Source organism: Cavia porcellus, unplaced genomic scaffold (assembly GCF_034190915.1).
Source record: "Cavia porcellus strain 051 isolate PalLab524CR breed Dunkin Hartley unplaced genomic scaffold, mCavPor4.1 scaffold_14, whole genome shotgun sequence".
NCBI classification, from domain to species: Eukaryota; Metazoa; Chordata; class Mammalia; order Rodentia; family Caviidae; genus Cavia; species Cavia porcellus.
In genome coordinates this window covers 68,842,811-68,986,989 of record NW_026947497.1, presented here as the reverse complement: position 1 = coordinate 68,986,989, position 144,179 = coordinate 68,842,811, and the positions used below count along the sequence as shown (strand labels likewise).

The following is a 144,179-nucleotide window of genomic DNA, read 5'->3' as shown; positions in this document are numbered from 1 at the left end:
TAGCTCATGAGAATTGGTCATGATATGTGAAACCAAGTGGACCTGATGGCAAGGTCTATGATCATATTCACAGGCTCTGCCTCTGCTTCTTGTTGGTAATGGAGTGGCCCAGAGCTACAGAAACTTCGCTCAGAGACCAATCCCATGTCCAGTCTCTAGAGCCAGTCCTTTCATTTTCAGGTTATGTTAAGGAAGTTTAGATCAGCAGCTACGCTCATCCTGCTCTACACATGGGCTGCCTCATTTGGGGACTGGACCTTTCCTTTACATAAGCAAGCCTTTTTACTGTTTTTCTCTTGAGAAACCTTCTTCTCCTCTGCTGTTCTTTTATGCTGGCAAGATGCTCTGCCTGTAATACACCTCTAAGAGTCAGGCCTGAAACACTCAGAGCTCTGCCTGCTCTTCAACCTGCCCCCAGTTTTGTGGTTCTGGCAAACTCTAGACAAGTAGACAGGTTTGTGTTACCGTTTTGTGAAGTTCCTGCTTGGGTCCAGGAACCCTCACGTGTCCAACCATGCCTTGCTGAGGTCTTGGTCAGCTATGGGCAATCCATGACCTCTTGCTGGCATTTATACCAACCGCTGCTTGGAGACCCTCTTGCCAGCTGTTACCATGGTATCACATCTTTCAAACTGAGCTGCTACTTAGAGCTGATTGTCTCCTGCCTATCTCTCAGGTGTCTGTGCCACCCAGTGAACAAAGGTCAGGTTTCAGGTTCATGTTGGTTCATCGGGGAGGTACAAGACTTCTAAATAAATGATACTGGATAAAGAAAGTATAAGGGAGGAAGGAAGAAGAAATGGTAGAGAGAAGAGGGAAATGAAGAGGAAGGAAATGAATGAAAGGATGGAAGGATGAAGGAGACTACAGAAAGGAGAAGAAACAAAAATCAGAGTATGAAGGACAATGAAGAGAGAATGGGGAGAAAAGAGGAAGAATGCACCTATGCTTTTCTAAAAGTAAAATTGAAAATATAAAACCATAACTCAACATTCTCGGTTAGCAGACACAGTCCTGCGCATCGCCCAGCAGAGGCAAACTAATCGTGACGACTTCGAAATTCTCACTAGTAAATCTGAGCACATTATGGAATTGTTTGCCATGAATCTTCCAAGACTGGCTTCTAAGTGCTGTCACTTCACGTTAGAATTCTTATTTTCTCCTCTCCCAGATGAAATTTTCTGCTTCTTCTTGCATTTTAGTGTCCTACTGGGGAAAGTAGCCTTATTTCCACTATTCTCATAAACTGTACTGTAGCAAATACTTTTGGTAAGTAACAGAAATAAAAACTGCCTAGGGAAGCACATGCAGGGCCAAAACCAAAGGCAAGTCTGATGAAAAATCTTAATTATTTAAACCTGTTTGTTGGTCTTTTTATTCATTTCTTTGCTGAGTACCTCTGATGTAAGAATGTACACAAATGTGATGAGATAATTTAGCCTGGATTCAGATGTGATATTCTTCCTGAGAGTCTTCAGGTCATTTCAGGATAAGTGAGGTATATCCAAATAATTATGATACAAGACAACAAGTGATAAAAGAAGACAGAAATACGGCTTTAAAAAAAAGATTGTTTTAGGCTAAGAATGAAGGTGACACTTGAGTGAAATGTCAAATCCACTCACATGAACAGAAGTCTATAAAATGACCAGGTGAAGTAGCACATAGAAATATAAAGGTCAAGTAGTGGAGAAGAAAGTACATGGTCAAAGATTAATGGACAGATGAGTTGGGAAGACAAACTAAAATCATTGTTTACTAATGGAAAACTACCGTTTCACTGTCAGAGAAGTTGGAAAGGAAAGAGAGTTCAGAAGAGGGAGTTTTATTCTGAGGGATTTATTTTAGCTTTATTAACAATAGTCGGGCAATTTTAGGGTTTGGTGTAGGTCTATATTTATCTCTCTGCTTGTATATGATTAGATCTCAAGTTTTCTATTCTAAGATGTCTGATACTTTTTTTGGTATGTATTATGCATATGAGATAAGATTCATAATCACTCAGGGAGTTTACTGAACAAGATGGGCTCTCATTCCTTAACGGGGCCAAGCTTGTTGTGAATGATGTCTTTCAGGGCTTTCACAAGAAGTGAAATATCATTATAAGTTGCTCCATCCAGTGACATGACCCAAGTGTACATGCTGCTATGAGGCACAGTAGAAGAAATGGGCAGTTTTAGCTGGGGAAGTGTATAATGAGAAAGGCTTCATAGAAGAAATGTCTATGAAATCTTGCAGAAGATGCTGTGGTGGGCAGATGCCCAGCTGCTCTCATGTAGCACTGATTGATGACCTGGATTATACAATGTCATGGAGATGGTCGGGCAGTTCAAGGAAGGCGTTGTCTACTTCATGGAATTATACAGGGGTCCTTGTTAGAAAGGGGCTCCTGAGCACAGATGTCACCAAGTGGTGACAGCTATGAACTAGCTTCTTTTCAGTGTTCTCAATATTAATTGTTTTAAGAAAGCTCTTTATGGGGCTGGAGGTTTAGCTCAGCAGCATAAGCGCCTGCCTTGCAAGCAGGCAGTCGTGAGTTCGATCCCCAGTACCGATAAAAAGGAAAAAGACAAAAAAAAAAAAAAAGAAATAAAGCTCTTTGTTGGTTTGCAGTTTAAAACTTTCATTGCAAATAATTTAAAATTATTCAAAAGTCAGAAGAGTAGAATAAGTTTCATATGCTCATCATCCAACTTCAGCAACTATCACCTCATGGCTGATTTTATTTTCTCTATTCTATTTTTCCTCTTCTAATGCTATCTTAAATAAATTCCAGACATTAGATTGTTTTCTCTATTGATATTTCAATATCTGTCTTTTATGGGTAAAAAAATCTTTTCTTAAGTCAATATTTAGTATTTTATTTTGTACTGAAGCAGTTAAATTCTTTTATTATTATTTTGCTTATGTAAGCAACATATGATCACTCTGGACAGATAAAAATAGAGATGGATAAAAAAAACTAATAGCTGTTCACATACCTACACCCTATAATAAATATTCTAGACATTTTTTGTGTATAAATTAGGATGAGTTTATGTTTCACACAGCATATTAGAACTTCCTTCTCTTCTTACTAGTCTACTTACACATGTTCATATCCCTAACACTATATGTAATGATTACATCGTGCCTAATATATGGGTATGGAAATTTATTCCAGTATCCCATTGCTGTTACTGAGGTCTCTGAACTTCTGAAATCTGACTATCATCTTCCTCAGTTCTGCACCGCTACAGCGCCCTGCAGTCTAGGAGCTCCATTGTCTCATGCATTTTGTGCTTCTGTATTTGGAAAGCACTGCTTGTTCATAACCCAGGCATAGTCATTTCCTTATTTTTAGCACTTAACACGTAGAGACTTATTTCTTGGTGTTCAGGTAGAATCAGTGACAATATTTGCATTTTGACTTTTTCTCCAAAGTTTCTGCTAATAAGGTAGATTATCTTCATAGGGAGGAAGAATTGGAGAACAGTTTTTCTTAAATTATCTTTGTGATGAGATGATCACAAGGGTATAATGTATATGTCAAAGTTTAATTCTTTAGCATTTTCATGGATTTCTGTCCAGTCTCAGAAACAATTTGAAGAGTAGAATATATATATGTACATATATACATATTTAGAGAGAGAGAGAGAGAGAGAGAGAGAGAGAGAGAGAGAGAGCCAACAGCATTTGTTATTTCCTTATAATTATGTTCACCAAGAAACTGTCTTTCTATTCTGAAAGCATGTGCCTTTTAAAGCAGTTTTATTGAGGTACATTTAATGTACCACCTTGAAGTGCTGTTTGGCTGCTGTGTCAGTCAGCTGTGCCATTGTCCATCATGGCTAAGACACAATATCTAATGTGCACACAAGTAAAGAAGGAAACATTTAATTTAGCTCATAGATGTGAGAGATTCACTGCAAATAGTTTAAAATTACTCAAAAGTCAGAAGAGTAGAATAAATTTCATATACTCATCATCCAACTTCAGCAACTATCACCTCATGGCTGATTTTATTTTCTCTATTCTATTTTTCCTCTTCTAATGGTATCTTAAATAAATTCCAGACATTAGATTGCATGGCCAGCAGGCTCCAATAGAGAAGCCTTATGGCAGAAGGGCATGGGGAAGCACAGTTGCTTGGTTTATGGTAGCTGCAAAGCAGAGCCAGAGAACAATGTCTGAAAGGACTGGCTGGAAAACCATATGTGGTACTTAAAGCCATGCCTCCTGGACCACCCCCAGACATACCCAAAAGCTTGCCTTACTAAACTGCTAGGAGTTTCTTCATCCAGTGAAACTGACCCACTGGGATTAAAAGTCACTGTTGAATTTTTGTTTATGGATAGTATATACAGTACTGGTTAAACCATCACTACTGTCAAGATAGGAGACACTTCCATTATCCCAAATTTTTGTATACCCTTCTGTTCTGTGCTTCATTATTTTTAACTAAAATTTCTTAAAGAACTTTTAGGCCTATAAAACAAGTTGTAAGAATTTTTCTAACAACTCTTGAGTAGTCTTCAACCAAATCAACTCATTCACTCACTTTTAACACGTTGTCTCTGTTGTTCACCTTCCTTCCCTCCTTCTATCCAGCCCATGTCCAAATCAACACTCAGTTGGTCTTTTTAAAGAACAAAGACTTCATAATGGACCAAATTTAGGAAACTGATCATTGATGAAATACACAGCTCATCCTAAAACTTCGTTGATTTAACAATGTAACGTATAGTAACTGATTTTTCTCCCAAGCCAGATTTCAACCTAGGATTCCACACTATACCATAGTAATACGCCACAGTGGTGACTATTCCACAGTAATCCTGTCTCCTTAGTTGACTTTAATTTGAAGATTTCTTTCCTAATTTTTTGTTTTTCATGGCATTAATATTTTGAAATATATAGGTTTGTTGTGTTGTAGAATGTCCTTCCATTTGGGTTTAACTACCTTGTCATGTGAAGTCATCAGGCATTTTTAGAGAAAATACTACCTAAGTAAAGACTTGCCCTTCTGAGAGCATCATTTTAGTGTATAATTGATGTTATTTTATTCCATTGTTGGTGAATCTGGCTTTACTAACTTGGTAATGGTATTATTTGCCATATTTCTCCACCTTAAAGATTCACTTTCCTCCATTGTAATTGATAAATAATGTGCAAGTGGATATTTTGAGAAGGGATGGACAACTATATCCTAAGTGAAATTTTACCTATTGGTGAAATGGATTAAATGATGAGTCTTACTTGACTCAGTCATTAGAATCAGACTGGAAAAACAATGATTTTTGTAATTATCCTATTTCTTCTACTTTTGTTGCCTGTCCTGCTACAATAAAGAACACACATTCTTTATTCCTTCCTTCCTGTGTTTTCTCCTTTGTTTATTGGTTTATGTATTTCTATGAGTTCTTTTTCAGTGACTGTGCTCTAACCCATTCTTGTCATTTTTCATTTTCATGCTCTAATTGTCCTAGTTCAGTTACTAGAAGTCCTACCACACTGGCTTTTGTTGACGTATTGACGCATTCTCATTTTGAGTGCTTCACTGCAATGAGATTCTCTGGGATCATCATGTACTTTTCCTGATTTCAAACATTTAAGAGCTCCTTATTCCTTCAAGTGATAAATATTATTTAGAAACCCAAACCTCAGTGTCAACTAAACCCTCTTAACATCATCACTATTCCAGTACTACACTGAACACATCAACAATAATTCATTACTGTCATCATCTATCCAGAGTCCTCATTTTTCCCAGCCCACATTTTCCCCTTTGTGTATGTGTGTTTTTCAAATTCTTTTTACTTTAAAGGTTTATTCTCTTTTCTGTCTTTGTCATTTATTATTGAATAAATCAACTTGTATCTTCTCTGAGTTTTTAATAATCTAGAATTTTTCCTGGTCATATTCCTGTGACACATTTTAACATATTCCTCTATCTGCTTTATTTTTCTGTATAAATTGGTAGTTTAATATAGACCATTTTATCAACTATGGAGCCCTGTGTTTCTCTTCCTCTTTTAAGCGACATTATATCATACATGGAATTGTGTTCTATCAAGAGGCACGTAATGTTGTTTGTCTCTTTGGGATGTTTCACTGTCAGTAATTCGTTAGCGATTAAAAACAACAGTGTTCTATCATTTTTTCATTTATTACTTAGGGTATTTCCACAAAGTGAACATCTTCTTAAGTTATCTATTGATAGATCTTAAGAAAGGGAAAAAATGTTTGAAGTTCTCCAATTTTGAAAGTAGAATATCTTGTAGCTATATATTTGTTGTAACCCTCAGTATACACAAAACATTATTAGAGTAACCATATTAGTAGTATTATCAGTAAGATAATTACTGAATAAAATTTGGAATATTTTAGAGTTACTTTTGTGTTTATTTTGTATCTCCTTTAGAGATATTACTATCAAATTTTCGTGTTTTTACTATCAAAGTTTCTCGAAATAGTGACTTCGCATAACTATATCATGAGCTGATGCAAAGTACATTAAATTACTCCCATGTTTTTCAATTCATAGGAATTTCTTATTTAAATTAAATTAAATTTTACTTTAAAATCCTTAAGATATTGGTACTTATATAACTCCAAAGTCAAATCTAAAACTAAATTATATTCAAAGGAGTACACCTTCAAGTCCCAATTTTCCCCTGATACCATTTATTCTTATAGCTAATTTTAAAAAAAGTTTTGCACACAAATGGAAAATATTATCCAAGACCCTGGAAAAGATAATAGTGGTAATAATACTGACAGTGATATTTCTCTGAATAATAACAATACTTTCTTATATGTATAACATGTCACAATCTATACTTTTGCATTCTATACATTATATCCTTTTTATGATAGGTCTCAGAGCAAAAAATTATTTACATTTTGTAAATATTTTAATTGACATGAGCATAGAAATCTATTGGCAAATTCATAAAAGTAATGAATCTTCTCCCTTCTCCTTTGTATGGGGGATTAAAGTCAGGGTCTTCATATTGACTTATTTTATTTTATTTTATTTTTGATACTGGTGATCAAACTCATGACCTCACACTTGCAAGAAAGGCACTTACACCACTGAGCTAAATCCCCAGGCCATGTTTATTTTTTTATTTTGAGACCGTGTCTTGCTCAGCATATAAATTGCCCAGGCTGGCCTTGAACTTGCGATCTTCCTTTCTCCTGCTAGAATATGCCAACATGCCTGGATAAACTGGTGAATTTATGAACATCTTCCTCATGCTCAGTTCAGTGGACTTTTTATTACATCACAGGCTGGGTTCCCCTATCTCTTCACGTGTTAGTCTTCACTAAAATGGAAGGGAAGTAATCATCATTTTAGATTTGAACAAAGGCAGTCTGAATTATAATTTTACCAATTATTAGAAATTATGAATTCTGAGGAAAATTTTTATTCACATCTATGCAGATGGGGACTGACCAGGTTAATGAGTCTGTGTGACCCAGTAGTCATCTGAGATTGCACACACCCCAGACTGCTGCAGCCAGGAAGGAATTCAAGAGGCAGAAACAACATAACAGACTCAGTTCTGCCCAGTGGAGAACAGACATTCAGCTCATACATAATCTAAAGCTATTCTTTCTGCTAAAAGATGAGGGTCAGAACACTTTTGAAGCAGTGACTGGGCAGAGCTCACAGGATGCACAGTTCTAAAGACAGAGAGATGTAGTATCACTGTGCTTTGAAATCACCATTGTAAAATTATTTCCAGGTAAAGACTTATTATTGCCATTGATTTTATGAAATAAAAAATTAGAGAAATCAAAATAACTAAGTAATACTCTTTGCTGTGCAAATCTATAATGAAAATTTAAGACTCTTTTGGCTAATCAGCACAAGTCTGCCCTTTATGAAGAACCTGATCATTTCACCGCTGCACATGTGGGAGACACCAGAAGGATTAGCACAACATGAAGTATTCCAGAAGCAGCAGAATCTTATTCCCTTAGCCAGACTGTTTTCTGGTTCAAACTGTTACTCATTTTTTGTGGATGAGGGAATAAAGCACAAATTCTAGAATTGAACTTATCTAAATTTGCATTTCAGAAAGTCATATTAAAAAGCATATAATTTTCATTTCTTGGAGTTTTTATTCAATCTTTTATTAGTCATTTTCCCATTCTTAAAACAAATGAAAACACCTGCAATTTAAAAGAAGTGGCTCCAAGGCAGAACCAAAATGGCAGGAGGGCATGGCAGAGGAAAACTGGGCAATATGTGGCATCCAGGAAGCAGAGGGAGAGAGGAGAGAGAGCCAGGAACAAGAACATCTTCTTCCATGATTCCATTGACCTACCTCCTCTGACCAGGCTCCACCTCTAAACATATGAGACGTTTTGGGGGACAAACAACAGTTTTGTTCAAATTTCCCTTTGTATTTATAAACCCCTGAGTTTAAAAGTTTCTGGACATGGGGATAAGTATAAAAGCAATCTGAGTGGGAAGTCCAAATTTGACTAATTTATTTTTAAGATTCTGACCTTTGGCAGGGCAAGATTACATAGTGTCTTAGTTATTTTTCTCATTGCTGAGACAAAACACCTAACACCCAAAGTTAAAGAAGGAAAGGTTTATTTCAGCTCACAGTCTGCAGAGGTTTCAATCCTTAGTCAGTTGTTCCAAAGGTGGGGTGTTATGTCAAAGGGGCTTCATAGAGGAGAAGCAGTCCGTGGCAAGTAAACAAGAGACAGCAAAGCAATAAATAGCAGCAGCAGCAGGCTATGGCAGCATCAGGCTATGGCAGCAGCCCTCTTCTGTCTCTTACATTCTATCCAGACTTCCTGACCCGAGAGCAGGTAGTACTCATACCCAGAGTCGGGCACCCTTCATCCTGGAGTTGCGCCATTATTCCCAGTGTCATATCATCAATCTGACTACCACACACCACAGATCCAGCCACTTCCAGAAAGTTCCAGCTATGACTGCATGAGGGCCTGGGAGCTCATCCAGACAGGAGACTGAACAGATGACTATGCTAAGCTGACCAAGGCAGGACTCACTTCTCTCTTCCTAATGTATTTCACTTTCTCTTTTCTTCTATCCACCCCAAAGAAAATGTTTTGATATCATTTTTTGAGATCTTTTTTAGATAGAGGAGTAATCCAAGGTAAAGGAACCACATCACATTTCATGAAGTCAATGTTTCATCTCATCAGACTCTGGGAACATAAATTTGGAAATATAAATAGCAAGGTTTTGGCCTTGAATAATTCCTCTTATATGTGGATAATTTTTCCTGGAGAAGGAAAAGATATGAAATAGATTTCATGTCCTGATTGAAAGAAAGGCCTTGAAATCTTGAAAGTCAATGTATCATTTTAAATTTTCCATTTTTCTGAACTGAAAACAAAATGAATTGTATAGGGCAGTCCTAACCTGCATCTGACTTTAGGGTTAACAATATACAAGATATGCATGTGGGATTAGATCCCTGACTTTGCACAAAAAAATTGCTCTGATTCTCAGTTTTCTCATCTTTAATATGAGACTGGTAATCCAGATCCAATTACTTTTGGTAAAGAGTCATGTGCAATTAAGATCTAAAGGAAATATATAAAATAAATTGTTATATAAAAATAAGTATTGGCATTAGTTAAGCTAGTTTCATGAAGAGCCACACATGTAGCTTCTGGAAAGCAAGGATTCCTGATGATTTTTTTTTGAAAAACAGCCATTGAATTGAAAGACTATTTCTTTTACTTTTCCTTCCCTATTAGGGAGTCGATCTCATTGGAAGCAGCAATGTTTACTTAAGACCTCGAAAGATTTCCTGTTTCTTCAGAGCCAAGTATGAACTAAGGTTGTCAAATCAAAGCTTTTGCGATACCATCTCCAGCTCTTTTTTCAGAACTTGCCCTAAATATTTTCATTACATTTAACTTAAAAGGTGAGCTTACTGTTTGTGTTCCCTGAATCTACCCCAGATGCCTTTCTGTGCATTTTAACAGACTGTTCTTCCGTCAAGAACACCTTCCCATTAACTTTCCTTAATTATATTTTCTACTTTCTTAAGGTCCATTTTAGGACCTTGATATTTTTTATGACACCAATTCAGCTATTTCACCCCAGGCTTAAATCATAGAACCCCAAGGTGCTATTCCCCACCCCACCCCCGTTTCCCATATTTTTCTCATTTCATCAAACTCTTCCTCTGCTTCCAAATGTCAGCTTAGAGTCTCTGGTGTTTGATACTCACATGAAGATCCTCAAGAACCATACTACCACATGCACTGAGACTCCTGCATTGCACCAAACTTATCTAGAAAGTACGTCAGGAGGGAAAATGGTGATTTATGCTACTAACTATTGGTTAGTTTAAATAAGAAACACCTACATTATTGTTATCACAGTTCTGGACGTGCCTGGGATATTAACTTCCTGAAGAGGGGTGAATTACTAGATAGGAAACTTCAAATAGGTATTATAAGTATTCATAAAGATGGAAAATAACATACAAACACAATAAAGGAAAAAATGGAATATTTGCAAACAGCCAAATGGAATTTATAAAGATTAAAAAAAATGTATCAAAAATGAAAAGATATCAGGTGGGGTTTGTAACACTTTAGATACTGCAGAAAAAAAATTGTGAACTTAAACATATGAGATGAGAAACTACCCAAAATATAGTGCATTTAGAAAAAAAGACTAAAATAAGTGGTCAAGGTCTCAGTAACTGTGGGATAACATAATACTGTCTAATATATAAATTGGATTTCTAGAAAGAGAAGAAAAGTATAGGAAATATATTAATTCTTTCTTGAAATAATTCCCATGTATTTCTTTTCCAAATTTAATGAAAATTATCAATTCAAAGACTTTAGAGTATCAGTGAACACCAAGCAGAATATTGAACACACGGTTCATGAAAGTTCAGGAAAATCACAGAAAAAAGTTTAAAGTTTAGCAGTCAAAGAATATAGATATTAACAAAGATATAAAAGGCAGCAGACTTCTCAAAAATGATATAAGCCAGCAGGTAGTGTGTTGGGTTGCAGAGATCAGTCTACTCCTCTGCATTCAGAAATGGAGGCAAAAATAAAATTGTTTTTCAGACAAATAAAAGTTCAAAGAACTGTGCAGATCTTTGCACAAACTGTTTTTCTCAAATGCTACCCTCCCCTATCTGTTTCATGCCATACTGACCTAGAATCTCTTCCTGATCTCTCACGCCTGGGTCACTGACTCTTATCCCCTTCTTAACCTTCTGTAGTGCTAATCACACCATATTTACTTTCGTTTCTTTAAGTAGAAGTAAATCAAGAGCAAGAACTGCTCTTTACCTAAGGACCTGATGCATTAGGCAGATGATCCAAGTACTTGTGGAAAGAATTATAGCTCTTAATATTGATTATCGATTTAGTGTCAATACTGATTTTCATAACCTCGAATCTATAGACAGCACAGATACATAGCTATTAATATATAATCAGAGAAAGTGGGCAGATGAAGAAGTCAGCACAGAACAACAGAGCCATCAGAATTAAAACTGGAGGCAAATCTGAGGAGAGTTAAACCTCAGCATGAGAAAGCGGCCCTGCACGCCTCTCCTCCCTAGAGATAGACAGCTATTTGAGACTACAATGTACTGCATGTAAACAGCACCACCTGATCTCCTGGCTCCAGAGAGGGAGTGACACAGGACGTCCAGACCCATACTCCCCTCCCTCTCCCAAAATGTCTATATCCATGCTATATGACTCACTTCCCTGTTGGGCCAATATTAGCTAAGTACTATACTTGCAACCATATAGGGTGATTGTAGTTTGATTCACATTGTATTCAGATCCTGACAAAGGGTCCCAGGGTCCACCCACCTGGAACCCCCATGAAATTCAGGAGCGAGTCTCCTTTACCTGATTTCCAATAAATCTCTCCTAACTTCCTGTTTTGATGCATGAGTTCCTTCCTCATGATTGTAAGACCACAAACTTGGCACATCTGACATCTACCATGTTGGGAGTTACATTTTTCCTACATCATCACCGTATCTACAACAATGCCTGGTACATATTAGCCAGCCCATTTAACTACACGAATGCAGGATGCATCTCACTCTTTGTATGCCTTGGCCATTTTTGCAGTACCATGAATCCAACCCAAGGCTTTGAACATTCTATAGTAGTACTCTCCCACTAAACTAAGTCCTTAGCTGTTCATTATTATTTTCAGACAGTCTTGCTAAGTCGCCCAGGCTAGCCTCTACCTTGTGATCCTCCTACCTCCCAAGTAGCTGGGATTACAGGCATGGGCTACCACTCCTGCCATATAATGCCTTTTGTGAATGTGATCTCATTTATTCTTTCTAACCTCCACTCATGATGTACATTTTTTTAATATCCTCAATTAAAAGATAAATATATTAAGGCTAAGAAACCTTAAATAGCTCTTTCAGGATCAAATTAATATCAGAAATGGTGTCTAAGGCTACATTCTTTTTTCTGTGTGAAGAAAATTCATAAGTCTAAGAACAGAGGAAGGCCAATTATGTAGCTTTATTACTCTGTCCAGTCTGATCTTTATCAAGTTTATTAAAGGAAAGTAACCTGATGTCTTTGCTATGTATTTCCCCAGTAAGCAGTAACAGAAAAGGAAATGAGCAAAGAAACCTAAACACTACTGAAACAGGACATTTATTTCCAGTGCGTATCTGTGAAGTCTATCAAAGAGAAATGTAATTGTGAGAAGAGGCAAATTACCATTTTTGTGTAGGATGGTCTTTTATCTGCAAGCATTTGACGGTGACTGAGAGTCAACCAGGGCAATTGATGTAATATGACATCATTTTTTTGTCAGTACATCAGACTGGAACAGGATGAAATGGATGCTGATGGTGACTTTTGTCTCCTGACTGGGATGCAGCATGCTTATTCTCACAGTCAAATTAGACAGATTAGAATGATTGTACGGTGTAAGTGGTTACATGGCTATTGTTGGAAGGCACTTACATAAATAATTCTGAATAAATATTTCTCACCTAAAGATTGTCTGAAATAGCACTTAGAAGGATTGTAGTTAAGAATCACTTTGGGCAGAGACTGAACCTGGAAAATCCTAATGTAACACCCTGAAGAGATAACATGGTAGAGGGAAAGTATTCTGGCTTTTGAGGTCCACTTTCCCCCTGCTATTAGGACACAGGGGACAAATGACTATTGCAACACAATCGGAAAGGCTCTCTTTTCTGCTGCAAAATGAAGAGTAAGACCACATAAGCTTTAAATCCTGGCAAAATTACAGCTGCTGTGGAACTGGGAATGATCCTGCCATTGCAGTAGGGGGATGGATCTCTGGTTCCTCCCACCTGAATTCACATCCTCTACTTCCATATCTTCAGTGCTGTGTGGTCCAGAGAATGAGCAGAAGTTGGGTAGGAGATTTGGGAGAGAATTATACTAATCAGCACATCCAGATTATTCTTATTTCTCTCTACCTCTCCCAACATTCAATGTGGGTCTCTGAAGTGTGTCATCAGAAGCATTTCTGAGCTTCATTGAGCCACAATTTCATCATCTTCAAAATGGAGATAAATACTATGGATCTCTTGGTCTCCACTTTGGGCTTTCTTTGATTTGCCTTAAATTACCAGCGTGGCTTTAATGGGTGGAGGACACATATTTGTGACAATGGTTGGCCACCTCTCCCCTATCTGGAGGTGAGCATTTAAGAAGTGATTCGCTAGGTGGGTACTGCACTACAGAGGATGAAGGCTGTTTACAGAAGGAGTGGGTTAGTAGGAAAGGCACATTCAGCTTCCTCAGCTCTCTCTTGCTCTCACTGCCTTGTGTATGTGCCCCTTCATCACGTTAGCTCACACAGAAGGACCTCGCCATACTAAATTGTGATGCTGGACTTGCCACCTCCAGAACTGTGAGAGATAAACTGTTTTCTTTGCAAATTACCATCTCAGGTATTCTGTTGTAGCAATTTTAAGTGGACTAAGACACCAACTGTGCCTTTGCTTTTCCACAGTAGAAGAAGCAGTAAACTAAATACCATCCCATAACCAAACTTGACTTATACATATATTGGTGTGCCTGATGTGGGATGATTGCTCAGGCCTGGGGAAGTTAACTACTTCATATCTCCCCAATTCTACCACCTCTCCACAAATATGGCTCTTTCTGCAGAGCCTACTTTCTCTTTGGTATGTGAGTGGAGAGCAGTACCCACTTACAGCTTAGTTACCTCAATGAGATGCTGCCTATGGGAACATTTGTTCTTGAACTGCCTGACCTTACCCGGAGACACATTTGGCTGGCATTCCCAATTATGCTTCCTGCCACCAGGAAATCTCAAACATCTGGGGTTAGAGGATCTGATGATGATGTCAGTCACAGTATCGTATTTCATGTGACAGTTAATTATAACATTCATTCACAAAAATAAAGGGGCTGGTTTTCCTAGTGATGGCTGACTCTTCAAGGAAGATGCATGACTCCAACTAGAACATCTGTACAGAGAAAACTATTGATTTGTTTTGTGTGCTGTAAGAATGATTAAAACTAAACTTCAAGGGGAAAATTTGACATGGACAGGGTTCCCCATACTTCTTCTCTATCTTCTTTTGTATCACCATGGTTTTCACATGCTTTTTATTTCCTTTTCCAAAGTATTCATTTTCAGGTTCTCAGCTATTTTCCAGGCACCACTGGTGATACTAGGTTCTGGAGCCTGAGCATCTGGGGACCCTGAGGCCAGTAAGAGGCATACTGCCCATGTAACCAAGTCTGGGGACCACTGGTGGTCATGTGTACAATTAAGCTGGATACAGCAGAGTCCCTGACTCAGATGGATGAATGAAAAATCTTTGGAGAAAAAGGAATTATGGGGTTCTCATCCTTCTGATTCTCTTTTCTTCTCTATATTACCAGTCATAAGGTTCCAATAGACATGCTGTCAGATGAATAAGCTCTGGCTTATTTTCCTATCTTCATTTTTGGATGGAATACCTCTACAGAAGCTCTGACATGTTTTGTGCTGTACAAGCTGGAGGAAATGAAAGGGAAGAAGAGGTTAATAGATGTTAGACAACGTGAATGGACCAGGCACTGTGCTAGGCACTATGACATCTGTTTTCCTGTTTTCAAGTGGATGCTGTGGTGTATGTCCATAGCCTCACCTGTTTAGCATTCTGAGGCAGAATGTCTTGATCACTTTCCCATTTCTGGAACAAATACTCAACAACACAAGTTAGAGAATAGGAGATTTACTTTGATTCATAGTTTCACTACATGGTTAGCAAGACTCAAAGTAGAAACAGGATGACAGAGGAGCATGGTGAAGGTAAAGGTGTTTGACCTGTGGCAGCCAGAAAACAGAAAGAAGAGTGAGGAACTGGAGGCAAAATTAGGCCCCTCAGGTTAGGTCACAAGTGACCTACACTCAACCCGGTCCCATCTCCTAAGAGCATATTCTGCTACCAAATTCACTGATAGTGGAGTCCATTGATGAGTATAATATCTCTGTGCTCCAATCACCCACTGAGGGGACATTTTAAATATAAATCACAATGCAGAGGATCACAAATCTGAGGCCGGCCTGAGCAGCATAAAAAAACACATGTTTCTATTTTCTACACCAAGAAGGAATCAGCCATCCCTGGAGTTATATAGACAGTAAGAGGGAAATACCAGAATCTTCCCATAACTTCTTAAAACTACCTTGTCCTCATGCTTTTTAAGCTCACACTTGGCCTGGGTCTTTCTGTCCTTGCCTCTTCTGTCTTATCTCCATTCTGTCATCTGGAGACAATTAGAAGGAGAAGTATTTCCCAAACAGGTAGCAGCATCAATGCAGAGAAACAATAGGGACAGGAAAGTTATTGTGACAGAGAACTGATTACTGGACCATATGGAGGGGATAGGCTGTCAGATAGTTCTGCCCACAGAAATCTTCTTCTGTTCAGAATGTATAAGAGAAAAACACAGGACCAAAATAACTGGCAAATTGAGTTCGAATTTTGTTTTATAATTCTTACTTTTGTGACCAAAACCAAGTCACTCTTTCTTTCCAAAGAATGTTTTTCCTCTTATAAATTAAGGTATTGGTACTGAGTCAATAGGTCTCAGGTAGGAGATAGATTGAAGCCATCATATCTGAGAATAATGCTAAGAAAGCTGGGGAAGATGGAATAGTGTTGTGTTCTTGTTAAATCCTCCCATAAAAGAGATACAGAAAATAACTAATACACACAAACTACAATCTCACTAAAATCATAAAGTCAATTCCCATGAATCCCAAAATATACACAGAACATGTACTATGCATATCTCAAGAGTTATGTTGGATCCAAGATTGTGCAGGACAGTGCAAAGGAAATACAAAGAAACTTTTAAGGGCCCTGAAAGCCAAGGACTCCCGGGATTGCCAATAACCACTCCCTAGAAAGCTTCCCCATTGTTTGAGGATAGTAACTGATCCTGAGGAGATTCGTTTGAAGACTCAAATTCTCAGGTGGATAGAAGGGGCTCATGGGAAGCTCCAATAGTGCCAGCTGTTTGGGAACCCATAATCCATTGATATGCACCCACCAAGTGGCTCTTCTAAGAAAAAGCACAGAACTGAGGAAACGCTGCTGGATATAGAATATAAATCAAGCAGGACAGGGACAGCGGTAGCAAATGACCAAGAAAGCTGAGTTAAAATCAAAGAAGGAGTGATAGAACTGTGGGGGACCAGCGGCGGCTGAAAAGATAAGAAGTATGAAATATAAATAACCTTTATTTTGAGAATGCAGAGAGAGATACCCCCAATCCCCTGGGGTGTGGCATCTCCCCCTGGGGTCAGCGATCTCTCTGTGGAACACGTGGAGTGGAGGCATACATGTAGCTTAGGTTAGGGGTGGTGCCTGAGGGGCATTAGGGATGCACAAGGAGCTAATTGGTATTATTTTGGCACCATAGGAAAATTCCTAGGGGTGGGGAAGATAGAGCCATAGGTAAATTCCTAAGGCTGGGGGAGATACGAGCTCCTTGGTTTCTGGCTGAGGCTTTTCCAGCCACAGTGTCCCGCCTGGGCCAAAACTCTTTCATATCCCGTCTTATGATTATTATTATGAAAAGGGGCAAAGATTTCTTTCTTTAATTGCTTCCTGCTGGAAGAGGGCACTGTACTGGAGTCTAGGGGAGTTGACAGGATGACGGTTGATGCCCAGGTAGAAGCTGGTGCCAGGTGTTTTAGCCAGGACAACTTCACTGGTGAATGCACATATGTCAGACTGGAAAACAAAGAGACAAGACGTTATGAAGAGGCATGGCATTGTCATATTTAAGGACCCAGGTGAGGTAAAAAGGAAAGGTGCCTTTGATTTATATATGTCATTATATCAGGACCATGTTGATTTAGAAACATTTCCACATTAAGGTAGAATTCTGAAAAATAAATGTGGGGTTACGAGGAGTGAAGTTATGAGAGATGATTTCTCCCCCATCTGAAAGGGTAAAAGTTAAAAGGGTAGGTGAGTAAAACTTGTCTCTGGTCCAGGAGAACTGGAAAAAATAGGAGGAGCAGGGAAGGCGGTGGCTGTACCAGTATAGGGAAGGTAAGGGCCTAGGCCTTCAGGGATGTCACATTTAACCAAACAGCTGAGGTAGAAAGAACTAAGACAGTCATCACATAGAACATTATGAAGATTATCTTACACATGATGTGGGAGTCTTTAGGAAAGACTGTCAAGAGTCCTGCTGTAAAAATGATCATTAATAGAATGTAAGAAATTAGGAACCAAAGTGGGTAACAAAACATGACTTAGCCTGTTAACTGTGGCTGTGAGGCCTTCGTGAAACGAGATGGGTGGGCAACAGAAGATGAGATGACCATTCAGTATGATCAGATTTAGGGCTGGGAGGGCACCATTTAGCCTGAGTGATGTGAAACCAGGATGGCAGTCTAGCAACTTTGATCACTGTTGAGGTTGCCAAGAATATAAGGTATGGGTCGCTGTAACCTGGTTGTAGTCCTTGGAATGATTTGCTGTAATAGGACTTTAGCAAGTATATCATCAGTCTCCCTGGTTGTATGAAAGGCTTTTATGTATCCTGAAAAAGTATAAACAAAGTGAGAAGACAAAATTTACCTGTCAATCTTGACCAGAGTTGCCTGAGAAATTGGTGAATAAGAAAGGAAGGAGATGGTCTTATATCACTGAGGAGAGGTTTACTAGCAATAACAGGTGTAAGATGTTGAGACCTCAGTGCTGGGTCAGCCTGTATAAACACAAGGGAATAAAAGGCATTTTTAAGATTTAGTACTGTAGAGTGAGTGGTGGAGGGAAGATTTGGCACCACTGGGTGGACTGGGAAGCAGTCTGGAACCTGCACGAAATCAGCCCTGTTTGTAAATAGCATAGGTTGACCTTTAATACCCCCTAGAGATTTGAGGACTAAATATAGTGGCTTGAAAACTCAGGAAGAACTCTGTATATATGGCTTCTATGTCCACAAGTATAGAGAATGTCTTACCTGAGACATTTAGTGGGACTTGGACTCTCAGATGGACACCCATAAAGGGGGCTGCTGTTGGCCGTGAGCCCCATCAGTCTTTAGCAGCAAGTTTAAGCAGATCTGTCAGCGATGAATCTAGCATGTTGGCATTTCCTGTGAGGGCTAGAAGTTAGGATGGCTTACCCACTCTCTGGTGGCTAGGACAGTCCAGTAGCCCTGGGATAAGGTCTCAAAGAACGCCAGGATGGGGCACTGTCTCGCCCAATGTCTTCTGCTGCATTTGAGGCATGGTCCATGGGGAGCACTCAGACAGCTCCACCTTGTGTCAGTTTACCTGTCTCAGAACTCCAAGTGTCACAAGTGTTATTGTTATCTCTGTTGTTGAAAACACAAAAAGCCATATTAAGGTCTCTATGAGATTTGAAGGTCAAGTTTTGCCTTTTTGTTTGGGATTTGAACTACTATAGAAGGTATCTGTAGAATTAAGTAAGTATGCAGGATATAATCAACAGGGTATTTATAATTTTAGTAATGGCTTCTCATAAGGAGGAAGGTCCAGAGAATTTTAGGAACTGACATGTCATTTATGTCATATATATAAGTATCTCTTTATGTTATTAAAATGTCTAATGCCATCTGATTTTTGGAGGATGGCCTGTTTAATTTTTTATCTTTTTACTTAGGGGAGAAATCAGCTATGGTGTTATTTAATATCAGCTGAATACAGTTAATTATGGCTCTGTGGAGGGCTGAGCCAGGGCAGGCAGACAGGCTGGGAAAGGGTTAAGTTTGGCTTCTGCTGCAGTGTTGGTCTTGTTTTGCATATATCATACAACTCTTGTCTTGGAAAAGAGCTAGTTCTCAGCAAAAGGAATTCATAAGTATTTTTTAATTTTAGTTGTTAAACATGTAGATTGTATATCTCTAAGCATATATCTGGATCTAAAAGAAAACATTTTTCATGGCTGGAACGCAAAAAAAAGAAGCAGAAACAATCAGAACTTTATATCTGAAAACACGAATACAACATCAGATCACAATTGTCTGCTGCACCAGTCTCTGCGCTGGCAGACAGAGCGGGCCTGCAGACAGAGCCGTACCCATACCTGGGGGCAGGGGCTGGGATCTCTCTGGTACACAGTGCGTAGGTGGAACATGCAGAGTGGGCGGGGTGCTTAAGGCAGGTGAGGCACTAGGGTGGGGGCAGCACACGCAGAGTGAAGGCAGGGCGAGTGTTGGGATGTAGTGTGTGGGGTGGGTTGGGACTGCACCCAGAAATGCGCAAGGCAGAGGCAGTGACGCACAGGGTTTCACCTGTGCTGGGAGAGCTGGGAGGCAGTGTTGGGACGTGGCATGAAGCTGGGGCTGCTCCCAGAGGTGCAGCCAGTAGCCAAACGACGCAGAGCTGAGCTGCCACATGGAGGAACTGCTCGCAGGACGTGCAGATTAGAGCACAGCATTAAAGCCGAACCCGCATGGACCTGGAGCACCGCATGAGAGCCAAGATACTGCGTGGAGTTGGGGGCCAGCATGAAAGCCTAAAGCAGTAGTTTCTCCCACACTGTTTGGGTTGGAGCACACTTGAGAGGTTAAAGTAGCCGTGCATATCTTTCAACACTGTTTGGGCACATTTCTCCCATCTCGGTGGGGAAACGCGATGTGGGGGAGGGGGGAGAAAGCAGGGAGGAAAGGAGACACTGAGAAAGCTCTGAAAGGCTGCAGAGAAAGACGCTATTATCTCTTTAAGTGTGGGGAGGAGGAGGGATCCTGGAGGAGCGGGAAAGGACACATATTCCCAAAACAAAGGCTTAAAGGTAGAGAGTTTTGTAAACTTGTCATCAGTGTGATAAGCTATAAATAGGTATGGTTTGGGGGGGCAGGAAGTGGTCCCCAAGATAAAATCTGGTGTGGGGTCTAGCCCACAGAGTTATAGCCAGAAGAGGCAATGGACCGTAGTCTGCTAAGTTTAAAGTCGTCACTTTTTACTCCAGACCATTGGCTATTATATGGTTCCAAAACTCATAATAATTGGCTGTCACCAATATATGAATGGATTTCTCATGGATTTAGTAATAACTCTGCCCGTGAGAACTTAAAAAGCTCTGAAGGATGTGAGAGACTTTCAGTGTGGACATAGGCTGGCCCAGGAAGACTGCCTTGGGCTATCCGAACCCAAAGGATGTGAGAGTCTCCCAGTGTGGACACAGTTTGGCCCAGAAAGACTCTACTTTGTGCTATCTAAGGACATGAGAGTGTCACGCAAACCCACGAAAAGGGGGAGAAAACCCGCCTGGGGCCTGGCCCAGTGGCAATCTCCAGAGAGTTGCTCACCTGTGGTAAATTGGGTTGGTTTTATTTGCAAGTGAGCAGTGACAAGTTTACAGCTCTCGAGTGTAGAAGTGAGGACTTAATGCAGGATGCAGTCTGGTCCTGGTCCTGAATGGCAAGGGACTCAAAATGAGAAAGCTCCAGGAGTCTCTCCTCTGCCATTCCCGGTCAGGGAACCATATGATAGAACTGTGGGGGACTGGCGGTGGCTGAAAGATAAGAAGTATGAAATATAAATGACCTTTATTTTGAGAATGCGAGGAGAGACACCCTTGATCCCCTAGGGCACAGCATCTCCCCCAGGGTCAGCGATCTCTCCGTCGAACACATGGAGTGGAGGCATATAAGTAGCCTCGGTTTGGGTTGGAACCTAAGGGGGCACTAGGGATGCACAAGTAACCGATTGGTATTCTTTTGGCACCATAGGTAAATTCCTAGGAGTGGGGAAGATAGAACCATAGGTAAATTCCTAGGGGTGGGAGAGATACGAGCTCCTTGGTTCCAACTGAGGCTTTTCCAGCTATAGTGTCTGGCCTGAGCCAAAACTCTTTCAGGAGGAAAAAAAATCCATAAATCTTACAATCTCTTTCCTCCCAAAGTCCTTTTCCCAAAAACAGAGAGTCTTCTAGAGCTAGGATGTTAGATAAACTTTTCTGACCATTTTCTTTTCATAACATAGTACTATGGTTTCCATTCAGTAGCAATTAGCCATTTATCCCTATAAACTAACATTTTAGTTACTTGACCACATTTTAAAGTTCTTAGTAATCACAATTGTTAGTGGCTACTATATTAGACAGTACATATGATCTCCATCATTACTAAAAATAATATGGGACAGCACTGTTCATAACACATGTAACATAAACAATAGAGAATTATTATGCTTCAATTCTAACAAAGACAAAGGAAAAAATAAATAAGGTCCAAAATAATATAGCAACAAATAGGCCTGAGCAAACCTTTTATTCTGTAAAGGTTGCAAATATTTTAGAATTTTACAAGGCTAAAACAGTATTTTAGATATCTAATAAAAATTTTTGGCATTATGTATCATCTGATGTCAGAACAGTTTTGCCCATGTATGGGCAAAAAATAGATAATAAATAAAGAAATAAATGAGGCTGTATTCCAATAAAGCATTACTTATAGAACAGGTTGTGGGTTGGGTTTGGCCTTCCAGATATATTTTGTCAACTCTGCTACAAACTACAAAATTACAGCATAGAAACATCCATAAAGCAAAGGAAAATGATAGCAATCAAACTCAACTAAAACAAAAGAAAAATGGGGCAAGAGCTTATTTTGTAAACATAGTGAACATGGAGAATAGTAAGGAAAACTACTATTTTAAGGGTCAAAGAAGTAATAAATTTCAAGGAAGGGAAAAACATAAACAATATTCTCTGATTACAACTGTTAAAATTTTTAAAACTTCATTAAAAATGAGACCTTCTTGTGTAGAAATTTTTAAAAGCACCACTAAATGATTCTTGGTTCAAAGTAGAATTACACACCAAACTGCATATTAGAACTTCTCAGAAAAAAATTATGTGACCATAAACAAATCAAATACAGTTAAGAGGATATTTTATAGTATTAGATATTCATATAAATAAAAATTAAACAGTAAAATAATTAAATTCTTAATTTTAGAGTAAAGTCTAAAAGAATTTTTAACAAAAATAACAGTAAGACCACAGAAAGAACACAGATCAAAGTAGAAATCAGTGAGATGGAAAACAGCCAATCAGCAGAAATAATAAATCAAGGTAAAATCTAACTCCTTGGGAAATAATCAATAAAATGTTTAAACCACTAGCTCAACTAATTTTATAAAGATGAAGGTATAAATATGTAAAACTTGAAGTAATAAGTAAATAATAAACCAGAAAAACATTTCAAATGCATGAAACTGATTTATAAACACCATCTCAATACATGTGAAAACTGATGACTAAATCACTTCCTAGGAATTATGCTTACAAGTCCAATAGAGATAGAAAGACAGAAAGAGCAACTACCACCAGTCAACAGACAGAAGTTAAGGACACAGAAGTACGTGGACCACATACTAGGTCTACTGTCTTTGAAGGTATCCTGGCTTTCCCTGTACAATCCTCAAAGTTCCAGGCAGACTTTTAAACTTAATGATCTCTACGCACTGCATTCTAGGTTTTGTTTATGTGTGTGGCTATTAAATGCGTTTTGTGAAATTAACCTTGGGTGGGGTAAATGTGGTGCAGTACTCATGGCAGGAGGGCTGGGGTGAAGGCAGTACAGGCTGCACCTACCAGGCTGGTAGAAGCTGGCAGTGAGTGGGAGCTAACCTAACATGGAGCTTCCTGCTGAGTTTGAATCTGACTTCTTCATAACCTTGGCCAAGACATTTAACCTTGTTTAGATTTTACTCTCTCCACCTCTCAAATGACAACAATATAAATACCTAGCTCCAGCAGCTGATGTGAGGACTGAAGGTGAATAAATTGATGGTGTGTTTGGCCCAACGATATGGTATGTGGAGCAACCCTCTGTGAACCTCAGCTATTATCACCCTGACAGTGAGGAAGAGCAAGAATGAGGTGGTGTCCTCAACCCATTTGCAAGCTCCACAAACTAGGAAAGCAAATTAAAATGTAGTTTGACCTCAAAATTTAATCCCTGTAAGCCAGAGGATATACTGTATCTGAAACATTCTGTTCTTGCCCCCAATTTTCCTAATTCAGGACACTTTTCTTTTGGAACAGTGGATACAGATAGCAGGTGAAATCATGCATGTTGTTCTTCTCTATTGCCAAAGCCTATGGCCTTAAGACATGTATTTTTAAAAGGCAAAAAGTCTCAACATTAAAGAAAGTAAAAGGAGACAAAAGTACATGCAATAAAATTAAATATCCTCAAAGGCCTACATGTTACAGGCTTCTGTTCAAATGTGTGGCACCTTTGGGAGATACTAGAAATTTTAGAAAAGGGTCCATAATGGAAGATATTTGGGTCCCTGCATTGTGTCCTGGAAGGGGATATTGAGATCTAAAGTCTTACCCTCTGCATTCAGACTGGCATGAGGTAAGAAAACTAACCCACCATGCACACATACCATGATGTATTGTGCAGCTACAGGCCCACAGCAACAGAGCCAAGCAACCGTGGATGGCAACATTTGACAGCATAAACCAAAATAAGCTTTTCCTCCTTTAAAGTTTATCTCAGGCATTTGTCACAGTGATGCAAAGCTGGCTGACTCAGAAGGTGGAATGCATATGAGTGCAGTCTTACTAATTTAGTACTCAAGGAAAGCTGAATCTTAAACTAGGACTGGTAAAAATTAAAAACAACTTACCTACATGTAGAAACCCTGAAACTCTTAAAAATTTCCTTCAGGCTCCTAGGAAATGAAAATGCATAGCCTTGCTTAGAAGTCAGTGTAAGATACCAGTCGACCCCCCAGGTCTTACCCTCCTGCTTACTCATATTTGTATAATCATGGGGATGTTCCATGTCAGGTCAAGACTCACCCCACTCTGATAGAAGCCAAACTCTGGATAGGATAAAATAGATGTCCATGGGTAGGGGTTGTCAGGCACAGTTCAGAAAGGACTTCCTTACTGAAAACAAGTTTGCATAGGTTCTTCAACATTAAAGTCTTCAGACAGCTTTTCCAAACAGCTCTAATAGTGCAAACAACCAGACTAACTTCTAGTGAAAAATGGAGGATTCTTCTCCTTAAACATGATAGCCTAAGAGGAAAGACTTTTAGATACCAACATGAAATGACCCAAAGTCACTATTAAAGCCCTCAATTAACAAGCCTCTCATTCTTTGAGCCCAGAGCTTCTGATAAACATTTTGATGCCATGGTCTGATTAGTTATTCTGGACCTCCACAGATCACTGTTTCTGTCTTCAAATACAGAAACCAAAACAAATGCAAAAAGCACCATAGAGAATAAAGATGCAAAGTAAGTAGAAGACAATTTGAATATATTTTTAGAGAATGGAAAAATAAATATTGCATTCATGAGGAAAAAAGAAGATACAATTAAAAAGCACATTCAGACAAATAAAGAATATTTGAAAATTAAATCTTTATAGCAGAAATATAAAAATCCAATGAAGAAAATAGAAGTCAAGGGGCTGGGGATTTAGTTCAGCGGCATAAGTGCCTGCCTTGCAAGCAGGCAGTCATGAGTTCAATCCCTGGTACCCATTAAAAAAAAGAAAGAAAGAAAATAGAAGTCAAGGTTCCAGACAAAATTGACAAAAACTAGGAAAGAAAGATGAAAAACGAAGGACCAGCCATTGAGTTATAATGTCTCATGAGTATGGCGTCTGCAAGAAGAGAACAGAAGGAAAGAAGAAAAAGCAGTAGGACTAGGTCAGAAATAATGGTGATACCAGTTTCCAGAGGGAGAGGAATGCCCGATGGATTAAATGCTGTAACATGGTGGGTAAAGGAGGGAAGGAGAAACAGAGGGAGGGAAGGAAAGAAGAAGAAAGGAAAGAGACAGGGAGGGAGGGAGAGAGAGAGAGAGAAAGAGAGAGAGAGGGAGAGAAAGGTCACTTACATGTGTACATATAATTACGATAACCATTAGCCCTAAAGAAAACAAAATGTTATTCAAATTAGGAAAATGATCAGTTGAAGGAGAGAGAGGAAGAAGAATGGAAATAAATAAGTGGAAAATGAGAAAAAAAAAAAAACCTCAATAACATACCAAGCATCATGAATTAGAAGAGTTACAAGTTGGGAGCCATTGAAGCTGAACACAGGTGCAGGGCTGTAGCATAGCTGGGCATAGCTGAACTGAGAACAAAGAAATGCTCAGGGGCCAAGACAGGCCACAGCTGAGGACACCTGGCTCTAACCCCAATTAACGGCATGGAGACTGTGGCCACAGGCATTTCACGCCTATGGTGGGATTCACCTGGAGACTGTCTCCTAGGATAGTTCTCCTTAATTAGCATAGTCTGTTGCTTGGAGGGGTCCTTGAACCCCACCAAGGTCCTGCTCAGGTTTCCTGTGTTTTCCACTCTAATCCTTTCCTTGTTTGAACACTAAATAAATACAGGCCACCCATAAACATTCCTTGTCTTAGCCTACAGGGTCTCGAACTCTGCAGAAGGTTTTAATGCTCCTGGAGCCCTAAAATCATACCACTTGTTCTCATTTATTTAAGCCTTTGCCATACACTCATTTGGGAAACTGGAGATTTTGGCCAGGTCCTCAATAATTACAGAGTTCTCTCAACATTCACAGTAGAATCCAGAAAATCATGGAAAAGCTATTAAAACTCTAAACGTATAGTAACATCACCAACCACATTAGCAATGAAATGTAAGAATAAAAAGAAGATATCTTTCAGAGACCCAAGTTCTCAAATTTTTATTTGTTATATATTTTTCCTAGGGAGTTCTGCTTTACCAAAAACACACTTTGCTTCAACAAGAGAGAAAACCAAGAGTCAGAAAGATGTGAATATAGGATACAGCAAATCTGACATAGAAGAGAACTAAGGGAACCCTAACAACGACAGACAGGCAGACCATGCCCCCAACAAAACGGTCAGAATTACCAGACTGGAGTCAAATGGAAGACTCTTGAAAGAATTCCTCAAAAAGATATCACTGATAAAACAACTGGTATTTTCTGTCTGGACACTTGGCAGAGGTTTATATAAATTAGGTCACTTACACAGAAAAACGTGTATATATAAATACAAGACAACCATTAGCTCTAAAGAAAAGAAAGTATTATTCAGAGTGGGAAAATTATAAGTTGAAATAATATGATTCAGTTGTGACTAAGTTTGCACAGTCTTAAAAATAACAACAGAATATTGATCTAGCCCTAATTCCAACGTGATTATTGTGAGAATATTTTCATATTCTGGAACTATGTGCATAAATGAAAATGGAAGAGGAAGAAAACTAAAAAAAAAAAAAAATCCTTTAAGAGAAGTACCAGTATCTGAGAATAATTACCAAATGAAAGAGAAAGTGATTGTGTAGGATATTGAGAGGAAAACTACTTCTTTCTGAAACAAACATTGTGGGATCATCCACTTTAAGTTGATGTATAATTTTGATTGAAAAATGCATGCAAACTAAAAACAAGATAAAACTTCCTCAAACGAAACATATGCTCTTTGTACCTCACTTCTAATTCTGCAGCGTTTCTGGGAAAACCTAAATATGGTCTATTTTTTCTACCAATGACATTTTTTTAAAAAGAAAGAGTATAAGAAATGATGCTTTTGTGAAGGTAACTGTCGCTACCTAACCATGTTGTAGTAACCAATGTTGAAGAACAATCACAATTTTGTATATGAAAATGTCACCATTGTTTTCTGAATAATCCCTCCCCAACTATTTCCAGTCTGAAATTCCTAGGCAGCCAGCCACCTGTGGATGACTTAACTGCTGGGGAGGAGCAGACTGCTCAGGGACAGAGTGGTCAAACATCTAGCAACCGGCTGGGTAGCAATTAAGGGAGTGATAATAGCCAGTTGTAGAAAGAATGGAAATAACAGCAATAATAGCTATGCACATGAGTTATAAAGCTTGTAGTTTGCAAGAGACTCATATCCTTTGAAAAATGCCTTAACCAGGGAAAGCACCATCTAGTTTACTAAGACAGCTAATAGAAGATAACTTTGGGTCAACAGCCTCTTTGGTTTGCTGAACAACAGTCAGAATCACCTGTATGAGAGAACGTCCTGGACAATCCAACCAAACCCATCCAACCAAACAATGCCAAACCCAGTGCCCATCTGACTGGATCCCTGTGAGACCCCCAAATGAGAATCACCAGTCTGATCCTGGGCAACTCAAAAAAACACGAGAAGTAATAATTAAATTTGTTTTTAGCCATTAAGTTCCTGGGTGCTTTGTTAATGAACTAATAAACAGCAAGAATAGGGATGATCTTCTCTAGTTCCATCATTTTAGGGACAAGAAAATGAAGTCTGGAGCGTGGATGGTTTTCCCAAGCCCTCAGAACAGGGTAGTGGTTGCTTTAGCAACCCACTCGGTTCCCAAGACCTTTCTTCTATTGACTGCTTTCTCCTCCTCCCTTCTTCCTCATTGTCCTCTCTCTTCTGCTTCCTCATGTAATTTTTTATTCTGGTATTTCAAACTTACCAAAGCTTCAGCAATAGTGCAAGAAAATCTGATATGGTCTTTACCCAGATTCACTGCTCGTTTGCATTACCTCTCCTGTCCCAGTGTTCTTTTCAAGCAAACCTTTTTTCCATAGGAAAGCTACCCACAAAATGGGTTCCCACTGTGTGGTTAGTCACTGTTCAGATAATCCCAGCAGGAAGGAAAGAAGAAAAGGGCACCTGAGAACTAGAGGGATGTGGGAGGAAAAGCTATGGAAAAGGAGGAATACCAATCAAGAGGAAAGGCCATGAAAATGGAGCCCAGGTCGCTAATGACAAGTTTATCTCCATCAAGTATTTCCTAGGAGCAACTCCCCTAATCCAGCCTCATTACTGAATGCACAGCAAACTTGAAGTCTAAAGACACAATTTGGAATTTTCCACTAACTGCATGACCTAGGAAGAGTTTCCTTTGTGTGTCTGAGCCTTGGTTTTGCCTTTCTTTGTAACAAAATAAGTCAATCCAGGTGAATTGGATTTGGGACTATTGCCAAGCTAAGAAATTTTAATCATCTGAATCTAATAAAATCATTTGGCGAGCTTTAAAATATCCTGATGCCATGGTCCCATCTTTGGAAATTTTTATTTAAGTAGTCTGAGGTGGAATTCAGGTACCGTTGATTGTTTCTTCCAGGTGTTGGATAATTTTTAGTAAGTTGAGGACCATTGTCCCTGGGCTACAATACCACCATCAAATTCTGCCTAAACTCCCAGAATTCATCCAGGCCAGGTTGGCTGTCTTCTTCCCTCTGCCCCCTCCCCCCATTTCTGTGCTACCCTCCTCACAATAGTTAGGAGTATCCCAAATTCTAAGCCCGGCGATCTTCCCATTTATTTAATCATTTTATTTTTGCCTTGCCCTTTTTGCATTATCTGATAATTCATGTTGGAAGGCTGCTTCCTGGATGTGCCTTGTAGATTCTCGGGCTCTTTAGAACTACTTGGTGTTTAACTCTGTGCAGAGGTATTTTATTTCTACCAGAGATAAGTATCTGCCATTCTTTCCCTCTAGCAGTTAGACGCCTAATTGCTACAAAACCAATCTATGCAGTTTGAGATTGACAGGAAGTGACTCACACAAAAATACCTTTACAAAAAAAAAAAACCTTTGAAAAGAAGTGTGGGAGGAATTTTAGATTCCTCAGTGGTCTTAACAGGCCAAAAGAATAATTTCCCAGATGAGTATAACTCTTCTTTATAACAAAAACTGGCCTTTATGTTACATTTGCTTCATATTTTACTACAAATATTCCCAGTATTAACTGTTTATACATTTTGAAGCTTAAGTCCTTCCTTCTCTCTCTTTTACTTTCTTTCCATACCTTTTCCCCTCTTGCCTTCTTCCCTTCCTTTCTTTTGCATAAAACATATATTGAGCAATAGCTCCACTAGGCACTGAGGATAAAAAGATAAAAAAAAAACTATGCTATTCCCTCTGTTAGACTCCTAGTTTAGGGACACAGAGAAAATCATAGCACAGTTTGAAGGATACTGTACAGACTTACACTAACTTCTGCAAAAGGTTCAGCTTTTAAACAGTATTTCAGGAGAGAGGACATTTCTCCTGAATTTAGAAGGATGAGCCTGAGATTTCTCCAGTTGGAGATTGGAGGAAAAGCACTCTGAGGAAGGGCTCAGCATGTGCAGGTGCCAGACGGGGCAGTTCTAAGAACAAGAGCATTTTCTCATAGAAAGAGAGACAGAATGAGGATTGTTGTTTCAGGGTTGCAGCTGAAGAAACACCCATCTTAATCCACTTTGCTCCAAGTTCCGGCTGATCCTGTGTTTCTCCCATCTCTGCACTCTGTTGTCTTAACATCCACAGAGGCCACTGACTTGAATTCCTCTCCTCTCACTTGTTGCTCACGCATCCTGGACACTGCAGCCTCCTTTCTGTTCTGGAGCCCATGTCTCCTTGGGGACTTCACCATTGCTGATCCTTTGGCCTGGAATTCACAGGTCATCACATGATGGGGTGTTTGCTTGTCATTTGCATCTGGATTCAAACATCACCACCTCAAAGAAAGCTCCCCAAACCACTCTGGTAGTCACCCTCTGTGAACTCAGGCTGACAAACATCCTATCCTCTATAGCAGACGCAGGTACACATATTGACCTACTTGTTCACATACTGATTCTCTAGCTCACGTTTTATTTCCCTGATAAATCTCTAGAGCCAAATCTGCACATGGTATTTGGTAAGCATTTGAAAATGTGCTGAATAAAACAGCCTGATACTTTTGCAGAGGAGAGTAATCCCAGGACACTCTACCACTAAACCACAGCCCCAGTCCATTTTGTTTTGTTTAACTTTTATTTGGGGATAATTTCTTGCTAAATTGCTCAGACTGACCTTGAATTTGAGATCCTCCTATTTCAACCTCCCAAGGAGCTGGGATTATAGGCATATGCCATTGTACTCAGCCTGGAACATATCTTTGCTTGGAGCTACCCTTATCTAAGGGACCAGAATAGTCATATCTTCTAGCCCCATTCCTAGTATCAGAGCATCTCAGAAGCAAGTGAGAATTGTTATTGATGGGCATAGAACTGAAACATAAAGAACTTGAGAGCCCTAAGCAATACCCTGGCTCGGTAAGGCTTACTGCAATGTCCCTAACCTATGGCAAAAAATACTCATCCACACATACGCAGAGTACAACCTTCTCAAAAAGCTACCTCTCTCTCCCCCAGGCACTGCTGGAGGCTCAGTACCTCTCTGCCCTCATTTTCCTGCTCACCATATCACTTGTCTTGGGAGCTTTGCCTTTAGTCTATTGCCTCTAGAGTCACATTGCTAGAACTGTGACTTGAAAAAGCATCACCTGTTTTACTCTGAGAATTCTGGTCATGTGTGCAAACTGGACCAGACTGAAGAAAAAGCGAGTAGAATTCCTGCAGGTCAGAAGAGGCAGAGGACTGGAGAGAGGGGAGGGGGGGGGGGTCACTTTACCCCAGAATGACTTGACTGCTTTGTTGATCGCTTATTTCTAATCAACCCTGAGCATTTTAAGCAAATCTTTTTAATGCATTTCCAATCTAAATAAATCCTACTAATGAAAGCATTTTCTAAACTACTTTTTTGTTAAAATGCAAATCAATTCAAGGAGCAATTTGTATTAAAAGCTAGAAAGCAAAATAATCTGAAGAATGTGTTTGTTTTATCTTGCATCCGAGAAAGGAAGATTTTATATCAGCCAAAGACAGACTCTTCTTTTGCTGGGCCTTGAGTGCTCAAGAGAAAAATCCTGTAGCTAAAGGCAAATTTTCATTTCAGCCTCCTTCGATGGCCTTAATTACCTGGCGGAAATCACAGGAGGTGATGCCAAGTGGTATTTGAACCTGTCATTTTCTTTTACAGTTTTGGAGATTTGGATATTTTCCACTCTAATGTGGCAAAATATTCAATCAGCTTAAATTATTCATGCACTCCAGATCAAGCCAGCTAGATGTCAGGAGCAATTCAACATTTTCTTGAGTTTGGGAGACTGAAAGCCAGCAAGATAAAAGTTCAGGAAAACAAGTTACCAATTAACCTCATAGGATGGAGAAAAGCAAGTATAGAAGTGGGAAAACTTTCTCTTTGGAGGTTCTGATATCTGGGTCCACTGTAGAACTTTCTGTTAATAATATTCTAATAGAACAGACAGTTTTGATTTCTAACACTTCAAAGACATGAAGTTTCTATGTGTTCTTCATTTTTGAAAATAAATTTCAGATAGCATGTTATACTGTCACATGCTTTGTGATTGTGACAGTGCTATCACTTCTCTGTTTCTTTTCTTTCATTTTTCAGTGAAGAAAGTTTTGTCAGGGTCAGCTCACTTGGTAGAAGATGATACTAGCACTTCTGGTACCTGTAAATGGTACAACTGCTTAACTCTGGTAATTCATGAAACATTTATACCACACCTACTACGTGACAAGAAGCTGAACAAGGGTTACTATGAACAAGCCACTGGCCCCATGTGCCGGGCCATTCCTAAACTTCTGACATAGAGCCCTCAGGAAGCAGTGCCAAGTGGAAGAGGGCCAGAGTGGCAGAGACAATGCCATCGCAGGGTGTGTGGTGTAAGCTTGGGGAAAGGGGGTTAGGTATGTGCCATGCATCCAAGAGGTTGGCTTTTAGCTGAGATGGTTAAGAATGTGTTGGCTTCAGTGCCTCAGAGCAGGAGAGAGTGCTCCTGGTACAAGAGAAAAATTGAGCTCAGACATGGAATTGTATAAAACAAACACCAAGTACACCAGGGCACCAGTGAATAAATTAGGGAATCGGTGTAGTTGAAGCCCAGGATTTCTGTGGTTGTTTTGTGATTGAACTTCACACTGAGCTACACCCACATCTTGTTTCGAGGTGGAGGGGGATTCCCTCCAAATTGCCCAGTCTGACCTCAAACTCGGACTCAGGCTGGTGTCTCTCAGCCTCCCACATAGCTGCAGTTATAGTTAAGCACCACCATGCCAAATTTCAAGAGTAAACATTGGGTGAGGGAAAGGGAGATGAAAAGGACACAGTAAAGCTCAAAAGACTTCTGGAAAACTGGGAATGGCAGGTTGGAGGCTGTGATCAATGCTCAGAAGGTGAAAGGGCCACTTGAAACTTCTGTTATAGACCATGTGCTTGTACCTCTCCAAAATTTAAATATTTAAAGAGTAACTTCCAATGTTTATATCACTCCAAAATTTATATATTTGAATAGGAACTTCCTAGAGGTGGGCTCTCTGGGAAGAAGTTAGATCATAAGTGTGAAGCCCTCACAAATGGTATTAGTGCCCTTATAAGAACAGATATGAGTGAGTCTCTCTGTCTGTCTCTCCCTCCCTCTTTTCCTCTTTTCCTCTCTCCCTTCCCTCTGCTACAGGATACACTGAGAAGAAGGCTGTCCAGACACAAGGAAGGAGCCCCCTCCAGATACCAGGGCTGCTAACGCCTTGACTTTGACTTCTCTGTCTTTAGAGCAGTAAGGAATAAATGTTTCTTCTTTAGGTCCCTCCACCACTGGCATTTTTGTTATAGCAACCTGAACAAAGACAGCAGCTTTGGAGTGGGAGAATGTCAGACAGAACTGTTTTGAGAAGATAATGAAAGTTGCAATGCCACAAGGACCTGGCAAGGTCAGCGTGGAATGAAGTAGAACGGAAACGTACCCTTATTTTATCTTGTATTTTGTCTTTTTTGAGACAGGGATTCACTATGCAGCTCAGGCTGGACTTGAACTCACTTTTTAGCCCAGGTTGAACTAGAGCTCACAACATTCCTCCTGCCTCAGCCTCCTGAGTGCTGGGATTAGAGGCATGCACCATCACACCCAGCCAGCATGCTCTCACTGAAGACTTTGCCCTTTGTCAGCACAGTTACCGATAGGACTCGAGAACACAGAAATGAAACATTGACACTTTTCACTCAGGAAATTTTCAGTGGACTAATACAGTATGCATTCAGGTTTGCTTTTAGGGGCCCGTTTTTATACAACCCAAGGCCTTCTGACTGTACCCTCTAAAGCTAAATACAAATTCTCAAGCAAACAGTGAAAAATTTAGACCATCACCAAGAATTGGTATTCGACAAAACAAGACAGCCTGGTGTTATAAAAACTGAGAAAAGGAGATTACGATCTTTCTCTTTAAGTATTTCTGGAATAAACAAACAAACAGAAAATCCAAAAAAGCAAACCCCAAACCCAATAAAAAATGAGAAAATGCTGTGGTTACCTTTAGCGCTTTGGATTTTAAAATCCATGTTTAGATTCCTGCCATGTAATTTAACCACTTGGACTTCATTGCTCTCAATTTGCAAATGAGTGGAAATGCTCAGGCTGTGAAGTGAAATGAAGAAGCTTAGAGTATTAAATGAACTGAAGTTATCAAGGAATTATCAAAGTTTTAATAAAATCAAAGCTCCATCTCAAGGTGCCCGTAGCAGGAGATGCAGCTGGTTTCTGACTCCCCTGACGCAGGGCTGGGGCTCAGGGCTGAGGACTCCTGATCACCCCGCGTCTCTCAGCAACCTGCCACTTCCACACCAGCAGGAGCAGAGTCTGCAACTCACAAACATCACGCAGCACCGAGCACGCCTTCTGCCTCTAGACAGGCACTCGACGGAGATGGGCTGAGTGAGATAAATTAATGACTGCAGGTGCTTTTTCCCATAGTAGATGCACTTCTTATTCCTGGCCTTTGGGTGACACAACTGTCAGCTCGTATTTACATCATCTTCCTTTTTTCTCATTCCATAAGGATTATTGGGTATCTATTGTGTGGTGAGTACTGTGCCAAGCACTAAGGATAACTGATGAAAAAATGACTTAGCATCTGTTTTCAAGGAATTTATAACACAGTCATGTTTATTATAACCACCCTTATGTATGCTGTACTTGCCAGACTCATTCTAGGTATTATTATTTCTATTGAATGAAATTAAAAGTACTTGAAAGCATCTGGAATATTTTGGGATATCTCATCCAATGTAGAATGTTTAGAAAACCCTTATTAAATAAGATTAATAAGCTGCAGGGCTTTTATAAGTATAACAATAATAACTATGGGTCCTAAAAAATAATCATATCATTTCTTTTTTAAAAAAACATAAATTTCTGTTTTGTATTTTTTAAATAAATTTTAGTTATTAAAAGAGTCCTTAATGGCTGAGCTACTATATAATGCTGAATTTCTGAAATTCAGCTTGTTTTTAAAATTAATTTCTATCAAGTAGGCAAACATGCAGGCCATGTGAATGAGACAAGGAAACCAATTTACAAATGCTCATTTTAGTCAAACATTTTGTCAGACTAAATTAAAAGTACAAGAAGCTTACAGAGAATGACAAGAGGTGACTTTATCCAGACTGCCAATGAACAAAGCCCGAAAGAAAGGCCTACAATGTGCATTTCATTGACAGGACCGTTGCTAACAGTCCTAGGAATGGAAGAATGGATTATTGGTACAGATTGCAAACTTATTTATGTCCTGGTCAGAGAAAGTAATCTACAATGCCTTCCAATCTATCAAGACTTCTTTAGTTCAGCGTTCCAATACTGATGTGTGTTTGTCTGTGTTGGAAGTTGTATGTATGGTTTTAGGTATTCACAAACAGGGTTGAAATTTCATCAATATTTAATAAACTTCTTTATGTCTTATACTATATTTTATCTCTGGTAGTTCATTTAACATAAGGTCTACTCTTTGAATTTTCTCTAGATTTCTTTTTCTATGTGCTTATTTTAGTGCCTTTGCATTTTAGTTGCTACTTTTGTAAATATCATGCAGTGACGTTGGTTTAAATCCAATCCAAAAAATCCTTGTCCTTTTTAGGTCTCTCTCTGAATCTCGGTCTTTGCCTTAAAAACAAAACGAAACAAAACAAAATAGCTTTATTTAGAGGCAAGGTCTTTCTAAGTCACTAAGTTGCCCAGAGAGGACTCAAACTTGAAATCCTTCTGTCTCAGCCTCCCAGAAGTACATCATCATCCCTAACAAAAAATCTTTGTCTTTTAACTGCAGTTTATTTCATCCATATTTATTGTGCTAACTGACATATTTGAATTAATTTTTTGTCTTATTTCATAATTTCCATCTGTTCTTTTTTTACTTTTTGTTTGAATTACGAATAGATGTTGAACTTATTATGTGTAGTTGGTACTTTGGCTTTATTTATCAATATGTTATTTGCAGTTACAATTATTAGTGCATATTTTATATGATGTGCTTTGACTGACTCAATTTCCATATCACCTTACCTTATATCTCCTTCCCCAGCCTAGGTTCCCCTCTTCCCTCCCCGGGGCTCCCCTCTTTCTTAATAATTTCTTTTCCTCTTTGTCATTGTTTTTTCCCTCTTAGAATCCACATATAAGATAAAACATAGAATGCCTATATTTCTGAGTCTGTCTTACTTTGCTTAATATGGTGGTCTCCAATTCTACCAATTTTCCTGCAAATGGTTTGATTTTGTTCTTCTTTATGGCTAACGCTTCATTGTGTGTGTGTGTGTGTGTGTGTGTGTGTCCATGTTCTCCATCCATCTGTTGATGAGCAGTTAGGCTGGTTCCATCACTGGGCTACTGTGAACCATAACACAATAAACATGGGGTATGGAGGTACTTTTGTTATCTCCTTGCTGTGGTTCCTTTGGGTATGTAGCTAGGCACACAGCCAGGAGTAGTATAATTGGATCATATATTATGGCTCTGTTTTTAATTTTTTGAGACACTACTATACTGATTTCCTTAGTGATTATAGTAATCTGCATTCTCACCAACAGTGTACTCCAGTTCCTTTTTCTCTGCATCCTTGCCAGCATTTACTATTATTTGTTTAACTGATAGTATTCTGACTGGAGTAAGATAGAATCTCAGCGTAGTCTGGATTTACATTTTTCTGATGGCTAAAAGTTTTGATCATTTACTAGAGATTTATTGACTTTATATTTCTTCTTCTGAGAAGTGTCTATTCAGATCATTCACCCTTTTATTAATTGGATTGTTTTCTTTAATGCTAATTTTTTAGTTATTTATGCACTCTGAGTATTGACAATCTGTAAGATGAATAGCTGCCAAGGGTTTCTTCCCATTCTGTAGGATATTTGTTTTGTTTGCTTTGTTTTACTTTTCTTTTGATACTGGGAATCAAACTCGCAACCTCATACTTGCCAGGCAGGAACTGTGCCACTGAGCTATGCCCACTGTCCATTCTGGAGGATTTCCCTTCATTCTGTTTATTGTTTTCTTTGCTATGAAAAAGCTTTTTAATTTGGTGTACTCCCACTTCTCAATTGTTATCTTATTTCTGAAATATTGAAATCCTGATTAAGGATATCACTGTCTATACCAATATTTTTGAAGTGTTTCTTCCATTTTCTTCAAGTGTCCTTAAAGTTTCAGATCTTACATTAATACTTTTGATCTATTTTGCATTGATTTTGTTGTTATTTTTGGTCAGAGTTAGAAGGGTATAGTTTCAGTCTCTTATAGTGAGTGACTGGTTTTCCCAGTATCATCTGTTGAATAGGCTTTTTTGCTTTTTCAATGTTTCTTTTGCATTCATTTTTCTTTTCATTTTTTAATTGATCATATACCTGGCTATTCCCTGTCCAATTTATTTTTCTCCACCAATTTCAAAGTCTTATACTTACTATTCTATTACCCTTAACATACTAACATGCCCATTTAACTGAATAATATCCAAAGTAAAACTGATTTATTTATATTTCTATTGAACAACAAAAGGAAATTAAAATGCCATGAGGCATTTATTCCACTCACTCCATATGCCACTGTTGCCTAAGATAAAATTTTATCTTGGTTTTTTAACACTGAAAATTGAATAATGAATTATTAACTTATTCACTGTTAATATCTGCTTAGTTTTATTCAATCCACATTTTTTTCAGCATCCCTTACTTTTCTTACAATTCCCCTCAGTGATTTTTTTCTTTTTTTAAAGAATATTGTTTAGATGTTTCTTAAGTTAGGTTTTGTTGAAAATAAATTCTATGGTTGTTAAAAGGTCTCTATTCCCTAGGTGATCCTGATAGATGGTTTCATAACATATGCAATATACCACTTCAAGAATTACTTCCTCTTAGCCACTTAAAGATATTCTTTTGGCCCCAAATGCGGTGATAGAGAAATAAATTATCAGCTTTGTAGAAAATTTCTTCCAACTGCTAGGGCATCACAATAATTGTTTTTAAGATATGCTATGGAGCCATAGTAAAAAAAAAAAAGGCATGGCATTAAGAAATATAACAGGTATCTAGACCAATAAAATAGAATACTGGACCCAGAAATAAATCCACACAACTACAACCAATTGTTTTTCCACAAAAGTGCCAAAAATATACATTAAAGAAAGAGCACTTTTTCAACAAATCACAATGAAAAAGCTAGATACTCAGTTTGACCCCTATGTCTTGCCCTGTACAAAAGTCAACTTAGAAGGAATCAATAACTTCAATGTAATATCTGAAACTCTTAGAGGAAAACATTTCAAGGTATTGCTATAGGTAATAATTTTCTGGATTGTACCCCAATAATTTTCTGTACAAGCAAACAAGACAAAAGCAAAAATGGACAAATTCAATTACATCAAATTAAGAATTTCTTGCCTGGCAAAGGAAAAATTTAACAGGATGGAAAAGTATTCTAGAGAATATGAAAAAAATCTATGCCAGCCATTCATCTGATAGAGGTATAATAATCAGAATATATAAAAAACTTCAAAATCTTAACATCAGAAACTAGTCCAATTACAAATGGACAAATGATCTTAAGCAACACATCTCAAAACAAGTACAAGTGTTCCACTAACACAAGAAAAAATACTTAATATTATTAGCCATAAGGGAAATGCACATCAAAGTATAACAAGATACGATTTTACCCCAGTTAAAATGGCTATTATTTTTTAAAATATTGTCAAAAAACTTGGAAAAAAAGAACCTCTACATACATTTGGTTCTACCACAACTAGTATGGAAAAGAATATAGAGGTTTCTAAAAAAAACAAAACAAAAACCTAAAAATAGAACTATCAAATGATTCAGTTGTTCTATTCTTAGGTAAACAGCCAAAGAAAATGTATTCAGTACATAGAAGAGCTCTCTGTATGTCCATATTTATTGAGACACTCTTCACAAAAGCTAAGATATGGTGTCAACCTAGATGTCCATCAACAGATGAATAGATAAAGAAAATGTGGCCTATATGTGTGATGGAATATTATTCAGTTGTAAAGAAATACAGTCACATAATCTGCAGAAAAATGGATGGAACTGGCTATCACCACACTAAATGAAATAATCTAAACTCTGAAAGTCAAATATAACATATAGTCTTTCAGATGTGAAATCCAAAAATACACAAATAAAGGCTACAAAAGAGATGGCGTGGAGTAGTGGAAAGACTGTTAGAGTAGAATCAGGAGATATAGGTAAAGGAGGACAAAGAGAAACAAATGTAATTTGAGTGTTAAAAATGATTTTAAAAATGCTATGTGAATGTATGGAGATGCCAGAATGAAACCCGCTATTCTGTTTAACTAATACGTGTTACTCAAATAAGAAAGACAAAGCCCTGTTATTTGCAGCAAAATGCATGAATTAGGAGGCTGTCTCATTAACAGAAACATAACAGATACAGAAAGACAGAGGTTTATTTGTTCTGTCTCATACATGTAAGCTGGAAGAAAGAAAGAAAGAAAGAAAGAAAGAAAGAAAGAAAGAAAGAAAGAGAGAGAGAGAGAGAGAGAGAGAAAGAAAGAAAGAAAGAGAGAAAGAAAGAAAGAAAGAAAGAAAGAAAGAAAGAAAGAAAGAAAGAAAGAAAAAGAAAGAAAGAAAGAAAGTCAACATGAAAGTAGAATACTGTACCAATGGCTAGGGACTAAGGAGGGTTCTTTTGGGGAGAAGGGAAGGGGAGAGTGGCAGAAACATGGAAGCAAGATCAATACACATTGCATGCATGTACGGAAATATCAGTGAATCCCAGTAACACTTATAATGAATACGTGTTAATTAAAACACATGTGTGTGTGTTTTCGACATGCTGTGTTTGCTCCCCAATTAGCTTATTGTGGATATCTTTTAAATTAATGTACTTGGGATTCATTGGGTTTTCTGAATATAAGCATTCATCAATAGCAGAAAAATCTCATCTGTTTGCCTTAAGTAATTTTTGTCTCTCACTCTCTTGAACTTCTAATGCGTGCTTGCAAGATACGTGCTCTATCTAACATGAGTCTAAATTTTTAATGTCTATATTTTTTACTCTTTTCTATTTTCTCTACAGTTGCCTCAACTTTATCTTCAAGTTCAATAATCTTCTCCTGCTGTTTCTAATTCCCTATTTAACCCATCCACTGACCTTCTAATCCTAATGTTTATATTTTCAGCGAATAAGCATTCTGTAGTCATCTTCTCTCTCAGTTCAGATTTTCCACTCATCTTGTTTCAGTGCTCCCTTTTATCACTTTAGGTATTTTAATTGCTTCTTTTATGCTTCACTTCTGGCAATTCCAGTACTAAGACTCAGTCCTGTTGCAGATTCCCATACATCGGCTAACTCATGTGGATAATGGTTTTTGCACGTGAGTTCACATCCCTGAAGTAGTCTGTGTAGAAATCCTTGGGGCCTGGATTTAAAACGTATTTGTCTAGAAAAATTTATTTTCTCTCTCCAGCCACCAAGAGACCTTGTCACCCCAGGACAACCTTTGTTTTATATTGTGAGGTTTTTTTGGTTTTGGTTTCCTCTAACTCATTTGAATCCTCCCTTGGTTTGGAAAATTTCAAAGGAAATTTCTGTTTTCTTTCTTTCTTTTTTTTTTTTTTTTTTTTTTTTTTCCTTTCTGGTATTGCCTCTGCTCTATTCTCAGTCAAAGCAAGTCAAGCGTGTTGTGCAAGCGTGTTATCTTTCCCTGCAAGTTGTAGGAGTTTCTCCCCCTGGGGAATCCAGCTTTGTAGGGTGGTCTGTAATTCTAGCTCCCACTCTGCTGGGGCTCGGTCTTTGTCTCCAGTAAGAAGCCAGATATTAGACCACCCGTGACCAAATGTCACACAAGGGCAAAGTTATCCCTAAGGATTCATACCATCTTGTATGTCTGATCTTCCCTACACACTAACAGCTCAGACATACCCTGATTTTTACTTCTATTTTAAGTATTTTATTCTATATTGTAAACAGGTTACATCATGAGAGTATTTTTTCTAAACACTTATTTTATTTTCTTGCTACTCAACATTCCCCTTCTTCTTCACCTTTTTGTTCCACAAAGGAAAAAACAAAACAATTAAATGTGTTTATTATGATAACATTTTAATTTGTTTATCATTTGCTGGGAAGAAATTATCCACTCTATCTATGTTTTTAAGTTGATGTTCTGTTCTAAGTTAACACTACTCTCTCATTGCCAGTTGGCCGTGTTTACCCTGCAAGCTATTTTCTTTGGTAACCTCAATGAGAGGGTCCGAAGTGCAATGCTTGGCTGTTTTTAGATGAACATGGTAAATATGTGGCCTGGGGACACACAGTCATTATTAATCCCAGTTTCAATTTTATGTCCCAACTTCAAGATGCCCTTGCTATTACAATTTTTTTTAAAAAAAATTTCTCCAAGATTTCCTATACTAATTGGGTTCTAGGAAAGGAAGGTGGGAAGAAGCAAGCATTTATGTAGTAAAACTCTTCACAGGGACTCCTACTTCATCAACGAGTATCAGAGATGAATCATAAATAGTCTCCTCAGTTCTCAAATCACTAACAAACATAAGCGCTACCGAACAGCTAAAATTAGTATCTAAAAACCGATTATATTCATATTTACTCACTCCTCAGCTCCTACAGAAGGGAAAATGTGAGAAATGAACGTGGAGAAGCAAATCAGTAACGTGTGCTTGCTAAGGGCTGCCACTGGGATGTCTGACAGGTCGGAAGGCCCTCTAGAGAAGCTACATTTCAGCGAGGTTCAAGATGATTATGGAATGTAGAAAAATTAGAGGTAAACTGAGTCTAGCATGAAAGCTCATACTCATCAGCAGGCCTCCCAGGAAAGGAACGAGTTATCTGGGAAATAAGCATGAGGTTGCCTCTTAAACCCTTGCTGCTCCAAATGTGGCTCAACGATGCAGGCTCCTTACACCAGAATCTGCACATTAGCAAGTTTCCTAAGGAATTCAAAAGCCCATTAAAATTTAAGTTACCACGGTGACCAACCCACCTGATTTCCTCTGGATTGAGGAATGAGTGAGTTAGGAGGAATTCAATGCTAAAACTGGATCATCATGGACAAATGGGAGCCTCAGTCATTTTAGAAACACAACTCTATTCCAAATAGTTTCTTTAGGGTGCCAATGCACCAGGAAGGGTGAAAAACATGTGACAGTGCAAAGAATTCTAACCCAGTGATCCAAGGATGATGCGTAAAAGGGAAAGTGTATCCTTGCTCATAGACAGAGCTTTGAGTGTGGACGCTAAGCATTGGACACCGCTATAGCTCCAGATGGGAGTGGAGAGGGGAGTTGCTTCTTCAAGCACGGTGTCAGCAGGGTGTTACTCACAACTGCCTAGTGGGAAGCATAGAACCACAGGAGGCTACCAGAAGTGAGCATCATATCTCCAGCCCTCTGGCCTGAAGGGTACCATCCAGGAGAAATTTCCAAGGTGATCAGGAAGAATACAGACCCCACAGACAGATGAGGGCAACGGGAATATGGGACATAGCATTTGGAGCCAAATCATCCAGAGGTAGCAGACACGCCAGTAGCAGCTAACTCACACTGTTAACAAACTCCAGAATTAGATTATGCTCTTGAAGAGCAGTAACCAATCACTAAACGGCAATGCTTGGAGTAAAGAAAGTTTAACAGGGAAGGTGTCACCCAGTGGTGAACAGTGAGCCTCACATCCACCTTTCCTCAGCAGGCATGATCATCAGTTACTAAAAGGACAAGGGTGCAGAAGGGCATTGGGAGGAGTGATAATTTCACATGTTTTGAAAACATCAAGATTTTAGACTTCTTGGCTCTTGCAGCCACTTGGTGGACCCATGAGAGATCTAAGGTTCTGCAGATCAAACTGGTAAATCAAACTGGCCTAACAAAGTTAAACAGGATCAGCATCTGATGGTTATAGGAATGTGAATGCACACTTCAGTTAGCTTGACCAGAGGAAACAAAGAATGTGCTGACTGATTTTTTTTAATTTTTATTTTAACTCTGGAGGGAGAATGGTTTCATTATGGGGGCTCAACACCCAATATGTGAGTCATAGCCCTTCTTGGTTACTAGAAAATCACAGAGTCTGAGAAGAGTGAGGACTTGCCACTCCCGAGGTAGGCTCTCAGGGCTTCTTTTGGCTTTGCAACCAATAGTCAAGGAAGGTACCGGACTGGTAGGCAGTCTCCCCACCCACAAATCACTGTTAGGAGCATAAGGTGCGCAGCCCTTGCATCTGTCCTCTCCAGTGTAATTTTTCTGCTTAAAAGCATAAAGATTTTACAAGGGCAAAACAGAAATAAGAGGTTTAATTCACCCTGTTGAAAAGAAAACGAAAGGTCCTCCGGCCCCTTTTTAGAAGTATTTACTTTAGGAAACTTGCCAGTATTTTTCATCTCTTTAAAATGTCCCCCTCAGAAGAACAGGACACAGCCTTCAGGACCCAAAAGCCTTTCTAGCAGTGTTCTTTTCTAAGGCAAAACATCAGAGTGTTAGCTCTCTTATCTTTCATTTCCTGTGAGAAGGTAGGAATCTCTTGCTTCAGTTTGCATAAAGATAGAATTCTTTTTCCTCTCTTCTTAGCCCAATCACCATAATAAAGTTAGGATGAACCCTGAGTGACCATGGGTACCCTAACATCCTCTCTTTTGAGGACTAATAAAATATTAGCCATATCCACTTGGCTATTTTTTCTGCTTAACCATACTTCAGCATCAGTGATGACAGTATTTTCTTTCTCTTCCTTCTTTACAGACACATTTTTTTCTGGGTTGTGTGGGAAACTTCCTTGTAATTCCATTTCCCCAAAACTTCTAAGTAGAATGACTCCCAGCTAAATTCCATAAGTGTGTATGCATCTGTTGGTTTCTTCCACTGAGCTCCAGTGTTCTGGTCAATTCCTTCTTAAGAGCAAAGTTCCATTAGCACTGCCCTGCAGGGAACATAATCACTTCCTCTCACCTTGAGATGCCTCTCACAGGCTAAGCCAGGGATGGAATCTGGCTTTGTCCTGATTACTTCTCTTCATAAGTATTTACTCAGTAAAAAAGATTTTTGTGTTCCATGTACCTGACATGGTGCTAAAGCCAAAATATAGATTTGCTAATTCCTAACTCTAACTTTTATTTTTTCTACTTAGCAAAACCCTGTCTCTGAATATCTGTATTCTTGTAATCTGTATGGGTTCGATGCTAAATTAAGCAGATTTGCCACTGGCTGTATTAGAAGGAGTTACGGGGGGCTGTGTACTTTTTTTTCCCAGGCATTTGTTATCCCATACAAAGTATTGGACAAGCAAAAAAATAGCAAAATTTTAGATTTATTAAAGGTAAGAAAATGGAGAAAGACGTGCCCTAAAAAGAGGGGCTCTGCAGTATGAATGCAGGCAGGCTAAAGAAGGGAAAGTATATCCCGCAAAATGTAAAGTGGCCAATGAAAAGACTCACATCAGCCCTGAAGCTAATGGTCTGTCTTTCACACCCCTGTTCTGACATCAGATCTAGGTACCTATATTTGCTTGATTCTGTGCCAGGAGAACTGAAAATAGCATTCTCTGATTGGTGTTAGATGAAGGGTTTGGAAACTGTTCTGCCCATGTGTTCTGGCCAAGATTGACAGGTCCTGACCACTTGCTCAGTTGGTTTGCCATGCCCTAATCTCCTGTCTCAGCCGCATTACCTCACAGTGATTACACAGTGATGTTTTTTCCCCTCTTCTTAACTTTATTCACGCACATTATCTCATTTGAGTGTCAAAGACATGCTGTAGGCAGGGTAAGAGCTATTATCCCTGTAATTCAGATAAACACAAAGTTTTAGAGAGAATAACTTCCTCCAGGATAAACAGAGAGTTAATATTATCACAAAGCCTAGCAAGCTGATCTAACTGATATCAGAGGACTGTGAGTTTTCAAACTCTTTCAAAGTTGGAAGCAACTCACCAATGAGTATGTTTATCTTCATAATGAACAGATGAGAAGGATGGAAAATTCCAGGATATTGGAGCTATTGATAAGACTGAAGCTCTGGCTTTTCTAGCAGGCAGCGATACGTCTTCAGCAGTGTTGAGATCGGATCCAAGGTGATGCATTTATGTTTCTTTTATCTCTACTGAGACCTTGGGAAGAGGTGAAGAAACTGGAGGAAGATTTCTAATTTGGAGAGGAAACTTAAGAATCTGCATCCAAGTTGGGTTTGATGGCTCTGAAGACATTGTCAGGCTGCATTCCAAGCCTCAGGAATGTGCTGGTGGTAACTGCTAAGTATTCAGTCTGTGATTTAAAATGTTACTCTTAGAAATCTTCAGTAATTTAAGACAAACACTAGATTTGCTCCTGTTCTGCTGAGGGACACAATTGGCCTTTTCAGCTGGAGCTAATTATCACACCTGAGAAAATCACCATCTGAGTGATGCTCTGCCTGAAGTGCCTGAACTACCTTCCAAAGCTTTCAGTTCTCAGCTGTGTTTATTACCTGGCCAACCACAAAGAACTATAGATATGTGAAGACCAAAATGTGAGGCCATGGCTTTCCCCCAAGTGCCTGACTTAACTCAGACTTTGGGGGTTGTTGGAAAGTACCAACTGATGTCTCCAGCAGACTTTGGGGACATGCTTCTCTGAGTGATGGATTACAACTTGGCTGCACTGAACAGATGTGGTGGGCAGAGTTGATTGCCTGAATCAACATATTTGCCTCTGTGAAAACTGCTGTAGATCTGAAATTTAAAGTGAAACCTGACCTCCAAGCAGATCATAAAGGTTTGAACCAAAAAATTTTTAAGGTTTACTTATATTCTACAGAGTAAAAGTGGCTTCAGCTCAATGAGTGAGTGCGGGATTCGGCTCTAGTCTTAGCACACAATAGGCTTCAATGTGTGTTTATCGTTGAATATTTAGGGATGGGGACCATACTCATGGAAGCTGGCATAAGGTATGCAGAGGAGAGAGACAAAGCCTCTGGCAAGGCTGAGACTGCTGCAGGGCATGAAGATAAAGGCGACTTTACTGACAGTAACTTACAGGGTGAGTGATGGAAGCCCAGGAGTCAGGCCTGAGGGTGACTGGAGAATCACAATGAAAGAAAATGGAATGGAGTGGGCATTAGAGATGGAAATAACATACTTAGTGGTACCTTGTTACTCATTGTTAATTGATTCTGGGAGGTACAGCAAGTACCAGAAAGTATTCATTTCAAACAAATTGTGTGGCCAGAAAGGATAGCATGCCACCAGGCAAGAGGCAATGACAAATTCTAGCTTGCAAGTGCAAAGTAAACAACAAGTGCCTAGAAAAAACTTGCCTCAAAATGCACTGAATACTAAATGCAGTGGATTTCAAAGCAGTTGAGCACTAAGGTATGACGACTGTACAACTGTTCTTCCCCACCTGCAGCAAGCCTTTCTACCCGCTGCTTCTACCCTGGAGGCTCAGTAATCTGTCCTAACAATGACCACCTTCCATATCCTCACAGGGAATCCTGGAGACCTTCTGCTTGTTTACTATTTTATGTACTATGAGCAGAGAAGTTTGCCAACAATGAAAGACTCACAAGTTTGCCCAGTGGTCTGTACTCAGAGTCATACTTGCTTTCAGAGCTACTTAAAAGTCCTGCAGCAACTTTCTGAGCTGTGATGCGGGCCCCAAAGAGGTACTGCATGAAAAGCCTGGAAATATAAGAGAACCCATCATTACCTGTGGAAACAAAGCACCCGCTAAGAACTGAGACAGTGAGCAGCCCTGACCTGCCAGCTGTGGGGTGGGGCTAGGGTGAGAGCTGGCCACGGAGCTCATAGTTAAGCACACTGTGTGACACACAAACCTAATAAACACAAGGCAAGGCAGAAAGCAATGAGTGCCTTGAGAAACAGGTAAGAAAATCACGGCGAGATGTTGGCAGAGGAAGACGGTAACTCTGAGGATCCTTAGGGGCTAGTATATGTCAGCTAGGCTTCAAACAGTGGGGAGAATTTGGACAAGCAGCTTTGGAAGTAAGAAGCAAGGGGATTCCAGACAGGAATGAGAAAGAATCAAATCACTGAAGCGAGAAAGCGCCGGCTGTGCTCAGGGGTCCACAGCAGTTCTGTTTGACTGGAACATGTGTCAGAGGAGAGACAAGATTAGGAGGGTTTGAACACCAGAGGAAGGAGGCCAGGCCTTATCAGAGGTACAAATCGAGGCACAAATGGGAACAGTGACAGGTCAGTGCCTGTAACCACAGGTAGAAGATTATCAGAGAGCATAAGGACCTCGGTTCACCTTAGGAGTGAGATTTTCACCAACCTCTTTGATTCTTTACAACAAAGCAGAGACTGCGATTAAGCTTTTCTCATTTCAGATGGAAAAGAAATAAGGTAACCTTTGGGCAAAGAACATTAGATTTCAGTTAATTATCAGTGCAGGGCTTAGCAACAGCTTTGCAGCCCAATTACAATTTATGCTCTGTTCTTAAGGGTGGCAAAGTCCTCATTTTTAGCTATGAGACCATACAGCAACCACTCCATTTCCAGCAGAACACTAGCACTGAAATTCAAGTCTCCTCTATGATGGTTTTTAGGTCAAGTTCTTGGACAGGAAACTGGCGCATCTGACCTAATACAGTGGCAGTAAAATTGGAGAAGAGGAAACAATTTCAAGACAAAGTTTCACATTCAAGAGAATGTGAAGACTTAAAATAACAAGAAGGGAAGGGGTGTGCACAGGTCACTTCAGCTCCTCGAGGAAGCAGAGGTCAAGACAGAAATGGAAGATATTCATCAGGAGGAATGCCTATGGATCCTAAAGAAAACTGGGCACAGAAGGAGGTAGGAAAAGCTTTCCCTCCGGAGTGTATACCTGTGGCCTGTGAAGGAAGGGGAGGAAGGAGCGATAGTTGGGTAGGATTGTTATTACTCTGTGGGTTCTTGTGATTTTTGCCAGAAGAATCTTGAGAGAGGAGCAAAGTTTTTATTCTCATTCTCAAGTGCAACAGAGAAAGCCATGGAGTACAAAAATGTCGTGCTGAGCCAAATAACAGACAAAGGTGCCCAGCTTTTGTAACATCTGTGGGGTAGGCAAGGACCGGGTCTCTTGATGTCATCACAGGTAGAGGCAGGAATTCCTTTGTACCTGTGCTCTTTTTTATCAAGCCTGCTCATGTGACCTGGGTCTCATTGCCATCTTCAGTCTTCACCTTAGGGTATGAGTTTTGCCATGCTAACAAGGTAGGCATAACTTTAGCTTACGTTAGTGACTGTTTTCTATGCATTGGTCCCTTAGCCCCTGGAATTTATGTCATACCATCTGGGGAAGTTCCTAACTGGGTTTTGGAGTCATGTAAATCATCTTCTTGCTTCAGGGGGTTGCATTTTGATGATCTTGCTTTCCTTTGCTCTGGATTCTTGATATCTCTGCTGACTATAGAATCTTTGAAGCCTGAGTTAACTTCACCCTCTTGTCTCCAAGAGTGTTCCTTTCAGAGTCTTCAAGACTGATCCACATTATTTTTTAAACTCCCAATTTCTTGGTACATTCATCAACCTTATGAGATTAAAAGCTAGCCTACCTGTCTCAGGAAAACCCTCAGAATAGTTTGAAGCCCTGAAAACATTTTGTCCATCTCATTAGAAAGCTCCAATTTGAGCATGTCTGGAAAGTAATCCTATATTCGACAGGCATGGAAAAGCTCACTCAGTGAGCATGTGATGCTGAGGAGGGAATGGCGTCTGCTCAAACACTGTGATGGACCTAGAGGCACCATGGGAGGACACTACCAGCTGACTGCCCTCCTAGCAGCAGGCCACCTCTTGTGGGGTGTTTGGGAGCACCTCTTCCATGGCTGCCTCATGGAATCATGGGAGATGGGGTTGAAGATGTATCTAGGCCTCTTGGATGAGTGATTAAACATTTCCTGATATTATGAACACAGTTGAGAGAAATGCACGGAAAAGCTGTTTTCTCCAAATGTCCCTGAAATAAACTCTGCTTGGAGGTGCAGTATGGAACAGGGTGGCATTTTCAGACCCATGACTTAGTATTCTTTCTTTTTGTAACAAGTATAAACATCAAATATTATGGTGCAACCTACACCCTAAAAAGACTTCTTAAACCTCTTCTCAGATTATCTGTTCCACAAAGCTAATCTGAATGGACCTAGAATTTAAGGGATAATTGAGCCAATAGTTTTTGCCTAATGTATCATCACCTTTCCTTGAATTCTCTCCCAATCAGTTTTTCAGTGGTTTCTTACTTGTTTTTCATTGAGGAATCTGAGCCCCTATTGCAAACTTTGAGTTCTCTCTTTCTTTCTCATTTCTTCATTTCTACAAGTGTTTGCAACTTTATTGTGGCATAATAGATATACTATCAAGTGCATATATTTTAATGTGTAAAAATGGTCAGGTTTTGGCATTTGAGTATACCAAATGGAATTATAACCCAATTAAGATAACAAAGATTCCTATTAACTCAAAGTTTTCTCACAAAATTTTGAAATATATCCTTCTCTGTCTCGTCATGACTAGAACAATTTGATTTGCTTTTACCATAGGTTAGTTTACATTCTGTAGACTTTATACAGTGGAATCATAATATGTATTGTATTCTTTTTATCTGGTTTCTTGTAATTATTTTGAGATTTACCTGCGTGTCAATAACCTGTTCCTTATTATTACTGAATTACATGTATTCATGTATGAATTGTATTTGTCACATTGATTTACGTTAACCTTGTGATAGACAGATTCAGGTGGATTTTCAATTACTACAAATAATGCTACTTTAATTATTCATTTGCAATGTTTCTTACTTTCTTAGGCACACAAACTTTTATTTCTCTTGAGTAAATATTTAGGAATGGAGCAGCTAAGGTTTATGGTAGGGGTATATTTAACTTTTTAATAAGTGGTTAAACAGTTTTCCAAAATTGTTTCCCTATACTTTTGCCAGCAGCAGATGAGAGTTGCCTTTGCTACATACACATCCATGTCAACATTTATAATCTTCAGATTGTGTTGTTTTTAAATATAGCCGTTCTGGTCACCAGATGTTTATATTTCGTTGTGTTTTAATTTGCATTTAGCTAATAACAAGTGGTCGTAGACATTTCTGCATATGCATATGTGCCATTTGAGGGGGTATAGCTCAGTGGTAGAGCATTTGACTGCACATGTGCCATTTGCATGTCTTCATGGTGTCCTGCTGGTTAAAGTGACCTTATCTAAAAGATGATGCTATTTCTCTTCTCATTATTGACTTTTGATAGTTTTTTTATATATTCTGTGTAAATGTCCTACAATTGTGAAAATGTTTTCTTTTAATCTGTGACTTGAATTTTATTTCTTTAAGACTTTACAAGAAAGTTTTAAATTTTTGATATAATTCAATGTACTCATTTTGTGCATAACACTTTTAGTTCCCGATTTAAGAAACTTTTGCCTAAATTTATCTCTCACAAGTGGGTCTAGGTCCCACATAAGTTAGTTTTGTATTCATTGTGTTATAACCGCAGAAGTTGATTGCTTTCTCCCCCTCTTCTCTTTTGTGATACTGGAAATCAAACTCAGGCTCTTGCACTTGCCAGGCAGGCAAAGTGCCACTGAGCTATGTCTCTGGCCCCTGCTTTTTCTCTTTACATATGGTTACCAAATTGTGCCAGAAGAGGTGCAGCACAGTGGTGAATGCCTGTGGTCCCAGCACTTAGAAGACTGAGGCAGGAGGTTGCTTGAGTCCAGGAGTTCAAGAACAGCTAGAGCAAATTAATGAGGATCTATCTTGAATACATATATATATATATATATATATATATATATATATATCTGTTGAATAGACTTGCCCTTTTCCTATTTAATTTCCATTCCCTTTTCAAGAAATCAGTTGACAATAAGTCTAAATCCTCGATTATTACATACTCTTTTCTGCTCCATTTATGTTTTGCTAACATTGTGCTAATTCCATGCTATCTTGATAGTTGTAGATTTACAAGGTTTGAAATCAGGTAAAATATGAGTTTTGTGACTTTGTTCTTGTTTTTCAACTTTGATTTCACTTTCACGTTAATTTCTATTGCTTTTTAATTACTGTAGAGACTGGGGAAATCAGTTTAACAGTATATGCATACATAAACAATGTCCATTAGAATTTGATTGGAATTGTATTGAATCTGTAAGTCAGTTTACCAAAAACTAGCCTCTTAAAATATTTAGTCTTTTTTTTTTTTTGGCTTTTTGTCGGTACCGGGGATCAAACTCAGGACTGCCTGCTTGCAAGGCAGGCGCTTATGCCACTGAGCTAAATCCCCAGCCCCAAAATATTTAGTCTTATTTATGTGTTTGATGAATATCTCTTTCTTTGGATGTTGTTTCATATTTCTCATTGTTTTATAGGTTTTGCTGGGCTTGCACGTCATTTGCTAAATTTATTCCTATTAATTTTATATTTTGATACCATTCTAAAGGTCATTTTTTTAATTTCACTTAATGGTTATTTATTTCTTAAATAGCAAGATAATTAGATTTTGTTTTCAGCATGTATCCTACAAACTTAAAATTCGTTTGTTAGTTCTCATAGTTCTTAAAGGTTACTTGCGATTTTCTGTAAAGATATGTACTGTTAATAATAGCAGCTTTATTTCCTCTCTTCTAATTTGTACGGAGATTTTTCTTGCCTTATTGTGATGGTTAGGTACATGCAGTACAATGCTGCATGGTGCTCTTATCTTCTTCCCCAGACTTAAAGAGGACACCTTTGACTTTTCACCGTTAAGCATGAGGTCAGCTATAAATTTTTATTCATGTTCTCTATCAAATTGAGTAATTGTTTCCTGTTTGTAGGTTGTTGAGAATTTTTTAAAATCATGAACAAGCATTGAATTCTGTCAAATTTTTTTCTATTTGTATTGACATGGTTATGAGGTTTTTCTTTTTTAGTCTAATCACATAGTATATTCCATTAAAACATGCTTAAATATTAAAGTAACTTGATATACCTGCTATAAACCTCAGTTGCGATATTTCTTTCTATATTCTTAACTATAACTTTCTAAAATTTTATTAAGAAATTTTGCCTGGGTTCAGAAAGGGTTCTGGATTGTGGTTTTCTTTTTATGTAATGTCTTTGTCTACTTTGAATATTAAGAACAATGCTGACCCCACGAAATGAGCTAGGAATTGTTGCCTCTTCAATTCTTCTATATTCTAAAAACAATAAGATTTAACATACTTTCATCAAATCTTGTTGGAATTTACCAGGGGGATTGGAGGGTTTTTTTTTTAAGATTATTGATTCAATCTCCTTAGTAAATATGAGAATATTCAGATTGTGTGTATATGCGTGTTTGTGTGTGTGTATATGTGTGTGTGTTTATGTGTGTGCGAGAGTGAGAGAGAGAGAGAAGAGGAGGCTTGTTTGTATCTTTTAATGTATTTGTCTATTTTAAATAATGTGCAGGATTTATTGACATAAAGTTTTTCATAATATTCTCTGTTTATCTTGTTAGTGTCTGCAATGCAGGAGACCCTATGGCAGGTGTGCCTCAGTGCACTCTTTGTTACTATTGGACGTTTTAACAGGTTCTTTATCACTGGCACAGGATCAGTAGTGATGCCTTCTTTCACTTTTATTATCTGTCACTTCAAATCATGAATTTTCTCTTATTTTGCTGTCTTCTATTCTACTGACTTCCACTTTAATCTTGATCATATGATTTCCTTTCCTTGACTGATTCTCCCCTTCCTTTTTAATATTTGTTTAAGGTGAGAAGGTAATTATATCCCTGTCACTGTATCATAGCCCAAAAGAAAAATTCCCTGTTCAGATATACACTGAAGCTATCATCTTCACCCCTCCTCTGTCTGCAATTGCTGTTTGTTTTTATCAGTAATAATGCTCTCACTTGAAAGCATTAAGTATATTGGCATGTAGACAGAAGCATTTGGTACTTTTGTGTGGAAAGCGAGGGCTGGTACACATAGACAACTGGGAGCGTAGTTTATAGACTATGAGATCAAGGGGATAAGAACCATCACAATGATCCCTTATCTAAAGAATTATGTGTAGAACAAGAATTAGTCTTCTTCTGGGGATCTCAAATCATCCTGGGATCAGTGGGTGTAAGAAAGACAGAGGCAGACTTTACCCCATCACAACCAGAGTGAAACAGGAGTGATTTCTAGTGATGGGTGAAAGGGTTTTGGCCCAGGCCAGATACTGTAAAGCCAAGGAGCTCCTATCTCCCCCACCCTTAGGAATCTACCTCTGGCGCCAAAGACCAATGGGCTACCTGTGCATCCCTAATGCCCCCTTAGGTTCCACCCCAAGCCAAGGCTACTTATGTGCCCCACTCCACGTGTTCCACGGAGAGATCGCCGCCCCGGGGTGGAGATGGCGTTTCCCTGGGGGTTGGGGGTGTCTCTCCCCGCATTCCCAAAATAAAGGTTATTTATATTTCATACTTCTTATCCTTTCAGCCGCCGCCGGTCCTCCCCCACAGGTCTATCAATGGGTACGGAATTCCTGGCCCTGCAAGAATCAGTCACAGCAGACATTTGAATACATGCTAACATTACAGTTTCATCTCTGAAGGCACACGGGTACACGTTCATGTTTCACTGTCACCCATCCTGTGACTCTGGGCCAGTGACTTAACCCTAGTCTCATTTTGCTTATTTAAATGTCAGGGGCGTAAAGATCAAATGAGATGTATGAAAAGTGTTTATCACAGATTCTAGCATTTAGTATGCACATTGTACAATGTATTTGTTATTAGCAGCATCGCTGAGGTTGTGTGATGCATATTTAGGAACAGAGGGAGCTTCAGGAGTCCTTCAGCACCATTTCGTGGACAGGGAAGGCGAAACAAGGGGAAGCACCTGAAGCGCTTCGCCCACAGTCCCTTTGCTGTTGGATAAAATGAGTTGCGGAGACTGAGGCTCAGCCTCTGTACCCACTGGTCCCAAGCCTTCTCCTGTAGATGCAGGGGATGGAACTCAGCTCTAGATTCTGGCTTTTCCATTGTGTGACAGTCTTGTCATCTGCACCATCAGGCATGGCATGCTTTCTGCAGGCCTTTCAAGGCTTAGTGTTTTGTGTTTTAAATGGAACTGAGGCTGATAGGGAAGGAATCAGAATTGTTTTCCTTCAGCAGACATTGCTACTTCTTTGCTAGCAGTGATAAAAAAGGCAGGGGGAGGGGCTTTTGTTTCATGTTCTATTTTAAAAAGGAAATCTATCATTCATTTCTAATTTTGTTTGTTTGCAGCTGTGTTGAATTCAATAGCACCCCAAGCTTAAGGCAAGCTGCCTTCCCAGGAGAGCAGCAGGAAGGTTGTTACTTTGTTTTCCTTATCTCGCTTCATGGTCCTGATAACAGCCTGCCTCAGTCTGTCTGTCTGTGCCTGTACCTGTCACAGGGCTTTCCAGAGCCCACAGTGCTCCCTCTCCTGGGACCCTCGCCATCAACTCAGAGATAATTACTCTTCCTGCCTCTGTCTAAGTTGATGGGGCACTGCCTCCGCTTGCCTGCCTGGAGAATACCTGTACTCACCCACAAAAGAGAGGCATTATCTGAAAGGATACCTCAATTAACATGCATGTCTCGCAACTTTCTTTGGTTGTAGTGAAAAAGAAATTTCTCCTGTGATTCTGGTTTGGCAAGGTTTGTTTGTTATCATTTTGAATGGATGCAGCCCTGTGACTTGTGTCTTCTTTCCAGATGGCACTGAGCTCTCATTTTGGACTTAGTGCTCTGCCAAGGCTCAAATGCCTGATAGGCAACATGACAGGGCAACATGAGGAACTCCTGGTCAATATTTTAAGGAATGTAAGCTGAGAACTAAAAGAACATTTTGTAGGGCAGAGATCATTGCCTGGGATGTAGGAAGGGTGGCCCCTAAGAGTAGAATTATGGCTCAAAAAGATGGACAAATAGAAATGAACTAAAAGGGTGACATGTTTCATGTCATAACAAATTTCAAAACTAATATAAATTGAATGTCACCTTAGTGGATGTCCTAAGTTAGTTAGACATTAAAGGGTTTACTCTCTAAAAAAGAAAAACATGAGCTTAATAGTCAAAAACAGCCTCCTTCCTGGATGGAGAGATGTTGATTACATCAGATAGGGAACTGAAGAAGTCTAGAGAAACCAGCTAAGTGAGGTTTCCTGATGGCAAAGAGGAAACAAAAAAATATAGGAGGAATATTCTGTCTTTCTGACTGACGAAGTAGGAGTCTTAAATTCAGAACTACTGACATTTTCATTCATGCAGTTCTTTGTTGTGAAGGGTTGTGTACTGTATGGTGGTTAGCAGCATTTCTATCCACTGGATACCAGTGTTAACAATCGAACACATCTCCAGATGTTGCCCAGTGTCGAAGGGGGCAAATCACCCATGGTTGACAACCACTTTGATGTATCTCAACATGTTGGAAATACTGTAGGAGAAACAGCTTCCAGGCTGGCCTCTTTATGTTTTCAACCAATCAGTTTCACTTTGGGTTAAAATAGAAGAGTTGTACAAGACGCACTCACAGATTGTTCATCACTTCAGAGTTCCCTTAAGTTCCTCGTATGCTCCAGGTAGTCTTCTAGACAGCAGAGATGTAGCAACTAGCAAGGAAAGTAAGGTCCTTATCCTTAGTGGTGGAAGGCAGACAAAAAACAGAGACATTCAAATGAAATAAAAGCCCAAACCGTGATACGTTCTCTGAAGGAAACCAAAGAGAGATCATCCAAAGGTAGGAAGTGCTCTCTGAGAATTTACTCTTAGATCTCATATGAAACACAATGCAGATGACAGAAGGAACCAGCTACAAGGAGCTCAGAGGAAAGAAAGGACAGAGAGAGCAGGAAGTGCAAAGTCTCTGAGGGGGGTTGAACTGGTGTGGGTATTAGACAATGTGATTTCTGGGAGGGGAAGTCAGAGGGATAAATGAGGGCCAGTTCCTGCAGGGTCTTATAAACCATGTAGTGGAGTTTTAATTTTATTTTGACTGCATTGGATATCATTAGAGCTTGAAGCAGTAGGGTGATGACTTATGATTTATTTTGATAAAAAAATGATTCTGGCTGCTTTCAGGATAATAGATCTTAAAAGGCCAAGAATGGGAGCAGAAAAACCAACTGATGGGGTGGTGGCAGTAGATTAGGAGAGACAAGGTGATGGCTTAGTCTAGGCATATGGTAATAGAGATAGCAGTGGAAGAAATCAGCCACATAGAGCCACTGGATTTGGTGATGGAGTGGATATGAGGGCTAAAACAGAGAGAGAAAAATCCAAGTATGATATCTAGACCTAGGAACCAAAGAGATGAGTGCGTTATTTTACCATTTGCTATCAAGTACAAATAGATAGGAGGGTGAAATCCAGTAGTTCAAAATGAACCTAATGTTCTGATTGGACAATTCAATTCTAGAACAGAATTAAACATTGTATTTGTTTTACTTTCTCCAGAGGCCTCAGTCTACTGCCTCCTGCTTCCATATATATATACATGACAGATTCAAACACAACATGCTCTAACAAAAACAAATGTATGAGACAATGACATAGCAGGAAATTAGAGAGGTTTTCAAATTACTCCATGCATGGAGATATAGTCTTCTGTCTGACAAGCAATAAAGGACTTTGGAAAATCATATTAGATGAGATCTTGTCACTGGGATGTTTTGTTATCAAGAAATGTAATGAGGCTTAAAGGAAACGGATAATCCATTAGCATTCCTGAACATGCCCCCACTTTGCTTTGTGTAATTATTGAGTAGCTACAGACCAGCTCAGAAATATAGTGACAAGACAGACTGCCACATCCATCAAATCCCAACAGCTATAATCATCTAATGAATGCTGCCTGAATCAAACAGTGGAAAATAATAATAATGTCTTGGCTTCCCTGTGAGTCTTGCAGCATGGTTTTCAGAGCCTGTAGTGAACGGATTTACTGGAAACTTTGGTTCCCTCTGGGGAGCAAGGCCACAGTTGTCTAAAAGTTGCAGGACAATGATTTCCTTAGACCTGAGGCCAAAGGAGATGAAAGGAAGAAAGACATCTTTCAGCTGAGAAGAAAACCATCCTTCATCTTAACTCTAACAAGGCAGAAAGAAGCGGAGAGCAGTCAGCTCCAGAGGAGTCCACTCTTCTCACTGAACTAATGAACAAATGATATCTGCTGTCTGAAGTGCTCATGTGAATATAAAAACAAGAATACTAAACTATACTGTCTATTCCTAAGCTGCTAGAATCATTAAACTGCAAAATGCTCTAGAAATACTCAAAGGCCTTAAAAACAGAGGTTTTTTAAAAAAAAAAAGTAATCACTGTTCTTTTGATTAATAGTGATCTTAGAAAAAGTGTGTCACTGAGTCATAGCAGTCCCTTGACATGAAAATTTTACATGTGCATTCCCTCAGTTTATTTTGTTTGCTATTAGATGAGCATTGAAGTTCCTAGTTTATATCACAATGGGAAAGTGTGTGAATTGTGGACTGAGGAACCATATTTTTATAAGCCCTTGTTATGAAAATGTTGCCTATTTGGGCTACACATTAACCTGATTGCTGCTGTCTCCACTTTAGGAGCAGTGAGTTCTCAGAGAACCTGATCAGCCACCCAACAGAGGGTGATAAAAAGAGGCCCAGATATCAAGTCAGAGAAGGAAACTTGCATCCTCTCTGCCAGGGATGGAATGTATGCTGCTTCTTTGGTGCCACAACTGCAGTGCGCGGATGAGCAGAGGCTTTCAATACATGAGTTCCGGGCTCTGGCTACTTAACTGTGCTCTGTGGTGGGTCTGGATCTTCTATGCCTTTTTGCTTGGAGACCTGGCATATTTATCAGGACAAGTCTGGTTTCCTTCTTACACTTCGTAATCACTGTGCCTCTGGTCTCTCACTCAATCAACAGTCATTTCTTGCTTTCTTTGGGAGGTTGTCTTGTTTAGTTGATTAAGTTTGTTGGTACATTTTAGGTATATGTAATGTGATATTCATTATAGGGATATAATTTGATTCTTTTTTTCCCATGACCCTGCCCTCCCTTCAACCCTCTTCTTCTCCTTATTTACAGAAGCTTTGTTTCCATTTTTCCTTCTTTTCTCATCATTTTTCTCCTCTTCCCTTCCTTCCTTTCCTCCCCTTTCTTGCTTTCTGTTTTGCTTCCTTAATCAATATAGAGTTTTGCCTGCCAGCTTTTTGCCAAGGGTGTAGTGTTACACTGGCCATTTTGACTAGGCTTAGATTCTCTGCTGGTGTCTTGTGAGTCCCCTCTTGTTTGGTCATTAGATCCTCCCACTTACCCTTAGAGCCCTGTTCAAACACACTGCTCCTCTAGGCCTTGCCTACTCACTCCTGCTTCATTTGCCAGATTAGAGTTTTGCTCCAGATTGCCCAGCTCACATCAGTAGAGTTCTCACATTCTTCTTGGACCTTGCCATCGGCACTGCCATTCACTGCAAGCAGAGTCAGCTTGCCAGTCAGGAAAGTGCTTGTAATCCTGGCCTGACTGTGGTCCCTCCGTCGCGAGCTTTGCGCAGGGAAATCATTATGGGATATCAAAAAATATTACTCAAAATTCTGGCTTTTCAGAAAAGTTATTTTGAATATTTTACTACTTTTTCTGAAACTCTCCTCTGAGAATTGCCGTGCAAACAAATCGCTCTCATTATTTTAGAGATACGCCTCTTCTATGATAGAAATAAAATGTCTCAGGTTTCTCAGCCCACATCTCCCTGCACACTTTTCTCCTAAGCATGGGAGAATGTGAATTTGAAGGTCAACCCAATGCATTATCAGTTCTCCAACATTCCGTCATCATTGCTCAACAAGCTTGCATTGTATTTAAAATGGTTAATGAAAGGCTAATTTGATCATGGTTGAGCCTTTTATAGAACTGAGCTGAGCGACTTAGCGAGTTTAGCACTGGTAAAAAACATTATTCAAAGCACCAGATAATAAGAAAGGCATAAGCTGAGACTGCAAAGAGCTATAGCGTCATCTAAACTAATACTTTTGAGATAAAGAGATTTCCTGCAGAGCGTTCAACTGGAAGATGTACTCAGTGAGCGCACAGCAAATGCTGCTTACAGCGCCATGGGGAGCAGGTGGCATTGCAATTCACATTTCAGTCATTCCTCCTTTTGTGTGGAATGCAACAACCCAGTTAAGCACATTGACCATTAAGCTTGGTGCCATTAAATTTTTCTACTCATTAAACAAGATGATTATAACAACTCAGGGCAATGTCCTGTGACTGAGTCACCTGCACCTCTCCACCCTCTGTCCCCTTGAGTTCACCCACATAGAATGAAAGTGTTGGGAAATGTGATCTCTTGAGTTCTTCCTACACAAGACTTTTTTTTGTGCATGTATCCATTGTCTGGGCATTGAGCCATCTTGAAACTTCAGCATATCTCTCTGAATTGGAAGCAGATATGCCTTCAGAGTACTATTGTCTGTGTTTCCCAAATTATAAACTCCATTTATTCTTTAAAATTATTAGACTAATGGCTTTATTCTGGGCTGTTTGATATTATTGCTTGTGATGACATGAACAGCTATTTTGAAGAAAACAAGACATCATAATAGCTAGTGATGATTTAATATCATCTTGTTTTGAAGTCCTACCAAACTGTTGTTCTTCTGTCTCCATTGGTTTTATCATGTTGTATCTTACTGGAATTTATTATATGTGATAGTATAAACAAAAATTTTTATAGGCAAAGAGATAATATAAAAACCATTGTTAATTTTCCATTAGCTGATTCTAAATACCCAGTAATACTTTCATCCTCTTGAATGGTTTCACACTGCCTTGATATGTTTGATGCCATAGTACATGAAGTTATACTCAAATATTTCAAGGAAAGAGACACTATGGTAACTACTATTGTAGGGCTATCTTGTGGTGAAGCACTAGATTGCTGAAACTGTTATGCTTTGACCTGTATTGTTATGTTGTTATGTCCTCTTTTATCTCAATCTCCCCCTTTTTAAAAAATATTTATTTATTTTTAATTAAGGGAAAAATCAGAAAAATTAGCAGGATATATCATAGTAACTTTTTTGATTTCCTATTAACTTGATTTGAAGCCCTGTGTTGCTCCCACCATCTTGTTTTGACTGATTTTACTCTGTTCTGTTCTGTTCTGTTCTGTTTGATAGTATCAAGTTTGAGGGTAGATATGCTGAAGATATGCCTACTCTGAAGGCAATAAGATTCCTCACTATGACACCCATTCTGGTTTGACTATTATCTTCTTTTGAAGTCCTGTAATGTCTCCAATGTTTAGGTTTTATTGGTCTTGTTCTGTACTGTTTTGTTCGATTTTATTATACCTAATGATATAGGCAATTCTTTTTAAGGTAGCAAGAGGCATTATGGTAACCATTGTTGATTACCTTGTATTCTGTTTTTACATCATGTACTATGTCCATCCTTTGTTTTGACTGACTGCTTTGTTTTGTCATATTTGGTTTTATTCTCTTCCAAAAAAAAAAAGTAATAAGAACTATGGGAGTAATAAAACCCAAAATGTGTAAATGTTGTTGTAAAAAAGAGAGGAAAAGAAAGTGCTCTAAAGGGCACAACTGCAAGTGTGTTTAAGTGTGTTAAGATAGATGACCATATTACAAAGTTTTGTTGAATCATTGAACACGACTGTTTGCAGTCTCACTGTTTGAATGTCCACTTTGTATGATTTAATCCTGTAACTTGAACAACTATGTCTAAGATGACAATATGTAATCTATTAACTAGTGATTTCTTACTTTTTTTTTGAAATTCTGTATTACTTGTACCCTTATATTGTTTCGGGTTTTTTTCTCCTTCAAATAAAAAAAAATTATTAGACTCTTACTATGTGTAAGATATTATTATATAGAATTTTTTATTATATAGAATTTCATCAGGTACCTGTTGCCTCAGTCCTCTGACATTGGTCCAGCTGCTTCCTTCACAGGACAATGTTTTCAACTCAAAGACAGACCTCCTGCCCAGCCAGAGAGCACTGCAAGGAGATAAGGTGCACCCGCAATTCCAGTCTGCTCTCTTGGATTTGTGTTCTTGAAAGGGCTGAATGAAGTCATATAATCCATCACAACCCTTCATTCGACAGTAAGAAATTAAGACTCATAAGCAGAAGTGACATGGTTAGAGTACTGTGAGCAGTACCCAGCTGGCTGGATGAGACAGACTTGTGCTTTAATGAGAGCTCATTGGTTATATGTCCGGTTAAATCACATGTTATGTGCTTCAGTTTTCTCCTTTGTAAAAGGGTGATAGTAACTACTGATTCCACAGTTTTATACAGATGGATAAGAAACTTAAAATAAGCATGTCATCCAGTGCTTACTGAATCTCAAACACTCAGTCAAGGGCAACATATTTATTGCAGTGTTTTGAGAATAAACTTTGGTTTCCTGCTCTCTTTGATGCCATGATGGGAGACTTTGTTTTACAGATTCAAAAGAAAAAGATGAAAGGAAGATGCCACTGTCTCGAGAGTCAAAAATGGTTGATTTTCCTGAGATAAAATTTGTAACAAAGGAAGAGCAATGGCTAGAAATTGATACAAATAAGCAGTCAGAGCGTGAAGTCTGCTGACAAATTACTGGTAATTGCAGAAGTTGCTGGAGGAGACATCAGGATAGCCTTGGAAACAGGCGCAGAGGACAAGAAAGCTGGGAGAAGTGGAGCATGGGAGTTGCAGAGTGTGCAGACAGATGGCCATGCTGAAAGGCCATTTAAGGAGTGTGGTGAGGAATGTCCTCAGACAGGCAGGCCATGCTGCTGACATTCGTTAACAGGTCTTGAGATCTCAGATGTAGAACTGGAGAGAGGATGAGCAATAAAAGAAGGCAAAGTTTGTTTCATTCCTAAAGGAACGCAAGGCTTTGAGGCTTGCTTAAAAGTCCTATTGGAAGAATGTCTAGATATGATTGGCTGAAAAATGACCCCACCCAGCAGAGAAGGTCATCCTCTTATCATGGCACTGGGAGAACATGTTTGAAATACCAAGGGGTGAAGGGGCCACCTACTGAAGTAGTCCAAAGGTACAATAATCCTTGAGTTAACATAATTCAAATTTTGTAACCCAACTCCTTTTCTCATCCCAAGTAGACAGAAATCAGTATACTTTCCAGAGAGTCTGAGTACAATCAAAGCAGAGGCTGAATTTACCAGAACAACAACAGAGATGAAGTGTGGCCGGAAGATTAAGACAAAAGATGCCACATACAAAAGCATAGACCTATATAGGATCAGCAGACAAGACTTCTTGACAATAAAGTGCCCTGGGCTCCTGGGATAGGAAGGTACAATGTTTATAACCCCCATGAGAGATAGGAGCAGTCTGAGTCAGACATGAGGCTGATTCTGCAGGGGTCTGCTTTGAATAGTAGATAACAGCTGCCAGGATCAGAGGCAGGGGCCCAGATAGGAGATGTAACCTGCTCAGACTCCAGTTGTCTACAGTACATTGTACTGTGGCACAGCTGTCATGACCCATCCCTGCATGTGTCTGTCTGGCCTACTGTTTTACAAACTATGGCCAAGCGCATTCATTTAGAGCAATGCAGCACGGCTTCAAATTTCAGCTCTAACAATTACTAGCTATGTGCTATCACATAGGTGAAGTTTCTTAACCTATGTTTCATTTTTCTCATATGTGACATGGAGATCATACGAGTCCCTTTTTTTTTCTTTTTTTTTTTTTTTTTTCTTTTTTTTTTTTTTTTGGAATAGAGCTTAAATTATTTAACAAAGCATTTAGGCCAATGCATATCACATAATGAAGGTTGCATACATTCTTTTTAACCCTGGAACCTCTTTATCCTGATCTTGGAATGATGTTTGTTTCCAGGGTTCGATACATTTTTGCTAAAGTGAAAAAAAATCAAATGATCAGACTGAACACACTAACCAAGTGGCAGCTGGAAACCCAAGTTGTGGTGCACACTCTGACCTCAGCTGTCTGTGCATCTCGTGAATTACTCCATCCCATCAGGCCACCATGAGAGCCGGTGGCTACAAGTCTCCCAGTGGCTACAGGTCTCCCACCAATCTTTTCCTTATCAGCTCATCTGAGCCTGGGTGCAGGTAGAATCCCAATGGCTCTGGCAGAATATGCGCAGTGCACAGCCTTGGGAGTACAGAATGCATTCACGACAGACTATAACTCTGGAAAATGAGTGAATTAAATGTTGGTAAATACTGAAGCACAGAGGCAAAGGAAACCATGCCCTGAAGCCCACTGCTACTCAAAGCAAGTTCTTACCTTGCCTCAAAGAACTTTTTCCCTACTCCCCTTCCCCATGTGTGCGCCCACTCCCCAACCTTCTTTTATTTTCCTCTTCTCTCCCAACATACATCCACAACACTGGCCACTCACCGGCACCCGCAGACAATGTCTTTACTCATCAGACCTATTTCCTAGAGGACAAAGCCTCAGCTTCCTCTCTGTATTAAATGGAAAAGGGACTGCGTGAAAAAGTATTTAAATGCGTTCTCCATGTCATACAAAATAGCACAAGCTGTTTAAAATTGTACTTCTTGCATAGTCAAGAGTTACCTTTTGTTTACTTATTTATTTTATCATAAACATCTCCAAGTGGCTTTACATGAAGTTGAAAAGGTCTAGCTGCATCTTGATCCAGAGTATCTACATCCTTATATCATGTGAATCAACATAAAACACTTTAACTGTGTGTTATATTGGTAATCACTGTATGAATGAAACTAAGATATATGTGGAAATGCCAGCAGGACAGTGCAGAGGCAAATTCTGAATTAGAGGTTCCTGAACAGACTCTAGACCAATTCTACTCTTTTGTTCCTTGTGCTAAAAGGTTGAAATGTCTGTTTATTCTGCCTACTTTATACATGCTATGTTGTTGAGGGTCAACACAGAGATACTAGTGGATGAAAATGATTTATAAACTGTAGTATACTTTATGCTTTTTAGAGATAATTAATAGTGTGTATTCATCTGTGTTGATATGCTTCTTTATTCACTTCCTTTCAAATATTCCTACTTCTCATTTCCTTTTTCTTTTTGACAATTGGGACAAAAATATCAATCAGAGTGACTAGCCAATTTCTAGACAATATTTATAATAGTTGCCTTAACATTTACTATGAAATCACTAGGGGTTAAAAATAGGATACACACATAAGCATGCATACACACATGTTTTTGAAATTCAGATACCTGCTATTCAGAACTGTGTAATCTTTGCCTTAGAGTGTTTACTCTGACCTGCCATGCAATTGGACTTTATCAGCTGAGTTGGAAATAAGACTTATCCTTTAAGAGGATTAGTAAGATTATCTAAGGCTCTGTTTCATAACCTCAATGCTGAAATCTGTATTGGATTTTCAATGCTGAACTTATAGTGATCTTTCCCTGCCCGTCAGAATGATTTTGTGGAGGTTCTCAATTTACAGTGGAGTCAGTCTGTTTTCAGTACACCCCTTAACACTTATGCTGGTTTCTTTTCTAAGGGAAGTGACTATATTCAAGGTTGAATTATTAGTATGTGCCTGTGGTCAAGGGATGCTAACATGAGCAAGGCCGTAAAGTGTGATGTCATTGGAGTAGATAACTGGACACCAAGTACAATCATTCCTTAGCTGCATAGGTCACATGACTGCCTTAAACTTTATACAGTTATTCTCTTGTGAGATGGAAATACTAGTACCAGCTACCTTCTTCAGGTTTGCTGTGAGTACATGAGATACACTACATTGTTAGGACACATTGTTAGGACACCAAGCCCTATAGACAAATCCAAAAGTTATTGACTTATCTACACTTGCTAAATAAAGTGACTGCTTTGAAAATGATCTTATTTGAAAAACGAATAGACATAATGCATAATTCAGTTCTCAGAGAGAATGAGAATAAATATTGATCAGTTTCTGTCTTGATGTCAGCTAGACTATTTCCTAAGAAGAAGCACGTTCTCAATTTTTCTCCAGCTTTGCACATGGGTCAAGATTATTCATTTCTTTTCAGACTTTTTTCTCCATGCACTTCATGTGTTGAGATGTCTGTTCACAAAATTACGAATAACAAGTGTTGTTACAAGTGTTGTTACAAATAACAAGTGTTGAAACTTGAACAGGTGGATTTTGCTGAAACATTCTCCTGATTTTACCTGGATTATAAAAAGTAAAATCGCTGAAGGTTTTGTCCTTAGGTGGGTTTGGGTTGGCAATGCTGTCGGATACTTTGGCTTTCTGAAAGTGTCTCTCCTGGATCTCTTTTCTGTCTGAATCAGATATCCAGGCCATTGTCACCTCTGGCAGAGCCTACAAGAAGTTGTGTTTCTACAGGAGCCATGAGGAGAGCTCCCTCCAAAAACCCTTCCTCTGGTGCTATACCTGCTTGCTTTGCTCTTGTCAGCTGCTCTGTTGGGCCTAAGTGCTGCTCTGAGAGGCTGGCTCGGTGCCTACTGCTCTTGGGGAGCTGATAGTACAAGGGGAAGAAAGGACAGGCCTGTGGCTAAGGGTGGTCTGTTGGATGCATGACAAATGTCTATACTGGGGCAAGCAGGGAGAGTGGCAGGCAGTGAATTTGTTAAAAGATAAACTTCTGTCACTTTTCTTTCCTTTCAGCTTGCCTTAGATTCCTTTTAATCATTTCTTTCTACCTCCCCTGCTTCACTCCCAAAAGGAGAATTTAGTTTAACGGATTATGCACACTTTTGGAAGCAAAAGAACTGCGTTTGAATCTTGGCTCTTACACATTACCAGCTCCACATCCATGGATAATCCCTACAAGTTCTAAGTCTCAAATTCTTCACCCACAAAACATCAATTGTAAAGATTAAGTATGAACACATAGTAAAACCTCCTGGGCCATGATAAGAACTCAATAAAGCTTAAAACAACAATAAAAAAGTGATCCTCCAGAAACCCATCATTAGACTCTAACAACCCTTTTTACACACAGAAATAATAGGAGAGCTGCTCACCCAGCATCCACAGAGGTAGACGGATGCTTGCATCAGCCCTTTGCAAACAGACTGATCGATGGAACCAGTGATCAGGAAAATTGAATTCTGCAGAATACACATCGCTGACTGCCTAGCATCATCATATTTCAATGAAGCGAAATTGTAAATAGTGGGAGGCGTTTCTGATGAGCTATGTGTTTGGGAGTAGAGGATTTCAAAATGCCATTTTGAGCTCAAATTAATCAAATTTTGAATAACAGAGTTTGGAGAAACAAGTTCAATACCGTCTAAGTAATTATTGAAGAAGAATTAAATCTAAGTCACAAAATAGCACCAAACAATAATGTCTCTTTGGTGCTTCCTTGACCTTAGGAGAAAAGCCTATATCATAGTCTCTCTGCATTGTTCATTTGCCAGACATTTATCAAGAGCATCCCATGTGCCAAGAATTGTGCTAGAATTTAGGAAAACTCAGAGGTAGAGAGACAAGCCCTGACGTCGGGAAACTCACAGCTCAGTGGGTATAGATGAAGCCTCTCTGCTATTTAGAGGTCTAGTTAGGCCTGGCCTTTACCCACATCCCATGACCTGTGCTATCCCACAGCCCTCCATAGGATTTCTGCTAGAGGCTTTCTAACTTCTTGTTTCTGTGCTCATGTGAACTATCCTCTTCTCCATCATCCCATACAGACTCTTTATCAGTGATAGCTACTTTGAGGGAATTACAGTGTGGGCATGTTATAGAACAAATAACTTTCTTTTTCTCTCTGGATGCTAAGCAATCCCTCTTTGCTTTTGAGTAAAAGGACTTCCATTGCTCTTAGTTGCTTTAGGTATAAACCTTTATCTAGAGCTCTGAGTGTTATCTGTTTTCTAAGTAAGTATGGTTCCCTTCCCATAGAAAGTGTGAAAGACTGTTGTAACATCTCCTCTCTACACATACACAATTTATTACACTGGCAAGATACCCAAACATTGGCTGTTGGTTCTACTGGAGAAATGAAGAGGAGTGACTGTCTACCTTGGTCTGGGATACTCAGAGTGCTTTCACTGAGGTGGAGAACTTGCTTTTATTTGGCCAGGATAGGTAGGCAAGAGTTGTAGGGAGGTGCTAGCAAGAAAGAATCACTAAGACAATAGTAGGGTTCCATTTTATCATCTTTTCTCAAAGCAGAGTAGAGCTTCCCAGAGCCACCACATTCTGTGTCCTGCAAATCCGGACAGGGTGGTGAGTGGCGCATCAGTACACACCAAATGGAGCCGGTAAGTGTGAGTGACAATGAAAGTAAGACGTTTGCTCTGTTAAGTCAACCAAAAAATTCAGAAAAGAGAAAACTGTAAAATATAAGATGAGCTGGAAACTAGATTGGAGAGGATCTGATGAGATTTTGGGAAACTGGATAAAGAACAGGTTTTTGCAAACTTTTGCATGTGATAATCACCCACAAGCTTTCCAAATTCATGTCTGCACCCTCCTGGACAGTCTGACTTAATTGGTCTGGGGAGTGATTTGGGTACCAGGGTTTGTGAAAGCTCTCAAAGTGATTCTAACTTTCTGCCAAAGTTGACAATTGTTCTTCTAGAAATATCCAGTGGTGATCCTAATGTAGTGGTCGTTGCTTATTGTAAGCACCTGCTTTACCATGATTGCATTTGGGAGGAGGGTAAAAAAGAGAAGCTAAAATATATGTCCAGTTTAGGAAACACCCCATTAACCAAAAAAGTCATGTTTTCTATTTAGAGTATCATTCTACAGAAATATTTTTCAAAGCATGATCATTAAATCACTCAACAGTGGTAATTAAAATGCGTGCTTGAGGGCCACACCTTTGGAAGCAGCATGGGTCTGAGAACCCACATATTTAACAAACTCTACAAGAGATTCTTGCATATGAGAACTTAACAGTTATTTCTATGGCATAGTAGTATAATTTATAATAATTTATATCATGGAGGCTAATAAATGTCACCAGGAAAAGTAAAACCATTTTTTAACTGAATATAAATCATGTCCAAATGTTATATGAATAGATTACTTATCTTACCCTCAGGTGAACACACTGAAGTAAGTATTGTCATTGTTGCTTTAAGGATGAGCAAATAGAAAGTCAGATAATTTAAGTAAGTTACCCAGAATCATGGATCTGGTGTAAATGGCAAAACCAACCATCAAACTGCTATATAAACCCAAAGCCACAATAATTTTACCCATGGTCCTAGTCATATCTCAGTCAGTAAGACCCTAATAAGCACAGGTGGGCTTTATGATTGGGAACACACTGGTGTCCCAGGAGTGTGATGCATCCTGATTTTTGATTTGTGTACACTTTGTCTGTAATAACCCTTATATTCATATCAGTCTATGAGGCCTGTGTACATCTACTCTCTGGTGTGTTCTGGACAAGACAAATGCTTACTGAGTGTCTGCTGAAGATGCAGACAGGCAAATGCTTCCAAGTCATTTGAATTTTTCTGAAAGAACCCATCTCTCTCTCCAGCTAGGGAAAGCCAGAAATCTGCTTTTATTTCAAGGTAATAAATTTTCATAAATGCACACAGCACCCCCGGCCACACCAGCAGATGCTCCCGAATCCTGGCTTATTTGCTTGAGAACCCAGCTCCAGGCACAAAGGTTGCAAGAGACAATGACCTGTAACACTGTAGCAGTGGCTGTCCTGCTTTGGTATGCAGCCCTTTCTTTGTGATCTCTGTGTCTTTATGGGAGGCCAAATCCTGCTTTTTATCCTTCTATTCAAGTCATTGTTATTTTTTTATTTCCTCTCTTCTACCATCTCTCCAAGGACAGAGGTTTTCCCCAGATACAGTAGCCACCTATGACCCTGCTACTACCTATTGTCTAGATGATACCTTTTACCCTCACCTCTAGTGAAATGGAAACAACTCAGAATGTGGTGTTATAAGACACACTTGTGGCTTTGTTCTGCATGAAACATTTTACTCACCTCACTGTAGCATTTACTTAGAAATCAGAATATTAACTATATTTTCCATATATAATTCTTTCCCCATTTGACTGAACTTTGTATGTAAATTGAAATGGGATGGACCCTACTCCTAACCCTGACTCTGCCCATATCATCAGCAATATTCTGTATCCAGGCTCCTGTTGGAGGAGGAACTTGTTTACTCATTGCTAAGACACAATACCTGACGCAATTTAAAGAAAGGTTTATTTGAGTTCACAGTTTTGGGGGTGTAAGTCCATGTTTGGCAGGCTTAAACACAGGAACAGCATGGTAGAGGACTGGGGAGAGGAAATCTGTTCATGTCATGGCACCTAGGAAGCAGGAGGGGGGGAGGAGCTGGAGAAGGAGACAGACTCTTCTTCACCACACCCCCAATGACCTTCCTCTTCCAATCAGATCCAAACTCCTAACAGCATGTTGGTTATATTGTTCCCGTGATCCAATCACCTTCTGAAAGCCTCACATATGAACGATTACAGACCTTGGGAAACATTTTTGATCTAAACCATAATAAGGACAGAATGGTCTTGCTAGACCCATATGCTCATTCAAGCAGATCAGTAAATTTTCCTGCCTTAATGGGGTTGGAGGATTATGGAGGAGCATGCCCTCTGTAGCTGTTCCTACCTCGCTAAACAGGAGAATTTACTAATTGACCAGAGGCAGAACATTCACTGAACCCAGTTTACCGCTGGCATTTATTACTGTACATTTTTGAGCCGGAAAATATACTGTATTCTTTTTTCCCTCATTTGCCCCAAATCTCAGGTCAGATTAGTGTGCTTTGTGGATCTTCAGCTGCTGCTACTCCTGACTGATTGCATAAGCAAGTCCAAGCTCTTCTGGGGGCCCAGTTGTCTTTCCTTCTCCCTTCATGGGTATTTCTGAATATATGAGTTGTAGGGCAGAGAAATGGCCCTTATGAAGGCCTGAGTCATGTTCTTGAAATCATGTTCTTGAAATTTTACCAAACAACTCTTATCAGGTTTTCAGACCTTAGCTTCAGTGACAAAGTGGCAGTTTTATTTTTAAGCTGCTGCAGTTTACTATGTATTTAGCAACCCTGAAGAATCCTGTGTTGGATGTAAGAGTCAGGCATTTCTGGGACATGAACTGAACATGTCACAGTGTTGCAGCAAAGGATTTCATCTAACCATGTCCATATTTTCCACCCATCTAACCCTTAAGTCTCATTTGGGCTACAGACTCTAGATCCTATCTCTTTTTTAATTCTTCTCATCTCCAACTGCTCACACAGTACCCATTATGTAGCAAGGATTCAGTTGTGCTTGATGAGTTAAATAATGTCTGAACCCATTAGCAACTCTGGTGCACGCAGCATGCTACACACACACACACACACACACACACACCATTAAGGGACAAAATAAAAAATATTGATGCTAAGAGAATTTGATCTTAATGCTGTCATTTCTTAAGTCGCTGATTTTGGCTGATTAAAATCATGAGGAGTCCAAAAGTGGAAAAATTCGTCATGTTTGACGTTGGTACATTTTGACCAATTTGAAAAATTGCTTCCGCATCAGCAACATGGCCAATTTACATGTACTTAGCTAATGAGAAAGAAAAGATGCAGACACTGAATGTGAGAAGGAGCATAACCACGAGAGAGGAAGAGGAGGGGACACCCAATAAAAAGAAGAGGAGGAAAGATGAGAAAGAAATTAAGACACTGAAAGAGAGAAAGAATAATGAAAGAAAAGACAACAAAGTAAGTAAAATTCCCCCCTCATTCAAGTTTACTATATTAGGACAGCCAAGAAATTTTAGATTTTCAATGTGCAGAAGAAACTACAGCTTACGAGAAAACACACTGTCCAAACCCACTCATGTAGCTCAGTATTTCTGAGATTGTGTGATCTCTGGGTACATCATGGTACAAGATGGATCGCAGGTCTCCAGGTTACACAGTGTATTTCCCTAAATCAAACTAGTTCTATGGTACATTACTACTTTTTCTAGGTGATCAATTCCCTGCAAACACCGAACGCACAATAATTGCTTACATAATGGAGAATACACGACATGCTTATATATTCTGACACCATTTGTGTTGTCGACCTATGCATTTCATTTTTCAGAGGGAAGAGTGCATATACAAATGCCTTTCCATAGAGCCTTAACATGCACCCCAACCATATCCCTATCACAGCCTTCCTAATCTTCCAAAACCCCTTATGTTTCTCTTTTTGTGTTTGTGGCAACCACTTCTTACTTTTTGGGATCCTTCATATTTCTTCATTTGTTTGCTTATTGTGTCTTATTTTCCACCCTAAACTTCAGGTCCTTGGAATTCAGTCATTTCACCCACCACACTAGCGCAGGAAGACAGTAAAATTTGTCTGTGCTGGGAGTCTGCGTTCAACAAGAAAGCTTCCAATGTATCTATACAATGTAGTAACTAATAACAAAACAAAATATATACATTATGAAAATGTTCACCTTTAAACATTTGCACTAAAGTATTTCTGAGATTGTATGATCTCTGGGGTACATTATAAAAGCAATAACAAAAGCTTTGTGAGGGATACTTCTACAACTCACAACATATATAATTCATACCCATCCACAAGTTGTCATTGAAAATGTGCTGACACTCACAATTACAGGATAGATACCCACAAAAGTGAGAGTAGACATGCAACAAATAGATGGATTTATATGTCAAGAATCAAGGATAGAGATATCTAAGGGAGACTATATCATAAATGTTTTAAAAGATTAAAAATTTAAAACAAATAACAGTCAATTAAGGAATAGCACAATTTGAAAAAGAGCCAAATAGTACTTCTACATGTGACTAAACAAAATCCTTGATATTAAAATTTGCTAGAGAGTTTAGAAAGCAAATCAGACACTATTAAAAAGAGAATTAGTGTTTGGAAGACAGTTACTTGAACTTAAGAATTCAACCAATATTCTTTTAATAGATATTCAAACAGGAGAAAATGAAAACCAACATTCAATGAGATAATAGTTGAGAATTTTCCATAGTGAAGAAAGACATAAGACCTCAGATTATGGATTTATAATGCTACCAGAAAAAAAAAATGAAAAATGAATTCATATCTACATACTTTAGAAGGAAAGTTCAGAGCACCAAGACAAAAGCCCTTAAAGCTTAGCATACAAAAAGGAGAAATTGCTTATGAGGAAATATAAATTACACTAACAGATTTCTTAGTAGCAAACTTAGATATCTGAAGACAATAAACATTATCTAGAATGTGTTAGAGATAAGAAAAGATGATATAAGTCTAAGTACAAAGATTTTTTGAAATTATTATTAAATTATGATTATTATAAATTATTAAAATTATTGTCTTGTTATAATTATTGAAATTATTTTTTATATCTAAGAATTATTATTGAGATGTTTAAAACAAGTAAAAGTAACTTGTTTACAGTCCCAGTTAAATGAGATTTAGAAAGAAGATTATGGGATTATTGGTGGTTTTGCTTATAGAAAAGATAAAAAATTCTGACTAAATGGGGATTCTTCTTAATGTCAAGTAGGTATATAAAAACACAAGTATGACATCTAGAAGAAAAAGAGGTAGATGGTATAATTTCCAAATAGTGCAGAAGAAAAAAATAAAGTTCTATGGATACTTAAGATACAATAAAAATAACAAGGTAGCAATAATTGACACAAACAAACATCAAGATGATGATTATTTATGATGGTGCTTATTTTTAGAGTGGCTGCTTAGAGATATAACTAGATATTGGGGAGGGAGGAAGAGGGGAACAAAAGATAAAGAGAATAAGACAGAGAGATAGAAAAATCAGTTGGGATTTTATGCTACTATTTATGCTAATTAGTTGGAATTTCATGGGACCATAATAGATTGATATATATACTATTTTAGAATTATTTTTTGCACTGGGTAGCAAGAACTTGCCTACTATGTGTGAGATCTGGGATCTTGTCCTTGTCCCCCGTATCTCAAACAAAACGAAAGCCATCAAGAAAACAATCCTAAAAATACATTTGGAACCAGAAGAGATGTAGAATAACAAAAGCAATTCTGGACAACACAGGAAAGGCCTGAGGCATCACAATCTTTGACTTGAAATTACACTACAAAGCTACTATGATTAAAACAAACAAACAACAGCATGGTACCGGAAAAAAAAAAAAAGACCAGATGATAAATGGAAAAATCACGCACATCTTGTCTTTGACCAAGGAACCAAACTCCTACACTGGAAGAAAGATACCCCCTTTAATAAACAGTCATGGATAACCTACCTTTCCACATATCTAAGGTCAAAACTAGATGCATATCTCTCATTGTTCACTAAACTAAAATCAAAATGGATCAAAATTTAAATATTAAAACAGAAGCACGAAATCTTCTGAAAGAGAAAATAAATAGAAGTCTTGAAGTCATACGTATAGGCAAATGTTATGAACAAATCCCTAATGGCATGGTAAATATCACAAAGAATCAATAACTGGGATTTCATCTCATTAAAAGTTTTTGCACAGCAAAAGAAATCACCAACAGACTGAAGAGAAAACCGAGTCATGAAAAATTTTTTCCAGCTGTTCTTTAGACAAAGGACTAATATCTAAAATATATAAAGCACTAAAAACAATCAGATTCCCTAAATTTAAAGACTCAACCCAAAAATGGGCACTTAAAATGAATAAACACTTTTCAGATGAAGTGGAAGTACAAGTAAATGTATGAAAAAAGTGTTCAGCATCACCAGTCATTTGAAAGTGCAAATTAAAACTGAGAAGAATGGTTATTATCAAGAAATCAATCAATAACAAATGCTGGTGGGGCTGTGGTGAGAAAGGAATCCTTCTCCAGTGTTGGTGGGAGTTTAGATTAGTGCAACCAGCATCGAAATCAGTGTGAAAATTCCTCAAAAAAATTAAAACTAGAAGTTCTGTTTGACCCTTCTGGGTATCTTCCTGAAAGAATTAAAAGAATCTGTATTAGTTACTTTTTATTCTGCTAAGACCAAACACTTGACACCCAATGTTAAAGAAGAGAAGTTTAATTAAGTCACAGATTTGTAGAGATTTCAGTCTATAATTGCTTGGCTAAAGGCTGGGTGAAATCACAGAGGAAAAATGATTCACAGCAGGCAAAATGTAACAAAGCAACAAGTGATGCCCACATCTCCCTCTACCCCTTCTCTCTTATGGGGGCTACTTAGGGCAGGTAGCACTTGCACCCTGAATCCTAGTGACCTTAGTTCCAGCACTGTACTATGAACAATTCAATGTCACACCATCTAGATACATCCACTTCTGAAAAACTCCTACCAATGACCACAGGAGGCTTTGAGGGGAGGTCTAAACACAAACCATAACATTCCACCTCTGGCCCCCAAGTCTCATCCACATCCCTATGTAAAAGACATTTTGTCCATCTTTGAGCATTGCCAAAGTCCTAACACTGCTGAAAAGTTCAAGTCCAAAGTCTCCTCTGTCATTTAACTTAGCTGCAAGCCCCTGTACAAATGAAAAGAAAGTTAAACACTTCCAATATTCAATGGCACAAAGTAGCTATTTCCATTCCAAAAGTTACAAACAGGGGGATACCAATGAATGGGAACAACCTAAGTCCAATATCCAGCAGAGCAAACATTAATTTCCACAGTTCTATTTCCAGCATCTTGAGCAATCTGTGGCAAATTGTGAACTCCAAAAGGCTAAGTCTCTGTCCCTATGGCACTGCTGGTGGTGGTAGCTCCCATGGATTCTCTTTGAGATTGACTGCTCCCTCCTTGGAGTTTTCCTCATATGATCCATATGCCTGACTTCTCATGACAACTTCTGGGGTCTCCACTGCACCTTTGGCTCCATACTCATAGCTTCACACTCAGGAGCACACTTTCTGGCCTCCCATGTTTCTTTTGAAATCTGGGTAGAAGCCTTCCTGACCCCATAACTCTTGCATTGTTCATGAACCTAAAACCAGCACTACACGGATGATACCAACATCTTCCACACTGATAAAATAACCAGGTTTTCTTCTCTCTTGGTTATGAACCAAATCCTAAAAAGCAGCTTCCCTAGGCTGCCACAATTCTCGAACATAGTGCTCAGAGCAAACCTTCTCAAAGCAAAGCCTTTCACCTTTGCAACTCTGAGGCTGCAAAGGCTGGAGTCCTTGTGCTGTCCTCAGGCCATATTTTCTGTTGTCTTCTGAAAAACGTGACCTTTCCTTGCTAGTCTTTTTCAGTAGTCAATTTCTCTTTTCTTCTTTCTTTTCAGGCCATTATTTCACTGGCCAAACTCAAAACATTTCAAATCATTCTACTGGGCTCTTTGCTCTTGATTCTCAATATAAATCTGGCTAAGTCCGCAACAGTAGCCATGCCACTGATTCAACATTAGACTGTCTTGAAAGTTCTGCTGCCAGGTTAATTAGTCTGCTTCCTTAATCTGAATCTCAGGCAGTCTCTGGATATAATCATAATGCAGACAAACTTTCTGTGAAGACATGACATACATCATCTGGTGTCTAACAACCAGTGCAGTCCTTCCCAACAGAAATCTCCTGGTCTTTACAGGCAGAATTTCTATCATCATTCTGGTTTTTCTGAGCCTTAACCACGATTTCCCATTAAGTACAGACTCAATTATTACAGCTGTACCTTTTCAGTTGTTCTATTCCCTTCCCTTTCCCATAAGCTAGCTCCAAAGGCTCCTAACCACATGGTCAGGTACAGTCATGGCAATACCCCGCTTCATGGTATTAAATTCTTAGTTACTTTTCTAGTTGCTGAGCCCAGATGCTTGACACCCAGAGTTAAAGAAGGGAAGGCCTTGTTAAGTCACAGTTTATAGAGGTTTCAGTGCATGAGTGCCTGGCTCCAAGGCAGACTGGCATCACGGAGGAGAAATAGTTCATGATGGATGGAAGATATCACAGCAACAGGGATGACCACAACTCTTTTTAATCCCTTCTGTCTTATTCAGTCTACCTACGGTAGGTAGCACTAACACCTTTAATCCTAATGCCCTTGATCCTGGCATTGCACCTTGAAACAATTCAGGGTCACACACTCGAGATCCAGCCACTTCTGGGAAATCACCTATAGCCACACGAGGCCTTGAGAGGACATCTAAATTTAAGCCTTAATAACACCATACCACAGCCATATGTGCACACTGTTGTTTGTAGTAGCACAGTTTGTAATAGCAAAAGCTTGGAAACAGCCCAAATGCCCATCAAGTGATAAACAGATAAAGAAGATGTGAGTGTTTTACACAACAAAGTACTACACTGCCATAAATAGGAATAAACGAGACATTTCTAGGTAAGTGGATGCACTTTGAGACCATACTGTTAGGTGAAATATATCAGATACACATGTTTAAATATCACATTGTTTCTCTGATGTAAGAAACCGAGAGGTAATTAAGGATACTGTGAAATAGGAAGGAAATGTTCAAATGGGAAAAGGAACAAGGGAGGGAGCAGGGCAGAAAGGAAAGAGAGAAATTTAAAAGAGAATAGATGAAAATGAAACAAAGCTTTTTTAAATAAGGAGAGGAAGAAGGGTTAAAGGGAGGGGAGAGGAATAGGAGAAAAAAGAATTAAAATACATCATGTACAGTACAAATCCCTTATAATAAATGTTATCATCATGTATATTATAATGCACCAATAAAATTCGTTTTTTAAAAATTTTATCACCAAAATAAAAAAGCACATAGCACCAGACTAAGAATGAGAAAGTAAAGATCAGAGAGTCAGGCTTTGCTCCTAAACTGCCATGTGGCCTTGGCTGTTCCTAACCTGTTTGGTGTGTCCCATTGGCCTCTATTGTGGAGAGAATGCATTAGAGTAAGTCATCTCTTACTTACAGCTGTACCCTTTCATGATTCTCTAGTCATCTGTCAATTTTTATTTGCTGGCTGAACCACAGGGTTTGAAAGGAAAGAGAGTGCTCATCTCATCCAAATCTCTTATTTCAAAGTTTAGATCTGCAGCCTTGGAGGGACATGGCTTTTCCAGAGTCACTGTCTTCAGTGGCTGTGAACAAAGCCCTGAGATCCCTAGTGCCAGTTCACGCTGTTACTTTAAGCTCCAAGTTTCTATCAGCCTCTCAGTGGTAATGTGAGGACAAAGGAGAGAATGTCCACAGTGGGGAAGGTACCAAAATAGATAAGGACAGCCTATTAGCACTAGACGTTGGCTAAATGAGACCCGATATTATCCTTTATGAAGTCAAGCTGGGAAGCTGAATGCAGGGGTGTTTTATGTGTCAGCACCAAAGCAATTATGAATGAGCTGATTAATAAATAAGCAAACAAATACTAGGAAATCGGGCCTGTTTTAACGCTTCAAATTCACTGTAACACCCTGTTAACATGAACTTCAAGTATTAACACTAATAACCACACTAATCAGAGGGATGAAGCTTCCAAATTAATTCAAACGCTGCTCAATAGACCATCACTGTGTCATCACCACCTGGGACTTTTCTATCTGTTCAGACCTCCACGCAGTAATTAAATCCATTAACATGTAAAACTGGCTTTTGTTCTCAAGGGGAAAAATGAAAACAGGAGCTGACTTGCTTGCATCCTTGGTGATAAAACTCTGATTTCTCAGAATTTTCATTATGTCCAAATTCTTGTCTTTTCTTTCTGAAATAGCAGTTCTCCCGTTTTTGAGCTTTGCTGCTAGATCTACAACATTTTTATCAAAAAAGAAGGTATGGTTTAATGAAAGAACTGCATATAGCAGTTAGAAATAGAACATTTAGGCTGAGGTCATGGCTCTGCCTCGTACATAGCTGTCAAATCTTGTTTTTATAAAGCACATGTTTTCTCTTACCTTCATTTTCCCCATCTGTGAAATGGGAATGATGTGTACTCTCCCAACCTGTTTGTCAGTGTCAAAGAAGTAATGAAAGGAGAGGTGTCTTGCAAATAATAAAGTGGTTTTCCAAATGAGGTTAGTGCCTTCCTTTTCAGAAACCCATATATGTTAAATATATTCATTGAGTCACGTATGGGAACAAAAAGGCAGGGTGCAAAAATAAGGCATGTGTATTTTCACATGAAGATCTATTAAAGGTTATATTTAAATTTAACAGAATATAATCATGACTCTAATATAGGTGTAAAAGAAACACAAGCCAAAGATTTTACTAAACTCATTAACGAGTTAGGAAACCCATAAACTGGTAAACTGCTACAATAAATTCAAAAGTGAACTCAAGGAGTAATACATTGTTAGTCAAATGTTCTGTCTTAGTTACTTTTCTCTCCTTGCTGGGACAAAACACCCTACACCAAAATGAAGGAAGGAAAGGTTTATTTATGTCACTGTTTGTAGAGGTTTCAGTCCATAGCCAGCTGACTCCAAGGCAGGGTGGCACGGCAGTGGGGCAACACTTCAAGGCAGCAGCCAGAGCAAGCCTCTTTTTATTCTTTATATTTTACCCCCTAGAATAGGTATAGCATTCACAAAATTTCTGTGCTCTCCTCTTGCACAGGATGAAGATATTTACAAAGTAGGAATCCTGGCTTCCTGCTGAGTCCTTTAGTTAAACTTAAGTTGCTACAATGTATCAACCATAACATGTTCAATGCTGAAATTAATTTACAAGAAGATGTAACGGTGGTCACTATCTGCTGGGCATCAATCAGTTACAAGTCATTAAAACTCAATTTCCATTTCTCTGCACAAAAATTATTTATATTAATAGTAAACTATTCTATAGCTGAATTTCTATGTCTATGGAGTTGTAAAAGAGTGTAGCAGGAGACGTAGAGATAATCCAGGTGGTGAGCTGGTCAGGAGAGCCACTAAATGTCAGTCTTTCACAACTTTCCTTTACAGATATTTGATTCAAAAAATACCAGACCTATTCGATGCAGTTGCCTGAACTCTGGCTTCCCTGGCTAGCAGTTGGGCAAACCTTGGGATAAATAGTTATTCAATGGTTTTATGGGATGACCTTGGGTGCATGCCTGTCTCCTCTCCCCACTCAGGTCTCGCTTTCCCTTACTGAAAAATGAGTGCATCACTATTCACTGTAGCCCAAGATATGCAACCAACCAAGACATCCCCCAGTGAATGACTGGATCGTGAAATGTAGTATATATACCCAGTGGGATACTATTCATCCATAAAGATAATGAAGTCCTGACATTTGTGGCATAAGGGATGGAACTGGGAAGGGGATTTGAAAAGTAAGCAGCTAACTACCTGACAATGGTTTGGATGGGGTTCAGCATCTTAGTCTGCTCCTCCCAGAGACTAGCAGCTGCTAATTCGTAAATGGTGATCACCGGCAACCTGTCACTTCCTCCTAAGTAATCCTTACCAAAGCCTAAAAGGACCTGCCTTCCATGCCTCAGCCACTTCAATCACCCAAGAACAGAGTGGCTTCGTAGTTGTGGGTGACTTTGATTTGCTAACAAGTACACACCATTTTAGAACATCCAAGGTATCATTGATTCACAGTCATGCTCCCAGATACCAAGATTTCTTAATAGAGCTCCTTAAGGATGCTGAATGAGGCATATGAAAAGCAATGAATTTCAAGACAAGTTTTCCATGAAACATGGTCTGAGCAGAAGAAGTACACAGATCTAGATGTCAACAGAGTAGGATATGGACTACCAGCCCCACCACTTTGAAGCTGTATAGACAAATCCCTTATTTTTCTGAGCTTCTGAAACCATAGATGTTTCCTGAGATCTACAACTGTAAAAGCAGTTCAATGGGTCACACAGTCTATGCTGCAACTCTGTAACTCTGCTGTCACGGTGCGAAGGCAGCCTTAGACAATATGAGACAAATCCTGGAAGACACTTGTCGCATCGACTTGTGTGTCTCCTTTTTCTGGATGGTAGTGATCAAGAAGATCCTGGAAATGCAACATCTTGAGAGTCTTTCTGCCCCTCCCCTCACAGGATATTTTTTTTAACACTGTAGCCTTATGATTCCTGTCCCGGGGAATAAACCCAACATGGGCTGCTTTGGAGGGTACTTTTTGCTGCAGGGCAAATCAGAAGTGAACAAAGAAGACTCCATTTACTCTGGAAGCTTTCCTGAGCTTTGGGGTCTGGCTTGTAATGAGTCCTAGATCTCTATTGTCCCTTGATGCCTATCTGTAAGTGATGAATCTACTTCCTGCAGCCTTTTGTATATAATGTATTCTGTCTCCCCAGACTCAAGACAAATTACAAACCAGTACACAGTGAACCTGTTTCATACATGAGTGCAGCTGTGTGCTAATAAAACTTTATTTGTGGCTGCTGAAATTTAAAATTTATATAATTTTCATACTTAATGAAATATTCTCCTTTTTATCATTTTTTCAACCACTTGAAACACAGAAAACAATTTCAGCATTAGGTCACACAAAAAGAGTGCAGACCAGCTTGCATTTCTAGATAAGTCTCTGCTTTTAAGTGCTATACATATGGGGAAAGCCTAGCAGAGAAAGAACTTTTATAAAAAAGGATAAAAAGACAACATTTGTATATAATGACATGTGGCTTTTAAAGAGAAACTAATTGCTAAAAGTTGAGGCTTTAATGATCAGCTCTAAAAGTCTGAGGAAAGAGTGACCAGTTGTGTTAGCTTTCTGTGAGAAAATCAATTTTAAAAAGGGTTTATTTTGGCTCTCCTCTTCCAGGAATGCCATCAAATTCCGAATCTATCAATGCATCAAACTACTGATGTTAGAGCTCTCATCCAGTCACCTTCTAATAACTCCACTTTTGAACAGTGCTGCCCTGGAGACCACGTCTTCTGCACATGAGCCTTTAGTACATTTCACATCCAAAGTGTAACCCTAGTGTAGGCTCAGACAAGCAGGGGAGTAGGGCATTCAGTTGCAAGAAGGGCATTTAGTGTAAGCTGGAAGGAAGGGTGGTATTTCAGTTAGTGGAGCACAGTTAGTGGCTATTTAAGGAGGAGAGGAAATATAAAGACACAGAGGGAGCGTAGGGTACCTCAGGAGAGTCAGCCAGATGGGTGGATGTGGGGCAAACAGATAGTGTCAAGGCTCCACCTTGAGCCTTCTAGCTTCCATCCAAGTACTCATTCTATGTCCCTGGTGTCTGATGATCGTGTGGAAATCTGGCAAGACCCTGCTCCAGAGGAATTTATGACACTGGAAGAAAGAAAAACATCCTGAAAAAGTTATGTGAAAACATCCTAAGAATTTATATTAGCTGTTCTGCAGATATGATCTCATTTGGGACTCACAAATAAAGAAAGTCTCATTATATCCATTATCAGCATTTTACAGATGAGGAAACTGAAAACACAGGAGAGAATTTCCCAGGAGTTTCAGTTTCCTTAAGGACAGTCAACATTTCCATACTGATTGCCAAAGAGTCTCAGAGGGAACTGAGAGAAATACAGTGAATAACTATGTAAGGGCTATGGTCAGTGGCCTCCAAGGCAGATGGACGTATAGTATATGTGGGCAGCCAAAATATCTCGGGAGGGGGGTGGAGCACAGTGGAAGTCCATGCAGGTGACTGAACACCATTCTGTCTGGAGTAGCTGGGGACTTTTCCATCTCTGCAAGCTGGGAAAAGTTCCTAAGATTCTCTAGAAGTGAGTGCTAGGGTGAGACATAATTAAATAACATTTTCAGCTTTCCTGAGAACCATTGGATTAAAAGAGAGAAACAGGTGAGAAAAGGAAATTGAGGGTTATTTGCATTTTTGTCAATAGGCTTTTAATCAACAGAAGCCCCCACCCTCCACCATCAGCAGCGGATTCCTGCAATCTGGGAAGACTGTGTTCGCACAAAGCACTCATTCAGGAGCCATGAAAGCTGGCACAATGCAGCAATCAGGCAGCCTCTGGCTTCTCCATGCTGCTACACCTGCACCTGTTAATGCAGGAACTTCTTCATCAGCCCTTTGAAACTTAAACGTGGAGGGGGTTGTCATTCATCAGTTCCCTTCCAGCCTTTGGGGGCAGGGATATGTAAACTAACACCAAAGGCTAATGGGTCTCTTCTGGTCTGGTCTGCTATAAGTCTACCATGTGGCACTGCCATGACTGAGTTTCCTAGACTGTAAAGTAACTTGCTCTATGGGTGAAGATGGGGTAGTGGATAGCTATAGCTTGACGGGGGAAGGGAGCTGTGTTGGTTAAGCATCCACCCCACCCATGGGGGAGAATGAATCCCTGAGCTGGCTTTCAGGTGCGGAAGGAGGCTGAATGCTTTTTTGATTGCTATAATTGCAGCAAATTGGATGCTTGCGAGTGCCTGTTTAACAAGAAGAATCTCGTGGATGAGACTTGGGGGAAAATGCCCCTCTTTAGTTCCCTCGCCTTTGTCCCGTGCACGTGAGATAATTCTCCAGCCCTCGAAGATTGTGAATAGGCTGCTAATTTTAGTTGTGCAAGCCAAACAAAGGCCCTGGTTGGTAGATCCGGAAGGTGATTCATCCGATATGGTATTTGCATGGTGGAAGCTTAAAGGTCTTGACAGGAGCCCCTGACTATTTCAAATTTTCTACACAAAGAATTGGATGATTTTTTAAGTGGCTATCTCAGCACTGCCAATCAAACATGGACTTTCATGTCTGCTTTCCTGCTGAAGTTCCATCTTCATTCTTGGTAGTGCTGTATGCATTGAGTACATGGAGCTTTCGTTGGTTCTTTTCTTACTTGGGAAGTCAGAATAGCAGCACTGAAGATAACATCAATGAAATATTCAAAGTCAAGAGCTGTTGAGACCCAACATAATACTCAGTCCAGCTATCTTTGACACCTTCAGGGAAAACAGAAAAGTGTGAAGAAGACTTTAGAAACTAAGTAGGAACAGAAATTTAGAAACTGTTAAGGGAAGTTGAGGGTGTCCTGGTTCTTGTGTTAGCTTGCTTGAGAGCAAGTGGTACTTGGGCTTGTTAAACTCAGTGCCATTGGGTAAGTGTACATTTTTGGAGACAGGATCTCTTTATGCAGTTCAGGTTTGCCTTGACTATGTAGCCCAGGTTGGCCTCAAACTCATGGTAATCCTCCTGCCTCCAGAGTGCTGGGATTACACATATACATCACCACACTCAGCACAGGTAAGTACATTTTGAAAAGTCCATCACAATAGCCTAGAGACTATTACACATCATTCCAGCATAATAGACTGGCTTTGGCATGAGACTATTATACCTGATTTTACCATAAAGGCTGGCTTTGCGTCCTGTTTTCTTACATACTAGGTCACTCTGCCTTGTTGAGTCTCGGGGATAGCAATTTGTTAGAGTTTGTCCATCTTTTCCTGTTTTAGGACTCATAGTCCTGAATCTCGGCAAAGCCCTTACTTGTGGACAAACCACGCTCATTAGTCATCCTCCTGGGACTCATGGTTTTCACCTAGCGAATGAGATTGGCTCTTTCCTAAAGATTCTTCCAACAGTGACATTTTTAGAGTCAGTATGAGCTCCTCATCTCGTTATTCTTCCTCCATTTTCTAAATGTGCCCCACCATCTCAGTCCTGCTCTATGTTCCGTGGTTTGTTTGCCTTTTCCCACTCTGTTCCTCCTTCCTCAAATTGCTTTTTCTGTCTCTTTCAGGGAAACTCTAACTCTTACTTTACAGCTTGTAATGTACATTTACACCCATTGGTGAAGAAACAGGATAAAGTATTTAAACGACTTTTCCAAGACCAATCAATTGGTAAATGGCGGAGGTAGAATTTGAAGTCAAATGATCTAGCCTTTTTAAGCCCAGACTTTTATAACAGTTCCACTGTACTATATTCTGTACATACTCTTTCTACAGCATTTGCTACATGCTACTGATTACTTATTTGCCCACTGATTTTTCATGTGAGACTATAAAGCCCTTGAAAACAGAGTCACTTTTTAATCTGTATCAGGGGCATCTAGCACAGTGCTGTAACATGGTAAATAACCAGTAATTGTCTGATCAGTGTCTGTTATCCACATGCAAGCAGGGAACTGACATACCAAGGCTAGCTTGGTGTCACTGCACCGTGGAAACTGCATAATCCTGATGAAGGAGCCTGGGGATCTATAATCAAAAAACTGTTATAAACATGAAACATTTTCTCAGAGTACAGAAGTACTACAAGTCGTCACTCATGATAATATTAAGGACCACCCTAACCCATATCTGTGTAGTCCCAAATACTGAACCATTTATACCTGTCTATACATTGACCCAAGAAACCCAGAGCTAGGGAGAATTATTCTAGGCTCTGAATATAGATGGCAAAATGTTCTTGCTGAATGAGATCATTGAGTCAGTTCTTTAAAAATATGTAAGAGGTTTGAGGTATAAAGGAACTGTTATTTTCACAGGAAAAAAAATCTCAGTATCTTCAAAGCACATTTATGTATGAAGATGCTTTCAATCATAACTATTGCAAAAATCCTACTCAAGCTATTTCAAATGCAAGAGAGTCCACTGGCTGATTCGGTAACTAAGAATCCAAACCCAAGGCTTCAGCACTGGCTGATGGTTAATCCATTGACTCAATGATGTTTCCCCATTTAGTCATGCATAAAGTTGATGCCATCTTGCAACTGGCTCTGCTTGTGTCTGTGTGGCACTGCCCACAGCAACTGGTGCTATAATTCCTCCTGGTACTTCATGGAATTCAATATGCACTTTTCTACCCATTGAATAAAAATCGTAACTTTTACCTAATTAACCCCTGGGCCTCTATGGTCAGGACCATGGTATATATCAATTGGCTCTGGCCTGAACAACTTGAAGCGACCACTGGATCAAGGAGATTAAGGTTAGCCTGATTTATTTAGACTGAAAACCCATAGTATCCATTCCATCATGGCAGCAAGGAAATCATTCCAAAATGCCTGCTTCACCAAGGTCAAGGGATTTGAGAAAGGAGAAAAAAGAGCTAGATGGATGGTTTTTGGATATTAGAGAAAAGATACTCAATGTCGCTGTCATAGACTATCTTTGCTGACTCCACCCAAAATTAACAATTAACTCTCTCTCTCCCTGTCTCTCTCTGTCTCTCTGTCTCTCTGTCTCTCTGTCTCTCTGTCTCTCTGTCTCTCTCTGCTCTCTGTCTCTGTCTCTCTGTCTCTGTCTCTCTCTCTCTCTCTCTCTCTCTCTCTCTCTCTCTCTCTCTCTCTCTCTCTCTGCTTGTGACATGGTGCTCAGACTGCCTCAGCCTCCCAGAGACCTGGGATTACAAGCCATTACCATGGTAGCCAGCTCATTTTCTCTCTCCTTAAGCCTGTATCTCCTTTTTTATGATTCTCAATGCTCTTGTCTGTTCTGTGAGCAATTTGAAAGCAACTAATGTATCATTGAAATCAACACATCCCTACCTTAGCCTTTCTCTCTGGTAGGTTCAAGAAACATTCAAAGAAATTTTTCCTAAAATTTTCATTGTAACCAGGAGACTAGAATGGCAGAAATGGAAAAACATAACCCCAGCCCTCATCTCCTGTATATCATTTTACTGTGTGAACTTCCACTGATTTACACTCTGTGTTTTGGCATGTCGTTGCTTCGTAAGAGAAATTGGCAATGTAGTGGTTTTAGACTGTATCTGCTAAGTTAAGTTAGAAATTGTAGAATTCCCTTCCCTACATAGTTCTGAGTTAGGGTTGGTCACAAATAAGTGTTCCAAGTCACATGAGATTTGGAAGGAAGTATAAAAGAGTGGTTCTATTTACTTTATCCACTAAATGATAGTGACAAGAGGCACAGAAAAGCTTATGCATGCTGTTGTTGGCTTATTTTATTGGTTTGAGGTAGAGCTGGGATGGCAGTTCCTGCCGGTTTTTTCAGATCCTCTCTTGCCACTTCCTAAAGGGCTGGGCAAAGCTCAAGTGCTACTCTACAAGGTGCCAGCTAATCCTGTGGGTCAACTGCATCCTTGGGATTGAGGCAATGAGAGGCATAGTGTAACTCTTGGTGGGTTCTTGTCTGTCCTTGTGTATTCCTACATTTTGTTTGTCATTTCTTACATTCCTAGCTTTGCAGTCCCTATACCAAAATCATAAAATACAGCCTTAAATAGCAAACATAATAATCATCTCACAATTATGTATCGTCTGACACTTGAAATACATCTATTTATTCTATGTCACTCAAAATGATCTTATTTCCCTGAACCCTGAATGACACAAATACTATTTGTCGATTTCTTACTATGTACCAGGCATCTTCTCCACATTTTGCCTATGTTAATTCACTTAACCCTCACAAAAACTCTTGCAGGTAGTTATCATCCTCATTTTATATTGCCTCTATTTTATAGATGAGAAAATTGAAGCATAGAGAATTTAGGTAATTTACCCGGAATCACACTTGTAAGACTGTCAGAGACTGATCCGGGATTTTTACTCAGGAAATCAGCTAAATCTGTGACTTTATCTACTTTGTAGAATGAAAGTCTTATTGTTGAATTCTCTTCTAGTTTTAACACTCTTGGGAATGCATTGTATGTTTGATTTTTAATCCTAGAAAATGCATCTCAAGGCACACATTTACATCAGAATCACCCAGAAAACTGTTTCGGACGCGAGTTCCCAGATCCCTGCAGGAGATATAGGAAGGGTCTTGCATGTGTTTAGTTTTCTGAAGTGATTTTGATGCACAGTAAGACTTAGGAAACACTTATTACCCCCCCCCTTGCCAATCATGGGAAAATAATAAATTGTGTGTGAGGAAGAACATTTAAAATGAGTTCATTTGGAGGTGGAGGACCATGCTGCAGCCTCAGTCACAGTCAAGAAAATACATGAGGGCTAAGATATAGCTCAGGGGTGGGTATCTTACCTAGGATTTGGTCCCAAGCAAAGCACGCGCACACACACACACACACACACACACACTCCACATCCTTGAGACAGAGTTGATATCAGAAAGCTCTGACTGCATTTGCTTTTACCTCTGATCCTCCCACAAGCACCTCTAGAAACTGTTTCAGAGATTTCTTTGATAGGACAGGTTGTCACCAACCTGTCCCATGACAGTGCCAAGAAACAATTACAGTGGTGGCAGCTGAAAGGATAGCAGTGCCATTTGCATCCTACTTTCTCAGCAGCCCCCCGCCGTCTACCCTGGGTTGTTAATTAAAGTGTCTCTCTGCCATCTCCATGGGCTTCTCGCTCTTTATCTTCTCTTGGGAAGGCAGAACCCTGCTGCCTGCTGGCTACTGGTCAGAAGGAGCAGAGGCTCACGCTGGCAATCTGGCCTGTTAGCTGTCGCAGGGGCACCTCCCTGAAGCAGAGTGGCCTCCGGCTGCACAAATTGGCTTGGAAGAAGACAGGCATGATGATGAAAAGCCGCTTCTGGGCTGCTCATGGACATCATTAGCAGGCACACAGGGCTAATAATGAAGCCTCTGCCATATAGTGGTGCCAGCCTAGGGGCAGCGGCACTCCCAGTTGAAGAGAAGTAGTTCCCTTGGGCCTCAGATAGTACTCACAGGTGGGAGGTCTGCAGTCCTTAGCAAAGGGCTTTCCCATAACCTATCTTACTTGAGCTTCCTCTCGCCAACCCAGGTCCAAGTAAACTAGAGGGTTTAGAATCTGACTGGATAAAATGTCAATAATTAACAGTTTCCTTCTATCTTCCTTTCCAAGCTTCTCTCACAAAAGAAAAACGTGATACAAAAAGTATCATTTCTTAAAAGTATTTTCCTTTCCGTAGATGTGATGGTGTGAGGTAAATTTTAGGTGCCATCCAGGTACCAAGATGCATGTTCAGTAAAGTATTTTATGTGGTACCATTTGATCCTTATGATACTGTCTAAGAAACTCATCAGCCTCATAGCACAAATGAGGGAACTGAGGTTCATGCTACACTTTACCAGTAATAATCTCACATGTCTTTGTGGGAAGGAATGGCATTAACTATGAAATGCAGATAGCGACCCTGGCTAAAGAAAAATTCTGGTTTCTGAGAATGTACTTTTGTACCAGCCTCCCAAGACGGAATCTCTCAAGGCCAGAAACTGGTCCTCACATTTCTCTTTTCCAGAGTCCCTCAAATAACCAAGCCCAAGAAAAAGAAAAGCAATCATATGCTTCTAGAGTTTGTAACCAAGATAAACCTGAAATGTGGCTCTTTTTCCGTAAAAGAATTCTCACAATGTTTGTAATCTGAGCCAGCTTGTCCGGGAAGATTTTTGCCTGTGGTTGCTCTATACCACATTGATTTTGTGCCACAGGAAGTAGAAATCAACCTTCTTCTTTGCTTCCTCTCAAGACCAGCCCTAACAGAGGATTCCAGCACAGATGTGTATCTACTTGTCTTTTGGTGAATGGGCAGATTGGTTCCAGGACCTCCTATGAATTACAGAATTCTTGCTGCTCAAATCCCTTGTATAGAATAATGTAGTATATCTGTGTGTCCTACACATATTCTCCTATATTCTCTAAGTCATTTCTAGATCACTTATCCAACAACAACGTGAATGCTATATATAGTTGTTGTTATACTATGTTGTTTAGGGAAAAATGACAAGAAAGGAATCTGTTTCTGTATAGACTTTTTAAAAATTAGAATACTTTCTATTTGCAGTTGATTGAATTTGTGGATTTTTGAATCCATGAATGTGGAGGAAATTCTCTACTTATAAACATGAATTCTAAAGTGTCATATTTTCTGTGCCAGAAGATATTTTAACAGGCATTTAAATCAGTGTTGGGGACCACAAGTTCACAAAGGCTAGAATTAAATATTTCCCTAAGGGATGAACAGAGGCTTGGGATTAGTGGTACCCCCTTTTTAAATTTCCCATTATCTCGTTAGAGGTGGGTCATTGTCTTCCACCTACTAAGACTAAGACTATGACCAAAACTAAGACTAAAGATGCTCCAAGGTGCACTCTTCATTAGTTATGATCACCACTGCCCTCTACGTCATCTGATACTCTCTCTGAATCCAATCGGAAGTGGCTAGGTCAGAGTGTCATTGTTTCTGCCCATCCTAGGGCACTGATCTCCCAGCTCCCCTTTATGAATTAAGCTTGTTTCTGTTTTTTCTTCACCCTTTACCATACCCCTCAGACAGGTGGCTGAGAATCTTGGCCAGCTCCCCAAATCAGACTCCTACTTTGTACAATAATTTTCTCCAGAATCAAAGAAATGACTATATAATTAAGTATCTTTCCTTTCACTGGAAACCTTGAATTCTGCAGTGTTCCATTGCCCTCTTATATTGGATGATAGCATTAGAATCATTCATTTCCAAGAGTGATTGTAAATTATTTGAAGGAAGGAATTATGACTGGCTTGCTTCGGATTTCCAGTGCTTTCACCTACAGACTAGCACATGGCAGATTCTTTTTTTTTTTATTTTATTTAAGAGGAAAAAGAGAAAAACACAAAACAAAACAAAGTGGTGTAAGGGTACACGTAATACAGAACTACAAAAAAAAACACAACAGTAAGAAATCACCTGTTAATAGATTACATATTATCATCTTGAAAATAGTTGCTCAAATCACAGTATCAAAGAATACAAAGTGGACATTCAAACAGGGAGACTGCAAACAGCTGTGTTCAATGATCCAAAAACATTAATATAGTCAGCTATTTAATACCCCTAAACACACTTGCTGTTATATCCGTTAGAGCTCTTTTTTTTTCCCCTCTCTTTTTTACAACAAAATTTACACATTTTGGATTTTATTACTCCTTAGTTCTTATTACTTGTTTTGGGGGGAGAGAATACAGTCAAATATGGCAAAACAAAGCTGTCAGTCAAAACCAAGGATAGACATAGCACATGGTGTAGAACAGAGTACAAGGTTATCAACAATGGTTATCAACGTTGTCTCTTGTTTCCTTAAAAAGAATTGTCTATCTCATTAGATATTATAGAGTTGGACAAAACAGTAGAGAACAAGACCAATAAAACTTAGGCACTGTAAACATTACAGGACTTCCAAAGGAGACAATAGTCAAACCAAAATGGGCATCTTAGTGAATCTTATTGCCTTCAAAGTAGTTGCCTATACCCTCAAACTTGATACTATCATACAGAATGGAACAGAGTCTAATCAGTCAAAACAAGATCGTGGGAGTATTACAGGACTTCAAAACAAGTTAATAGGAAATCAAAAAGAGTTACTATTATATATCCTAATTTTTTAAATTTTCCCCTTAATTAAAACAAACATAAGAAATAACTAAATAATTTTTTTAAAGAATAAGGGGGAGATTGAGATAAAACAGGACATAACAATATAACAATAGAGGTCAAAGCAGGATTGTTTCAGCAACCTAGTACTTCACCACCATATAACCCGACTTAATAGTAGTTACCATAGTGTCTGTCTTTTTCCTTGAAATATTTGGATAAAACTTCATATACTATAGCTTCAAATATTTCCATATCAAGAAGCCCAGAATAAAGCCTTTCTAATTAATGAGTGAAAACTTTATAAGGTTTCAAGGCCACCTAATGGGGAATCATGATTACCACATATTTTTATATATTTGAATCATTACTTACATTAGGGAAACTATTCGGTATTCACACATGAGAGATTGATTTATTTCACTTATGAGTATGGTCTCAAGCTGCACCCATTTATTGATAAATATCTCAATGCGATCTTTCTTTATAGCTAAATAATACTCCATTGTATAGAAATACCACAACTTTTTTATCCATTCCTCAGTTGATGGACACTTGGGTTGTTTCCAAGATCTGGCGATTACAAATTGTGCTGCTATAAACATAGGTGCACATATATCACTGTGGTATGATGCTTTCAGTTCTTCTGGGAATATGCCTAGAAGTGGAATAGCTGGAATAAATGGGATTTCCAATCCCAACTTTTTGAGAAATCTCCAGACAGATCTCCACAAAGGCTGTACTAGTCTACACTCCCACCAACAGTGCAGGAGAGTTCCTTTTTCCCCACAGCCTCACCAGCATTTGTTGTTCGTAGTTTTCTTGATCCTGGCCATTCTTTCAGGAGTGAGATGGTATCTCAGTGTGGTTTTAATTTGCATTTCTCTAATGACCAATGATGATGGGCATTTTTTCATGTATTTATTTGCCATTTGCATTTCTTCATCTGAGAATTGCGTATTCATCTCAGATGCCCATTTTTGGATTGGATCTTTGAATTTTGGAGGTCTGAGTTTTTTAAATTCTTTATATGTTTTAGACAAGAGTCCCTTGTCTGAGAGAGAGTTCACTAAAATCTTTTCCCAGTTTGTGGGTTTTCTTTTTACTATGCTGGAGATTTCTTTTGACATGCGGAAACTTTTTAATAAGAAGTGGTCCCAGTTATTGATTCTGGGAAGTATTTCCTGTGCGGTTTGAGTCCTGTTCATGAATTCTTTACCTACTCCTATGTCTCCAAGGTTTCTACCCACTTTGTCTTCCAATAGATTTAGTGTTTCTGTTTTAATATTCAGATCTTTGACCCATTTAGATTTTAATTTAGTACATGGTGATAGACATGGGTCTAGCTTTAGTTTTCGGCAAATGGAGAGCCAGTTTTTCCAGCACCATTTATTAAAGAGACTGTCGTTCTTCCAGTGAACCTGTTTGGCTCCTTTATCAAAGATAAGGTGGTTGAGTGTGTTTGTAGTTGTGGTTGTATCTTCTAATCTATTCCATTGATCTTCGGTTCTGTTTTGATTCCAATACCATGTTGATTTTACTACTGTTGCTTTGTAGTATAACTTCAAGTCTGGGATTGTGATGCCTCCTGCTTTGTCTTTGCTGCTTAGAATTGCACATGGCAGATTCTTGCTACATAATTGAGTAAATAAACAAGTAAATGAATAGGAAGTGAATAATTAGATTAATAAATTCCTTAGATTTCTAGAGAACCTTCCCATCACTTTTTTTTAAGTGCCAGGTATTGAACCCTGAGCCTTTATAGTAAACTCCATCCCTGTCTCTTATTTTATATTTTTATCTCAAGACATTCACTGTCTCTGAAGTCTCAGCTTGAACTTGGAATTCTTCTGTCCCAGACTCTCACAATATGCCAGGGGAAATATAGAGGCAGGAATCTTGTGTCGTCTGTATCCCACACAGTCCAGGGACCAGGACATGTGCACACTGAGTTTAGTTAAAATAAGTACTGATATTGGAGACAAAATATCAGAATTAGCTCTATACTTCCTAGGTATGAAAATATGACTTAATCACCTAACATCCCCAAATTTCAATTTTCCCATCTAAAAAATTAATATCTCCTTAATAGCATTGTATGAATTAAGTGACACCTAGCATTTATCTGACAGGCATTTACTGAGGGTTTTCTAGGTAATGGATGCACAGTGTTCAATACAAAGTAGATGTTTGACAAATACTCTGTGTTATTAAATGCTTATTGACTGGATTGGTAGTACTTATCCAATTAAAGGTAAGAATAATTAGATTAACTGTAGGACAGATTTTTATAGTCTTTTGCTTATTCTAACTATGTGCTGTACACAAAAGAATTGAAATACAAACAGAATTAACACTTCAATATCCTTTTGTCTATACCCAATCCGTTATCCATTGCATATGTCCAACCATTTGTGTTTCTACTGGATGCACAACTGAAATACCTAGAATAAAAATAACTGGTATGGCTATAGGTTTGCTTTCTTAACCTTTTGCCTCAATCAAGTAACATGTTTCAGGTAATATGTTATTAAGCCAATCTCAGTGTTTAGCTAAGAGTATAGTCTTCTGAAAGACGTATTATCTTGAAATACACAAAGGCTTCCCATAAAAAGATGAGTTAACTTTGTTTATATGTTGTCAGCAGAAAATCATTACTTGTTGTGGTTGGAGCTTTATAAGAAGGTAGATTTCCTCCAAGATACAATACAAACAGCACATCTTTCCAAGATATGTTTGTGTCTGTCTGTATTACTGGAATTGGTGACCATCAAATTAAGACTCTGGGGCCCAAGACTTTTATGATTCTGGCAGAGACTAAAGCAGGGAGGAAAGACACCAAAGTTTTCTTACTCAGTAATGAGGATTTCATTTTAAATTGACAAGTTGATTCTGTTCTTGATTGAAAAAAATACATTTTACTGAACACAATCCCCCAAATATACTCAGTTGTAACACACACAGAGATGCACACACATGATATTTGTTCTTCAGAGTTAATCTTGTTTTAGTGGGTCCCTGGAAAGATGTACTAACAGCTTCAGCCTTCACAGGGAAATATCAAAACAGAAATCCACAAGGAACTCCATACTATTTCCCTTAGAGATCTAGAGCTCAGCCTGTGAAATGTGACTGCTGGTTAAAAACAGGGAGTGTCTGGGATTATGGGACCATATAATTCAAACTTACTTGAGTCATTTTATATTAGGAAAGGATGCAGAATCTTTCATGATGAGATAAAGTTTCTAGAAAGCAATAGTGAGTGGAAATATAGATAAATTCTTAAACAATGACACACTAGACAAGAAAGTGGAGGTGTTATGGTTTATATCTAGAATGCCCCCGCAAAGCCTGCTGCATTCATAGGTGGGATTCTGGGGAGGTAATCGGGCCAGGGGACTGTGATACTGATCAATAGATTAGGCACCGATGAGTTTATAGCTAAATGTGATGCTGGGAGGTGAAGCCTGATTGGAGGAGGTGGGTCACTGGGAACATGGCTAGAAGGGTGTATCTGTTTCTCATTTTCCTTGATCTCTTTGTAATTCCTGCTGCCATGCCATGACCATTTCTCCTCTGACATACTGTCCTGCATTGGAGCCAGCTGACTATGGACCAAAACCTCTATAAACTGTGAGCCAAAACAAACCTCTCTTCCTTTAATTTGTAGGTGCTGGGTAGTAGGTCTTAGTGGTGAAAAGTTACTGAGACACAGGCTGGGGATTTTGCTCAGCGGCACAAGCGCCTGCCTGGCAAGCGTGAGGTTGTGAGTTCTATCCTTGGTACTCAAAAAAAAAAGTTACTGAGACAGGAGAGAACTATGGAAATTGAAGCAGAAGGTCCAGATGAAGGTTGGCAAAGTACCACAGAAAATCCCTTCAAAGGTCTTTGTGTTCCTTGATCTTTGAGATTCAGGGCAATATGCACGTCTGCTACTGCCTCTATATCTAATAATTACCCTCCTGAGTCATTGAAACATTTTAGAACAGAAAAGAAACTTTCGGGAAACCATAAGCACGCGGATACTGCTCTTTAAAAATGTAGAAACAGGCAAACAGGAGAGAAGGGCCAAGGCTCTGGGTACCATCTGCCACAAGCAGTCAAAGAGATGGAGTATATTTCTCAAGTTGAATCCAGGCTGGCTTTGACATTGGCTCTGACTGATAAAATGTGGAAAAAATAACAGGCTATTTTCAACTTAAGCTTTCAGCAGACTTTAAAGCCCTGCCTTTGACTTCAAGGAGACTGACTGGTGACCACTGTGAAATAATTCCAGTTTGGTCTAAGGAAGAGAATCAAGGAGTCCCAGGCAGCTATTGGAACCAACTGCCAGACATGAGAATAAAGCCGTCTTTCTCCTTTTTGCCCAACCAATCTTTCCAACCAAATGCACTTCCACAAAGGATGCCAGGTAAACTCATCTGAGCATCTCCCCAACTATTGTTCAGGATCATAGCAAGAAATGAATCTTAGGCCACTACATATGGTGATGGTTTATTAAGCAACAGTCCATTTGTTGGGGAATGAAATCCAGATGATGATCCAGAGAACATGAAAGACAAACATAGAGAAGCCAGAGCAATGGGAGAGCTCCCCAGCTCTAGGGAGTATTCCTCAAGGACAGAACTCTGAGCCGAGATAGGAAGGAAACTTTTCCTTTTCTGCATGGGTTAGAAAATGCTACTGTCTGAAAGAAAAGGAAGGACACCCATTGGGCACCTGAGGGTGGATAAACGGAGCATTCTATGGCGCACTGTAAGAATGTAATGATGTGCTGCAAGAGACGCTAAGCACACCAATATCAGGAACAGTCAAACACAGGCAGAAGGTGTTAGCAACAGGCAAAACTTGAGCATGATCTCTAAAGCCACCTGCAACCATAGGTATTTTATTAGGTTCTCCAAGTCTTATTTGGAAGATGACAGCATATGCACAATTACATTCAGTCTGTCACATTACCTTGAGAACAGGCCCAGATTTATCAAAATTAGGAGGAGTGGGCCTGTGATCAAGAATCTCTGGGTGTACGTGAGAGACTGACGGGAGTGCACTGACACACACACTCACTCAGCAGGTACCCAGGGAGTATGAGAACGCATTGTTTGAGAGGTATCCTGTTCAAAATTGAAGACTTTGTGCAGAGATTTTATCATTTTTTTTTTTTAGTCTCCTTTTGGGCCTGAACCCGTTTTTGTTTTTCATTAAGGGAATGCATGATGTAATCTAACAACAACCATGACAATAACAATAACTTTAATAGGCAGCGTTCCAGCTCCCACTGCTCTCTTACTGTCTGCCACTGAACTGTCATCCAAATAAGCTTTCTTCTCTTCTCTTCCCTTCAGATAGGGTCCTGAAATGCCACAGGTGTGTTTGGCCTGGTGGCAAAGTGCTGCTTCCTCCCAGGAGCAGAAGATCTTTTTTGGATTTCCTTATAAGGCTGTGGCCTTGATGTATGTTCATTACATTGCCTTTCCCAACATTCTAAGGAAGGATTAAGCCTGTGACATGATTGTCAAGGGTTGTGCTGGTTTGTCTTTTGAGGGAACACAGTGAGTCTCCCAAGACAGGATTTATGTATTCTGATCTTCATATCAACAATCCCACTGGAATGAGGAAGGCCCTGAAGTAAAAAATGCTTGGAAAAGAGCAATTATAAATTGTATTAGCAAACTCACTAGGGTTTAGCTGTAGTCATGATAATGATATTTCAACCACAGGAGGCATGATCAAAAGATATAGGAAATGTTTAAGTTAAATTTTAAAAATTTATCACAGTAAAAGACACATGGCCATTAATACTTCTCAAAATATCCCCCTCATTATGAATATGCTTATATCATTACTCCTGACAGCTCCTGTAGAAGTTCTGGAAGTCCTCCATCACGAGTTGTGCTGTCTTGGCTGCCTTGATGTTTTGAATGAATTAAAAAATTTACCTTTCAATGTCACTTTGACTTTGGGAAGAGCCAGCAGTTGCATTATACTGCATCTGGTGGATAAAGTGAATGAGGACCCATTGAAAAGTTTTTGGAAGCCTGGCATTCAGCAGCAGCGCTCACCTTGGTTTTGAGCACATCTTGTAATGACACTCATGAAAAAGACTTCCAGAACTGTTTCTGAAAGTGACAGGAATGATAGGATCAGTGTGTTTGTTAGAAGTGAGAAGAAGCCCTAGACAGTGCACAGACTAAGCAAAGCAGTTACCGTCTATGGTGGACTGATAACTGGTGGTCAACTTATGATACCAGCTGAACTGAATCAGTGCTTTAGCTCTGCTGTGTATTCTTCCCTAAGAGGTATTCTGCCCTAAGAGATCATAGCCTCTTCTCTAACAGCTCAGTCCAGCCCACAGTGTGACGTCACTAGGCATTGCTCACACATCCTACCTGGGAGATGTAACCAGGACATCACTGACCTGTGCATTGCTTTAAAGATTACACATCAGCACCTCAGCTAGACACATTTGCATTGCCTAAAACCAATTGAGAAGATAAGGAAATATTCCAGCCAGCTCTGTACATATCAATACACAGAGGCAGGGCTAAATACTCTTCTTTCAGAGAGCTGTCCATGAAGCCCTCCACATCCAATATGGGGGATCTTTTTCCTATCATTCTGTTGATTTTTGTTTCACACATTTTGAAGTTCTAGTTTTAGGTGTATGCATATTTAAAATCATTATCTCTTCTCAATGTATTGATATTTTATTATTAAGAAGTGTTCCTCTTGATCACTGGTGATACTCTTCATTCTGCCTCTGCTTTGTTTATTTTAATAGCATCCCTTTGGCTTTCATATGATTAGTATTTTTCCTGCATGTCTTTTTCTATATTTACTCCCAACCTTTTTGTGCTTTTATACTTAGCCCCTCTCCTGAAACTCACTAAGCTGTGAACCCATGATTATATCAATCCCTTTTGTGAGTCAAAATCCTCATGTTCCAATCACCTGCCAATGGTTCATGACTGAAAAATGCTACACCGGGGAATGGCCCTTCAACACATGAGATTGTGCATAATATTTAAGATCCAAACAATAACAATAAGAGTTATGTGGTTATATCTTCACCATTATTGGTTATTGATTTTATGATAGTAGCCATTTTTACTGCAGTGTTGACTTATGCCCATTAAACCTGGATGGGTTTATTGAAGCAGAAGTGAGTTATGTGACCTAAGTTCCAGGCAACTTGAACCTAGGTATACTTTTTCTTAGAAGTCAACCACCATGCCATGGGAAAGCAAAGTGGCCATATAGAAAGACCATATACAGATAGAATTTTTTAGGGTCTCACAATTAGTAGAAACTTTTAAATACATGAATGTCTCAGGCTTCAAGTGACTCCATCTCCCAGGCTTCAAGCAAACTCAGCAGAGAAAAAATTTCTCTGAAAGTTCCTGCTCAAATGTTAACTTATGAGCCAAATAAATGAATACTTACAGCACTAAATTTGAGACAGTCTGTTAAACACTAACAAACAACAAGAACTCTATTTTCTTCCTGTAGTGGTTACTAAGAGTACAACTAGCACTTAAGGCTTTCAACTTTTAAGAAATGTATTTAAAATTATCCTTATAAAAATGTGAAGATCCACTAAGTTGGGAGTTTTAGCCAAGGAAGAAAATATAGTGGATGCCACTCTATCAATGATATTGGTTAGTTTTGTCTAACAAAAAAAACCTATTCTTTTCTGGTTAAAGTGTTTGTTGAAACCAGATTCTTGCATAGCAATTATTTTGACAGTGTGCTGTATTTCACTTTTCCCATGATAATGCATTTATTTTCTTACCAAGGCATAATTTATTTTTTAAAAACAAGAAAATGATGCCTCTTTCTATGTAGACAAAATCAGATGAGTTTAAGTAATTGGGAAAACAGGCATCTTTTAAAATTTTTAAAATCATTTCTGCCACTTTGTCTTTCCATCCTGCCCACACTTCTTCCACACAGTTCATTGAACACATTCTTAAACGTGGTCACAACAGTTGTCAGGAAAAAAAAAAAAAAAAAGCAAAGAGTAAGCTTTGCACAGGGAGAAAGGTTGAAAAATTGGAGCTGGAGGCACCTTTAGTGGTTTGTTCCATTCTCCCTGAGGATGATTCATGCATAGTAAGGTATGCTGCCCATGGTTTGAGATAATAGCAGATCTCCAACAGCCTGGAAAATATCTGCTAAGGGCTTGCAAATGGGAAAGCACTGTGAAGGCCATGAGGTACTGTAGACAGGTCCATCATTTTCAAATACATACCAGAGTTTACTAATCCAGTAAACGGACAACAATGGAACAAAGCATTTGAATTCAAGACCTGCAGCATATTTCAATATCAAAAAAGGGCAGGAGAAAATATTTGGCAGAAGCTCCATTGTCCTGATCTATCAGGTCGCATTGCTTTATGACTCTAGCACATAGTATAAATTCACCAAACTGGACAGGATTTTTTTTTTTCATTTCTACCCAAATACCAATACTCTTTTCTGTGAAAGCTGGAAATTTTTTAGCTCATTGTTCTTTATTTGTATTTACTGAATTCTTTTGTTTTCCTGCTGTTTATCCATTTTGCAATATTGTCTTGGAAACTGTAATAACGTTCCTCAAATGATCACTGTGCAAAGACCTGGAATGTGTTATCCCAGATGGAGATGAGATACTTGATAAGTAGTTGTTGATCAATTATTGAAACTTGGAAATAATGGTCAACAGTTATAGTTTTTTAAAAAGCTAATAAGACTAAACGGCTAATCTTTTAGGGAGGCTCAGAACCTAATTAAATGTGAGACATTTGCTCCAGAAAAAGGCACAGAGATATTTTGTAACAACTTTTGAGAGTTCATGGACTTCATTTCAAAAAAACTCTGTCTGATACAGAGTGTTCCATATGAAAAAGAGCTACTTGGTTCGCATTTACAGATGAGATCAGGTGTGTTCAGGGTGGTATGACCGTAGACTTGGTTCGCATTTACAGTCAATCAACATTTATTAGAAGCTTACTACATTTTGGACTCTGAGCTGGACACTGCCACTTGTGCTTCATCGTGGTCCAGAAAAACAGATACTGTCTCATTTTACAGACCAGGAGCCTGCTTTCTTCTTTTCTTATTTTCCTGTGAGAACTATTTTCTAATAATTAAATGTCCTTCTGTCTTAGTTACTTGGTCACTGCTGGCACTAAGTGTCCAACACAAAGTTAAAAGAGGAAAAGTTTATTTTGGCTCACACTTTGCTGAATTTCAATACCTATCAGCTGGCTCCAAGGCACAGTCACATGACAGAAGGGTACCATAAAGAGAAAAAGTAGTTCATGGTGTGGAAAGCAGAAAATAGGAGCCAAAAAAATCGGCAAGTAGTGACAGCTGTTCCTTTTCTGTCTCCGACATTCTATCCAGGCTACATGCCCTTGGGGCAGGTAGCACTCACAGCAATGGTGGATTTCCCAGTATCTGCACTCAAAACTGTGCCAAACCAATCAGTGGACTAACTTAGTGATCACACACCCTTAATCCTAGCACCACACACTCTAGATCCAACCAGCTCTGAAAAGCCCCACTTAATGCTGCATGAGGCTTTGGGGAACATCCAGACACAAGCCAGAATAACTTCCAATGAGTGTACTTTGAGAAATGTTTTATTTTCAATGAAAGAAAACTAAAGAGAAAGAGAGAAAGAGCATCTAAAGGTAAGTGATGAGTTGGTACAGACTAGAGTTAGAGCCCAAGTCTTTCCCAGGCCTGTGTTCCTCAACTATATTCCTCTTCAATAAGAAAACACTGGCCTAGTGGATGATGGGTCATCATCCTTTGGGTTACTTCAGAATCTGATCTTGGGACAAAGATGGGATATCAAAGTAGTTTATATGAGAAATAAGAGAAACACTGGCAGAGAAAAGAGGAAACAAGATAAAGAAGACAGTCATTGTATCCTTTGTTATCAAATCAGCTATTACTGTGGAGGACTAGAGGATAATTCTATTGGGCAAATTCTGGGAAGGAGTGTAGAACACAGTCCTTACTATAATCCTATATAAGGGATAAGAGAAGTGGGTTATATATATATATATACCAGCCCAGTTATTGCAGGTGAGGGCCTTTTCCAAGATTGCAAGGTGTACACATTACATCACTTCCAGCAGATCTTTTGACAATCAATGATGACTTTTAATCATAGAAATGCAGGCAATGGTAGTTGTACATCATCTTACATATGCAGATGTGAAGTATCATCAGGTCTCTGGAATATATGCTAAGACTGACATACGTATACCTGGTCAAATCTGTGGGCGAGTGTCTGATGTATTTGTGTAAAATTTGGGAAACTTCACTCTTCATTTAATAAGCTTAAATTCCATTTGGAAATCCACAACTAGACACTGTTCGGAGATCCAAGGACGCACTGGGTAGACAGCTAAGATAATGAAGTGTTTGGGAAATAAGCAAAGTTGGATGATGGCTTTGGATTTATTTAGCCTGCAGAAGAGAAAGTTGAAACAGCTTAACTATAATTCACAAAATCCAAATATTTTTCAAGTTCTGTTAATGTTGTATTCACAATGACTTTCTTTTCCACTCCTCAGGGCTTTTTCTAAATTCCCAATATTTATCATCTATGCTAGTCATCTTTAACACCATCGGATAAAATGTTACTTTTTCTAAAACAAATTAAAACAAGAAAAGGATTCATTTTTTGTGAAGCCTCATACAGTACCTGAAAATGAGAGTAACAAGTAGAATAAGCTATCAACATACATCATTTAACCATTAATAATGTAATGTTCATTTAATAAGTGAATAAAGAAGTGTATCTTACAACAAAACAATATATTTTAATCATGTAGTTGTCAGAAAAATCTACATTAAAGTCTTCAAGCAAGTAGTCAAGTGCTTGACTTCTTAGACTCCTCTGAGAGACAAAGATCCAAATGCAGACACACAGGTATGTGCTATTAGGATTCAAATACCATTAGCATTGTGAATATACATAAAATAAAGTTAATTTCAAGGCTTAAGCTATTATGAAATGTGTATTCTACTTTTACTGGGAATGCAGGACAATTCTGAGTTGTTTGCAGCTGTCCTATGCAGTGCAAAATGTCTATCATTCTTGGTCCTTGTTTACTAATATCAGTAACAAATCAAGTAACCCTCAAAAGTTTAAAATATGACCTCTGAGCAGTATTGCCTCCAGTGAGAAGTAATGACTCCTTATAATAAAATGCTGGTTGCTCCCCAACTTCTATTTATTTCATCTGTCTTTTACAAGATTACTAGGATCAACTTTCTAGAATACAGGGAAGACTCTTCTCTCAAACCCTGCACAGTTCCTTCTATCCAATTTTCTTTTACCAGATAGGGCCCTGAGGGATGGTCTGGCTGGCAAGAACTCCAAAAATCTAAGACCAGAGCAATGGCATAATGGTGTTGGATTTAATGTGACAATGAAACCAAAGAAATACATCTATCCTAAAAAGTATAAATAAAGCAAGGCCAACCTTCCATTGACTATTCTGAGAAGAAAAGGAAGAAAGCATTGTTTAGTAAGACAAATGGGCCTTGGTACTTGTGTGAGCAGAGACCTCTGAAAGGATTTTGCCCTGGAGGGGTTGCTGTAGCAGTGGGAGGCTGAGAGGCAAAAGGTCACCTTCCTCGCCCCTAAGCAATTTACCCGTGGTGCGAAATGAATTCCAATAGGACACCTGTGCATCAGTAATGCTCCTTAGGCTCCACCCCAAACCTAGGCTACATGTATGCACCCACACCACATGTCCAGCAGAGAGAAAGCCAGACCCCAGAGGTCATGGAGTCTCTCTCCACATTCTTAAAACAAAGGCCACTTTACTTTATATTCTGCCTTCTAACCACGCAGAAAACTCTTTCATAATGGTGCCTGTGTAACTCGGATGGCAGAGTAAGTGGCTCCTGGGAATCCCTCCCAGTTTGAGCCCCCCTGCCTAAGAACCACCTTTTACTTCCTCCTGGATGGTTTACTTCTGCGGCTAATCTGCATGCAACCTTCCTCACTTCTCAACATGCGGGAGCTGCTCAACTTGTTGCTGCTGGTTTGCAAACAACACCAGTCTAATTCGTTTACCGCAGGTGAGCTAATCTTTCTGAAGATTACTCCATGGTGGGCCGGGCCCCACACCAGATTTTCTTTCTGTTCCCTGGAATGGGGTAGCAGGCTCTCACGTTCCTTAGGCAGCCCCGAGGCAGAGCTGTTACTCTAATCCATGGGAACTCCACCTGTGCCTTTTGGTGATGATTAAAAAGCACAAGTTTTGGGACTGATTACCTTTGGTCTAAGAGGCCAGGTGATGGCCTGGCCTGCCTTAGGCTACTGTCCGTTGACTCACTTTACCGTGATTTGGTCATAGGGACCACTTCCTGTACCTCCCCCTCCAAAAAAACATACCTATGGGGTGCCTGGTTCAAAAGGCTACCTAAAACCAAAAAGGCTGATCTTTTATTTATGGCTTATCACACAAGAGCGACAAGTTGACGAAAACTCTCCATCTTTAGGCCTTTATTTTAAGAATGTGTCCCTCTCTCCCTCTGCTCCTCCAGGATCCCTCCCCCTCCCCACACTTAGGAGGTGGCTTCTTTCTTTACAGCTTCTCCCCTGTATCTTACACTAAATCCCACAGCTTTCTCAGTGCCATCCTTTCCTCCTCACTTTACCCATTTCTCAATGCCTGCCTGCGCCGTGCGCCATCCTGCCTTTCCCCATGTGCGCCAGGATGTGGGAGGTGCGCACAGCCAGTGTTGGGAGAGGGGCCGTGGACAGCATTGGGCTGCTCGCAGGCGACGCAGGCAGGGCATGCACAGGGCACACTGAGGGGTCTGCGTGGGTTGCTCTGGGCTCTCACACCAAGCGCCAGCTCTGCGATCCCCCTGTGTGCTCCGTGAGCCTCAAGCATGACTCAGGGTGGCAGCATGGAGGAGGAGGCAACAGGACACCCCGAGAGGAAAAGGAGCCAATGGCTGCCCTGCGGGGTGCCTGGCCATTATTTCTTAATTCTCTGGGCTAACCGGGTTCCTTTTCTGGTATTATTTCACGAAATCTCTATTAATTAATCTACAAAAAGGTTCACACCATCTTATTTAATGTAGTTCAAATTGGCCAAATATATTTGGGTGCACTCTGATTTTATAAGATATATCTGTTGTTCATTTAGTTCATTTATAATGCCCGCTCTGTAAACCGCTGTTCCTTTTTATTTGAGCTCAACAATTTTTTTTCTTTTTTACATTCTCAAAACATTTAATCAAGGTTTATTTGAGTTATAGATTTTTAAAAAATGCTTCCACTTAGTTTGCCAGCTGGTCAAAATAGTGCTAAAATTGGTTAAATAAAATCTCTTGAGGTGAGGAGACATTGAATAAGACTTCAACTGATAGACAGGGAAAGTGGCCACCTGGTAGTTTTACCAGCCCTTGTTTATCGATTAAAGCCTCCAATAATCTCCCTAGCCTTATGGGAGACACCTCAACTAAAGTTCATATGACTAAGACAATTCATTGTTGCTGGTCTGATGGTATATTCATGCCTTCAAATATAAAATTAGGATTGTTTCTGCGGCCTTTTTCTTGTGTTCCAGCCAAGAGAATACAGATCAGACTAACACGAGGTCACCAGTCAAATAATTTTTAAACAAAAATTTATATAATATATGATGTGTTTTCTTTCAGTACCAAACATATGCTTAGAGATGCTTCACGAATTTCTTCAGTGCTCAAATGATAAAACACTCATGGTTAATAGCCATTTAATGTTCTATGGTAAGCTTACTGCCTGTACTGCACTGCTGCACTGTACTGTTATCAATCTTCTGGATGTTCAACAACTAAAATTAGAGATAATTATAAATTTCTTTTGGATTCCTTTTGCTGTGATCCACCAGATCTTTTCTAGAAAAAAAAGGTAATATGATGCATGCAGAACAACAAGACCAGCACTGGGCATAGGCCAGGTTTGAGCCTTTCTCAGCCTGTCCACCACCCTGGCTAAACCCTCCACAAAGCCATAATTAACTATACTGAACTGATGTTAAATGACACCACAGCTGATCTCTCTCCTAAATAAAAAGGATACATAAAAGCCTTCCCACAACAAGCGAGACTGCTGATATACTTACTAAAGTCCTATTACATAAAACCATCACAAGGACTAAAACCAAGTCTAATGTGTGGGCATTCACAAGTGATAAAGTTGCCCTGGTTAAAACACCTGTCACCAGCTTCTACATGGGCATCAACTGTCATCCCACTGACCCTCCTAAACCCCAGTACAGTGCCCCTTTTCAGCAGGAATTAGTAAAAGAAAGAAAAACTTTGCCCTTTTTCCTAATAATAAAAAGACGGAAATGAAGGATTTTGCCCTGGAGGGGATGCTGTAGCAGTGGGAGGCTGAGAGGCAAAAGGTCTCCTTCCTTGCCCCTAAGCAAGTTACCCGTGGTGCGAAATGAATTCCAGTGGGACACCTGTGCATCAGTAATGCCCCTTAGGCTCCACCCCAAACCTAGGCTACATGTATGCCCCTGCACCATGTGTCCAGCAGAGAGAAAGCCAGACCCAGGAGGTCATGGAGTCTCTCTCCACATTCTTAAAACAAAGGCCACTTTACTTTATATTCTGTCTTCTAACCACGCTGAAAACTCTTTCAACTTCCACTCTTAAAATCTTGTTGGTTCTACCCATGGGTCAGTACCCATGGTGAAAACAGAAGTAGTTCACCAATGCATCAAATAATTACTGAATCTTTGCTTACAAATGATAGGTGTAATGAGAACTAAGATGGATGAGAATGCAGCAAATTTTGAATCACACCCCTGAAAAAGGGGTGAGCTATGGTAAGACAGCTTATGGGTTATGAGGAAAAGAAATGGTGAGTTTTGGGGGGTTGGGGGGAGTGTGTGTGTGTGTGTGTGTGTGTATGTGTGTGAATAAGGTGGTGGTGGAGCTAGTTGGACACTAGAGCAGAGGCGAGTAGGTCTACTATGAAATTTTTCTTGAATGGGTGCAAAAACTTGAGGTTTCCAGGGATATGCTGACCACAAACTTTAGACCTGGAAATGTCAGAACTCCTTTCCCGATTTAGAATTCATCACAGCAGCCAATCATTGAGGTGATATACAAAATTGAAAGTTTTCAGATATAGACAGACAGATATTCCACTGAGCAGACCTTGCCTATGACCTACTGCCACCTCTAGGATCCTAGATGAACCCATCCATCCACAGCCCCCTGGATGGAATCAGAGCAGCAATTTGAACTCAGATTGTTCACAACTGGGAGGCCATCGGCAGACTTGCCTCAGGCCCGGAGAAACATCCTCCTGGGAAAGTCGCTCTTTGGCTTACAAGTGATGAAGAAAACCACTTTCACTCTCACGGCCTTCACCTTCCACACATACTCCCTTTGAATTTAACCAGGTTTCTATTTCCAAAACTGCATTCCAAAGATCACCATACAGTACATACCACAAAATACCAGTCCTCATCTTACCTGGCCTAGTAGAAGATGACAGTGTGTTAACACTTCTTGACTCCTGAGCTTGGCTCCTTGGTCACCACACCTTTGATACTTCACCTCATCTTGCTTCTCTGGTTGTGCTCTTCATTTTGCTTTTCTTGGTTCTTTTACTCTACTTGACCTATGCACAAGCATCTGTGTTTTTGTGCATTCTCTGATTCTATAACAAAATACTTGAGATCGAGTAATATTGATGAAGTTTAATCTTTAGCTGTCAGGGAAAACACATCAAGGGTATGTTGAGACTCCCTCTCAGCCCAGTCAGAATGGCTACCATAAAGAATACAAAAAACAAGAAATTCTGGCAAGGGTAAGGAACAAAAGTAACACTTCATACATTGTTGGTGGGAACATAAATTAGGATCACCACTGTGGAAATTAGTAGGGATTTTTCTCAAAAAATAGTATTACTTTATGACTCCGCTTTCCCAGTTTTCAGCATATACATTAAGAAATTATAGTCAACATACTGGAGACTACTTGTATTCCCATGTTCCTTATGGCCAAGATGTGGAATCAGCCTAGTTATCCATCAATGGAGAAATGCACGTGGAAAGTGGATATCTATACACAGTGGAGTATAATCCATCCACAAGAGAGAACAAAAACATGTCTTTGTAGGAAAATGGATGAAACTAAAGATATCATACTAGGCAAAATAAGCCAAACATACAAATACTGAGGAAGACAACTGTCACTTGTCTTTCCTAAAATGCAGAATCTGGAAAATCATTGAAAAGATGACATGAAAGTGAAAAGGATGCTAGTAGACAGGAAAAGAGGATCAGGTAACAGGTGAAGTAATGGTAAAAAAGGGTCAAGAAAATGACGGAACTGTATAGCATGCAGGTATGAAAATGACACAGAAGTGGAGCGTGCTTCTAGTGCAGGTCTCTCTCCCTCTTTTATAAAGCCACCAATGCCACTATGGGTTTCTCACTCTAACCTCCTCACCTAATCCTAATTACCTGCCAAAGATCTCACCACTACCCATCATTAACATTTGAATTCAGAGGTCCGGTTTCTAACAGATGAACTTTTGGGATAAGTCTCAAATGAGAACAATGCCTAAGATGCAACCTAGGCATCTCTTCCTTTCTGTTAAGAGAGTTGCCTGCAATGGTGTTGTTTAACTTACTTCAGACCTTTCTGTTTTTAATTTCCAATTTAGTTTTGGATGATCAGAGGACATACTCTTTAGGACTTCAGTCCTTAAAAACATGATATTAACCAAATGGAAATATTCATCCTGCTTCTTGTCCTATGCCCAGTGGTTACAATCCTACTATGTTTATTGTCCAACACCTGAAAGTAATTTCTCTCACACATCCACTTTGCCTAGTGGTCCGCTCGCTGGCAGTAGAATTTCAAGTCCCATTATTGCTACTATTGTCATGATGCAAAGCCTCCTGATGTGTTAAATGTGGCTCACCACAAACACTTGCCTTCATGGTCCTCTGCTATCCTTTAGCTCTTAACAAAGGTCTCATTTTCTTTAGAGGTCTCTCCTCATTGAGCTCCCTACTGAAAATTTGGTTAGTCTCCTCTCTGATGTCTTCATGTTCAAGAGTGTACAGTGCTTACTCCTCATGGAAAATATATATCCTACAATCTTGTGTCTGCCTGTTACTTTTTTACTTAATTCCCATAACGAGTATTTATTTTGTATATTAGATTGAACCATATAAGGATTTTTAAGGGTTTTTAAGCTATACAGCTGGCAGTTTTCCTGATTCAAAACCATATTTAAAAAATAAAATTGTATATACACAGAGTAGTTATGAGGATCTCAGTGTAGTTTTGGTCTCTCAAGAACTATTATTTACAAGAGCATTTTCCCTTTGCCAGAGCAGAGGGCCACATTTTCCTCTTTGGTTACAAAGTTATGGTGATAATCAAATAACTTGCAGGTGGAGCACTTAGAAAAAGGTCTGCCATACAGGTGCACCCAGCTGGGTTGACAGCTGTGGTTTTTGGCTTGGCTCTGTCTTTGTCAGATGACAGGCCCATTTCTTACCCTGCAATGTTCTTGCCTTGAGACCATTAGGACTTCTCAGCCTCTCCTCTACTTCTGTATTTTTAGTTCATCTTAAGAAAAGGGGTCTCTTCTTCGGAGACAGTGACTAGGTCACCTGTGCTTCAAATTAGGAAAATTTGTACACTTGATTGCTTCATTTCTCCCCAGAGTTGCTCCTGTCCTTAGGATAAGCTTCTTAACCAGCTTTTCCTGGTCAAGAAGCTTATCCTAAAATAGGGAGGGGAGCTTGATCTCACAAATTTACTTACCCTTTTAGTATTTTGTTGTTGTTGTTTGATATTTAATGTCCCTCAGTAATGCTTAGCTTTCTTGGCCCAAGTGTCTAAGCTGGGATCCTGATTTGGATGTCCAAGAAATAGTATGTTGGCTGGCAGGCGACCTTGTTCTGGAGGCTGGTATTTCTGTAACTTCCCCTGAAGGAAGCTCGTAGGAGCCTGCAGACACCTGGCAGTAGCCTCGATCTTCAGGCAACCCTCTACTTACCCACCACGGTCAGGAAGATCTTTGTCTGGAAGGTTTAATACCTGTTTGTGGGATGACTCGGTCGAGTCCTGCTCACTATTTAAACTCTTATTTTCCTTTTAAGATTTTCATTCATTCCCAGGTTCTGACTTAAACTGACTTTTTTAGAAGTGTATTTCAAACCCATATGTAAGAAATCGATGGGACCTTTTACTTGACAACTACTTTTTTTTATAACATCAGTCACTTATCAGCTGAATCTTAAGTAGAGGGTTAATTGATTATTTAGGAAGGAGCTTTATGCCCTAAATTTAAGGATAAGAAATAGCCTTAATATCAGAGGAATTCATCTTTGTACATTCAGTCAGTCATATGAGCAATCAGTTCCTATCTGAAGGGTACCACTTTTCAATAATAACATATCATATAATGATGCGTGGCCACCTGCCTACATCAGAGTGTTGTCACTACACTACAGTTAAGAGACACTCTGGAAGAGTGCTTCCCTGGGGATTACTAAATGCATGGAAAGTGGCAGTAATCACAGGTACATATACCTCCATAAACTGTGTTAGCCATGGTCCTTTGAAGGCAGTGGGAATTGCTGAGTTGATAGGGAAATAGTAAGCAAAAGGGTTCAAGTCTTTTAAGAAGCAATTACACCCCAGAATACAGAGCAATGGTGGGAGGAAGTTGACAGCTGTAACTTAAGAACATAATATGGTAAGTCAATGGAGTGGAAAATAGAGAAATGTGAAACTTCTAACATCAGGATGACAAGAAATGCCTTGTGTTTGATACTTTTTTATTCCATTTCTCTGTCAATAGAGGATTCAACAAAACACAACCCAGGATTGAGTGATGACCTTGCCTTTTACTAAAGGTACCACTTGGGCAAATTACTCACCCTCTCGTAGGCTTGGTTTTCTCCTCTGCAGCTCTGCAAAAACATTGCAAAGAGACAACGATTTGGTTTATGTGAAAGCAAGTGGCAACATAAGTTCAAGTCAATAAGAATAATTTCTGAATTCTCATCAGGTTCCAAGCACAGTAGTAATCATAGAGGAGATATAGAGAAAAATGAGGCCTTTTTTTGCCTTTCAGAATAGAGACCACTAAATGAGACAGACATAATTACTCAAGAACAGAAGGCAAACCATTAGATTACGCTAAGAAAATCCAATTCATTTAAAAAAAATACTTCTTTAAATATTTTACAGATTTGTCTGCCCTCACTTTACTCTGGAATAGGGTCATTTATTTAACCAAGCAAAGGTGGACTTCTTAGCATATTTTATTTAAGGACATTGAAGTAACTTATTCCTCAAGATCAACTATAATAATCATAAACTATTCTATTTTTAATGCCTTCCACAATTCTGAAGATTTAAGGATATCCTTTTAAAATTTCAGATTTTAAATTAAATTGTCAGGGAAAACTAATTTTCTAAACTAATTCATTCACAAGTATTAGTTACCTAAAATGAGAGTTAGGTCCAAAAAATCGAAGCTCTGATCTGACTGTCGAGAGGAATTATGTCTTTGGGTAAAAGAGATTCTCTGTAACCAAAATAATTACTTTACAATTTCCTGGCTCTTCAGTCTGTGGGTAACCTTGATTCTGAGGTCCATGGTAAGAAATACCTTAGGTCTTTATTCTAATAATGTTTCTATAGTCTTAGATTCTTTTCCATAAGTAAATCCTAAATTTGTAAGCACTTTTATTTTTGATCCTGTTAGTTGTCTTATGCAACCAAACACATTAGAACACAACTGTTAGTACAGCCAAAAATTGGAACCAGTCCACACCAACTGGCAAATATATAAACAAAGATGGACATCCATATTTGAAAGAAAGAAACTACTGATAAATGCTAAATGAAAGGAGCTAAACACAATGAACTACATACTGTACACTTCCATTTACATAGCAATTTTAGAAAAGGTGAAGCAGACAAGTTCTAGAACCCAGTTGGGGGTTGAGGATTGACCATGATCTGGCATAAGGGACATTTTAAGTGTGGTGGAAGTGTTCTAATATGGATCATGATGATAACTGCAAAACTGTGCAGATTTACTAGAAATCAGTTAATCATACATTAACAGTAAGTAATTTTATGGCATGTATTTTATATCTCAGTATATCTGTTTTTAAAATAAAATATTTAAAAAAAACAATTGCTCCTTGGAAGATAAGAAAAATACACGTTATGGTTGAAAAAAAGTGTTGCTAAACCAAATGACAGGAACCCAATATTCCTTGTTGCTCTAACCAAACCAATTCTGATCAATGCTTTCCTGCTTTTTTCTATGAGAATTACAAACTCAAAACTTCCTTTTTGAACTCAACTTCCCTATGGCTGACTATGAGACCTGTGAGCCTCTGGCTTGACCAGTTTTCTAACTTAATCAGCTTTCAGCACATGGTGTCAACGCTGGATGGCACACAAGGTCCCTGAACTTCAGAGTCTGATATACTCGGGTTTAAACATAAACTCTGTGGTTTATTTGTTGTATAATATGGGATGTGTGATTTGAAATCTCTAACCTTTTACTCTTTTATACATAAATTGGAATTAATAATTTATCTTATATGGTTATTATGAGGATAAGATTATTCAAACTTCTGCTTAGCAAAATAAACCCAAATCAATGAACAAAAACCATCTTGTTGCATCTCATAGTTCTGTAGGTCAGGAATTCTGGAGGGCTTGTTTGGGTGATCTGTGTGTGAACCACATGGAATCAGGTGAGGCACTAAAGCTGGAGTATCCCCTTCCAAGACAGTCTCCTTGTTCACGTGTCTACTTTTGCCCAGCACCTGGCCCCCTCTCTCCTTGTTGCATTTCATCTACCAGGGTCTTTTCTTAACATCTAGTATTCTTGCAGCAATGTGGTCTCTGATAGTTGAATTTCTTAATTGGCAGCTGGTATCCTATTGGCAGGAAGCAGAAATTATAATCCAATTGAAGGGAAGCTTATACCTGGAATGGCACAACTTCACTCATGTTGTATTTTATTGATCACAGCAGTGACAGGGCTCAAGATATAAGCAGGCTGTATCTCTCTATGGTAGTGGGACAAGGTCACATTTTCACAAGAATATGTGGGTTGGGAGATATTCTGATGACATAGAATTACAAAATGCCACAGAGCTAATAACCACAGTAGCAGCCGGCAAGTATTTTTCTACTGTGACTGTTAACCATGGTGTGGCAAACTGAATGGACTGTGAAATGCCTACTAGATTATGGAGCATAGCTGTGAGTGCATCTGTGGATAGCATCTGTAGGCAGCAAGCAGAGGGAAATGTGGGAGGAACTGACCAATAAGATTAAAGCCCAAAGGGGGAAAGAAGAAAGTATCCCCATTTTGGAAGAGCTTCAATCTTCCCCATTGCCTCTGGACACTGGTCTCCAGCTTCTGCTGCCTTCCAACACAAACCCACACTGATGACTCCCCAAGGAGTTTCCAGGTCTTCACGGTTGGACTACAGTGGAATCCTCCGTTTCTCTTGTCCTGTGGCTTCCATCTTCTTAGGTTGAGCAGCTAACGGTCAGCAGATGGCCAGTGTGAATCCTCCCGCCTGATCCTGTAAGCTCAAGTTTTAGGATTATTTTCCAGTTAGAGAAAACTTTTATAATGTTTCTTTCACACATAAACCATCGGTCTTCGGGACATTTCAAGTTTCTTTGTATAGTGATACATAGTAAATGCTCATCTTTGGATAAATGAATAGCAAGTTTAATAAGCATGTCAGCACTTTTTATTAAGAATTTAGTCATTGATATTCCTGTGGTAGTGGTACAGTTTTATATTACCTTTACTGATGTTAATATTTTTTAATTTATAGAATATTTTCGAATTTTCCAATATGAATAATATGATTCACTTCACTCATTAATTAGGCTATCAAGCAACTCAAGTGCTTATCTGTTATCATTAGGAAAAAGTTCTCTTTTGTTAATGAATAACTTCCTGTGGTTATTTTTGGTTTTATAATAATTTGCTTCTCAATACCAGAAATTTTCTATCGATTTCCTTCCTCATCTTTCATCTTTGTTTCATGTTCCATTAATTTTTTCATACAGTACCTGCATTTTATTATGGAAACTATTAAATATACAGAAACATTGCAAATGATACGATAAGTATTGACTAATTTTATTTCAATATTCCTCTAATTCTTTAATAAACAATCTTTAAATAAAGTTCTTCTGTGTGTCCATATCTAGATTTAGTACATTCTCACTTGACAGCTAAGCCCTTCAAATACATCTTTTCAGTTGAAATGTAATATTACAACATTACCAACTTTCTGCATAAAATTGTGATCTTATTCATATTCAGATATATGGCATACATAGAAGTACCTCATTAAATCCAGAGTAAACACAACCCCGATTCAATGTTCTCCAGGCTAAGTCACCAAAATGCTTTCAGCCTAGTTTATACCACCCCATTCTACTGAATGTGAGGTGAAAGTACATTAGTATGGGAAAAAGGTTTCAACTTTTAATTCGATTCCAATTCAAATATTTTAATTTTGAAAAAACACAAGAATAAATGAATACATTGCAAAAAAATTGAATACATTGTGAACTCTGCTACCATGCTTGATCTTTCTTTCTCATTGTTTTGAGGAAGGACAAGAAAGGTAGGCAACATAACACAATGAGAATTACAGGCTGGTAAACTGGTGATTGGCAGCCTCTTCTGTTACCTGGATTCTGAGATTCACCTGTGAATCTCTTTTCTGGTGCACGTTGTACTCCACGCCCCCCAGCTCAGTGAAAATCCCCTTTATCCTGGCTACAAGGGTAAAGCTCAAGGGCTAAAGAGAATCGAGATACTTAGAACAAAGTAACGAGAAACAACTGATTGAGCCAAGGTCTTTGGATTTTCACTCTTTGGGATTTTCTCCAAACTCTTTTCACAAAATGAAGGGCCAGACAAGTCTACTTTTTTGTATCATAAGTATAATCAAAACATGTCTTTGTAGCTAAAAATGAATTATACCACATGCAAGAAGAAAGAAAGAAAGAAAAGAAATCCAACGTAATTTCCTCTACAATGACTCGAGGGAACCTTTTGGAGAAGACAATTGCCTTCCACCAGAAAGCTCATTAATTTTCATGACAACTTTTCCAAGCTTTGTAAACAAACTAATATTTGAAGACATTGGGCAGTACATTCTGAACCACATTATTAAAGAGGCTCCATTCTTTTGTTTCAATTTAAAATGAAAAGAGGGCTATGAACCCAAATTCTAACCTTGGAGCTGGGAAATGAACAGCTAGACGCTCTACCACTGCAAAAAGGACTGATTTTTAGGAACACTGGAGGCTTCAAACTAGCATTCTAAATTGATTTTTCTCATCCCATGTGAATAGGAAAAAAAAATCACATGTAGGAATAGCTAAAAGAGAAGAGAATTCCAGACCCAAATCTGCCATGCCACCCTAGATAAGGATTCATTTCTATCTTTCAAAAGTAGAAACAATAATCCTTCTAGTTAAAATGTAATTTTTAAAATGACCAGACTATAAAAATGTCTCTTAAACCATAGAGGTATGTGTAAATATGAGTGGTTATTGACTTTGAAATGCTGCTTCTTTGGAAATGCTTTTTTGTTAACATCAAATTGCCTAGATTTTAAAGAGACAAAATAAATATGGAATTATGTTTAAGGCAATAAGCCAACTTGCCTAAGCTCCTCTGTCCATTCAGTAGTGAAATTTGTGTTTGTTTATTTCTGTGTTTGTTTTCTTGCAGTGCTGGAGATTGGAACCAAAGCCTCCTATGTGCCAAGCAAGCACTCTACCAAGATACTACATCTTCAGTTCACAGTGATGGATTTCAAAGGCCACAGTATTCTATAATTGTAGTGCCTGGGGCAGGTCCCTTCATCTCTCAGGCTCATTTTCCCCAGTTGTAAAACATGTGAATATGTAACTTATCCATATATCTTCAGCTTAGCTATTTCATAACTCCTATTAGCTACCAGAGCCTTATTATAGGGAAATAAGTGGATCTTGAAGACCATAATGCTAAGTGAAATAAATCAGATATAGAAAGTTAAATGTTACATGGCTTCTCTAATATGAGGAGCACAAAATGAAAATGATTTAAAGGTCAAAATAAAAGATATAATAGGAAGCAAAAAGGTAGATATTTTGGAGATAAGAAGGGATTCTAGGGAAGCAGGGAGAAGGGAAGGGGAGAGGGAAAAGGGAGTAAAAGTGATCAACATGTGATATTTATATGTACAATTTCCCAAAACAAATTTAATTATTATGCATCACAAATGTATGCCAGTAAAAAAATTTTTTACAAACAAGAAAACAATTATCTAGCAAGGTCATAGTTATTCCTGTTTTCCTTTAATTCTGTAATGGTTAATACATTGTGTCAACTTGAGAAGTTCAGAAGTTTAATTAAGTGACTCAGCAGGAAATCAAGGTCCTTACTTTGTAAACATTTTCAGCCTGTGTAAGAGGAGGGCACTGAGGTGGTGTGAGTACTACACTCACTCTGAGTGGTCTGCTTACAATATCCAGGAGGAGAGGAGGCTTCCTCTCTGCTTGTGCTCTTGCTGATTTTGCTGTCTTTTGCAGCCTTGAAGTATTGCCCCTGTGCCATGTCACCTTGCCTCGGAGCCAGCTGATTATGGACTGGAACCTCCACAAACTGTGAGCTTAATAAACGTTTCCTTTCTTAATTTTGGGTGTCATTTATTTTGTCTCAGCAATGAGACAAAAGTAACTAAGATGTTCTCCTACCACTTCTAGGATTTCTTCATGAACTAGATTGTTTTCTCTTTAGTAGCCCAAGAATGAAAGAGAGGTCCATGCTGTAGAGCCATCTCATAGCACCAGGCACCTAGTGAAGGATGCACCAAGAGGTCATGCTTCCAGAAAATTTCTTTATGAACACTGAAATTCCTTCACCAATGAACTCTAGCATACAGCCTCTGCTTTCTGATTTATACAATAGCTATAGTTCAAGCTTGAAAAAAGTTCCTTACTCCTTGGCCAGCTCAGTAAACAAAATATGAGCTTTCTCACCTGTCTTCCCTTCATCATTCCCTATAAATCACACACAAGCAAATACACACAAATGTACTTCAACACAGCTGAGTGAGCTTGGGTAAGTTTTCCTCCCTTTCTGGGCCTTCATTTCTTAATCTGTAAAATACAAACCCAGCATATTCCTTTGCACCTGAAATATTGCAGAACAAAGAATAAAACTGAAATCCTGTCCCATTGCTTTTGAAAAGTCCCATTCTCACTCCAGATACCTGGACTATACTTCCAACTTTACTCGTCATAGGAAGCTTATACTTCTCAGAATTTTCCCTTCCTCTTTTTTTAGAGGACAAACAATACATAAACCCCAGAAACAGGGTGTGGGGGTAGATGACTCAGCCTCACCGCGATGTCTTTTGACTGAATGGCTAATAGCTACCCCTGTGCTCCCCCATTCCTTATCTACCTGAATTCCATTTCAGACAAGTAAACAAAATGATCCTGAAAAAGGCAATTGCAGAGATAGGCTGTCAAGGCTGAGGGACTCTGGAAATGAAATTATTTCAGCCTCTGCCACCCACACAGATCTGGCAAGAACAAAAGAACAAAAGGGTGTTTGTGCAGCCGCCTTGTCATAGTTGGTAAGCAGCTCAATGTCACTTGCCTCAGGCTCCCAAATCTCTGGCAAATAGTAACCTACTCATCCTCAAGCCCTCCCCAAAAGAAGGACATTAGTATTCACTGTGATGAGAAGCCAGGAAATCGCAATTTTTCTAAAGCCTTGGATACAATGTCAGCTCTGGAAATCCACCTGAAGCTTTCTAGGTTCAGTGACAGGTCAAAGTTACCATTTACACTTTGAGGAATACAGTTTTACAAAATCCTTGAATTTAAGACCAAAAAAATCTTTTAAAGTCACACTATGCCAGCTAAACACATTCAGTTCTTGAATGAGTTAAATACCTCAGCCTAAAGTCACCTGACCTCCCGTGAGCCCCTCCAATGAGCATTCCATTTGAATATGTGGTAAAAATGCAGGGATGCAGAGAGTTGCAAGGACCAAAATACAACCTGGAGACAACGGAGTGTGAGACCAGTGTATTATGTTTGAGTGGAGGCAGAATGGTCAAGAGAGCCCATATACACTGGAAAAAAGAAGGAAAGTATAGAGACCAAGACTTGGGCTTGGGATACAGAAACCAGGTTTCAGTTGGGCTTATAGGTTGCCACTTGCACAACTTGTACGCCAAGGAAGGTGGATGGGTTGGTAGGTAAGGAGCGTGGAACCCACCATTCTCCAGGCAATCCATTGTATGAGTGATGATGGTTTTCTTGGTCATCTTAGGTTGGGCTGCAAGAACCATAGTATTGGACTGAACATAGTGAGACTTCAAGTAGCATCTTACTTCTACTTGCAATTGCCATTTTGACCATGGACCAGTTTAAAAAAAAAACACTCATTGTTATGGATTAAGACCTGGTGGTCAATTTAACACCAGCTGGATTACATCAGCATGGCATTGAGCAAAGATGCTCCAGCTGAGGAAAGTTGCCAAGATAAATAGGTGAAAAAGAAGGGAGGTGTGAAGGCATTGAGGTGTTAATGCGCTATTGTGTTGAGGCATTGTGGGTTCTCCCACGAGTTGCTGCTTGAGCCATTGGTTCTCCTGGAAAAGCTTTGGTCCTCACATTGAGCATTGCTTCCTGGCTCTAGAGGGAAAGACATGTGCTGCTTGGTCTCCAGGATAAACTTGTCAAGCTGGCTTCCTCGCAGGTGCCTGACTATGCTTGTCATCGTCGGAGTTCGGGGCCTCTATATCGCTGAGATGGCTGTGATGCCTTTCAGGACAACCGTGGTCTTTGTTGTAAGGGTGACTTCTCAGCTCCAGTGTAAAACCCTCATCATCCCACCAACACAGCTCCTTCACCTTGCTGGCATGGACTTTCTGGCTTCCACCGCTGACCGTTGGGCCTTCCCAGCACGGATCTGTAAAAAAGACTAGTGTAAGTCCTTCTTGTGGGCTCTAGACCTCCAGTTGGACTTGTGGGAGGCATTGTCATGAGCTCTGGGTTTTTATCTGGACTCGTGTAGGACATTGCTGTGTGACTTAGGCCCTTAACTAAATATTCTATGTCTTTGGTGTTATGAATAGATTTCCTGCATTTTCTTGTGTTAACTCCCGGTGACCATTATAAAAATAATATTATAAAAATCCATGTCCTGATTCTACTTGATGTCCGTACAACCCCTAACTACAACACTCACCCTGCTTCAAAGCTCAAGGGCACCTGAAGATACCTGAAGATGTGACCCAGCTGGTCTAGCACACATGCACAGTAGGATACACTTATGTAACCATGACTTAGCAGCGGTAAACATGCATGTGCTGATTACAGTACTGTGTAAGAATGTAAATATGAGATAACAACCTGTATTAGAATCATATAATAAAGATGCAGTCAACTCTGGCTCTAGCACGCTTGTGCTCTGCTCTGCTGCATCCTGCCTGCTGTTGCTGCTGATACACATGTGTTCCTTAACCTTGAGACCTCATGCCGGAAAATCTTCCTTGGGCCCCCAGAGGGGGCTGAATACATCAGAAAGACTATTGGGTGCTCTTTCGTGATGAATTTAACTTTCTATTTATGACACTATTCTACTTCATAATAAAGGTTCTCATACAGATTTTTTCAATAGAAATGCAAATAATTTCTACCTAGTAGAACTCATAGCTTCCCAAGTTTATACTTTATGATCCTGCTAAACATAAAATTGTTCTTGCATAGCTAGTAACACAGAGAGCTATTAAATTGCCTTCATATATACCTAGCTTCTCTTTGGGTAAGTTTTAAATGTTACTGTTTCCCCATTAAATAATGACTTGAAATCTGTGAATGTTCATTTTACTATCCCCATAAAAGACATGACTTTGCCCTTTTGAAAATTATACTTCAACAGACAACTCAGTTCTGAGGCCTCCAAGGATTTGGTTTCCTTATCTGTGCAAAGATGCATTAGGACTATAGGGTCCTAAGAGCTTACTGTGGTATCTGAGCCACTAAGCCATCTGGGACCCTCTCTTCCTTAACATCATAGGGTCCCCAGAGAAAAGGCCATTTCATCTCTATGGAGCAAGAGTTAATGACCACAGCATTGCTTCCTCCCACTCCAGCCCCTTTGCAGGAGTCGTCAAACCACAATAGAATACTTTAGGCATTCAGTAAACCTGAGATCTTTTAGAAGGTCCCAGGTGCCAGATGACATTGTTATTTCCAATTTACTCTCATTCCTTTTTGCCTCTTCCTCCCCTAACGACTTCCTGCTTTCCACTACAGACATGAAAAGTTCCTGGTTCTGTGTCTACAGCTTTCAGTTTAACCAGGAGGTTGAGCTATCACGCCTGAGTGTTCTCCTGTTTGACATCTATAAGTGGAAATATATGCCTTTGGGTCCCAGCTGAGGGACCTGAGGTCAAACAGACACTCCTTTCATGTGCGGAAGAGGGTGGGTCAGGATCCCTCTCTAAAATCACTACTGTTTGTGACATCAGATGTATATGTCCTTGCAAACCTCTGGAGGCCTCTCTCCTTCCACACTTGTGTCTTGAGGATATGTTTGCCTCCTACTCTAAGCTAAAAGTGCTTTGTTCTCCAGGGCGAAGAAAGAGTTGCTGAGAGCAAAGAACAGAAGAGATGGCTCAGGAAGGGCAGGGAATGCATTTAGTATTCCTTGAAATCCTCAGTTTCTGGCCCTCAACTACAATTAATCATCAACACATGGTAAATCTCATTCCAGTGAATGGACTGATTTTGTTAACAGCAATTTTTCCTGAGTGTCTCATGTCAGATGTGTTTGCCTGAGAATCTGCTCAGTGGTTACATACTTCACAAAATATTTTTCTCTTTCTTATCCTAGTTTAGCTGCCTGATCTGACTGACAGTATCCATTGGTGGTTTGGTGGGCATTGCTGAATTTCTCTTCTTACCTTTCTCCCCTTCAGTACTGCCCCAAAACATTAATACCAGAATCAATTCCTTAGCATGGGGCTGGAATGATGCATCCCACACCAACAACCAACCACATCCTGGGTCATCACCACTCATAGTCTGGGCTTGCTCAGAGTTGGTAGATGGACCATGGATGTAAGAAAAGACAAACAAGCCTTCATTGATTTTATCATGGATTTAAAGTTCCCTACAGGCCGTGTTCGCCTTTGATGCCTCTGTTGGAGCTCGCCAAGTGCCCCTTCCCTGATATTCACATGCAGCTAACAGACTTGACTCTTAATACTAAAACTGATCATCTAGGGCTCTCTCATCATTTTCAGAGTAAATAAATCCTACCTCTGCAAATTCCCCAATTGTGATCATATTTAATTTGTGAGTGGAGGAGGAGGGAAAGAAAAGATTAGAGAAGACAAGGGGATATAAGAAGAGAAAACAGAGAAGAGCATGTTAAAGAAAGAAAAATAGAATTTGGCCAAGAAGAAACTTGCAAATCTAATAAGCCTTAATTTTTAAAAAGTGGAATTTTATCATAATTATTATCAAAGTCTTATGTGTGCATAGCTTGTGAGATGCAAAATAGTTTGACTATGCTTTTTACAAAATTCACACTTTCTGTTCTCTTTCATCTTCCATTTTCACACCCAAAAGCAATTATTTAATGCCCATCTGGCTTTTGCTTCTAGTATTCATCTCTGTGTTTCTGTTTGTTGATTTTTTTCAATTTTTGATGTCAACCGCTCGTTTCCTCATGACAATGAGGACTGAATTCTTTCACACTCTGAGCCTCTATTGGACATATTCCTCTTCCCCTCAGATGTTTTTAAGTCAGATTTTTCTTAAACCAATATTTTGGTCATACCGTGATTATTTCAAACTATGACTAATAATGGCTATATTATGTAAAATATTATAATTTTGCATTTACTTTCACAACCCTTTTTTTCTAATCTTTGAAGTTAATTGCTTTGAATTTCACCTTTTCTGTGTACTTTTCTATGTTTGTATTTAATTCCTTCCTAAATTTTATCGGAAGTAAAAGTCCTCTCCATACATTTAAGAGTGCTAGGGAACATGTGAGTCCCCTTTGTTTTTCCTTTGGTGATGTCCCTTCCCAGAGCCTCCCCTCAAACTGATCCTCTCCCCTGAATGGTTTTCTCTCGGGTGGCTACACAACCATGTTCTGGAAGCTCACTCCTCCAATATTCTGCGAACTCCCTTCATCTCTTCCTACACATGGACTCTGTACACTCAGTGTGCATGGTTTACTCTCTCATATTTTTGAAGCATATCATCTAGTAGCTTCCCGAAAAATGGGTACGTGTGGAAAATGCTTTCTGAGTGTCTGAAAGTGATAATTATCCTATGTCTACATATAGTTAAGTTTCATCCGGGCATAAACTTCTATGCTGAAAATAATTTTCCTTTTAAACTTTGAGAGATAGCTCTGCTTCATTTTCTTTCAGCTTCCGGTGTTCCAGTCATCTTTTTAGTATCCCTCATTTGAACAGAGAGCCTTCAAATATCTTTGCTAATAGAAAAGCAAAGAGAAAAACACATGGGGAAAGTAATTGGAAGAGAAAGTCACTACAAGAATCTGGAAATGTTACACCTTAATGAATGAAATAAGCAATGTCTCTTCTTTACATCCAGTATCAGAAATTTTGTAATAATGAGCCTTAGCATGACTGCCCATTCATCGTATAGGTACCCCTAGCTGAAGCTTTTCCCCTAGAAAAGAAGACCCCCTGTCCTAGGGAGAAAATATTTTTGTTTTGTTGTTTTAATCTATGTTTTGTTTCATTTTTGTGGTACCAAAGATTGAATCTAAGCATTCACATATACTAAGCAAGCACTCTGTGACTGTGACTGACCTACATCTGCAGCACTTCTTGAAACTATTTTTAAAGAATTCTTCTCCTAGTTTCCTTTTCTCCATTTTCTTTCCCATTTCTTGAATACTGGGTCTTCCACACCAATCTGCGAATTTTACATATTTCCTGTTTTCCATGTATGGGCAAGTAGGTAGGCTTTCAAAAGGTCATTTTCAATTTATATAGTCAAAGAAATGAAAAATGGATGCTCAACTGAGAGCAGCTAACGCAGCTGTAAACATCAGGATTCCCCCAACACTTGGGAGGCTGAATCAGGAGGAATGTTGCAAGTATGAGATCAGCCTGGGCTATAAAGTGAGCTCAGGACCAGCCTGAACTGCATAGAAAGACCCTGTCTCAATAAAATAAAATAAAATAAAATCAATCAGGATTCCTTATTTAATCAAGACATGAGCCCTATTTCAGGCTCATAACTTACTATCTAAAAGACAGACCAGATCCTCAGGAACAAGTCAGGAGCTCTCACTTCTTCCACAAAAGAATGCATGACTATTTATTTAAGTAATTGCATGCTTTGAAAGAATATCCAGACACCACTTTGGGAACTTTTTGATTTAGCATATGAATTGATAATATTCTCTGAGTACCTAAAATAAATCATGGCTTGCAGCCAGGTCAGGCTCATAACAGTTTGGTGAATGTTCCAGCAACTCACCCAACGGCCATTTCCATAGGCCTCAAATATCTTACTGGACTGTATAGATGTGGTGGATAGCAGAACTTCTTATTGAAATGAACTTTGATTCATTCGTCTGTGGGTTAAAAGTTACTCTAATAAGAAACTTCCCCAACACACACAAATCAAGATATGATATTATTAAAAAAATATATAAAAACATCGCATCTGGTTCCTGGTTCCCTCAACTGTGGTTCTTCCCCTGATCTCTGATTTCCAAATGCCATGGTTGAGCAGTTCTCTCCATTGTGTCATTCCACCATGATGTTTCTACCTTGGTGCCAACTGACCATTGACTGCACTCTCTGAAACCATGAGCCAAACAAAATGAACTTTGTTACAGCAATGAAAAACTGACCAATATGTCTCACAAATTCTTCACTGCAATATCTCTTGGTACCTCCCTGACCAATTTTGACCCAGGTTGGCAAGAGCAAAAGCCACTCCTTGAGAAGAATCTTGTAACCAAAGACTGAAACTCTTCGAGGATGAGGGTCTAGAACCCTCATTAGTTAAGTACCACCTTAACCAGTAGAAATGCTAGAGTAAGGAAGATCAGGGTGGATTAGAGGAAAGGGAGCTCATGAGTATCCAGCTGCCATCTCAAAGCCAGACACAATGTTAGGGACTTAGCTCCCCTCTTAAACCTTCCTCTTGCTCTTTCTTCATGCAAAGAATCCTGAAAGATCCTTATCCAGAAGTACTTAACTTTTCATACCAACCAACTAGATGTAAATGATACAGAATATGAATCACACTGAGAACTGTAGTGTCACTTAGATCACTCTACCTGGGACAGAAATAATTATCCTCCAAGCCTCTAAGCCCATTGGCTCTGACCTGTAGCTAGAAATTTCCAAAGGATTTTTCTCTGATATTAACTGTTTCACCCAAGAGTAACTGAGGTTTGTGTCCACATGTTTTATAAATATCTTATTTTCTTTTTTTTCTCTAAGATAGGTAATAGTTCTAGTTTTATTTTTTCTTACTCTGATCCTTAAATCTTCTCTGTGTATTGGTTGTTGTTTTGTTTTTGAATCTCATTATTCAGTGTGTAGATTTTCACTATCTCTTTGGTGGCTGAAGGTTTTCTTCTGTAAAGGATTCACTGAACTCTGAGTCCCCCTGTTAATAATGGTCTTCATATAAAGTCTTTTAACCAATGTTCCTGCTTCTTTCTTCTTAGGATCCACCTTTAGAAGTGATGACAGCCTACAGCTTTGGACTCTCTCTAAAATTGTTCCGCATGAATTTGGGCCTTCATTTTTCCATACTGCACTTACATTCTAGGTCTCTATTCTGCTTGATTGCTTACCCATCACTCATCCATCAGGTTACATCTAGAGGTCCTCCAATAGCCATATGCTGGTAGGTAGGGCTTCTAGAAGGTGATTGGATGATGGGACCCCTACTGAGCTGAGCTAAGTTGAGCTGAGTTGAGTTGGTTTCAGGAGGTGGAACCTGGTCAAAAGAGGGTGGTTACTGGGGAAATGACCTGAAAGGATGGATTTCACTCCCCAGCTCATCTCTTCTCTCTCTGCTTCCTGGCCACTATGTTACATCAGGAAGCATGGCAGACAGACAGGCAGGGGCAAAGTACAAATATATTATTCATAGTAATGCCCACTGTGATCTACTTTGTCTAACAAGACTGTACCTCCTAAAGTTTCTGCCACCTTCCAACAGCATTATCAACTGGAAACCAAGTCTGTAGTACATAAGCTACTGGGAACACTAAAAAGCCTGGCCACAATTGGACTGTTATTAACACTCACCTGGTTAAAGCAAAATAGTGCTTCACCTGAGGAGCTTAAATTAATCACACCTGTGAAGTCTACTGGGCCAAGTAAAGTAACACATTATCAGGTCTGAGGGACTAGGACATGAACATTTTGAGGGAACAGAAGTAGCACCATAGTCTACCATAGTAACTTGCTGATAATACTTGTCAGAACTAAAATTTGATCAATATATATTGATACCAATAAGCAAGTGTGTGAGTAAATGAATGAAGGAAGACCATTTCATGATTCAACACACATTTATTATTATGGCCTTGGTCATGTTTTACACAATTTGTGGAAGATCTCTTGGAAACCAGTGCTTATTCTACCAACTTAATTTCGCTTAATGTCAAAGAACAGATTGTCATAGTAAAATGGCTCAATTTATTGATCATCATGTAATCAACATAAGAGAAGAAGGCAGACTTAGTTTTCAGCAATGGGACTACAAATATAGCAAAGTAAGAAGACAACAAAAATTCCCAACTCAAGAGTGGATAATGGATGCCTGGGTCCATCTTCACCAAGCTGTCAATCAGAGTTAAAGAATGCTGAGGGGAGATGGCAAGGATTTGGATGGTTTTGCTATTATGTATCTTTGTGCGCCTTGCATGTATACAAACCTCCAAGGCAACCTCAGAGGTTCCGGGCCCATACAAAATCCAAGCCATGGATGAAGAGCAGGAAACTGCTCAAAGTCTCAAAACAAACTAAGTGGAAAATATCCACCTATGGCAGTGATGACTGAAAGACCCAATTAATCATATAAATGTAACCGGAAATGTCACTCAGCGCAACCGACCTGAAGGTGTCTTCTCTCACCCATGCTGAAAATCTACCATTTTGCTATAAAATCCACCTGTCTGCTATATGGACTGTCTACATGTCTCATCAGAAACCTTTGTTTAAAGACCAGCATGGCTGGTTCCTCTGACATCAGGATCTGCCCATGTTGGAACCCTGTGACATTAAGAACAGGTTTTCAGGTGAGAAGAGGGTGCCCATGCTAAGGGCTCAAAGCTGAACATGCAAGGTATGGCTAACAGTCCACAAGGACTGGAGCAGCACAAGGCTGAGGCAGGCTGAGCAGGCAAGTAGCCACATAGTAGGTGAGAGTGAAAGGGGAAGGAGGATGCTGGGTATCATTTACACAGAGGGGAGCTGATTGTCCACACAGCCACTCTCACCCTTGGACAAGACAGGGAGCTGGTTCCTGCAACTGGAGAACTCCTGTGGGCTAGAAAGGGAATGGTCAGTAAGGAACTACAGGACACTAGGAAATAGGTTTCAGACTGAGTTTTTGTACCAACATTCACGTCTATTATCCTAAGGTTTTCGATAAAGGACTACTCCATCTTGATCAATCCTTAGTTTGTTAGAAGGACCAGATCTCAGACTTAGCTGGGCCAAAGGCAGGAGAGGGGCTACAGCCAGGGGAGGCTCATCAGGTTTTAGGAGGGAATTTAAAGAGGATTTTATGGTCATCTGCACCAAATGACATGGAAGAGAAAAGGAAGATGCATTCTTCAAAACTTTCCTGAAACATTTAGGGAAATAAAAGAATAAATTTTCTGCATACAAGCTAGATGGAAACTTACAGTTTATCAATTAGACCCTTAAAAGCTCTCTGACAGCAAAAAGCCAGAGGCCTGGTGACTTTCTTCTAGCAAACTCTGAAAGGGACAAATCAGTGCTAAACTGAGCCTCTTCTCAGGAAGGCTTAGTGCTGAACAAATCCTCTCTTACCTGCCCACTGCTGTCTGTGAGTACCACCTCCACTTTGAGGCCATAGAGTCAGGGTCAATGTCCTTATCCAACTTAAGGGTCCACTGCGCCCAGGGCTTTTCCTGCTGGATAAGTTCTTAAAACATCTGCTTCCATGCGCTGATATCCAAAACCATTTTCCTGCTCTAAGGTAAAAGTTCAGTGTTCAGTGAGATCCGCCACATTTAGCTGACTTCCCAGTAAGACAAGAAATTTCTTATCTCTTGTTTAGTTTCTGCCTCCTGGTTTGTACTTTCCTCTTTTAGATCCAGCACTCAGAGCAATTCTTCCTTCTGAAGACAGAGGGCAGCACAGTTGTGTCACTTTATGGCTTTGTTGTGCTGAGTACAGAGCTGTGTTCTGGGTTCTGAGAGCACCATAAATTAGTTTTTATTTCCTTTTTCTCTCATTTGAAAAATAAACAGTATATTCTTTTAGGCATTGGATTAAGAGTTCCTACCCGCACCTATGTTCACATCATTGTGGAAACTGGAGAGGTAAATGGAGGGGCTGTGTTCAATACCCACCTCATACCCTGGCAGAGTCCTTGCCATGGCCCCTGAAGGAACATTTTTCCTGGTAGTTGGCAGATGAGTCACACAGAATGGAAGTGTTGAGCCAAAACCCCCAGAGCAAATAAGCAATAGAGGTGAAACTTAAATCTAGGTCCCTGTGACTCCAAAACCTGCAGTCTGCACCCACTTCAATCCTTGAGAAGTAGCCAAGAATGTTGGAACTCTGGAGCCAAAAGCAGAGAAACAGCGGTGGAACCTGAATCAGTGGTTTGGTCTAGCACATTTCCTGCATCCGAGAAACAACCAGGCTCCACAAGGTATTGGTTACCTCACTGAGGACTGGAGGAATCCTTATACTTTCCTCACTATCACTAAGAAAAAGATGAAGAAAGAGAAAGGAAAAGGTAAATTACAGCTTTTTCTACCCCATAATGCATTTGAAGCAACTCATTCTTTGTACCAAGGCATTGTAACTCCAGGATAATCAAATTACAGAATTTATTCATCGGAAGAGGCTTAATACTCTGTCCATTTTAATGAAACTTATTAAAGGAGAATTACATAACAGAAGGTGTTAAAACAGTAAATTTGCTTAATATTATATATATATATATATATATATATATATATATATATCAGTGTAATTATATTTAAACGCTTTTAAAAAACATACAAGATCCTGAAATTTAATGGAAGAGACTGGCATTATACCTCACCACTGGACCTATACAGCACACTAGGCACAAAGGGAACCAATAAGATTATGGTAAAGCAGAATTAGAGAGTTGCCTTAAATAGATGAAACAACATATTTATCAACTATCCATAAACTTATTGCCGAATGTCAGGCAGGTCTCAATCTAATCACAACACAAATGAGACATCATCCAGTATGTTCATTCCATCCCTGAACTACTGAGAATCAATTTTTCTTTGCAAAATTCCTTTTGCAAAAATCCTTCCTTTTCAAAATCGATGTATGTTTTTAGTGCTTTGGGAACACTTCTTTTCCAGCTGACTCTCTGCAGTTCTCCGGTTTTCCCCTTCTCTCATTTTTGTCAGCTTGCCCTATTAGTTAACAGCACAGATCTGTAGCCAGTCTACCCATGTTGAGACCTAGACCCACCGCATATTGCTTTGCTGGCCTTACCAAAATCTTGAACATCTCTGTGACTCAGTTTTCACATATAAAATAGGTATAATCACATTTCCTACCTCACACAGTGCTGTGAGTACTGAACATTCTTTAAAAATAGCCACTGGCAATAGAGTAGAGAAGCGTTTGATATTTTCATTGTTATTGTTGCTTTGTTGCACATTTCTTTAAAGCTAACACCTTTCTTAAGTAGTTTGTGGATACAAGATAAAATCACAAATATTTCTTTTTTACATTATAGTACAGGTAGTAAAATTATAAGAATATGTCTAATACTCAGAGACTATAATAATAGTCACTTAGGAATGCAGACTGGGCAGAAACGTACCTGATTTTCATATTTTACCTCCATCCCACTCTGTCACCTCCCCGAGCAAGGCTAGTTCTTCCCCTAGGACATACATCCAACTTCTGTTTTGATGGCCATCCAACCTGTGAAAGGTGACAGGAAATGTAGCAGATGTTACATGATGTCCACAGCCAAGTGCTGCTCAGGCCCCAGGGCTAAGTCTGCTAAGAAAACAAAGATTACATTAAACTCCTCAGGAAAAATAAGGCATAATTTATAGTTTTCAAGGGAGTGATTTGTTGTACTATTTCTGTAAAAACTTGGTTGGCTTCAGGCTTCTTGGGGTCTACCACTGGGATGAGGGAGGGTCTACCTTGATAGACAACCACTTATTTTATTTTATTTTATAGATAAAACTTTCAGAAGCACAAAGAAAGCTCAGACTCAAAAAGGAGAAGTGCTCTTACTGATTTTTGTCTTGCTATTTGCGGCTACCATGAAAGGTGGTCCTGCTATGCCACTCTGCCTTGAAGCCAACTGAGTACAGATTGAAACCTCCAAAACTGGGGTGGATACTAGGAATTGAATTCAGGACTTCACGCTTGCCAGTTGAATCTGGGTGCCTGGCCTCGGCAGGAAGATGGTGGTCATGGAGGGGAGTGGCAGACCAGAGAACTGCACTGACTCGCAGTGAGTGTGGGGGACTCAGTCCTCCCCATGGGAGTGGGTGATTGGCTAGGTGTCATTTTGGAGTCAGGCAGGATAAAACCAGAACGAGAACTGCAGCCAGCCTCATTTAGCCACTCCTAACACAGAGCAGATTGGTGAGAATTGCTTGGACTGAGTCGTGCCCCTGTGCATGATCCAACAGTCAAGGCCGAGGTTTCCTTAAATCTATCCCTAACTGGCCCCAACCATGCAGCACACACTGGGAGTGGTAAAGACTCCCAGTGGTTGATCAGCTCAGAAGGGAGGGGCCAACCTGCCACTGTACTCCAGGTAGTCACCAGCAGATTGGGGAGGGCAGCAATCCCTAGCCAGCACACTTCAGAAAAATTATAACCCATATAAGAAGTGCTGGGGACCCCACTATCCACTAGTCTGGAAGAAACCAGAAACATGACAAGAAGAGGAAACAAAAGGCAGTCTCCAGCCTCCAAGCCAGGCAGTACTAGCCCAGGAGAGGTAAACACAGAAGACATCGGAAGTTGTAAATCTGCAGTTTCAGAGGCAACAGTATCTGACATAAACAAGTATCTTCGTGAAATGATAAAAGAACTTAAAACAGAAATACTAATACAAGTAAGAGAAGATATAAGAAAAATAATTTTTAAAATGGTATGTGTCTCTCAAGAAGACACAAATGGAAGAATAGAGGAGCATAGCAAAAGGGGGAAACTGTCAATGAAGAATATTTAAAAAATTAGGATACACAAAACACATTCAAAGAGATTACCAAGAAATTAAAAATTCCATTGAAAGCTGGCAAAACTGTTTGAAAGAAACTAAAGTTAGGTTATCAAACCTTGAAGAGAAGTTTGCAACTGGTGATCACGAAAGCAAAGATCTCAAAAATAACAAGGAACCAGGAAGTAACAATACAAATGCTAGAAGATGACAAGAGAATCTATAACTTAAGAATTAAAAAAGTGAGTAAAGAAGCAGGAGTAAACACAAATGAAATACAAAGGCTACTTACAGAAATAATTAAAGAAAACTTCTCAAGCATAGGAAAAGGAAATGATATTCAGATATATGAGACACAAAACTCCGGCCACCTATAACCAAAATAGATCAACACCCAGACATATAATAATCAAGATCCCAGAAATTCAGCACAAGAGCAGAATATTAAAAGCTGTTAGAAAAAATAAACAGATCACCTACAAAGGAAAACACATCAAAATCACAACAGACTTCTTGATACAAACCATCAAATCAAGAAGACCTTGGAGTGAAGTATTCCAAGCCCTGAAAGAAAATAACCTCCAACCCAGATTGATGAACCCTGGAAAACTATCTCTCAAAATTAATGGAGAAACAAGATGCTTCCATGACAAAGAGGAGCTGGGAGAGTTCATGACCACCAATCTAACCCTACAAAAAATACTGAAAGACATTCTAGAGAAAGAGAGAAAAGACCATGGTTTGAGGAATAGTGGCAGCAGGGGCTCACTGAATGGGGCAGACATTGGAATGAAGGAGAAAAGTAAACAATCAACGGCAGGAAAATAGCATGGCAGAGATGAGGCAGAGAAGGTTGGCCATAATTGCTAACACATCTGGCCTTGATACACTAACAAAAAGAAACACAGACGAGTGGATCAGAAGATAGGGTCCATCAAGATGCTCTATATAAGAAATATAATTAACCTGAAAGAGGGCTTATGAACTGAAAGTCAAAGATGAGAAAATAATGTTCTATGTGACAGGGAACCAGAAAAAAGTGGAGGTAGCTCACCCTTCAGCTGCAGATTGGTTGGAAAGACATAACACTTTTATACAATGGAGAACTACTCAGTTATAAGGAAGGAAAACCTTGAGGCTCTTGTAGGTAAATGGATGCAACTTGAGATCAAGCTCAGGGGTAAAAAGGTTCTGAACCACTTAGGTTAAAAAGGTTCAGAACCACTTAGGTAAATAGCGAGTTGCCTCCCTAATCTAAAACTAAAGGAGCTAGTGGGATACAAAATGTACAATGTACCCTGAGAAAGTGAAAGGTGAGGAACTGTCTAAATAGGGAAGGCAGAGGACATTGTTAATCTTGTGTCATGATTTGAAACCCATATTGTTTTCATCTCTCTGTTCAATTTGGTTATATCCTGTTCCACTTTGTCTACTTGTACTAGATTTGATGGCATGGACAGCTATTCCAAAGATAGCAGGATATACTACTGTAACCATTTTTGTTTTTGTATTAACATAATTTGAAGCCCTGTATTGCTTTCGTTGTTTTGTTATGACTGATTTTATTTGAATGTTTTGTTTGATTGCTGTCTTGTCTTGACTGATTTTATTCAAATCTGTTATGTTTGACAGTATCAAGTCTGAGGGTATAGACAACTATTCTGAAGACAATAAGATTCACTATGATACCCATTCTATTTTGACTGTTATCTTCTTTTGAAGTCTCATAATGTCTCCAATGTTCTGTTTTTATTGATTTTGTTCTGTATTGCTATGTTCAATTTTATTATACCCGATTATATGGGCAATTCTATTGAAGATAACAAGAGACATCATTATAATAATTGTAGATCACCTTGTATTTTGGTTTTAAGTCATGTACTATGTCCATCCTTTTGTTTTGACTGACCCCATTTTGTTTTTTGGTTTTTTTTTTCATTTGGTTTTATTCTCTTCAAAATGAAAAAAAGGAGAAATGACCAACCCAAGCTTTCCTAGCTTTTGGGTGTTGACTATTTTGTCCCAGCAGTGAGGAAAGTAGCTAAGACGGCAAAGGGGTATAAATTCTAAATTCAGCACTCACTGAATTGCTTAACCTCTTTGAATCTTAGTGTTTTGTTCATAGTAGATAAATAACTATACTCATTTCATTAGATTGGCTGATTTGCATACTAGCATAATTTAGATGTTGGCCATAACAACAAAATATCTTGTAGCATTATTTCACAAAAGAAAGAATATCAAGCTTTGCAATATCATTTCAGTGGAATAAAATACTTGAACTCAATATTTAAAGAATGCAGAAGACATTATGTCATGCATACAAGGGAGATAGATATTTAAACCAAGAAAAAGAGTAAAATGAAAATTTAGAATACTTTTAGAACACTGTTGTGGCTTGCATCTAGATGTTCTCCCAAAGGCTCGTGTCTTCATAGCTGGAGCTCTTTGGACGAGCTGGATCCAAGACACGTGATACTGGGATTAAGGGCATGATGCTGGCATTAAGGATTTCTTACACCTGGAAAGGATGAAAAGGAAAGACTGTATCAGCTACTGCTGTCTCTCACCTGCTTTCCATGGAGTGTTTGTCCTCTGCAAGGCCCCTCTGCCATGCCACACTGTCTTGGAGCCAGCCAATTATAGACTGAAACCTCTACAAACTGTGGTCTGATATAAATACTTCCTCCTTTAACTTTGGGTGTTGGGTGTTTTGTCTCAGCAATGAGAAGAGTAACTAAGACAGATTCACCTTAGATCTACAGATTCCCTACTATAGCCTAATAGCTACTGACTCTTTTCATGGGATGTTTCAGAGTAGATGCATCCAACGAAGCTTTGTAAAAATGCAGATGTTCAGGCTCACCTCAGGAAATTCTGACTACACAAATCTGGCATTGGAAGCTGTTGAAACTGGAAATTGACCTGGGGGATGACCCAGACATGATCCTACCAAAAAACAAAAAGTACCCAAGTCACCTACATGAAGAAATTGCTACAGCCCAAGAAAAAACACCAAGCACCTAGACAATCCAAGCAAAAGATTACAAGCAGAGAAGTGGCAATTGGCCTCATGCTTCCCATTAAATAAATATGCTGCATTAATTGAGCAGTTCCTTTCCTCCCATCAGGAGAGTAAGGGCTCTACCTGACCTCAGCTTTGTCATTTCTTCATCCTTTTGTGGTCCTTCACCTCAAGAAACTCAGGAGCCTCATGGGTCATGACAATCTGGAGTAGTGCATTTTAAAAGGCTCCTAGGCTTTATACTGCAGGACAAATATCCCTATAGATAGAAAACTCTGAAGCTCAGGAAGTTTGAGCTTCTTGCCTCAATCTAACATTATGAGTGGCAGAGGCAGGATTGAAGCAAGGTTGTTTCACTCCCAGATGTGTGCTCTTTTCCACGATAAAATTCTGGAAGGCAAGACCAGACTTCATTCATCTGGTTATAACAGCTGAGCCTCATAGAATCCGGAGAAGGCCGCAGTCATACTGCATGAATTTAATTGACAGAAAAGCACATTGAAAGCAACGAGGATAGTTATAAACTGGAGACAGAACAGTCAAGGCAATTACAATGCAAAGTCATGGAGACATCACATAGCCTGCCAAGGTCTGCATGGATAAGAGGTAACAGCTTTACCTTTTCAGCTTCTATCTGGACATTGACATGAAAATTCAGCTGAGACCTAAAAGACCACCTGCTGAAATTAGAGAAAATTTTAAACTTGTGTAAATGGCAGCCCACAAAACAAGGAGGAACAAGAAGCTTAGTGAATATCTTGAGGTTTTCTTGATCTCAACTGTAGTAGATGTTTTAGGTAGATTCAGACTTGCTCCTACAAAGACTGTTCACAAGATTCATGCTGAAATACTTTCTGAATGGGGCCTAGTCTTCTTCTGGAGTTGCTGATTTTCCTAAGTTCCTTCCAACAGACCAATTTCATAGCATCTTCTGTGTATTATCCCTTGTAAGAGCACAGTTCTGTTCTCAGCCATGTGAACTTGAATTAGATTCTCCCATTATTGTTGGGACAAATGGAGTCAGTTTTCTCTTTCTCCCTGCCTACTTTTCACCAAAGATTATTTTTTTTCATTTTCATTTTTAAAAATGCAAATGTATTATAATAGTTTTTCATGAAGTAAAGATACGTGGGCCTTGTGAGATTTAATTACTAGGTGTCAGTTTCACATGTCAAGAATGTAGGGAGAGATCAGCAAAGGTTACAGCTTCAGAATAAAACCTGTTCTGCTCACAACATACTCTGAAGATGATGAGGCTGTGTGATTACAGGTGACGAATGTTGCTTGGGATGGCAGCACTATTTCACTATTTTGCCTTCTTGCTCCTTTATAGCCCCAGGATTTATAATGCTTTGTCTTGTCTGATTGCAGTTACAGTCTGATGAGTGTCATAATGCTGTGTACACTCTGAGGTCTTATTTTGTGTGTATGTTTTCTTCTATTTTGTATTTGTTATAATCCATGTCACCCCATAACATATTACTTTTTGCATTCACTTCTTGCTCTCATTAAACTCCTGAGATTTAAGAAATGAATATTCAGGGTACAAAAATATAGAACTGAGGTGAAAAATTATCCTGGCATATATACAGAGAATTGGATAAACATGTACCAGACAGTTTGTTAAATATAAAAAGGACCAGCTCAGTTATGAGGGGACCTGGACTGAATCCAAATTGTGCCAACATCTGGTTGAATCACATTGACTCCGAGCTGGGTTTCCTTTTCTTTGTAGTTAAGGGCTGGACTAAACTGGTTTCCAAGCCTAGTGTTAGTTCTGGCATTCTTTTTTTTTTTATTTAAGAGGAAAAAGAGAAAAACACAAAACAAAACAAAGCAGTGTAAGGTTACATATAATACAGAACTACAAAAAAAAACATAACACTAAGAAATCACCTGTTAATAGATTACATATTATCATCTTGGAAATAGTTGCTCAAATCACAGTATCAAAGAATACAAAGTAGACATTCAAACAGCTGTGTTCAATGATCCAAAAACATTAATATAGTCAGCTATTCAACACCCCTATACACACTTGCTGTTATATCCGTTAGAGCTCTTTTTTTTTCCCTTCCTCTCTTTTTAAAACAAAATTTACACATTTTAGATTTTATTACTCCTTAGTTCTTGTTACTTTTGGGGGGGGAGAATAAAGTCAAATATGGCAGAACAAAGCTGTCAGTCAAAACCAAGGATAGACTTAGCACATGATGTAGAACAGAGTACACAGTTATTAACAATAGTTATCAACGTTGTCTCTTGTTTCCTTAAAAAGATTTGTCTATCTCATTAGATATTATAAAGTTGGACAAAACAGTAGAGAACAAGACCAATAAAACTTAGGCACTGTAAACATTACAGGACTTCCAAAGGAGACAATAGTCAAACCTGAATGGGCATCTTAGTGAATCTTATTGCCTTCAAAGTAGTTGCCTATACCCTCAGACTTGTTACTATCCCACAGAATGGAACAGAGTCTAATCAGTCAAAACAAGATCGTGGGAGTATTACAGGACTTCAAAACAAGTTAATAGGAAATCGAAAAGAGTTACTATTATATATCCTAATTTTTTTAATTTTTCCCTTAATTAAAATAAACATAAGAAATAACTAAATAATTTTTTTAAAGAATAATAGTTACCATAGTGTCTGTCTTTTTCCTTGAGATATTTGGATAAAACTTCATATACTATAGCTTCAAATATTTCCATATCAAGAAGCCCAGAATAAAGCCTTTCTAATTAATAAGTGAAAATTTTATAAGGCTTCAAGGCCACATAATGGGGAATCATGATTGCCACATATTTTCATATATTTGAATCATTACTTACATTAGGGAAACTATTCGGTATTCATACATGCGAGATTGATTTATTTCACTTATGAGTATGGTCTCAAGCTGCGCCCATTTATTGATAAATATCTCAATGTGATCCTTCTTTATAGCTGAATAATACTCCATTGTATAGAAATACCACAACTTTTTTATCCATTCCTCAGTTGATGGACACTTGGGTTGTTTCCAAGATCTGGTGATTACAAATTGTGCTGCTATAAACATAGGTGCACATATATCACTGTGGTATGATGCTTTCAGTTCTTCTGGGAATATGCCTAGAAGTGGAATAGCTAGAATAAATAGGATTTCCAGGCCCAACTTTTTGAGAAACCTCCAGACAGACCTCCACAAAGGCTGTACCAGTCTACACTCCCACCAACAGTGCAGGAGAGTTCCTTTTTCCCCACAGCCTCTCCAGCATTTGTTGTTGTTGGTTTTCTTGATCCTGGCCATTCTTTCAGGAGTGAGATGGTATCTCAGTGTGGTTTTAATTTGCATTTCTCTAATGACCAATGATGATGAGCATGTTTTCATATATTTATTTGCCATTTGCATTTCTTCATCTGAGAATTGCGTATTCATCTCAGATGCCCATTTTTGGATTGGATCTTTGAATTTTGGAGGTCTGAGTTTCTTTAATTCTTTATATGTTTTACACAAGAGTCCCTTGTCTGAGAGAGAGTTCACTAAAATCTTTTCCCAGTTTGTGGGTTTTCTTTTCACTATGCTGGAGATTTCTTTTGACATGCAGAAACTTTTTAATAAGAAGTGGTCCCAGTTATTGATTCTGGGAAGTATTTCCCCTGCAATTTGAGTCCTGTTCATGAATTCTCTACCTACTCCTATGTCTCCAAGGTTTCTACCCACTTTGTCTTCCAGTAGATTTAGTGTTTCTGTTTTAATATTCAGATCTTTGACCCATTTAGATTTTAATTTAGTACATGGTGATAGACATGGGTCTAGCTTTAGTTTTCGGCAAATGGAGAGCCAGTTTTTCCAGCACCATTTATTAAAGAGACTGTCGTTCTTCCAGTGAACCTGCTTGGCTCCTTTATCAAAGATAAGGTGGTTGAGTGTGTTTGTAGTTTTGGTTGTATCTTCTAATCTATTCCATTGATCTTCGCCTCTGTTTTGATTCCAATACCATGTTGATTTTACTACTGTTGCTTTGTAGTATAATTTCAAGTCAGGGATTGTGATGCCTCCTGCTTTGCCTTTGCTGCTTAGAATTGCCTTTGCGATTCTAGGTCTCTTCTGGTTCCAGATGAAATTTAGGAGTGATTTCTCTAGATCTATAAGGTATGTTGATGGTATTTCTATTGGGATTGCATTGAATCTGTATAACAGTTTTGGGAGAATGGCCATCTTCACAATGTTTGTTCTTCCTATCCATGAGCAAGGGATGTCTTTCCATTTTCTGAGATCATCTTCAATTTCCTTTTTCAGTGTATTATAGTTTTCACTGTATAAGTCTTTCACTTCTTTCGTAAGAGTAATTCCTAAATATTTCATTTTTTTGCTTGCTAATGTGAATAATCCAGTTTCTCTTATTTCCCTCTCTGTGATTTTGTTGTTTGAGTATAGGAATGCTATTGATTTCTGAGTATTGATTTTGTATCCAGTCACATTACTGAATTTATTTATTGTATCTAAGAGTATTTCAATGGAGCTTAGGGGGTCTTCTATGTAGCGTATCATGTCGTCTGCAAACAATGACATCTTAACTTCTTCTTTTCCTATCTTTACCCCTTTTATTTCTCTTTCTTGCCTAATTGCTCTGGCTAGTACTTCCAGTACTATATTAAATAGGAGTGGTGATAAAGGACATCCTTGTCTTGTGCCTGATTTTAAAGTAAAGGCTTTCAATTTTTGGCCATTTAGTATGATGCTGGCTGTTGGTTTGCCATAAATGGCCTTTATTATATTGAGGTAAAGACCATCTATTCCAATTTTCTGTAGAGTTTTTATCATGAATAAATGTTGGACCTTATCGAAGGCTTTTTCTGCATCTATAGAAATGATCATGTGATTCTTATTTTTGGCTTTATTGATGTGGTGGATTACATTTATTGATTTGCGTATGTTGAACCATCCTTGCATTCCTGGGATGAATCCCACTTGGTCATGGTGTATAATCTTCTTGATGATTTGCTGGATCCTATTTGCCAATATTTTATTGAGGATTTTTGCATCTGTGTTTATTAGGGAGATCGGTCTATAGTTCTCTTTTTTAGTTGGGTCTTTCTCAGGTTTTGGTACTAGAGTAATATTTGCTTCCAGGAATGACTTAGGAAGGATTGCTTCCCTTTCAATTTCATTGAATAGTTTGAGGAGTGTCGGCATTAGGTCTTCTTTGTATTTCTTGTAGAATTCTGCAGTGTATCCATCTGGGCCTGGGCTCTTCTTGGTGGGTAAGGACTTAATTACATTTTCAATTTCAGTAACAGAGATTGGGTTATTCAACAGTTTTACATCCTCTTGATCTAGCTTTGGCACTTCATATGCTTCTAAGAATCTGTCTATTTCTTCTGTGTTATCAAACTTTTGAGAGTAGAGGTTTTTGAAATAGATGTTGATGATCTTCTGTATTTCTATTGGGTCTGTAGTGATTTCTCCTTTTTCATTTCTTATTGCATGAATTTGAGCTTTTTCTTCCCTTTTTTTAATAAGGTTGGCTAGGGGCTTATCGATTTTATTTATTCTTTCAAAGAACCAACTCTTTGATTTGTTGATTCTTTGGATTGTTTTCTTAGTCTCTATTGCATTGATTTCTGCTCTGATTTTTATAATTTCCTCTCTTCTTTTGGCTTTGGGCTTGACTTGCTCTTCTTTTTCTAGCTGTTTGAGGTGTAGCATCAAGTTATTTATTTGTATTCGTTCTGTTTTCCTGATGTGGGAACTCAGTGCAATAAATTTTCCTCTCAGGACGGCTTTCATTGCATCCCACAGGTTCCGGTAAGTTGTATCTGTATTTTCATTTTCTTTTAGGTATTGTTTGATTTCTTCTTTAATTTCTTCTGTGACCCACTGATTACTCAAGAGTGTGTTATTCAGTTTCCATGTGTTTGTGGGATTTTTGCAGTATCTTTTATCATTAATTTCTAATTTCAGAGCGCTATGATCCGATAACATGCAAGGGATGATTTCAGCTCTTTTGCACTTGTTTAAATATGTTCTGTGAGCTAATATATGGTCTATTTTAGAAAATGATCCATGTACTGCTGAGAAGAATGTGTATTCTGATGTTGTTGGGTGGAATATCCTGTATATGTCTATCAAACCCATTTGTTCACAGGTATGATTCAGTTCTGTTATTTCTTTGCTCATTTTCTGTCTGGTTGATCTGTCCCTTGGTGTCAATGGCGTATTAAGGTCTCCTGTTACAATTGTGTTACTGATAATTTGAGTTTTCATTTCTGTTAATAATTGTTTTATATAACTTGGTGCTCTGGAGTTTGGTGCGTATATATTTAAGATAGTTATCTCTTCCTCTTGGAGTTTTCCCCTTACGAGTATGTAGTGACCTTCTTTGTCCTTTATGGTCATTGTTGGTTTAAAGTTCACGTTGTCTGCAAACAGAATGGCTACTCCTGCCTTTTTTTGGATTCCTGCTGCATGAAGAATTGTTTTCTATCCTTTGACTTTCAGTCTGTGAGTATCCTTCTGGGTTAGATGGGTTTCCTGTAAATAGCATATGGTTGGATTTTGTTTCTTGATCCATTCTGCTAGTCTGTTTCTTTTGATTGGTGCATTGAGACCATTTACATTAATGGTTATTACTGTTAAATGCTGGTTAATTGTAGGAATGTTATCTCTCTGCTGTTGCATCTTTATCTTTCTGTTCTGTTTAATTATTTGCTTTGCTTAGTGGTTTTTTCCTTTGTGTATCTAAACTGTCTTTCAATATTTTTTGCAGGGTCGGTTTGGTGTTCATGAAGTTCTTCAGCTGTTCTTTGACATGGAAGTATCGTATTGCACCATCTATTTTGAATGATAGTTTTGCAGGATATATCAGTCTTGGTTGGAAATCATTTTGCTTTAGGATCTGGAATATTTCACTCCATGCTCTTCCTGACTTTATCGTTTGTGCTGAGAAGTCTACTGTGATTCTGATAGGTTTTCCTTTATAAGTGATCTGTCTTTTCTCTCTGACAGCTTTTAATAATCTATTCTTATGTTGGATTTCTGGGATGGTGATTATTATATGTCTGGGTGTAGTTTTATTTTGGTTATGAGTGTTTGGAGTTCTATATGCTTCACTGATCTTGATGTCAGTTTCTGATCTCATGCTTGGGAAATTTTCAGCTATTACTTCTCTAAATATCCTCTTGACATCCTTTATGTTGTCTCCCTCTCTTTCATTAATCCCTATCATTCTTATGTTATTCTTCTTTGCATCGTCTTGCAGTTGTTGAATTGTTGTTTCCTGATTCCTTGTTACTTTCAAAAGATCTTCCCTTTCCTGTTCACTAGCTGCAATCATGTCTTCAAGGTCTGAAATTCTATCTTCACTTTCATTAAGGCGGTTTTTACAACTTTCAGTGGAGTTTTTTATTTCCTGTATATCTCTGTGCATCTGCATTATGTATTCTGTTTGTTTCTTATATTGCTCGTCTAGGGATTCTATCTTTTTGTTTAGTTCCTCCAATTTTTTATCTGTGTTTTCTTTAGATATATTTAGAATCTCTTTCATTTCTTTTATCATTTCTTCTTTTATCTGGGAGATTATTTCGAGTTTGAATTTCTTTAAAGCTTCCTGGAGTTGTTTGTCAACTTCAGTAGCTATTATGTCCGATATATGAGGTGGATGGGATATATTTTCTTCTATATACATTGCTCCTAGGGTTTCCTGAGATGGGCTGGAGGTTTGAGGTTGTAATTTGGTCTTTCGTTTTGTCATTTTCTATATTTCTGTGTTTCAAGTGTTATTTGAAAGCTTCCTCAGGATCTGTTGAAAATCCCCTTCTATGTTTGGAGCTACTGAGACTCTGACACCGCACTACCCCAAGCCATTGGGCCTACAGAACCAGTGGCCCTCCTCTGCCTGCTCAGAACTCCGCAGTTCCAGACAAGCTGGGCCTCAGGGACACTCTGCGCCCACCTGCCCCTTGGTAGATCCACAGCTCTTCAATCACAGCCGGGTTAGGGTGCTCACCACAGGCCGCAGTGCCTCAGGAGCCTGTGATCCCTCCCTGCTTGCAGAGATATCCACAGTCCTCTAGGCAAAGGAAGGGACTTCTGCAGGCACTCCGGATCCGCCCAGCTCCTCCTCTGCAGGCAGATGGCTAGGCGCGGCTGGGCTCGGGGGATAGTGTAGGCCCGCCCATCCGTCAGGAGCTCAGCAGACTTCCAAGTGTAGCCGGGAGGGATGGGGAGGCGGCTGTAGTGGCCTCTAACCCACTGCTCCACTTCACTGCACCCAGAAGCCTGGGGGGTCCGGAGCAGTCTGAGATTTGGGCAGACTGTGCTGGGCACTCACCACAGGCTGAGGTGCCTCAGGAACCTGCGATCCCTCCCTGTTTGCAGAAGTATTCAGTCCTTCAGACAAAGGAACGGGCTTCTGCAGGCACTCCAGATCCGCCCAGCTCCTCCTCTGCAGCAGTTCTGGCATTCTGAGCATGGTTGGATCTGGGATCTAGAACTACATGAGGACATGGAGATGACACTTGATGTGTACTGTTAGGGCTGTCAGCACACTATATTGTCCCACATGGGTCACAGAGGAGTGGCCTGGAGCACAGTTCACTAGAAGGTGGAAATCCTCCATCCTGGTATAAGTCACTTTCCCTCAGAGAGAGCTGGGCAGCTGTGGTGAAGCTGGAAGAGGAGGAGTCTGTGTGCGTGTCAGGGCATGTCTGGGAAGCAAGGAGGTGGGAAAGTAGGTGAGACTGCTTAAAGCTACAAAGATGACTACTTGAAAACACCAAGAAAGACTTCTCATGGACAAGAGGAAGCAATTTAATCCTTGATAATTCCAAAAAGCTGAACTACATATGGAAGAGAGAAGTAACAAAAACTATTCACTCAGTCTAAGGGGGAAATGAGTACAGTGATCACTCAAAGCAAAACAAAGAGGGTATGGGATACTCCATTCATCTGTTTACCTAGTTGCATCCCAGGAATTCAGATGAAACATAAAAAAGGCCAATTCCTGACAAGACTGGGTAGTAGCAACCAGGTGAGGGGCCATATGATGAGGATTTAGAATAATTCAGCACCAAGTGTCGGCTTGAGTAGGTGGCTTTAGGCCTCTTCCAGTTCTAGATCTATGAAAATCTTGAGCTATATGTTCTAGATCTATGAAAATCTTGAGCTATATCTTCCTTTTCCCCAAACTAAAAACAAAATATGAGAGCATTCAGCCTAGTTGTGGTCTGGTACAAGTCAAAGTCTTAGAGTAAGTGGGTTAAATGAGTGTTTGCTTGCAAAATGATTACCATAAACCCTAGCTAACCCTGAAGTCAGTGAGCACACTGTGATCTTGTATTCATTTTTAGTTTTCTGAAATATTTTCAAGATTTCTTCCTTAAGTGCAAGTGCTAGAAAAACTTGAAGTATAATAAGTGCTATTGAGTCTTGCTTTGATGAAATTGAGAATTGAAACAAAATAAGACATTATTTAGAATCTGCACTTTTGGGGGCTTCCAGGAAGATGGCAGAACAGTAAGAAGCAGAGTAAACAGCCTCTCTGAGAGAAACAGTCCAGATGCTGGAATATAGCATCGTGGGGAAGACAAGAAGGAAGTGGATGCCCTGGACCCAGGAAAAATCTAAAGTGAGAATTGAAGCCCACACAGAGAGAGTAAAAAAGAAAAACTTAAATGAAGAAGAAGGTGGTAGCTGGCGGTATCTTCACCTGGATCCAGACCCCCTGTGCGAGAGGAGCTGTTGGAACCTGGGGACACACAGTCCTGTTGATAGTGGTGGCTGGTGACTCCAGAGGCTTCTGAAAAGAGATGAGGCAGTGAAGAGGGCCAGTGGATGCAGAAGACTGTACTGGCTGGTGGTGAGTGCAGAGGCCTCAGTGCTCCTATGGAGAGAGTGATTGGCTGGGAGTTATTTTGAAGTCTAGCTGGATAAGCTGCCAGCTCCCTCCAACAGCTCTTAATTTGGAGCAGACCAGTGGAAATTCTTCAAAATGAGCCCTTCCCCTGTGCACATTCCAGCAGACATCATTGAGGTTTCCCTCCAGTAGCCAGCTCAGTCCAGAGGCAGTAGCCAGCCCTGTCTTTGCATACTCCAACATCCATCATCAAAGATCCCCCAAAATCCCCACCAGTAACCAGCTAAGGGGCAGCTGCCAGACCCACTCTCATGTGCACTCCACCAGCCTTCAGTAAGCCAATGCAGGCTGGTAAAAGCAGCAGACAGCCCCGCACCAGTGCATCCAATGGCCACCATCAGATACTCATAGCCAGCACTGGCTGGAAGAACAAAACAGTCTCCTTCAGAGAAACAATGCAGGAAGTACCTGAGACCCCACTACCCACTTATCTGGAAGACTCTAGAAATATGTCAAGACAAAGAAACAAAAGACAGACTCTGGCCTCCAATCCCAGCACAACTGGTTCACGAGATGTAATCATGGAAGAGATCAGGAGTTGCACACCTGAAATTTCTGAAGTGATGGCAACGGAAGTAAAGAAACAACTTCAGGATGCTATCAAAGAAATTAGAACAGAAATACTATCTCAGGTAAAAGAAAACATGAAAAGCATAATAAAAGAATTGCTAAGTACCTCTAAAGAAGACATAGATTAAGAAATAGAGGACCATAGGAAAATAAGGGAAACTTGAATGAACAATATAAAAAATATTTAGAATACATGAAACAGATTCAAAGAGATATCCAGGAAATTAAAATCTCCATTGAAAGCTGACAAAATTGCTTGAAAGAAACTGAAGATAGACTTTCAGACCTTGAAGACAGATATATAGCTTGTAATTATGAAAGGAAAGTTCTCTTAAAAATAACAAGGAACCAGGAAATAACAATTCAACAGCTGCAAGACAACCCAAAGAAACACAACTTAAGAATAATAGATTTGAGTGGATAAGCACGAGTCAATACAAATGACATTAAAATTCTATTTACAGAAATAATTTCAGAAAACTTCCCCCAGCATAGGAAAAAGAACTGACATTCAGGTAAGTGAGTCAAAAAGAACTCCAGCTAGCCATAACCAAAATAAATCAACACCCAGACATATAATAATCAAGATCCCAAAAATTCAACACAAGAACATGATATTAAAAGCTGTTAGAAAAAAGAAAAGATCACCTATAAAGGAAAACACATCAGAAACACAACAGACTTCTTGACACAAACCATCAAATCAAAAAGAGCTTGGAATGAAGTATTCCAAGCCCTGAAAGAAAATAATCTCCAACCCAGATTGATGAACTCTGAAAAACTATCTCTCAAAATTAATGGAGACAAGATACTTCCATGACAAAGAACAATGGAAGGAATTCATGACCACCAAACCAACCAAAGAATACTGAAAGACATTCTAGAGAAAGATTAAAAAAAAAAGTTCATTGTTCCAGCAACAGTGACAGAGGGGGGATCACCAAGCAGGGCAGACAATGGAATGGAGGAGAAATGTAGGCAAACAATGACAGGAAACTAGCATGGCAGAGATGAAGCAGAGCATGCTGGTCATAACCACAAATATAGATGACCTCAGTTCACCAATAAAAAGAAACAGGCAGATTGGATCAGGAGACAGGATCCATCAATACACTGTATACAAGAAACACATTTACCTCAAAAGGCAGTTCATAGACTAAAAGTCAAAGGAGCGAAAACAATGCTGTATGTGACAGGGAACCAGAAAGAGTTGGGGGTAGCTTTCCCATCAGCTGCAGAGTGGATAAGAAAGACATGGCACTTTCATACAATAGAAAGCAGCTCAGATATAAAGGAAGATAGCCTTGAGGCTCTTGTAGGTAAATGGATACAACTTGAGATCATGCTCATTAGGTGAAACAGTTCAGAGTCACATGGGTGAACATCGTGTTGTCTCCTTAGTATAAAAACTAAAGGAGTTAGTGGGATCCAAAATGCACAATACCTACTGTGAAAGTGAAAGGGGAGGAAACGTCTAATAAAGAAGACAGTGGCCACTGTTCATCTATTATCATGATTTGAAATCCATATTGTTTTCATTGTTCTGTTTAGTTTGGTTTTATTCTGTTTCAATTTGTTTAATTTTATTATATTTGATGGCATGGACAGCTATTTCAAAGATAAAAAAATATTAAAGTAGCCATTACTGATTTCCTATTGTTTTGTTTTGAAGACCCATATTGCTTTCACTGTTTTCTTTTAATTGATTTTATTCTATTTTGTTTTGCCTGATTGTATCATGTCTGATGGTATAGGCAACTACTTTGAAGATAACAAGAAGGCTTATGGTAGCTACTGCTGTTTTAGTATTATCTTGTTTTAAAGTCCTGTACTGCTTCATTGTTTTATTGTTATTGGTTTTATTCTGTACTATTTTGTTTGATTTTATTATGCGTGATTCTATGGGCAGTCCTTTTAGAGATAACAAAAGGCATTATAGTAGCCACTATTGATGTTCTTGTATTTTGTTTTGAAGTCACGTACCATGCTCATTGTTTCGTTTTGATTGACTCTATTCTGTTTTATTTCATTTGGTTTTATTCTCTTCAAAGGAAAAAGAAAAAGAATTTGCACTTATCCGGAGAAACATTACATACTTACTTCTGTCCTGACAAGACAAGTCCAATTTGATAAAGAAAACCCATCTTTTAATTCCAATTCCACCCATTTTCAGTGACCTTCAGTCCACCTCTACTCATTTAATTCACTCAGTCTCATGGGGTCAGCTTTTAATGGTAATTGGCTATAATATCCAAAATTCACTATTTAAAGAAGCAGAAGTTTTATTTACCTCTTAGTTCCAGAAGATTCAGTACGTAGTCAGCAGGCTGCATGGTAGACGCCTCATGGCAGAAGGGGATGGTAGTAAAGTGAAGCTGCTTAGTTTAAGGGGCTCAAGAAGCATAGTGGGAAAAACACGCCAGGAAGGAATGGAAAAGAGATGTATTTAATACCGAAAGTCATGCCCACTTGACCAACTGGACA

At 39.2% G+C, this 144,179-nt stretch overlaps 2 long non-coding RNA genes across 8 annotated transcripts; one reads left to right on the top strand and one right to left on the bottom strand.

Moving 5' to 3' along the window:
• Positions 1–16,726: 16,726 nt before the first annotated feature.
• LOC134478621 (uncharacterized) lies at positions 16,727–18,881 on the bottom strand. The gene is made up of 3 exons (XR_010051372.1): positions 18,484–18,881; positions 18,099–18,228; positions 16,727–17,240 (listed from the first exon to the last, which is right to left on the bottom strand). It is a non-coding gene; the product is annotated as an uncharacterized LOC134478621 (long non-coding RNA).
• Positions 18,882–46,542: 27,661 nt separating this feature from the next.
• LOC134478767 (uncharacterized) lies at positions 46,543–130,592 on the top strand. 7 transcript variants are annotated; one of them, XR_010051651.1, is made up of 6 exons: positions 46,543–47,459; positions 113,452–113,619; positions 114,294–114,368; positions 115,187–116,708; positions 118,360–118,484; positions 127,199–130,592. It is a non-coding gene; the product is annotated as an uncharacterized LOC134478767 (long non-coding RNA). The 7 variants fall into 7 exon arrangements; XR_010051649.1 differs by having other exon boundaries at positions 118,360–130,592; XR_010051652.1 differs by lacking the exons at positions 118,360–118,484; positions 127,199–130,592 and having other exon boundaries at positions 46,553–47,459; positions 115,187–115,345; positions 116,479–117,173.
• The last annotated feature ends 13,587 nt before the right edge of the window (positions 130,593–144,179 follow it).